The sequence below is a fragment of the Cucumis sativus genome, chromosome 6, assembly GCF_000004075.3.
Source record: "Cucumis sativus cultivar 9930 chromosome 6, Cucumber_9930_V3, whole genome shotgun sequence".
In the NCBI taxonomy this organism is placed as follows: domain Eukaryota; kingdom Viridiplantae; phylum Streptophyta; class Magnoliopsida; order Cucurbitales; family Cucurbitaceae; genus Cucumis; species Cucumis sativus.
In genome coordinates, this window is record NC_026660.2 from 3561614 (window position 1) to 3702387 (window position 140774).

At 32.8% G+C, this 140774-nt stretch overlaps 17 protein-coding genes across 23 annotated transcripts in view; 6 read left to right on the top strand and 11 right to left on the bottom strand.

The window, feature by feature from the left end:
* Positions 1-5354: 5354 nt before the first annotated feature.
* Positions 5355-7081, top strand: LOC101206763 (cytochrome P450 77A3). The gene has a single exon (XM_004140847.3). The coding sequence runs from the start codon at positions 5431-5433 to the stop codon at positions 6970-6972; it is 1542 nt and encodes a 513-aa protein (XP_004140895.1). The 5' UTR covers positions 5355-5430; the 3' UTR covers positions 6973-7081.
* A 2806-nt stretch (positions 7082-9887) lies between these two features.
* LOC101206999 (RING-H2 finger protein ATL8) lies at positions 9888-15386 on the bottom strand. The gene is made up of 3 exons (XM_004140848.3): positions 14674-15386; positions 13489-13586; positions 9888-10509 (listed from the first exon to the last, which is right to left on the bottom strand). Exons 1-3 carry the CDS (start codon positions 14830-14832, stop codon positions 10110-10112), a joined length of 657 nt encoding a protein of 218 aa, XP_004140896.1. The 5' UTR covers positions 14833-15386; the 3' UTR covers positions 9888-10109.
* A 6740-nt stretch (positions 15387-22126) lies between these two features.
* Positions 22127-28876, bottom strand: LOC101207733. Of its 2 annotated transcripts, XR_004217545.1 has the most exons (7): positions 28692-28876; positions 28488-28565; positions 27539-27659; positions 27029-27453; positions 24370-24712; positions 22472-23742; positions 22127-22323 (listed from the first exon to the last, which is right to left on the bottom strand). XR_004217545.1 is itself a non-coding variant. In XM_004140937.3 (6 exons), the coding sequence occupies exons 2-6, from the start codon at positions 28520-28522 to the stop codon at positions 22651-22653; spliced, it is 2016 nt and encodes a 671-aa protein (XP_004140985.1). In that variant the 5' UTR covers positions 28523-28565; positions 28692-28876; the 3' UTR covers positions 22351-22650. The 2 variants fall into 2 exon arrangements, 1 of the variants encoding a protein (XP_004140985.1); XM_004140937.3 differs by lacking the exon at positions 22127-22323 and having other exon boundaries at positions 22351-23742.
* A 3172-nt stretch (positions 28877-32048) lies between these two features.
* LOC101207980 (UDP-glucosyltransferase 29) lies at positions 32049-35802 on the top strand. The gene is made up of 4 exons (XM_004140938.2): positions 32049-32496; positions 32811-33070; positions 34736-35202; positions 35391-35802. Exons 1-4 carry the CDS (start codon positions 32049-32051, stop codon positions 35683-35685), a joined length of 1470 nt encoding a protein of 489 aa, XP_004140986.1. The 3' UTR covers positions 35686-35802.
* Positions 35803-37241: 1439 nt separating this feature from the next.
* Positions 37242-43402, top strand: LOC101208223. Of its 2 annotated transcripts, none has more exons than XM_031887327.1 (4): positions 37242-37615; positions 37692-40059; positions 42296-42606; positions 42954-43402. In XM_031887327.1, exons 2-4 carry the CDS (start codon positions 37862-37864, stop codon positions 43271-43273), a joined length of 2829 nt encoding a protein of 942 aa, XP_031743187.1. In that variant the 5' UTR covers positions 37242-37615; positions 37692-37861; the 3' UTR covers positions 43274-43402. The 2 variants fall into 2 exon arrangements, with proteins under 2 accessions (XP_031743187.1, XP_011656567.1); XM_011658265.2 differs by having other exon boundaries at positions 37696-40059.
* A 31-nt stretch (positions 43403-43433) lies between these two features.
* LOC101207239 lies at positions 43434-47880 on the bottom strand. The gene is made up of 4 exons (XM_004140849.3): positions 46393-47880; positions 44841-46172; positions 44524-44647; positions 43434-43921 (listed from the first exon to the last, which is right to left on the bottom strand). The coding sequence occupies exons 1-4, from the start codon at positions 47149-47151 to the stop codon at positions 43677-43679; spliced, it is 2460 nt and encodes an 819-aa protein (XP_004140897.1). The 5' UTR covers positions 47152-47880; the 3' UTR covers positions 43434-43676.
* Positions 47881-49807: 1927 nt separating this feature from the next.
* On the bottom strand, positions 49808-53837 carry LOC101208465 (organelle RRM domain-containing protein 1, chloroplastic). The gene is made up of 9 exons (XM_004140940.3): positions 53352-53837; positions 53155-53252; positions 52518-52758; positions 52324-52421; positions 52171-52236; positions 51305-51394; positions 50411-50479; positions 50214-50320; positions 49808-50128 (listed from the first exon to the last, which is right to left on the bottom strand). Exons 1-9 carry the CDS (start codon positions 53690-53692, stop codon positions 50054-50056), a joined length of 1185 nt encoding a protein of 394 aa, XP_004140988.1. The 5' UTR covers positions 53693-53837; the 3' UTR covers positions 49808-50053.
* Positions 53838-54388: 551 nt separating this feature from the next.
* LOC101208705 (hippocampus abundant transcript-like protein 1) lies at positions 54389-60632 on the bottom strand. Of its 2 annotated transcripts, none has more exons than XM_004140941.3 (14): positions 60291-60632; positions 58956-59067; positions 58742-58854; positions 58133-58255; positions 57870-58042; positions 57672-57747; positions 57459-57545; positions 57186-57266; positions 57026-57058; positions 56849-56902; positions 56715-56756; positions 55823-55901; positions 55633-55703; positions 54389-54785 (listed from the first exon to the last, which is right to left on the bottom strand). In XM_004140941.3, exons 1-14 carry the CDS (start codon positions 60480-60482, stop codon positions 54687-54689), a joined length of 1335 nt encoding a protein of 444 aa, XP_004140989.1. In that variant the 5' UTR covers positions 60483-60632; the 3' UTR covers positions 54389-54686. The 2 variants fall into 2 exon arrangements, with proteins under 2 accessions (XP_004140989.1, XP_031742378.1); XM_031886518.1 differs by having other exon boundaries at positions 60461-60624.
* Positions 60633-62877: 2245 nt separating this feature from the next.
* Positions 62878-68533, bottom strand: LOC101207490 (nifU-like protein 4, mitochondrial). Its single transcript, XM_004140850.3, has 6 exons — positions 68058-68533; positions 67794-67955; positions 66813-66988; positions 65676-65779; positions 65462-65573; positions 62878-63377 (listed from the first exon to the last, which is right to left on the bottom strand). The coding sequence occupies exons 1-6, from the start codon at positions 68254-68256 to the stop codon at positions 63309-63311; spliced, it is 822 nt and encodes a 273-aa protein (XP_004140898.1). The 5' UTR covers positions 68257-68533; the 3' UTR covers positions 62878-63308.
* A 1415-nt stretch (positions 68534-69948) lies between these two features.
* On the bottom strand, positions 69949-79782 carry LOC101207732 (ACT domain-containing protein ACR12). The gene is made up of 10 exons (XM_004140851.3): positions 79472-79782; positions 78487-78541; positions 77111-77227; positions 76563-76657; positions 73302-73386; positions 73113-73172; positions 71708-71763; positions 71418-71523; positions 71262-71330; positions 69949-70341 (listed from the first exon to the last, which is right to left on the bottom strand). Exons 1-10 carry the CDS (start codon positions 79627-79629, stop codon positions 70279-70281), a joined length of 864 nt encoding a protein of 287 aa, XP_004140899.1. The 5' UTR covers positions 79630-79782; the 3' UTR covers positions 69949-70278.
* Positions 79783-85372: 5590 nt separating this feature from the next.
* Positions 85373-102646, top strand: LOC101208951. 4 transcript variants are annotated; one of them, XM_011658268.2, is made up of 16 exons: positions 85373-85756; positions 86680-87196; positions 88391-88631; positions 90461-90735; positions 92685-92858; positions 94777-95553; positions 95636-95730; positions 96589-96651; positions 96757-96845; positions 97016-97078; positions 98993-99640; positions 99734-99808; positions 99945-100015; positions 100121-100178; positions 101211-101403; positions 101703-102646. In XM_011658268.2, exons 2-16 carry the CDS (start codon positions 86778-86780, stop codon positions 102401-102403), a joined length of 3942 nt encoding a protein of 1313 aa, XP_011656570.1. In that variant the 5' UTR covers positions 85373-85756; positions 86680-86777; the 3' UTR covers positions 102404-102646. The 4 variants fall into 4 exon arrangements, with proteins under 4 accessions (XP_011656570.1, XP_031742671.1, XP_031742669.1 ...); XM_031886811.1 differs by lacking the exon at positions 85373-85756 and adding an exon at positions 85775-86109 and having other exon boundaries at positions 96598-96651; XM_031886809.1 differs by lacking the exon at positions 85373-85756 and adding an exon at positions 85776-86109.
* Positions 102647-108357: 5711 nt separating this feature from the next.
* LOC101207979 (uncharacterized protein YnbD) lies at positions 108358-111872 on the top strand. Its single transcript, XM_004140852.3, has 2 exons — positions 108358-109069; positions 111300-111872. The coding sequence occupies exons 1-2, from the start codon at positions 108523-108525 to the stop codon at positions 111482-111484; spliced, it is 732 nt and encodes a 243-aa protein (XP_004140900.1). The 5' UTR covers positions 108358-108522; the 3' UTR covers positions 111485-111872.
* Positions 111873-113938: 2066 nt separating this feature from the next.
* On the top strand, positions 113939-116060 carry LOC105434451 (ferredoxin, root R-B1). Its single transcript, XM_011658269.2, has 2 exons — positions 113939-114157; positions 115372-116060. The coding sequence occupies exon 2, from the start codon at positions 115394-115396 to the stop codon at positions 115841-115843; it is 450 nt and encodes a 149-aa protein (XP_011656571.1). The 5' UTR covers positions 113939-114157; positions 115372-115393; the 3' UTR covers positions 115844-116060.
* Positions 116061-118852: 2792 nt separating this feature from the next.
* LOC101208632 (40S ribosomal protein S25-2) lies at positions 118853-120356 on the bottom strand. Its single transcript, XM_004140855.3, has 4 exons — positions 120249-120356; positions 120044-120118; positions 119458-119592; positions 118853-119273 (listed from the first exon to the last, which is right to left on the bottom strand). The coding sequence occupies exons 1-4, from the start codon at positions 120249-120251 to the stop codon at positions 119160-119162; spliced, it is 327 nt and encodes a 108-aa protein (XP_004140903.1). The 5' UTR covers positions 120252-120356; the 3' UTR covers positions 118853-119159.
* Positions 120357-122842: 2486 nt separating this feature from the next.
* Positions 122843-127038, bottom strand: LOC101208874. Its single transcript, XM_004140856.3, has 3 exons — positions 126020-127038; positions 124601-124755; positions 122843-123526 (listed from the first exon to the last, which is right to left on the bottom strand). Exons 1-3 carry the CDS (start codon positions 126627-126629, stop codon positions 123266-123268), a joined length of 1026 nt encoding a protein of 341 aa, XP_004140904.2. The 5' UTR covers positions 126630-127038; the 3' UTR covers positions 122843-123265.
* Positions 127039-130071: 3033 nt separating this feature from the next.
* On the bottom strand, positions 130072-133446 carry LOC101209115 (vesicle-associated membrane protein 727). Its single transcript, XM_004140857.3, has 6 exons — positions 133275-133446; positions 132380-132627; positions 132098-132296; positions 131901-132021; positions 130610-130672; positions 130072-130502 (listed from the first exon to the last, which is right to left on the bottom strand). The coding sequence occupies exons 2-6, from the start codon at positions 132567-132569 to the stop codon at positions 130359-130361; spliced, it is 717 nt and encodes a 238-aa protein (XP_004140905.1). The 5' UTR covers positions 132570-132627; positions 133275-133446; the 3' UTR covers positions 130072-130358.
* Positions 133447-135157: 1711 nt separating this feature from the next.
* The window catches only part of LOC101209365 (uncharacterized protein At2g38710), a 7156-nt gene continuing 1539 nt past the window's right edge, over positions 135158-140774 (bottom strand). The window contains exons 2-5 of the mRNA XM_004140858.3: positions 139846-139965; positions 138930-139044; positions 137310-137403; positions 135158-135664 (exon numbers count right to left, since the gene is read on the bottom strand). Coding sequence (XP_004140906.1) covers positions 135468-135664; positions 137310-137403; positions 138930-139044; positions 139846-139965 — 526 coding nt within the window. The 3' untranslated portion in view covers positions 135158-135467. The remainder of the gene's footprint in view (positions 135665-137309; positions 137404-138929; positions 139045-139845; positions 139966-140774) is intronic.

Consider the following 140774-nt stretch of genomic DNA (forward strand, 5'->3'; position numbering starts at 1 on the left):
AAGTCACAAACTCTTTCACATTTCTCACCCTGTACTCTTACCCTCAAGTCACTTACGAGTTCATCATATGAATGTTGGTAATAGCATATAATATAGAAGTGATTCTCATTGTCCATATAGAATTTGTTTATTTAATGGACACCTAGAATCTATGAAACTGCTAATTAGTTGTTACACTTAAACTCCATCGTCCAAAACGATCACCAACAATATTTAATCTGTCCAAAGATTAACTCTTTGACCTCGTACCGCTACTACTAGGATCTCCATATGGGTCATCTGAACTCCCTCATTCCTCTAAGTATTCTCTATCTATAGCCCTCACATTCATATCTCAATAAATTTATTCATGATCTCAGTCATTCTAAAAAAAATTAGGTAATTTTGATTGTTAGATATTTTAGTTTTGAAAGAGTAAAATCATTAATAATTAAACAATATTGGTGATTCCTCCAGTTCAGATTGTCCCTTGCAAATGGATAGAGAATTTAATTTTCTCAACTTCCCTCCCACTCCTTCCTTAATTCCAACTCCACTCTTCCATGTTATTCTTTATATAAAAACAAATACCTTTTATGTAAAACAAAATATAATAATCGACTAACTTTTATAAGTGTGTAGCAAAAAAATTTCATATAGATATCTATTTATTAGTAACTGTGACTCAAGTAATAGATGTCTATTTAAGTTTAGTTATACGGTGAGACTTATCGCAAATAAAAAGTAATAGAAGAATATATGTTCGTGTTTTTATTTTAAATTGTTATAAAAAAAATGTCATTTTTAAGGGGTGTGTGATTGAAAAAATTAAGGAGGATTGGAAGAGTGGAGTAAATTTGATAGATCTTTCAACTAAACATTTAGACGATGCGTTGTGCAACTAGGAAGAGAGAAATCGAATGAGCTAGACTATTTACTATATTATTTCAAAGTATACGAATGAACAAATACGTCTTCTTGAAACGGATGGTGTCTTCAAACACGAGCTAGATTTCACCAATGTAAAACATGACTCAACCATAGTTTGACATGTATCCAAATTCTTGCATTTACCTCACTTTTTGTTATTGAAATTAATTATAATAGGAAGACATTAATTCAATTCACCATATTAGTTTCCCAACAATATAATTAAATCCTCACACACTTAAATTTCAAATAAATTAATTCAAAAAGTTACAACCCTACAATTTATTAGTGCTCTCTTAATATTAACTATTCCTAATTTGCTCTTAATTAATCCCAATGTAATTGCAACAATTTAAAAGAAAATAATAATTTAAATTGGATAATTTTTTTTTTTTTATTTCTATCAAAACTTTAATTTCATTATTATTTGGAAAGCTTTTTTACTTTATAAATAATCTTCCAAACTTTCCTCTACCATTTAATTTATAATTCAACTTTCCCATTATTAAATCACAATGTTTATTATTATTCCATTCTATTTTTTCTTTACAAAACCATTATTTCTTATACTTTAAAAAGTATATTTGACTTTTTTACACTAAATTCCAAATCCATCATCAATTCATTATCAACAACCTATTATTAGATCATACATTTATGAACTTCTCAACTTAATTGTTGCACCTTATTTATTGGTCTATCCAACTACTTTTTATGTGCTTTCATTTCTACACAAATTAAATTGATTCTAACATCTTTTAATTCATTCTTAATTAAAGATTTCTTTTTAATCTTAATAAATGTTTAATTTTACAACTTTTAAGTTTCTAAATTCTCCTACAAACACCTATATCTGTTGTATTATGTTTATTTTAATTGTCATGTGTAATTAATCAAATGACATTTTCATATCTCCCAACATATTAGTAACATATAACAATTGCATAAGATTTAATTAATTTTTTTAACAATAATACTTTTAGTATGATCTAATCAATTAATTTTAGAATTTTAAAGAAATGTGGGTTAATAATAAAAAATTAGGTTAAATTAACTTTAATTTGTAACGATTTAGTTCTAAAACTTTCAATTTTGTAACTATTTAGTTCTTAAATTTTACTATATAATTAAAAATTTAGCTCATAATTATACTTAATTTGCAACAATTAATTAGTCCTTGATATAGAATTTGAGTGTGTGAAAATTAACTGAAATTTTGTCCATAAATAAATCAATAGACTACACATAGACCCAATAATTTTATAAAATACAATGCCTACATCATAAAATACTAAAAATTGACATTAAAATTTAAAAAGTTTTATTTACGTATATTTGACTACACTAAATTGTTACAAATCTAAAAGTATAAAGTTGATATTATATCAAGCAAAAACTCATAAACAAAAAAACCGAAACTAAATGGTTATAAATCAAAATGAAAAAAATTATAAAATTTGATTAGGAGGAAAATAAAATAATAATAAAAAGAAAAGAGAGAGAGAGAAGGGAATTAGGTTAAAAACGCGGTGAGTTATAATTATGAGTGATAATATCACAAGTTCCGTTCCCCTCCACCAATGCAATTGCATGCATTCCATGCATTTCCCACCTCCTTTTTCCTTTACAACTTTATTTATTGCACCCCAACCCATCCCAACCCCTCTCTCCCCTTTACTTTTCTTCTCTCCTTTTTCTTTTCAACTTATCTATTTCATCCATACCTTTTATCTCAATACTTTATATATTGAGTTTCATTTCAATAGTTGATTGAAAGATCTCTCTCCTAAATTATATATTTCTCACAATTATGTGTCCCACATATATGTTTATTTTAAATTAATATTATGGTTAACAATTTTAGGACTAATTCATTCCAATAATTTATCAATTACTCTTTTAGGATTTTATTAATTTATAATAAAATTGTGTATCAATTTCAATCAACCTGCAAAATAGCTACTATTTTTTAGACTTTAAGGGATATTAATTTACAATACAATACTTCTTTTAAGATATAGGATAGGATTTTTTTGTAATATATATTTTTGCCTTTTTTTCTATAATTATTTTGAATTTTTAAAAATTAAATTGCATTAATCCAGATATTATTAGTTTATTCTATTAGCTGTGTCTCTATGATCCTCTTTTCCATCCAAAATTTATAGAAGTACTTTAGTTGTTTGGAATTAATCACCATTGAGTATATCTCAACAATAATACTACTTCCAATGAAAAACCTAAGTTACACATTTATAAAGAAATTGCTGACAAATAGAATTAAAACGAGTTTGAATTTGAACAATTCAACTGTACAATAGATAATAGATAGTGGCAAATCTAAGTAGAAAATGTTGATCATCATCTCAAAATTTGGAAAAATGCACATACGTACCTAAATTTGATGTATATGATATCAAAAGTGAATGTGTTCGAGTTTGAGGAGAGAGAAATGTGACGCATCAAAATTAATTAGCAAGTGAAAATACTTAAAATTATAAAGATGAATAGTAGGATTCAAGCTATCTCGTATGAAACTATAACGATGTATTTTAACCTAGATTGTCTAGTTAGAGTAGTCATCTAGAATAATTATACAATTTATCAAAACTACAGGACGTGTCTGATTTCATGTTTAGCTAGCATCGACCTTAACCTTGGGAAAGGTCGAGCCCCTTCTTTGGGTCATATCTAGGGCCTAAAATTAATAACTTAAGTCGGACATGGCATGTGATAGCTAAGACTCTGACCATTCCCATTTTGGTTCTAAATTATCACTTTCAGCTTGTATCATACTCTTTTCTTGAATTTATTTTTCTCATTATTGTAATTTTGGTGCTCGAAAGATTCAAATGAAAAAAAAGGGATAATTGTATAAATTTTTACAATTATAATTGGAACTTGTTATTAAAATGTTAAAATTAGACCCACAAACTCACATAATTGTATAAATTTTTTCACCCATGAACTATAGGGTTATACCAATTTGGACCATAAACTAGTTAATTGTGTATCAATTTAAACTCTGAACTTTAAAAGTTGTATCAAATTTAAACATCGAACTATAGTTATACAAATTAATTAAACCATGAATTTTCATAAGTATATCAATTTTAACTCAAAACTTTTATAAACACGTCAATTTGTACACTTGACTTTCATATGTATCCAAATAAAAGATAATAGATGGTTTATTAATAATTACGTCAGTTCAGGGTTTAATGATACGCTTATAAAAGTTCAGGATCTAAGTTGATACAATTATTAGTTTTAAGGTTTAAATTGATGCAAAGTTCTAAATTTAAATTGATATTTTTTCTAAATTTTAATTATATTCTATAAGTTTGAAGTTTCAATTTTTTTCATTTGTGGTCTAACTTTTTTCTATTATTGTAAGTTTGATAAGCCAATTTTAAAATTTTAGAAGTTTACAAGCCCAATTATTATTATTGAAAGTTTAAGTATAATTATTACTACATTCATTTTTACCATTTGTCAAAAAAAAAAAAAAAAGATAATACTCTCCACCTTAGTTTTAGTTAAGTTTTAGGACAAATATAATAATACTCTCCGTTTTAGTTTTACTTAGATATATTACTTACATATATATATAATAATTTCATACTTAACAAATTCTTCTTGTTTCTTTTTTCTTTTCCCGTAATATTTTAACTTTTCATGTAATTGAATGTATAGTGAGAGATGCTACGGAGGGTTTGATGACATTAATTAAATTAATAGGTGTGTCTATGGTGTAATTATTGGAGAGAAAGCAAAGATGAGCTTCAATTTTTTACCTTTACTTTTTAATTATAAAGAAAGAAATAAGTAAAGAAATTGTTGCTTTTATGTGAATTTTATTAAGTGTGTGGTTCATTCTAATCTTACTACCAACTCATTATTTGATATCAAATAATTAAAAAAATATCATTTTATACTTTGAATTTTAAAATTTATATCAATGATAGTTATATTAAATTTAAATTACAAACTTTTTAAGTTTATATCAATTTAAATGTTATTGATCCATTTAAATACATTTTACACTTTTATAAATTAATTTAAATATTTAACTTAATTATAAAATCAATTAGTGTGGTAAAGGAGATTTAGAAAATACCTCACCCTAATAGATCGAACTATTAGAAGTTTTTTTAAAATTAAATATACGTGTTTCTTATCTTATGAGTGATTTGATATAATATTGTAGTTTGTTGGATTTTGTTGTTTGTATGGTAATTTGAAGTAAGAAAAATATCAACACAAATATTTTTTTATTAAAAGAGTATAAGGTTAATTTACTGATTTAAAATTTATGAAAAGTAGATGTATTAAAATTAAATAATTTAGAAATAGAGGGAGTAAATAAAAAAAAAAGGAGAGAATTTAAAAAATTAAAAATAAATAAATAATAATAAATGAATAAATGAATGTTCTATAAATTTCCCTCTAAAAAAGGCTTCATCTGTCCTTCTCCTTCCTCATTCCTCTGTTGTCATCAACCTTCCCCCAAACTCAGCAATGGCGTCTTCTTCTTCTTCTTCTTCTTTCTCTGATCATCGACTTTTCTTCTCCTTCTTAGCCTTCACCCTCTCTGCATTCATCTTCTTCCTCGCTCATAAACGCACCTCTAAGCCACGTCTCAACCTCCCCCCAGGACCCCGTGGCTGGCCCATCGTCGGAAACCTCTTCCAGGTCGCTCGCACCGGAAAGCATTTCTTCGAATACATTGAAGACATACGCCACAATTACGGCCCAATCTTGACTCTTCAGATGGGCGCTCGCACCATGATCATCTTGTCCGGACCCGACCTCATCCACGAAGCCTTAATCAAACGCGGCCCAGCTTTCGCCAGCCGTCCGCCCGAAAATCCAACTCGAATCGTCTTCAGCAACAACAAATTCTCCGTTAACGCCGCCCTCTACGGCGGTGTCTGGCGCTCACTCCGTCGTAATATGGTTGAGAATATGCTCTCTTCCACTCGCTTGAAGGAGTTTCGCGATGTTAGAAAGAAGGCCATGGATAAGCTCGTTCAACGCATTCGAACCGACGCTGAGGCGAACGGCGGCGCCGTTTGGGTGTTGAAAAACGCTCGATTCGCTGTGTTCTGTATTCTCTTAGCAATGTGTTTCGGATTAGAAATGGATGAGGAATCGGTTGAGCAAATGGATCAAGTTCTTAAAACTGTTCTGATCACCGTCGATCCCAGAATCGACGATTTTCTCCCGATTTTGAGGCCGTTCTTTGCTAAACAGAGGAAACGCGCGATGGAAGTAAGAAGAGAGCAAATCGAATTCGTTGTCCAGTTCATCAATCGAAGAAAAAAAGCACTTCAAAATCCAGGTTCAGACAATAAAGCAACTTCATTTTCGTACCTCGATACACTCTTCGATCTCAAAGTGGACGGCCGGAAATCTACCCCAACCGACGCCGAACTAGTCACTCTCTGTTCCGAATTCCTCAACGGAGGCGTGGACACGACGGCAACCGCCATCGAATGGGGAATCGCAGAGCTAATCACAAACCCTAACGTTCAGAAAAAGCTTTACGAAGAAATCAAGCAATTAGTAGGCGACAGAAAAGTAGATGAATCTGATGTTCAGAAATTGCCTTATCTTCAAGCGGTTGTGAAGGAATTGCTGAGAAAGCATCCTCCGACGTACTTCTCGCTGACACACTCAGGGATCGAGGCGTCTAAACTGGGGGGATACGATATTCCGATGGAGGCGAGTGTGGAGGTTTATTTAGCCGGAATGAGTAACGATCCGAAAGTGTGGAAGAATCCGGAGAAATTTGAACCGGAGAGATTCATGTCGGGGGAGGAAGAGGTGGATATGACAGGGATTAAAGGAATGAAAATGATTCCGTTCGGAGTTGGAAGGAGAATTTGCCCGGGTTTGGGAATGGCGACGATTCATGTTCATCTGATGATGGCGAAGTTGGTTCAGGAATTTGAATGGAGTTCGTATCCGCCGAATAGTGAATTGGATTTTACGAAGAAGTATGAATTTACTGTTGTGATGAAGAATTCTCTTAGAGCCATTGCCACAACCAGAGCTTGAAGAACAACACTATGAAGATGATCCATGAAAGTTTAATGTTCTTAATGGTTAGGTTTCTTTGTACTAAAAACTTATTAAAATCAACATATTTCCCCCTTTTTTCTCTTTTTCTTTTCCCATTAGCTCTTTTTCCTCGTTATCAATATATATATATATATATATCTTTTAAGTCTCTTCTTATTTTAAACTTTTTTAAAAATAATATGATTTTTGAAACATACGTGAAATTAAAGTCGTGGACGAGATTTAACACAAAAGGCTTTAAAACGAGTGTCATGGACATCTCATTCATTTACGAGAAAAAATGGCTATTAACCCTGTACCATACAATTACATATGTAATTCTTTCTCCACCATGCATAGATCTCGTCCATAAATGTTACATTTAAAAGAGATGTTGAAACTTCACCAAATTAAGAATCAATATATACATTACTTTATTTGATATTTGTGAATTATATACCATGGTAATAGTAATACTGTGATAATACCTACACTATATATATATCAAATAAAAAGTGGAATACATTACATTAAAACAAATATTACTCAAAACAAATGTGGGTTTATATTCAAACATTTTTCATTTCATATTATATATCGCATAATATGAAGAAAAAAAATACGAAAAACGAAATGATTATAATTTATGAAATTTATGAAATAAAATTTAGATTATAATTGTGTTTTGGTCCCAAAACTTTATATATTGTTTCATTTTGATTCTTAAATTTACAAAAACGTCTTTTTTAATCTCCAACTTTTTAAAAAAATTTACATAAATCCTTACAGTTAGAACTCCATTAGCCATCTAACATAATAATGACTAACAATTTAAATTTGGACGGATTAGTGTCTAGATTTATCATATAATTAAGTTGATAAATTAGCAAAAATTCTTCCTAATTTATTCTATACATCTTTTAGCCAACAACATAATTAACACACTAATTCAAGTTCAAAACTAAATTATAATTCTTTTTCTCAATTGGATCATTTATAATTTAACATATTTTAATAGATATCCTTGCTGTAATTAGTGAATAGTATGATTGAGTTTACAATAAACTAAACATGACATGATACAATTCTACCCAAAAATTAAAAGAGAAAAACATGACATGATACTTTATAGGAGAGATTAAAGAGTTCGTACGGTACATCTAATGTTTTATGAATTTTGATTCGTTAAATTATTTGATCCGGTGCATAAGCGAATCTATGTGTTGACACGTTTGTAGATAATTATGTGGCCTAAACAATAGATATTAGGTAAATGACATATTTTATGTTTACGGTATTTTTTTCCTAAAATTTCAATTTCAAATTCAATAATTACATTAGAGTTTTGTCATTGAAAATTATTGTAAATGACAAAACTGATGCAAATATATATGAAATATAGCAGAACTTTAAATACGGATAGAAAACTAATGAAATTTTACTATATTTTGTAAATATTTTGGTTTATTTTTCTATATTTAAAAATGTCCCATGTGATGATTTGATATGATCTATTATAAATGATATGATATTATAGAATAAAACTACACAACATTTTTAGTCAGGATTTAGTTTTCTAAATCTTTGATAGAAGAATTAGGAATTTCCTAATTTAAATTCAATTCGGATTATGTAAATTTACTATTGACCAATTTTGGTATTAGGTATTACTAAATGTCATTAACGTAAAAGAAGAAGACAAAATTTTTAAACAAAGTGTACTTAATTAATAAAAACAGAAAGAAGATGTTAATGACTAAGCTTAATTCTTTTTATTAGATAAGAAACACCTCATTGAATGAATGAAATAGAACCAAACCCTAAATGAAACTAATTAAGACTATAGTTTTTATGGGTTTTTTTTAAAAAAATTTAATGTGGCCTGCTTTAATTATTAATATTATTATTTGTGTACATGTGATCTTCATTAAAACAAAAGCTGTTTGGCACATAAAAAAAAATTAAGAAAAATAATTTATTTTTGTTAGACTTAATTTCATTTGGTAGATTTAAATCAAATAATCTGAATAATTAAGGAAATAATCTGATCTATAATTTCATAATCACCAATAATGAGTTCCTAAAGATGGACTTCAAATATATATATATACACATAGATGATTTAAAGAGAAAGAGAGACATGGGAATTTAAGTTTGGTTGAACAAAAGATTGACCGAAGAAGTCAAAGCTTTTCGTTTTTCCAAACTTGGAAAACTGTAGTGAAAAACTACTCATTTCCCTTTGGATATTGGTTGGTCCAAGAACAATAGAGGAAAAAGTAGAAGAAATTGAATTCACAATCCACAAGAATAGAAAACAATAATACCCATTACTCAACCACTCAAGTTTGAGCTGAAAAAGAAAGAAAATAAGAAGGTACAATCCAAAATAAAAGACAATATACACCTGAGATGGAAAGCAAATGGTGAAATGGTTGTTCCAACCGATGAGTTGAGTATTATATTCAAATTAAAGATGCAAAACCATTTTAGATTGATTTACAAATTAGGAAAGAGGATGGTTACAAAATAATACGTTTTCAAATACTTTTTCACATTCTGTGGCTAAGTGTGTTTGCACCTGGCTTACAAGTGTCAGGAAAAGAGAGAGAGAAGGAAATGCATATAATAAAGCCATGTGAGGGTCAACTGTAATCCAACAAAATGCTAACAAAAGTGGTTTAATATTTAATGTAGCAGCAGAATGCAGAGAGAGAGAATTTGGGTCAATTCTTGCAGAGTTCCATAGCCCACAGGAAAGTACATGAAAAACTACAAAATACAATAACAGCCAGCTGCAGAATGAGATTCTGATACCAGAAGTAAGAATTTAGCTAAGAACTTAAAAACACTGCTCTCACCATGCATTGGTAGAAATATGAGAGAGAGAGAGAGAGAGAGAGAGAGAGAGATGAACTATTAAAAGCAAGGTTCACGGTGTAAAAATAACTAATGTTGTACAAAGAAAAATCAACAGCAAAAGATTAATTCACTACAAACAACACTTATATACAGTGGTAAATAACAAGATAGACAAGCTTTCTAAGCAGATGAGATAGTTAAGGGAAGGACATCTACTTTTAGTTTTAGGACACAGTTCTATATGATCAGGTCCAGTGTCCTATCAGAGAAGCTCAAGCATTTGATGGACTTTCTACATTTTTGTTTCTACAGCCTTTACTATTCTGGTTACCCTCGATGAATGGGGAAGCGTTCTCTATTGGATCCGCTGCTCCATTGGTCCCAGTTGTGTAGTGATTCTCTTGGATTGGTTGTTCCAACCCATTGTTTTCAAGGTCTCTTAATGGGAACCCGCGGCAGGGATCTGAGTTGAGAGCGCGAATTGCTGAGCTAAACAAGGGTTGCATTGTTCGTTTCTTGTCTTGGACCTCGCGTAACGATAGACGACAAACTGGGCATGTTGAGTGTTGATGCAGCCATATGTCTATGCAGTTCACATGGAAGGAGTGTCCACAGTAGGGGAGAATGCGCAATAAGTCTTCACTATGATAATCTGCCAAGCAAACTGTGCATCTGCCATTCAAAACAAAATCTAATTTAGCTGGGCTATGTACTAATAGGACTAGAAGATTTGCTTGTCATATTCTAGAAACCTTCTCCAAAATCAATCAGTTAAATCTCATTAACAAATGAATAAGCTCGCTTAAAAAATTTCGTTCCAAGTAAAAAAAGTTGCCAAATACTATTTTATATCATTGAAAATAAATACGTCCTTGTCTATATGGCTCAACTGGTGTATAGACATATACTGAGGTTATAAATTTGAATCACCCACCCCACATGTTAAAACTCCAAAAGTAAATAACTTCCCAGTTCCACCATCTCCTTAATATAGGAAAAGATGAGAAAAAACTGCTAAGAACTTCATAAACAACAATCTTATTACTTACTACTACAATGTCACTCCAAATAAAAGCTATGTTAGATATCCGAATTACAGAATCACAAATGCAATTGGATTTTTGCATAGACATTCTTCTCGTCCAAGAGATCCTTTCCTTTCACTTTCAAGAGGTCCTAAATTTCTGTCAAGTAAGTACATGGTTGTGTATAAATTTTAATACTAGCATATAGGAAAACTATGGATGGTATATTAAATTTGCCAAACTACAGGGAAGATGGCTCGTGATAGATTGCGGAAACTCATTTCAAACAAAGCATCCTCAATCTATGTTTCAAATTATTGAAAAGTATAAAACTTCAGAGAAAGTTCTTAAATCACACAAAACTCCATGAGCCAAGGCCAAAGGAATTGATGCTCCGGCTTTTTTTTTTTTTTTTTGTTTTTTGCTTGCTCTTGAACTCACAAAGCTTCTAATAGCACACTATATATTCTGTGATCCATCTCCATGATTTGCTATACAAAAGTGGATGACAAAACCACAGAATGTAGCATCACATAAAACCAAAAGGTCTGCCAAAGGAATTGTAATCACTAGTTTAAGGATTTCCATTTATTTTCCATCAAGAACTGTAACAAGAGGTAGCATTTAGACAATATGGTTGATGGACAAGATTTGAAGATTCAACCTTGTTTCCTCACAGATGAAAAAAAAACCACATCTTGTCATTTCTTCTCCTATAAAATCGTGACAAAATCATCACAAAGGAACCATTTGTGTTGTTTAAGTGTGAGTCTACAAGAAAGAGACATTTAGGAGTGGTGCTCTACAGAAACTTCATCACACTGAGAAGAACACTTGAAGAGTATCCATGGCCATGCTTATGTTTCCATGATACTTACTACTTCTCTAACATTACCAATCGGTCTGAGGTCACTTAGATAATCAAGGTGGTGTGTTAGACTTTTAAAAGCTAGCTCAATAGACCAAAGCATATAAACTGTAATTTTACGACTTATAGCCATATTTTACATGTAGGCAGCCTAACCTTGCCTCATGTTTTCAACAGCACCACCATAGAATATAAAGGAAGTAGGAAACCTTTACCTCTCTATTCCAAAATCTGATGTTCAAAGTAACAAACAAAAGCCCAAACTATAAAAGTTTATTTTTCTTTTATGGTAATTGCAATGGGTAGCACTCTTGGGGCTAATAATTAAGTGTATAACAACAATTTTAAAGAATTGCAAAAATAGCAAAACCTATCACTACTAAACTCTATCACTCCTACTACATATATAGTTTATCAATGATAGACTTTGAAATTTAAATCTAAATTTTGTTATATTGGCAAATTCTTTTGCATGGTGCTATATTTGCTAATATTTTGTGCCTAATTGCTATATTTGCAATTGCCCCTATTTTTTTCCCATTCATATTTTTGGAACTTGGGAAATCTCATATTGTCTTCTTTTTTTCTCTTTTAGATAAGAGGTAGACCCCTATTGTGCAAGTATATGGAAGGAAAAAGGCTGGGGTGTAGTGAGTAAGGGAAAGGGTTTCTGTCATTAACTTATGAGTTTGGCCCATTTAGTCAAGTTGTTCATCAGAGGGATACGAGAGGGATATTGTTTGGTAAACATGCTCAAGTACGTTAGCTGAAAGGGGAGCAGGATATATTTTATTATTTAGGAAATTTTGGTAATGGGAAAGAATAGGGAGCTCTTGAACTATCCCTGGTCCACTCCAACATGACTATATTGGTAACCACTACCTTTCATCCAAGATGCAATGATCACATCTTGAACAATTTGTAGATGTGTATTTAAGAAAGAGAAAGAGAGCATTCCATTAAACACATTATCATTTGTTTCAAGCATGAGATTTTAACTAGTAATTCCTTAATCCACACCTATTGCTAAGGGCCCCAGACTGATTAGGACTATGTTTCAAGCCAACTTACCAAAATATCTCATCAAAAAGTCACTATTCTACTAACTTTTTGAAGATATTTTCAAGAGGCCATCAATCATTCCTAGAAACACCTTACATGGCCCAAACCGTTACTTTTTCCTTTCTGCTTTTCCACCTGAACAGTGTGATGGGGGTAAATATCTGGTTTTGTGACATCTCATCCAACCACCCAATATTCACAAATGAGTATGTTTAGGGAAAAAGCAATCAACTAGAAGACCGACTCATTGCAAGCTAATCATATTCCCATAGGTATTCATGCACTGACAATTCTTTATCTAAATCATGCACTCTCAATTCTTTCTCCTTATACTTCACATTAAAATGATATTTACACATTATCCAAACTTTTCTCCGATGCCTTGATAATATCTTATCCACAGGAAAAAAATAACAACATATTTCGCCAAAGTGATCTTAGCCCAATGATAATTGGCATGACTTTTCTCCCTAGAGGTCAAAGGCTCAATCCTTCATCTTCACAATTTTTGTACTAAAAAAACTACTAACAACGTTTCACTGTCAGTTAGTTACAAAATGCTCCAGTGGGATTTACGACTAGCGGTATGTACATTTACACATGCACACAAATATTTTATTTTAACAAAGCGATTTTCTTGAAAAAAATCATGAAAACCAATGCAATGAGAAACTATGAATTGAAGAGGGCACATACTGAGCATTTTGCATAGACGAGAAGTAATCATCACTATACTTCTTAGTCGGAAAGTTGGCTACAACCATAGGCTCTACACCGTGTAATCCCCGTTCCAACTGTATCAAAGAAATTCACTGAGTAAATAAAAGATGTCCACAAACAAATCGTGGTAAAGGCTAGTCTGTGTGCTATTTTGTCGGGGCAAGAAAAACAACAAAAACTAAGATTTTTTTTAGATAAGAAACAATTTCATTGATAAATGAAATACCCAGACATATCAAAGATATAAAAGGCCCAATTGACAATTTCATTGATTAAATGAAATACCCAGACATATCAAAGATATAAAAGGCCCAATTGATAGGGTAAACAAGATACTGAGAGTTCCAGCAATTCTCTCAGACCTTCAGTTTCTAAGATCATCTGTAATTATTCTTTAGGTCTTATTTCTGTTGATTGGAACCCTATCTTGTAGTTTGATAAGTTTTTGTGGGGTTTTCCTTTTTGTTTGCCTGTCTATTCTTTCAAAAAAAAATTCTTAATACATAGATAAATATATATACATATAAAGAAAAAACAAACAAACAAAATAAATCACATAAAGCCTGAAAAAAATCTAAAAAAGCAGTATATTTATAGAAGGAATGGACAAGTACCAATGTGAAATAGAAATGCACAACCATTGCCTAAGAGACCAAACAAGAATTGAGTATAAGAGACCCTTTTTGTTTCGGTAGAGCCTCCCAATCCATTAGTATTTGACTAAAAGCGACAATGCAAAAAGGCTACCAAGATTACGCATTAGCAGACCTATGAAACCTATGAAACCGACCCAGCAGACCAAAAAGAAAGAGCAAAAAGGGGGCAAAATAAAAAACGAAGTAATTAACCACAACATGAAATGAATACTGAAACTTCATTAAAATGGCAGAAAGGCAAGTATGGAAGTAGTAACACTATAACCATAATGCAGAGAAGCAATCGTATTCACTTTCCAGTTATAAACATAGCATGTGGATTAGCATACAAAATCAAAATCCAGAAAAGAAACAAAAAGGGAGAAGAGCTAGAAGGGAAATTATCACATCTTTTGCTTGGAGACTTACGTACACAAACAAAAACAACTAACCAGTAGACAATTAAAATACATATATCCTCCACATCAAATCTGGAAGGGAATTAAATAAGAGAAAACATGCTCACCCCACTGAGATCGGATCTAGAAGCGATTGGGAAGGAACGCCTTGAAGCATTGAGATGAATCCTAGCACAAACAAGCCTTGTACAAACGAACACGATGAACAAAGTGCTCACAGTGAACCCAATCACTGTCATCACCAAATTCACTCCCGAAGACATCATTCTACAAAAACCCTTTTCTCTTCAACTAAAAATTTCTCCTCTACACCAATCAAAACTCAAAATTATCCCAATGAAAACAGTTTCCACAATTCAACAGTGTCTTCTATTGCCAACTAAAATCGTGCTAACTTTGGCAGCTTCAACATAGGAAGGAATTCCAATCCCATCCACGCCAAAACCAAAACGAAATTCGATTCCCATGATGAATCATTTCAAGAAAACGCTATAACCCAACTGGGGAAAGGCAAAAAGAGGCTAAAATTTTGAATTAATTTGCACGGAAGTGGGAAGTATAACTAAAGTTTAATCAACTGGTGGGTGTCGATATCAGATAGTGACTGTTTTATTGTGGGAGAGAGTGCAAAAATCCCAGAGAAAAAGATTGAATCCATGGTGGAGGAATTGTGAATTGGCGAAAACAGAAAAGGAGAGAACCCATTTGGAAAATTTTGGACTTTGGATTGAGATTGAGAGAGAAACTCAAGAAACCCCACCAATATATATATCAGTTTTAAATTGAAATCACTGAGAGAGTGGAATTGCAATACAAAAGTGGTGTAGGAAAATGGAATCTTCTTATGAATATTTAAAAAAGAAGAAACAAATCTGTTCAGACATTAATAGAAATCAATATTAAGTTATTACCTAAGTATTAATTTCAGCCAACTAAGTCAACCAAGCATCACATATTAATATGCAATCAATATTTGGATATCCACATTTTTGTTTACATTACCTCTTTCGCTATGAATCAAAATTCACTCCTTTCCAAGTTTAAGTTTGCTTACTTCATTCATGCCCTCCTCCCAACTATATCATTACTAATTCTCGCTCGCTTCAATACTCTTATTCTTATTTTAACAGGTGAACATGATAAACTAAACTAAAGATAGTTTGTCAAAGACAATAAAAGGTTCAATCAATATCTATTTGAGAAAAATCCAAAACAATAATATTTTTAAAAAATATTTCAAAAGCTTAAACCGATCGATAGTCAGTTTGCACTATGCATTATTTCATGGTCAAGTTCGATTTGAATATTTACTAAACTGATCCATAGTCTCAGTTTGGTAGTCAATGCTCACTCCTACCTACCCAAGAAAAATATAATTTTTTCAAATTTAAACTTTTTTTTTTCATTCCAACCCCTAAAATTATGGATCATAATCGGGACAAAAAACAACATTACGCACCAAGTTGTATGTTTCTTTTTAAAGAAAGAGTAATGATAGTTTAAAAATGATTAAAGCATTCAAATTGTTTATAAGAAAAAAAGTAGTGAAATGATATTTTTATTGTGGTTGAGTTATTACTCAAGCTTAAATTAAATGTGTTGAACATGCAAAGTCATGTCTAATTTTATAAGGCAAGATAAGGATTTATATTTTTTTTCTTTCTTTTTGAAACTCCTACAGTTCATTCAACTCTATCCAAAACAAATAAAAGAAGAAAGAAGAAAGAAGATAAGTTTGTTGTAGCATATTTTCACTTCTTTTCTAAGTGTAGTTTCAAGGAAGTTCTATTTTATTTTTCTTTTCTTTACAACTAAATAAGCTTTACCAAATTAACATATTAAATTACATTAGTTTATTAAATTTAGTTCATCTATTTAACTTAGGTGTAAGATTTCTAACTGAGTACGTACAAAATGTGTAAAAACTTATTCTTAGATTAGACTAAGATTTAACGAAAATTTAGGGTTATAATTTCTGACACTAAGAGAAAAATCTCTGTGATGGAATCTATATATATATATGTAACTTATTCTCTAACAATTTGACATTAATATCATTAATTCTCTGAAATGGAATCTAACGTGTAACTTATTTTTGACAATTTGACATGTATGATCTTGGATTAATTTATTATGTAGATTTAAAATATTTATGCTAACTCATACTCCTTTAAATTTAACCTAATTAGTAATTTTTTAAATGATAAAAATAATTTGCATTTATCTATATTTCAAAACAACCCTTTATATAAATCATATAATATTATTCAAATAGAGTATATTTAATGGAAAATTTTCAATAAATCTCAACAAAACAATATTGGGTATTGCGAAAGATGCTCTATTCAAAGAGGAAAAGAATATGGCCCAAGAAAAGGGTATGTTTGGCAACTCTTGAGCTACAAATTATCCTTAATACACTTTAACTTTTCTAAAGCACAATTATTCTTTGAAATAAAGAGAAGAAATTCAAATTATTCTCCCATCTATTTTAGGCTGTTTTTCATTAAATCTCAAACTAAAAATTATATCAATTTGCTTTCAACTTTCTAATAAAATAAATTTTGATTGTTTATTAGAGGTTTATAACTTCTTATTTCCACTTGATTTCAAATGAAACCCAAAATCTCTTAAATAAAACTATTATTCTCTCCAAATTCTTAGAAAGATTGTAGGTAATTTTCCTAAGTAAAGAAAAGCAGAAGCATATAAGGTCCATTCATTTGATTCCTATAATATAAAGTTAATTTATAGATTTGAAGAAATTTAACCCATCATGTAGCGACGATTTTAAAATAGAATCGTGAACGAGTCTTTAAATTGATTTAGTCACCGTGTTTTAAAAATGGTTTTGAATTTGTTTCAAATATTACAATTTTACCCTTGGGATTTGAGTTTTGTTTTAATTTAGTTTCTATGTTTCAATATTTGTAATTTTCTATCGACTACTCATTTTCGATCTTGGATGTGTATTCATTAAATTTAAATTATTAAAAGTATTATAATTAAATTAAATTTTACCATTAAAATAGTATAGATTAATTACTAGACAATAAGAAAGTTGGTATACAAATTAAGTTTGAAATCCTAAAATCCGAAAGACCAAATTGAAAGGAAAATCAAATATCAAGTTATTGATTATGAAGGTGAGGGTTTTGAAGTTTTAAATGACTCCCAATTATTCAAAAACTTAAAGTAGAATAATTCTCATATTAATATCATTAATTATTTTTTCTTTCTCTTGTTTTAGTCCCATAGGTACTTTAATTCTTGTGTCTCAATCTACCCCAAATTGGGACTTGGTGTTTTTAATTCAAAGCTCCCATATTTAATTTCCAATTCATTTATGTTTTTAGTTAGGTTTCAAATCTTTGGCTCCACAAATTTGGCAGCAAATATAGGCAACAAAACAATAATAAATAAATAAATTGCAGCCCTCTAAAAGTGCCAAAGTTGAGAATTTGAAATTTGGAAGTCTCAATAATTTGTCCAACAATATTCCTACAGATTTTTTTAAAAAAAAATATGAAAATTAGTTTATAAGTTGAAATGTCGATATTTGAATCATTGAATTTAGTATATGAATATGTCATTTGAACTAAATTTAACGATGGGACAATTTTATTTGAAGAGTAAGGTTGATTCTGATTTTGTTGTATAAAGTAAAGTTTTTTGTTTTTTTGTTTTGTTATACTAGTTAAAAAAATAATCTTTAAACATATATATATATATATATATAATATATATATATATATATATATATATATATATAAATATATATATATATATATATATATATATATATATTTTTTGTTATGTATAGGTGTGTGAAATATTAATAACAAAATAGTTAAATGAAAGTAGATTTTATTAAGTTTTAGTAATAAGTATGTAACATGAGGATTATTAAAAAAGAAAAATTAAGTGAATATATATATGTTGTTGAATTCAAAGGACTTCATTTTTCTCAAATAGAAGACTCTTATTATTAGAGTAAATTTGAAAATAAATATCAAGATAAAAAGCTAAAGATATGTATGATATATATATATATATATATTTATTAATATTTTGTGAGAGTATAATTTGACTAATACTATTTTATTTTTTGCTGGAGAAAGTGAGTACATTGTTTTGTTTTAATTTCATTAGCAATATAAAGGAATAATCGTTTGTATTCCTTTTTTCCAATTAAAGATAAACATAATTATTGGTCACATGTCATCATCAAGGTTGCAACACCTCATTGTTCTATATTCTTTTTTAATTATTTAAAGAATTTATTTAATTATCTTTGTTTTTCTAAACTAAAAAAAAAAAAGTAACTCTTTTTATTTGGGTCCAATTTGAAATGTGTAACTGTTGACAAATGAGTACTTCTCTAAGTTGACAATTTCAATATTCCAAAAATATGATAAATGAATTTTTTTCCTAATTATCATATAGAGTTAACTTGTAATATGAATATCATTTTTATCTTGATAAATATTCTCTTTTAGTCTCATATTTTCAATTGTTTAGAAAGAAATAAACCTCAATTTTACTCTCTCAAAATTAAAAAATTGATTAAATAATCACAAATAAAAAAAATATAATATAGGTAAATGTGGTTTCTCTAAAATTTATAGTGCAAACACGATAAAAAAAAAAAATCAATGACAAACTAATAGAAAATTAACAAGTATATACAAAATTGGTAATAAGGAGAATTTTTTTTTTTCCTATTTTGTCCTTTTCATAGTTTGATTTTTTATTTACTTACGTTGGTTTTATTGTAATTGCATTTTTAACTTTGTCGAATACACGCATGTATCTTTGGTCAAGTGTTACATCCCTATTCTGTTCGCACAAAATTAAATTAATATCATTCGCTCGGTTTTAAAGCTATATAAATTTCTCTTCTTCCATTCTATCACTCACACATTCTCTCTCACATTCCTTGTGATTATGTTCACTCTTCCAATCATTTTCTCTCAGTATTTTCATGTGAGATAAAATTTAATAAAATCGTGAGCAATAAAATAAATCTATATATTCGAGAATTTGATGTAAAGGGTACTTTTGTGTTTTCCAATCAGTGTATATAGATAGATGACACCATCAATTATACATTGAATAAGCAATATTTCCACGATACTTACCATAAACTACAACATTATTTCATCTATATATCTATTTTCCATTCATTTAAATTTTGATTATTTTTCAGCATTATATGTTGGATTGGATAGACTTTTTTATCCATCATTTGATTTTATTTATAACGTTTCCTTCTTTATTTATTTCTTTAATTTATTTTTAATGAAAAAAAAGTATATTTTGTTATATTATGGTTGCTCACTAGCTAATTTAGGGTAAGTTGTGTATTCATAAACTTATGTTATCACGTAGATTTTTTATATTTTCTAACTAAGATCTAATTGTCCAACGTGGTCACCTCATTATCATTGGTAGATTTGGATTTAATAATAATATATATATATATATACACTAAAGATATCATTTATAGTTAATGTTTTATTAATTATGTATTGGATTCAATAACAAATTTAGATACAACAGTTTAGACATAGTTTATAAATTTTTTAATATTTTAAAATTGATCTTAAATACAATCAAAACAATATAATTTTTTTCAAACAAAAACAAGGAGAGATGTTTTCATCAATCAGCTCTATATAAAAAAAATTTAAATACCACGAAAAATATTTAATTTTTAAGTTAGGTATAATTTAAAATTTTTAAATAGATATTTTGCTTTTGTAATTACATCTTCTATTATTTTGTATAAATTATTTATATTATACAATCACAAATATTTTACTTTACCAACTTATAATATTTGAATATCTTAAAAACAAAAATTAAAATTATATACTATTTTAAAATTTAAATTAAATTGTTACTACTTTTTCATATAATTAAAAACTATTTTAAAATTTAAATTTAAATTTTCACTTTTTATCACGTGTTATTTCTAGTAGTCATAAAAGCTCGGGCTTTAAATAGTCATTGATTAGGAAAAAAAGAGTATATTGGGATCAAAGTTAATATTTACCAAAGTTATATTATTGTGTTTACAAGAGGGAGAGAGAGAAACATGTATTTCTTGAAATGGAAACAAATAGAATAGTGAAATTAGAAAAAGAATGACATTTTTGGTGCTACAAACCCCACCACATAAAAACATATATTTGCATATAAGGTAGAAAGCAAATAGATATTTTAAAAACAAATAAAATTGTAAGGTTTCCAATGGATCCATGATTTTAATATCATATTGATTTATCCAAAATATCTTTGATAGGTGTTTTCAAATGTCAATCTCATTTATTAGTGCTTTGTTTTATTATTGTTTATATTCTCAGCAACAATTAATGACAGGTAATGATGAGAATGTATAAAAAGTTTCCCTTCAATGACACCATGATTCCATTTTTGGACTAAACTTTGTGTCATTATGATACCATAGTTTATATTTGAAGATTAAATTATTTTAGTTATAATAAATAAGTTTTTTATTGTAGTTAACTGGAAAAACAAAATAGTATTTACCGATGTTTAGAGTCTTAGTGTAGTCGATGCCTCACATGCTCACTTGATGTTCTCATTGACCACAAATTGAGATATACAGTTGAGTTAGAAACAAAATCGATATTATAAATTTTGATGTTTCAATTTTATGATGGTAAGATGTTTGTTATTTATGTTATATTCATATCAATGATATTTTTATATTCATATCAATGATATTTTTTTATCCAATTATTTACTCTTGTTACTATATTGGTTCACGCTCCATGTCGCTCTGAAACTCAATAAATATGTGAAGATATCTATAGAATTTTAATACTGTGCTAGGAAGAAAGTCCGATTTTTTTATGAAGATTTTCGACAAAACAGGTGAACCTTTTTTTCTAAAAGTTTTTATCAAACCAAGGACCAAATTTATAATTTAATCTGATTTAAATTCCAATTGGTTTTTTGTTGTGAATTTCCAACTGGTGTTTTCTTGCAAAAAAGTTCAAAGTGATTCTAAATTTTAATGTTTTGAGGAAGGTAGAATATTAATTTTCTGTCTTATTAGCACAATATTGAAAGTGGGGCTGGGGGGAATAGATAGATATTAACAAGATATTAATTTTACATGTGACTATCAATTTAAGATTTCTTCCTGTCCACATAAAATATTATTATTCTTTTCTTTTTACTCTACGAGGAGTTTGACCCAAATACGGAGATAATATATTGGAGTTCAGAAGTTTGTTTAGTGTGTACAGTTGTAAGATAGAAATGGCAGCCTCAACAATCACAAACGGATGCTCCCAAGATATCGTGGTGGTAAGGACTTGGAATGGATTTATGCTTCCAAATAAAAAATGCTAACAATAACTGTTCGAGACACAAATTGTCTGAAGAAAATCTAACATGGGTGCTAAGGCTACCAACAAAAAACTCGACAACTCTTGTTATCTCATATTTGGGTGAGTAAAGATGCGGAGCCTCTCTAAAGATTGAGAAAGGTCATGAACACTTTGATAACAGAAGAAGACTCTTGAGAATCCTAATTAGAGATGTATTAGGAATATTAGTAGAATATTACATAGGATCATTTGAAAGGAATTTCCAGCAGAAACTTAAAAGAGTATGACCCTCTTTTAATATTGTGTCATATTGTAACTTCCTTAGACATTGTAATATGCGTTTCTATTTATCAGTGTTCTTTCTGTTCCTGAGTGCTCTTGTTAGAAGGTATCCTAACACAAACACAAACCAAATGAGTGTATGATTCAAAATATTCAATAGTTTATTTTATCAATGGAAAGTTGAAGATAAACCGATGTCTAGGCAGAACAACCTCAAGTAAGTTACAGGACAAATAACAATAATATATTACACACTTACAGTATGATACAAGGTCAAATCTCCTTCTAAGGCCAATTTCCTTTCAGCAAGTTTGTAGAAGCCAATAGAATGTAGAAATGGTCTTCCATGGTACATGAGTTTATAGTTGCAAAAGAAAAACAGCTCTCCTGGAACCTGAAGAATGTATCACAAATCTATATATTTATAACTACATGCAACTATCTATACATATTTGGCCTAAATTGATCATCATAAAATGAATATTGGTTCGTCGGAGGCATTTCTGTGCTCCGACCGGGAAAAGTTCTCAAAAAAGTATCATTGGGATGTATGTTTGAGGATACAGGACGAGGTGGATAGTTGTGTACATAGGAAGAGGGTTGAACTGCATCAAAGTATTGATCGAAATGATGCTTCTGACCTGGATTTTTCCATCTATTCTCAGGAATATGGTCAGTCAGAAATCCATCTCGGGTAAAACCTGAACCAGCGCGGTAGCCGCTGCTGCGTAAACGACTGTCTCTTAAAAAACTTGATCTATCCTCCATTTCATGACCAGGGAAAATTTGATGGTTTGCAGATAATGCAGCACCCTCACCAGGATAATGAGTTGGAGATCTTAACTGAGAACTGGAAGCTAGGAAGTTTGCTTGTGAAGAAGCTTCAGCAGCAAAATCAGTCGGAAGTCTGAAGAGCCCAGCACATCCAACGGGGATTTCTAACCTGTCCCCCATTTTTGGGATAGAAAGTGGTCCAATGGATTTATCAATTGATTCACTTTCACCATCTACAGAGGGTAATTTGATGATTTTCTTTGTTAGTGATAGTTTCGCTTGTTTAAGTGCCTCTAGTACACCATCTAATGCAGGCGGTTCATGTGGTACCAATGCATATAGATCATTATTACTGCATGGAGTTTCTTGGTCATATGAATTGATACCACCATGAGATGACAATGGCCTTTCAGGTAGCCCATGATTGAGATGGGAGGTACATGAAGGTTCTTGTGCACTGTTTTCCTGGCTTTCTTGGCATTGCTTCACATTAGCCATAGGAAAGGTAAATTCTTCAAGTGATTTTGAAGTAGAAATGCTGTTTGTATTCTGATCCTGCAAGTCTTCCACATCAACAGCACACATAGATGGGCCAAGCCCATTGGTTTGAGCTTGGGACAAATCTCTAGTGTCACAATCGAACGCAACCTGTGGTTTTGCCTCATTTGCAGGATTATTTGACAGATTTGGAGCTTGAGCCCTCATCTCGTCCCTTTCCTCGGTAATATCTGAATGGTTTCCAGGGTCACAAGAATCCTACACAAGCAATGAACCAAGGAAGAAGAATAAGTTGTTGAAGAAATTGTCACGGTGTAAACAACAATGTAATTTGCTCAAAACCGGAGGGCAAATTGCCCCCACCTACCATCCACCAACATTTACAGACTTATACAACGAGAAAGACTACAAAATCAAGGTTGGGTGCAGACATGTCTGAAAGAATTGACTGTATAACACGATTGTCATGCAATAAAAGCCATGACCAACGGCTTCCCCTTTTCTTTTTGTTACAAAAGCGTAGAAAACGATCCTCATAATCAAACAGATTGATTTATTCATACTCAAGGAATAATATTCGTTTCATGATATAAGAAAATTTATGTTTCTTAATGAATTGGTGCTTCTTACTAGAGAAAAGAAAGGGTCGGCCAACATTACTAACGTGAACAGAAGCTACCTAGCTAAAACAGGAGAGACTTGAAGAAAATAGTGACCAGTCTAACTGAGATTGCTCATCAGATAAGGCAGATACTAAGAAAAAAGGAAATGCCTGATCCTAGCATCAAAATAGAACTTTCATAAGAATCTCAATTAAATCGTGGATATAATGAAAGGGAAGGAACAGTCAACTGTCATAAGTAATCAGTTTATGATAGAACATACGGGTGTACTGTTGTTATTTTCTCTGAACTTCTCTTCCCATTCTCTTTGAGCCTTTTCCATTGCTTCATATTGATCAATAAGTTGTGCTTGGCATTTCAATGCCTTCTCCATATCATCCACTTTTTCATATCCATCTATGTCATTATCCTGATCACTATTTCCTACACTATTATGAACTCCTGAAGAACTTGAGCGTGTCTTTTCACGAACTTCATAGCCATCTCTCAATATACTGTGCCCATTTACAGAGTAATTTTGAGAGTCTTCTAAAGAAGTAGACGGTATCTCTTCGGAACTATCCACGAGAGCATCAGATTTGAGCTCTTGCTCCCCATCTAGTGGTCTGGTATGCATAAATAACAATTAATATTTCAAGTGCAAAGTTCAAGAAGTGCTTAAAACTCAAAATCTCTGTGGCACTTAATCAAATGACTGAACTAAACTTTAATGATCTATCACATAGTAGAAGAATATCCAACTATCATCTATCGCCCCTATAAGACAAGCTAAACAGGTTCGGGTAAGAGCCTGTTAGAATTACTAATGAGTACTGCATATCTAGTTAACTGTAAAATTTTCATTTTAAAGATAAGGGGCAATACAGAAAGAACATAAAAGAAGAGAACAAACAGTCACAATCATCAGCCAAGGAGGATAACATATTAAAATTAAAAAATAATAAAGAAATAACAGCAAAGAGAATAACAGAACAACAATTCAAAATTGTTCCCAAAATAGAACAAAAGAAAGGTTAAAATTTATCAAATTAACATCACTCTCCCTTTAAGGGAGTCTTGGAAAACTTCATTCCATACCATTCATTCAAGTATCCAACATACAGCTGTAATCACATTGATAAATAGATTTCTCTTTACAGGAGATGGAGCCCACAAATAGCCTGCTTTATTGCTGGTCGAAAAATGTTAGAAAAGGGCTAGGAGATTCAAAAGGTTTGTAGGATTAAACTCCACCTCCTGTAGGAGAAGGGGCAACATAAGAACATATGAAGGTTGTTATCGATGACTGGAAAAATATAACATACAAAGGCTAACCAAATGGATTAACTTGAGAGCAAGATCAGGAAGAACTGATTAAATTGGTGGTTTGAGAACGTCAAGAAAATAAAGGAGGAAGATGGGCTCTCTCTCCCTTCCTACTGCTCAAAGGTCACTCTTTTAGATTTTAGATTTTAGATTGGGGAGAAGGGATGTCAGATTTTGGAGTCCCAATTCTTTGGATGGGTTCTTGTGAAAGTCTTCTTTTCATTGTCTGGTCGATCCCTCTCTCTAGGTGAGTTGGTCTTTTTGGCAGTTTGGAGGATAAGGTCCCTAGGAAAACGAACTTCTTTACTTGGCAGGTTCTCCATGGCCAGGCTAACACGCTGGATAAGGTAGGCAGGAAGGTGCCTCAACTTTTTGGGTCTTTTTGCGCTATTGTTTGTTGAAAGGCAGAGAAAGATCTGGACTAGATCCTTTGGAGCTATGACTTAGTGGGTGTTGTTTGGGGACTCCTTTTTCCAAATGTTTGGTATGATGAGTGCTCACCACAGAGATATCAGTGCTATGATCGAGGAGGCCTTCCTAAAGCCGCCTATCGGAGAGAAAGGTCAGTTTCTTCGACTTGTTGGCATGTGTGCAATGTTATGTGTCTTGTGGGATGAGAGGAATAGGAGGGTGTTTAGGGGAGTAGAGCAGGTTGCTTGTTTACATGTTTCTCTCTGGGCTTCAATTTCAAAGACCTTTTGCAATTATTCTTTAGGAATGATTTTGCATAGTTGGAGCTGCGTTTCTCCTTTTTGTGCGTTTAGTTTTTTGTATGCATATGTATTCTTTCATTTTTTTCGATGAAAGCGGTTATTTTCATACAATATAGCTTTTTGTTTAATGGTATGTTTGAACAACTAAAAGTTTGACACTACTAGCATGGTGGAACGTGAAAGATTTAGTAATTTTTCCTACCATTTATAGAAATCGCGATCTAACACTACATAGAATACATATGGATGATAGACAATCCAAATTCTTTATTTAACTTGAATTAAGGAAACATGAAAACCCTGCCTTTTGCTCATATTTGAGAAAACTTAAATCTCGAAGAGGATAAGGATTTTTTCCTCCTAGGTTGCTTTGGGGAGGATCAACACCATAAACTTTACCAGAGATATTCATTATGGTTTTGGATTCTTAGCATTGTGCATTCTACAAGAAGGGATCAGAAAGCTCTAATTATGTATAGAGGTGTCACTTTGCTAGGTTGCATTGAAAAATGTAGGACAAATCTCCTGACGAGAGGCTTTTTTATGACAATTTGGAATGTCTAGACATAGAAGTTTTGGAGAATTTTAAAGATTGTAGTCATTTTCAGTTTACAATCATTTTTATTGAGACCTTTTGTAAAAAAATTGCTGACTTCCAATGCTCAGGCTATACTTTTTGTGAACACTTTCTCCATTGTGCCTTGCATGTACACCTTTCAAGACTGAAAATCAATACAAGGTTGGAATGGCTTGATAATTAATTCCAGATCTATCCAAAACCTCACTTCAGTAATTAGGAATAGTCACTCCAACGTGCCACTTAATCTCCAGGAACAATAACAGATGAGCCAAATCAACAGGAATTTCATAAATAGAGGACAAAAATATACAGCTTAAGCATACCTTGTATCTCTACGTTTTATCTGACGGCATGATCTTCCAAGTTGGTGTTTTGGTGAAGAAGAACCAATCGAAGTAAAACTGCTTCGACTTCGTATAGAATGTTTTTTGTACTTCTCACGAGTATGTGGTGAATCATTGCGACCTTTCCAAGACAGGCTTCCGCCTAGCACTGGAGAAGTATCAATATTAGAACCTGAATATTCTTCATGTTCATTTCTCCTCCGCACTGTACCGGAGCTCACATCCTCTCTAGCAAGACCATCCTCAACTTTTGGTTCAGTTTCATGATCAGAGTTTGAATCAAGTGTCTCAGAAATATCACTAGCGCCATTATCTTCTAAAATGGCAAGTACATCTGCTGTGGCCTTTTCAGCCATCTTTCTTTGAAGAGACACAATCTTTAGCTGCTCCTCGAGTTCTGCAACCTATAGTAAACAAAATATATTTCCAGATCAAACACATGAGATATATGGCACACAAAACCAACAAAAATAACAAAAAACACTGAACTCGTTTTGCTAGTTCATCAGCTCTTTGTCTTGCACTTTTTGAAACCGATCGTTCTGATAGAAGTCGGGCACGAAGAAACTCAATAGTCATGGCAGTTGTGTCCTCCACACCAGGAACACTCCTGATACAACCAATGATCATTAAAACACACTAAAATCAGAGAGAGAGGCCACAAGAAGGTGAGAGAAAAAAAAGCTGAGAAAGTAAAGAATGTAAACTATTGATTGCTCAACGTCAATCACAGGCACACTTCAACATTCAAAAGCAAACCAAACATACGATCAGAGTATTGAGTACAGTTCGTTTTCACAATAACCCATAAAAATTGTGTGATGTTTTTAAAAATTAACTCAAAGAAGTTCCATCTGATCTAAAATTAAATAGAAACCTCAAGTTCCATTTCTCTTGTCCGATGTCAATATCCATCCATGACATTTCTCCTCAATTTTAGCTTTGAAACAAACCGGATTTACATCCTTACGGAGCTAAAATGTCTAGATCTTATCACTGAAGGAACGGGATAGCACATTCATGAAAACGAACATACAAAACATGAGTGAGAAAACTGAAAAGTTGAAGCCAAATATAAACAAAAAGAAAACATTAAAATTTTCCTAATGCACAGCAGCCTACACCTGCCCCAATTATTGATATTAAACAAATTAGACCACAAAAAAAAAAAAAAAAAAAAAAAAAAAAAAAAAAAAACAATCAACTCAGGAGGACGACAAACAAGTAATTCTCACTCCAGAATCCTAAAGAAGAAAGTTACTCAAAATCGCCTAAATCTAACGCACTTTGTTGAAGACCAATTCCACCAACCGCAGAATCACACAAGCTCAAACAACAAAACAAAAACTACCCACGAACTAAAACCACTTCAATCACTGAAAACTAGAGCCAAAACCACGAGAGCAACACAAATCAAAGAGACCCAGATGAGTAATACCTTGGATCTTGCTGATCCTGATCAGGATTCTCCATTTTCAATTGATAAAAACAGCTTCAAACTCGAACTTCCCGGCTTCTACGCAGAAATAAAAGATGCATAGGACGAATTACCAAGAGTTCAGAATAAAAAACATGAAAACAAAAAAGAGAGACTGAGAGGAAATAGTAAGAGGAAATGAAGAATAAGAAAACCCATGCTGACCTTAAAATGAAGCTTCCATGAACCCTAACAACGAAGACTTTAGTTTTCAGTATGAGGGTAGGAGGTGGGAATGGAAGAGAAATTCCATTTCCATATGACCATATGAACGAACAATCAAGCGATGAGATGGGACCAATAAATCAACTGGAATCGTGAATGTTTTGGGTCCGATTCGATTAACACAATGTCCCTCCTGCCACAGGTAATATTAATGTCGTTTCAGTAAAGTACTATCATTTTCACCTTTTTTCCAATTTTTACCCCATAACTTTATGGAATTACATCCATTTCTTCAATTTTAGTTCATATATTTTCATTCCCGTCTTTGTTATATTATATTTTATAAATTATTTTTTTAACTGTTCCTCATCAAAGGTAGCTATGAGATACTTAATTTAAAATTTAATAAAAATAAATTCATCTTCAAAGTCTACAATTAAAAATACATAAACTAAACCCTTTATATAGTCGATCAAACTTTATTTCACTCCATTTTTACAAAATGAAGCACTCTGCATAATATCTATACATGCTTATTATAAACCCTACGAAAAATCTCCAATAAAAAAAAGAAATGATAATTTTTAAAAAAACCAAATAAAATATATTTTTCATTAGAATACTCTTCATCGCCTTTACCTAAAGATACAATCTTTTCAAAAAAATAAATAAAATAATTTTTTTCATCGTAATATTCTTCACAAACTTTCCTTAAACGAGATGAATAAATAAAATATTCATCTTGACTTTTAGAGATGAATCCATAAATATTCTAACAAAAACAAAATATTCACGCTAAGTCGATCAAGTAAATATAAAGTATTTTGCCATTTTTGTCGGATTGCTCATGATACATTAACGTAGGTAATGTATTATAAATTATACAATATTTCCAAATAATAATGATGCAAAATTTTCTAAAATAAAACACCCACCCTATTTTATTTGATTGTTTTTTATATTTCATATTTGTTTTTAAAACACTATTGGAGGTCTTTTTAAGTAATCAATTAAATAATTATTTCTTGGGGCATCTCTACTTTTGTCTTTTTCAAATAATCAAATGGAACTGTCCATTCAATAATATGGTAATTAAAAAATAATGGCAGAAAATGACTTTTAAAATTGTACTATAAAAATGACTTTTATTATTATTATTATTATGATTATTGTGGTAGACAAAAGAACAAATGTGTATTCTTGAGAATTTCGACTCTCTCCTAATGTACATAAACCAGAATTTAAATGTATAAAGGTAGGTATCTTCTATCAATATATTATTTTCATTGTTTTCTTTATAACCAAATAGAAATTTTCTTTTAAAATAAATAGCTCATCAATGATGAGTAAAAATAAATAGCTCGTCAATCAGATTAGTGAATGATGAGAATATTTGATTATTCCCAAATAATTAGCTCACTTACAATATTAATTGATCTAACCTCATATGTGTTTGTTAACAAATTGAATGTTAACCTTCTGATCATTAAACAAATCGATTAAACTATATTAAACATAGATTGGGAGACATTTTCAAAAATAACAAAATATTAAAACTATTTATAAAATATAGCAAAATTTATCAAACTCTTTGTAATTCGTTTAAATTTGTTGTTATTTCTTGTAAATAGTTTTCGTTTTTATGTTATCTACAACAATTTCCATATTATTAATATATTTTTCTCAAACATGCTAATACGAAAAAAACGTTTTCATTTATTAATACATATTATATAAAAACAATAAAGTTGAAGGGGACTCGAGCCGTTGAACCTATACTAAATTCGTCAATATTTGTAAATATTTTTAAAATTTTTATCATTTAAAATAAAATTCAGAAACAATCTTGATAAGTAAGAACCATCAATATTTATTCCTTTGACACATGTTTGTTTTCTATATAAAAAGAAAACAGATGGGGATGAAAGGTTGAATGTGCACATCCTCTTGGAAAATGTGAACAAATTGAGTGAAGATTTGGATAAAATAAAAAGTTGCCCCCAAGAAAATTTGTTCATTATCTGTTGTTCAAAGTTCAAACTATTTTTAAAAGTATTAAAAAAGAAATAATATTACCCAAAATTTTCAATAATAACAATTAGACTTCTCTACTTTTGAAGTATTACATCTAGATATTCAAATTTCAGAGTAAAAACTTGACCCACAAACGATACCAATTGAATCATTTGTATGATTACTCCATAACTTTAAGAGTCAAATTATGGATAAGTTTGGAGGTTCAATTTTTAATTCTAAAAGTTTAAGAGTATGATTGCGATTACTTAGTCTTCTTAAGTTTTGTTCGATTAAAAACTATGTATTATTAACTAAAATGTCAACGATTTGAATCTTCATTTGCATATGGTTGAACTAAAAAGATTAATATTGTTCTTGGTAGACATTATAAAGAATAAATAACCTCTACTTTCTAAATGTTTTTTTTTAATTTAATTTCGGTTTACTACATTCGAAGAATTTTGTTTATATTAATTTTAATTTCGAACATCTTATCATTTATAAATTTTCAAAAGAGTCGTTTTTAAATATAGAAAAATGAATTTAAATATTTATAAAAATAACAAATTTTTGAATTCTATTGAAAATAAATATCAACAAAAGTTTATCCTAGTCTAAATTTTTTCAATGAATGTAAAAGAAATAATAGAAGATGAAATCACTCAATGTAAGCATACAAACTTATTCAAACTTTGATATTGTTTAGTTAATGTTGAATGCCAAATTAAAAACCATTCCAAGATTTTAAAATCTGCTATTAAATATAAATATATATAGATAAAAGAACGTTGTAGAACTTTACTTTTTGTTATTTAATGAAAACATCCTTTAATAATCAAACACTTCAAGAGAAAACAAAGATGAATTTTGTTTGTTCTCCAAACTTTTTCATTCACGAAATCATCCATTCAAAATCCAAATGACCGATTTGGTAGTTTGAAATTTGAGAACATACAGATATAAATTAAATACATGTGGATTATCAAGTATCGGAGTCGTTGATTTAAGTGTTCAATTTCCTAAATATATTTGCTTCGTCAATTAACTTATCCTTCGTCAATTTATGAGACGCGTATGAAAGCAAGAAGAATATTCCATCTTAAGATTTAATAAAATAGAATTATAATAGTTACAAATATACAGTAAAAATATTAGAGTATTATATGTGTCGATCTAGGAATATCTATAGTCAATATATCGATATTATTTTCTCGATTCTATCGGTAAGATTTGGAAGACATTCTTATCACTTTTTCTTCCCACAGTCCAAACCTGTTTTTAAGCATAAAAGTTATTCCATATAACATATCTTAAATTCAAAAAGAAGAAAGAAAAAAAGAAATGGAGTTAGATGGGCATCATAGAAATAAGATGAAAATGAAGATTTTGATGCTCCCATGGCTTGCTCATGGCCATGTCTCACCTTTCTTAGAGCTCTCAAAACTGCTTGCTACTAAAAACTTTCACATTTTCTTCTGTTCCACCTCTATTATCCTTCACTCCATTCGATCAAAACTCCCTCAAAAGTTACTATCATCTTCTAACATACAGCTTGTCGAGTTGACCTTGCCAACATCCGCCGACCTCCCCCGGTGGCGCCACACCACTGCCGGCCTCCCGTCGCATCTCATGTTCTCGCTGAAGCGAGCATTTGACTCTGCTGCCTCCGCCTTTGACGGCATCCTTCAAAACTTGAAACCGGACTTGGTCATCTATGATTTCTTGCAACCTTGGGCTCCTGCTGTGGCTCTCTCTGCTAATATTCCAGCAGTCATGTTTCAGTGCACAGGTAATTAATTAATTAAACCAAAGTCTTAATAATAAATTTATCATTAAGACTTTGGTTTAATAATTATTTATATTATTTTTTTTCAAACATAATACGTAAATTAAAGAAAAGACAATTCTTTCCCTTTTCTATATTTTCCCATTAATTAACATCGAATACGTCCACCTTCGGATAAAGATTTTTCGATGTCTCCACCACTAGCTCCACGTATTGTTAAAAAAAGAACCACTTATCTAATAAGTATGAATTTTAAATGATTTCAAATCAAGTAACGAAGTTGTTGAAACGGACGATAAATTTATAAATTGTTTCAGGTGCTCTTATGGCAGCCATGGTAACGAACATGTTAAAGTTTCCAAACTCGGATTTTCTGTCGACGTTTCCTGAGATTCATCTCTCAGAGTTTGAGATTAAACAACTGAAGAACTTGTTTAAAAGCTCAGTGAATGACGCAAAAGATAAACAAAGAATTGAGGAATGTTATAAAAGATCGTGTGGCATTCTTCTTCTTAAATCTTTGAGAGAAATTGAAGCCAAGTATATTGATTTCGTCTCCACTTCATTGCAAATCAAGGTATGTTTTCAATTTTTGTAACCATTACAAAGTCAAGATTGAATGATTGATTTTTCAAATGGTAATTAATAATAATAAAACTTTGAAGCAAATCTCTATTTTAAATATTTTAATTAAAAAATTGTTAAAGTAAAATGACATTTTTACACCTCACATACATGGGAACAATTGAGCCTTTGAAATATAATATAAACTTTCATTTAGTTGAGCCACTTATTTTAGCATTATAGAAGAGAAGTTCAAAGGTGACACGTGTCTAAATTGCTTCACGTTCATATGCTAAGTTTACATTTTAGTTAAGTGAAATTAGTAAATTACTACAAATTTGCAATTTCGTAAAAAGCCATAAAATGAAATACTTTTTTTGATACAAGTAATTTTTATATTTACTTTGATGTGCAAGAATGTCAAGAAAAATACATTTATTGACAAACTTAACTTTTAAAGATATTTCTTATGATAAAAGTTGATGTTATTGTATATTATCTAGTGATTGTTCGTAAGATTGTTATATTTGATATTTTATAATAAGTTTATGTAGTAAACTGAATATTATTTTTTATTTAATAAAATATTTTATCAACGTTAAAATAGTAGTAATTTTTAATGGCACTAAATATTGACTTCAATACGTCGTAAAGATCTTTGTAATTGTCACAAATTAAACTTCAACAATAATATTATGTGACTAAAACATCATCTCGTGGTGAGTGCCCTACGCCACTACCAAAAAAAATAGTGACAAAATATATGTACTAAAAGTAAACATTTAGTAACGCGTAAATGTCACTAAAAGTACATCTTTTGCGGCGTGCATTTGTTGCGTCACTAAAACTTTTAGCTACTAGGATGATACTGCGTTGCAAATACTTTTAGCAACATTTTTTTGTTTTAGTAATGTTTTTAGTGCGCCATTTTTTTGTTTTAATGTGCCACTAAAAACTCAATTTTTTGAAGTGATAAAAATACGTAATTAATTACGTAAGTTTCGTCAAAATGAGGAATTTTCACTTTTTTGATCGATTGGTGAGCAACAAACGTCAACAAACATTTTTGTTGATTGACATTTGACTATCAACAAAAAAGATATATTTTGATCTTGTGCATACATATAATTTTAGTTAATTGGCGTCCAGATAGGGGTTTAACTCATTAATTTGATGGGCAAAGTGCATCCGGCAATATACCCAAAATGGACGTCAATCGTTTTGGGCTTTCTTCTTTCCTTTTTCACTTTCGACTTTCATTTTCTCCATTTGCTTGTCCCTTGATTGTTTATAGGTTTTAAAACTTCAATTCTTTTAGCATTTAGCGTCAAATGTGTGAATTTGGGTGAGAAAGGTCTAGGCAATCTAGTTAATAATGTACCATTGTCAACTCACATTGAGTGACGTATGCGCTTGCAAAGTAAGATCTCGCATTGCAGATGTGTGGTAGTAGTCCAATATAAAGGGTGAGTGATGAGTTCTATTTATGTTTACATCGTTTAAGTAAACCAAAGTAGAGGGGATGTTTGACCCGAAGGGATTATTATATTTCTCTCATTGTTTGGTCCAAGGTGCTTATGAGCCCCCATGCAACAGAAACAATATCGATTTTTATGCTTTTTTTCTTTAACTCTATTTGATACTGTATTATTTGTGCTGATTCTGGAATATTATTTAGGCAATTCCCGTGGGTCCCTTAGTTGAAGAACAAGAAGAAGACATCGTGGTATTAGCAGAAAGTTTCGAAAAATGGCTAAACAAAAAGGAGAAAAGATCTTGCATACTCGTGTCTTTCGGAAGCGAGTTTTACTTATCCAAAGGAGATATGGAAGAGATCGCTCATGGCTTAGAGTTGAGCCACGTGAACTTCATATGGGTGGTGAGGTTTCCGGGGAGCGGCGAACAAGGAGAAAGAAAGAAGAAGAAGAACGTTGTAGAAGAAGAACTCCCAAAAGGGTTTTTAGAGAGAGTTGGAGAGAGAGGAATGGTGGTAGAAGAGTGGGTCCCACAAGTTCAGATCTTGAAGCATCGGAGCACCGGCGGGTTCCTCAGCCACTGTGGGTGGAGCTCTGTCTTAGAGAGCATCAAGTCTGGCGTTCCAATCATCGCTGCCCCAATGCAACTCGATCAACCGTTGAATGCCAGGTAGCACTTTTCTACATCCACACACATATATACAAACCAATAATTAGGTGCAGCCTAGTCCGATGCACATCATTTTCATTTTGTTCACATAAACATATGCACAATAAATCTATATTTGTTATACTACTAATATCTACAAATGTCAATGAAAATAATCACATGCATACTGATGATGTCTTGGATTTCAGGCTAGTAGAGCACCTCGGCGTTGGTGTCGTAGTGGAGAGAAGTGATGGCGGCAGGCTATGTCGGAGAGAGGTGGCAAGAGCTGTGAGGGAGGTGGTGGCGGAGGAAAGTGGGAAGAGAGTGAGGGAGAAGGTGAAGGAGGTTGCAAAGATTATGAAGGAGAAAGGTGATGAAGGTGAGATGGAGGTTGTTGTGGAAGAGATAACGAAGCTATGTAGAAGGAAAAGGAAAGGTTTACAAAGCAATTGGTGTAGAACTTCCATGGATTCACATTGCTGTGAAGTCATGGAAGATTGATGATCATAATGGTGCAACACCCAATAAAGAGAGCCTCCTCGCAAATAAGTTAAAAGTAGAAGAAATATCATGTAAAATTTTCATAGTAATTATACACAAAAACAATAAGTTCAGAAATAATTGTTTTATGGTTTCAACATTTTTACTTTCATTCATTAATTTTTGTTTTTGTTTTGATTCACGTCATTTATTTTTTAGTTAGATTATTAATTCATATTGGTTGAAGTTATTGAACTTTGATGATAACACGGTGTAACAACCAACAAATGTTTATATTTCAATAGTTGGTGCTGGTGCCAAATTATAACACATGGCATGACAACGAAACGATAAATTTATAATTTAAAAAAAAGCATAACCACACAAGCTCTAATGATTAAGTCATAAAGCAAATATGTGTTGCAAACAAAAAATTCGAGAACATTAGAGTGAATTTACTTCCTTTGAAGTCATAATGATATGTAACTAATTAAGTCATCTTTTGTGAGTTTGGTACAACATTGATCAAAGAAACGCGTGGAGAGAAGCTTGGTGAACAAGTCAACAACTAGCTAGGATGAAATAAAGTGAGCAGAGAGATCCTTGCAAAACAACATTTTCTCCCGAGAAAAATGATAATCAATTTCAATGTGTTTAGTACTTGAAGAAAAATAGGATTACTTACAAGAGAAATGGTAGAAACATTGTTACACCACAATACCGAAAGATCATGAAGATATACATGGAGATCTCACAACTCATGAAGCCAATAAACATAGCAAGTGCCCGATATTCAACTTTGGTGGAAGGAGTGAGAGATCATGGTCCTTCGCTACGTGGGAGTGTGATTCGCTAACACATGCGAAAATATGCAATGTTTTCATGATAAGACTTAGTAGACCCACAAATATATGAAAGTCGACCGTTTGAGCTTTTTTGAATAGCAAAATTCAAATAACCACAAATCTCAACTCGAATTCTAGAGTAAATTTTGAGATGTGTATTTAAAAACATGTATGTATGTAAGTGCGTATATTTATGTGTGTGTATGTATGTATATATGTATACTAGACCATTTTAAATGAAAAATAAAATAATATAGAGACTTTTGAATCGACTATTATTTATATTTTTTATCACTACACAATTCATCACGTCACACTCTTATCTTTTTAGTTTTTTTTTAATTTCTATCTCTAAACTTTGAAATCACCACCAAATTTTGGAGGACATAAACTTGGGTGCTCTTAGAGTCCAAACTTAAGAAAGGACATCCACAGTCAAAATTTATGAACGTGAGGATGCTTTTGAGAATAAAAGAATATTATAATTTCTTTTATAAATTTTTCATCCAACATATATATATATATAAAAGTAAATGTTAGTATACATGACTTAATTTAACTAGCCCCTTCAATAATTGATACATAAGGTCAAGAGTGTTATGGTGTATTGCCTATCTATCTCATAGGGCAACTTAATCACTTTGGGATAGGAGAGTGACTATCATACGTCCACACCAAGGGTAGTTAGTGATGTGGTTTGAGATTTTTGTTTATTGTTTTGAGTTGCTTAGAACTCAATTAAGCAACTTCTCTTCTTCGAACTTTCAAGCTCTTTCTACATAGTTTTCTTTCATTTGGTTGTGTTTGTGTTTTAGCTTCGAGCTCTACACTTCAATTCTTTGTAAAATAATAATAATAATAATAAATACGCTATAAATAATCGGTTTCGGTCACTTGCCCTTATCGTCAGACGTGGGATTTCGTCTCTATAAATTTGTTCGGAGATCAGAGCGAATATAGTTCCCTCTCTCGAACGTATGGGATGAAAGCAGTTCCCGTTCCTCAAGAAATTTCTTGCTTGTGATTCTTGATTTCAAAAAATGGAAGCTTAAGCGAGGGATTATCACAGACACGATCAAATGGATTCTCAAAAACGACCTCCCAAGGTTTGAAATTTTTTCTCAGTTTGGTAATCCCTTTATCAGCTTTTCGTTAGATTTTTATTGCATTTCTTTTTTCCAGATAGCGCTCCACATTCCTCCTGTTCGATATTTCGAGTGGGTGAGTTAGGTCATTGGAATTGAAGGTTTCTGCTTGTTTATTCCGACTATTTAGTGCGAAACAATCGATTTCGACGATTCTAGGGTATTATTCAAGGATTTGTTAGGAGTAATTCAACTAATTACTTAAAGATGCAATGTCGAAGGCATGAAGATTACTATGTTAGAGAGCCCGAAAATATGGAACTGCATGTACAAGATCGACTCCATCTTGATCATGGTCGATATGGTATGCCCCGGCGGGAGACACTGGATCGATCTCCACGTCTTAGGAGAAGTTTGAGCCCTCATAGATTTGGTGGTTCCCGACGCGAAGTGGGTTTGGTTCATAGGGTTGATAACACTGAAAGGAGGGGCGGGGATTGGCATCTGAGAACTGGAAGGAACAATGATATTGAGTTAAGTTCACATTCTTATGGTCAATCGAGGAAAGTGCTCAACTATGAGGAAGGGTTCCTGCACAATGATCACAGGCAACATTCAGATTTGCAGCAGGTTTCACCTGAACCAAGGAGATTTTCTGCTGACAATGATGAAGTTGTTGACTATAAACATGACGTTCGGTATAGGCATGGTGATTTGAGAATTAGGAAAGAGAGGGAAATTATTGAAGGGAGATGGTCAGATGGCCGTGGGCAAAGGTTGACGGATCAGAAACTTTTGGCTATAGAAGAGGGCAATGGGATGGGATCTTATAATTCACATCCTGGTATTGGATCTACGGCAGTTCATAAAGACTTCTTTCCATCTCCCCTGAGTTTGGCTGTGGATATGCGAAGTCTTGACAATGAAAGACTCCAATTTCGAAACCATGGAGTTTCTGATAAACCTCAGGTCACAGATTCACAAGAAGCTCAAGAAGGCCAGAGGTTTAATTCAAGGAATATTGGATATGCTGCAAGTTCAGGATTTTGTTCCAGAGGAAACGAGAGCTCTTCGTCAGGACCCCTGACAAGCCAGTGTTTGGAATCTTATCGTGATGGCCATTACTTTCAAATTTCAGATGAGTTTTCAACAAGGAACCATGGAGACATTGTGGACCCTGTAGAGTTTAATTCATATGGAAAAAGGACCCTTGTAGATACAGCAATTGATCTTCAAGGTGGAAAAAGGAATCTTACTCATCAACGAGGAAAAAATAGTCCTAGAGGGGAGCACGGGAGCTATTTTTATTCTAAACCTGAGAGAACAGTGAATAATTCAAATGAAGATCCATCTCGTGTGGTGCAGAAAATTACTCAAACACGTGGTTATGTTGATTACGCCAGTACAGTTGTTTCTGATCATGGAGACTTTTCAAGAACTAAAGTTGCAAACACTAGTATGCTGAGATTACAAAAAGCTGATGACTCATATGCAAACTATAGAACTGGAATAGCACTTGACCATTATAGACTTAGAAAACAGACAGCGTTAGATTACCCTGATATAGGACCAAGCACAGAAGAAATAAACGATGACAATGAATATGCAGGTGCTGGATCCATCTATCCTGATGTGGGGAGAGTAACTCAAGATTATGAAAGGTCACACATTAACCATTCTCAGTATGGTCAAACATCTTACGCAATAACGGATCATGGCCCTGAAAGAGAAGTAGGTTCATATTATTTGAAGGAGAGGTTGCATAGGTCCAACATGTCCAAGTGCGATGGAGAGGTTTACAGAAGTACTGAAAGAGTGCAGAGAATGACAAAGGGTGTTCGCACTTATAATTTGAGGGAGGATCATATGCAAAAAAGAAAGTACTTTGAGGAAGATATGAACTTACTCGATCATAGAATAGCTACATCACGTGAAAATGCACCCAGTAGGCTTGTGGATTTATATGATAGTGGTGAACAGTGGAGGGATGATGGAAACGATCGCAGATATATATCCAAGAAAGCAGGATTTGACCACAACAAATATAAGAAGCCAAATACGAAATATAATCGTCATAATTTTGCTGATTCACATGAAAGTTACTCAGATCATGCTCAAAAATATAAATCTGGTTCAAAAAATATGAAGGGCAATAAGAAGTATGGTCCTTCAAGCTGGATCAAGTCACAAAATGTTGATCACAGAAATAGTTTGCATAAACCATTTAAAAGTTGGAAAAAAACTGAAGGGAATGATTACACTCGTGTAAATGATGATGGCTTGTCAGATGATTTGGTAATAACTACAGAATCTGAACCCCCTGAGGATTCTGAAGAGTTTAAACAATTGGTCCATGAGGCCTTTTTGAAGTGCTCAAAAATGTTGAATATGAATCCTAGTGTCCGGAAAAAGTACAAGGAGCAAGGAAATGCCGGTAGTTTATATTGCATCATATGTGGCAGAAGGTCTGTCTTCTTCCCTATTTCCTAATCCTGGAGACTCCATTTCATATTTTGACTCAAGAGTTCCCTAATTGCTATTTTGCAACCATATTCAAGTAAGATTATAAGAACTAACCTCCAAGGTTTGGTTCTATGTGTTCCTTTGGGATGTAAGATTCAAATTGTATGGTCTCTGTGATTCTATGTTCTGTGTGTGTACCATCATCATTTTTCTTTTTGGTGGGTGAGGGGGAAATTAGAGTGGGGTATTTAATCTTGGAGCTTTTAAGGGTTCCCTTTTGACTGCTGCAAGGTGTTGATCATTAGACCTCTACTTCAAATGATAGCGGCTTCTATTTTGTTTGAGAATGATGACTAGCCATATACTTAAACCTACCCCTACCGCTTTCAAAAAGGTTTGTCATTTGATTGACCTTGGAAACTTGGAGTTGTTCAGAGCTAGCTTTGAGATTGTATTCTATTGGTCATTCTTCCAATTGTAGCAGTATTTCCTGTGAAATGCACAATCATGTCAAGGACTCCAAGTACTAGTGAAATGTATGGAAGTTGAGGTTATCCTCTACAGATATGTGTATATGTCTTTTTGTTTATCACTGGTTCATGGTGGTGATTATATATTCTATAAAGCACACATCAACGCATGGATCATAGGAAATTTCCTTGGTATGTTGATCGGCCAATTTTCGTTTTCAATGTTTTGGAACTATAAGGGCAGTATCAGCTCAGAGAGACCTTGGTTGGAGAGAGTATCTTTTGGATAAGAAACAATTTCACTCATGACATTAAATTACAAAAGGACTCCATATGGGGGAGTTACATAAAACCTCTCCAATTAGAAGAGGGAAGAAAAACTATAGAAATGAAAAGGGGAGAGCAATTACACCATGTCACAACCAAACTAACTGTAGCTTCATAAAATCCGAGCTACAGAGGCTTTGATTTGGTTTTTCTTCTCCTCATGATATAACAAGTAGTGGATGTATGGCCAGTTCACTTTAGCAAGCCTTAGTTTTGCATGATGATATGGCCTCTTTTGATTTTTATCATCGTGCCATAACTATGCTCTTGAAAACGTTAGTTTCCTTAACTTATTTTGCAGAATTTAGGAGAGTATATCAATGGCTTGGACTTTCTGCCACCGTGCTATGCCTATGGTCCCCATTGCTGCTCAACTGCTTCTTTAGTGATAATGACCATTCTTTGACATGCATATTGATTTTTAGTGGTAGTTTACCGTGAAGATTATTGGAATTGGTCTGTGAAGTGGGCCATCCCAAGTACCAGCATGACAGAATTACTTGATAGATAATTTTTACCAGAGCACTCAAGGTTTTAATTTCTCTTTTACACAACGGGATGAAACATATAGGCCAGCGGCTACCATTTGATGGGGCAGTTTTAGATGTTAAGTCATTACAAAACATCATTTGATGGTAGCTTGCTCTGTAATATAATCTTCATTTTGTGCTGTTACACCCATTATTACTTGTTAGAGATAGATATATATGTGGCATCTGATATAATATTCAATTGGAAGAGTTGACGGTATAGAATATTGGGAGAACAATTAGGAACTCATATTTTGAATTTTTGGCCGTGGTTAATCCTCCAATTTCTTTATTTCAGCCCTAGTGGAGCAGAGCCTTCTATTGCTTTAAGGGATTTTGTTTAGTCCCATTTTTTTGTACAATTCATGTTTGCATTGCATTGAAGTTGGTTCCAGGTTTGTTATCTTTCATAAGTTGAAAAAATCATAACTCACCTGTGTGGTTTTTGGAAAATCGTGAAAATATTGAGGCTAACATGGTGGTTAAACATTCATGGATGGAGGTTAATTTGAGATTGTTGTCATGTTTTGATATTGATTTTCTTATGAAGTTTGTTGACTACCAATTGTTGCAAGATCAACTTCTAATCTCCAGTACTTTGACTCTATGTAGTTCTGAATGTTAATTATTAGATTTCCCAAGGTGTAGTTCTGAAATCTTGGGGTTTAATTTCCTTGAATTAGATTTCCCAATGTAGTTCTGAATGTTAAGCTGCTAAAGTTGTGACTTTTGAGTATGATCATCTTTGTGATTTTGATAGTCTTTACGTTTTTGAGCCTATTCAGTTTGCTGACGTCTACTGTCTTGACCAAAAACTGGTACCTTTTTGTAGGCATACTATTTGCCAGGAGTAACACATCTTTTTATTGACTCGTCACTAATTCCAGCTTTGCCTATTTGTGCCTTTGCAGCGACTCGAAGGAATTTATGAATAGTCAACGCCTGGTTAAGCATGCTTATATGTCCCACAAGGTAGGTTTGAAGGCTCAGCATTTAGGTCTTGCCAAAGCCATATGCGTTTTGATGGGATGGAACAGTGTCCATCCCCAGGACACTGTAACATGGGTTCCTGAGGTTTTGTCCAAGGAAGAAGCTGTGGTTCAGAAGGAGGATCTTATCATCTGGCCTCCTGTTATTATCATCCGCAACATTTCTCTGTCACACAACAGTCCTGATAAGTGGAGAGTCGTAACAATTGAAGCACTCGAGTCTTTCTTGAGAAGTAAGTTATGTTTTATACTTCAAACTTATCTAATTAATTAGCATCTGGCAGATGTTTATACTTTACTTTTACCACATAGCATGTCTATACCCAATCGGAAGTAAATTCTTTTCTTGTTTGTGAAAATCTATACGTTCTTGATGAAAGAAGTGGGTTTGAATTCCTCGCCTCTTCAACTTTGTGTGTGTATACATTTCATTCTCGAATGTGGGAGAATTAATGCTATTTTGTTAAATCATATGTTTGACCAAAGAGGAGGTGGATTCGAATTTCTTACCTTCATAGTGTATACATATTATTATTCCCAGATTGTTAGATGTGGAAGCATTAACGCCACTGAATGACAGGTAAAAACCTGCTGAAGGGAAGAGTGAAAATGAGTTTGGGGTGTCCTGCAGATCAAAGCGTGATGGTGCTGAAGTTCCTGCCAACCTTCTCTGGTTTGACAGATGCAGAACGACTCCACAAATTCTTTTCCGAGAACAGACGAGGAAGAGAGGATTTTGAGGTGGCAAAGTGCAACTATGGCGAAGTTAAAATGGAGGGTAACAAAATAGAAGAGGAAGTTCTTTATGGATACTTAGGAACAGCAGAGGATTTGGTTGACGTTGAGCTCAATGTAAGGAAGTTTATGATAAAGAGCAAGAAGGAAATCTTGGAAATGTAACTTGTAACATGATCATCCTTTTCGAATTATTAATCAGTATCGCTAAAAATGTGAAGCCAAGCTGTTGCTTTTAGAACAATTTTGAGAATTGAACCATGGAAAGAGATAGAATACTCCTATACTTGTGCTGATTGAATAGTTAAATTAGAGCAGATAGAGAGAAGAGTAATTCATCATATCATATAAGATATATAAAGTACACAAAGTTGGGTATATTTTCGACCTGGGAAAAATCAGGACATCTCATTGTACATAATGGGGTGATAGAGATTCATCTAAACATACAAAATAGGAATGTACACATTAATGAAATACTATACAATATCAGTTAAAACAAAGAAAAAGCAGAAGCCATGGATTTAGATGAAAAATTGAATGTGGCTGTATCCTCGAAAGTAAAATTTCATTCGAGAAAACAAGCAGCAGCAGTGGCAGCAGCTTCAGGAGAGTCCGATGTTTCAATTGCTTCCGCAATTCTGAGTGCTGACATTGCTTTGTAGACGGCCAAATCTGCATTCTCCAACAGCAATTGTGCTCTTTGCCGCTTACTAACAGCGTTTTCGATGCATTTCTCTACTGCTGCCTTTGATTCTTCATACTTCTGCATAGCATTCTGGTCCTCCACAGCATCTCGTCTCCAAAGTATGGCTGCACAATCACCTTCCGATTTAGAATTCGTACCCTTTCAATTCATTACTACTATTGCATACGTTGTAAAAAAGATCAAGAGATTAAGGTTTCATCTAAAACATATAAACTTCATTTTAGTCTTCAGATTTTGTCAACTCTTTAATAAAAATCTGAAGGAACATGTGTTTTAGGCTCTAGATGTGTCGACCAAAGTGAAAATGAAGTACTATGCGCCAGCAACCAACCAACGAGTCCAAATCGTGACTGAACAAAATATTGAATGAAAAATGACTTCCGAGTTCAATAAAAATCTGTTTTCCCAACTATTCCAGAATCAAATTTATACTTTTAAGCATAACTAACTACTTTAGGAACCTAGTTATTTAATACCATATACAAGGGTCAAAAGAGGGCACCTTTTAAAAATTTAAGTAGAAAATAGAACAAACTAAGATTTAAAACTTTTTTATCCGACTTTTCATTGTTGTTATCAAAACCGAAACCATGGTCTAAGAAATAAAAATAGTTTTTATCCGACTTTTTTTTAGAATTTGGCGACACAAAACCACCACAATTTTCAAAACAGATATCAAAACGAAGGTTGTTGTCAAGAATTTTACCTTCCAAAATACTTGGTTGGGGAGTTCTACCACTCCCAGATTGGCTAGGCTGCCTTTTGAGTGATCTTTTTCTCCGCATCATAGGTTTAGGGACCAGGGGAGGTTTCCTCTTCGATTGATAAGCCTGTGAATGAAAGTTCATCCAAATCTCCTCAACAAACCAAGTAAAAGCTTAAAAGGGTATTCAACCCTTGTAAACACTCAAAACAGATAGACCATGAAAAAGAAAATATTCTTAAATTGGATATGTATAGAAATTTCAGAGACTAGATTCACATACAAATCTTAGAAGTTAAAGCAGCGTGAGAAAAAGCTACCTGGAATACCCTTATCAGAGATGATTTTCTTTGTTTCCGTTTCTTTGTCCAATAAGTATATAAAGACTCTACAATCGAAGGGCTAGCGAGAGGCGTGCATATATCAGCAGGCGCTTTCTCGTCAGAAAAGGCATCAGGATTACAGTAAAATCCTTTCTCAAAAGCATCAACCATCGACTCAAAATTATCCTCTGAGAAACATTCTTGGTGCTTGTCTGTTGCAATAAGCCCATCATTAAACTCGATTAGCCATTCCTCATCTTCAGAATCCATGTCGTAGTTCGCTGTACTTTTTGTCATCGCTCTACATACCTCATCATCGTTTACAGAGATGTACGTATCTGGTCTTTGGAAAGAAGCACCGCTACTATCAACATAATCTGGAACTTCAGACACTCTTGGGACAGGAATAGCTTTAGCAATCAAACATGGTATATTGCGATCAGAACACTCCTTGTACAAGTCCTTGAAAATAAACCAATCCCTTCGATTAGGAAACTCTAGCTTCCAACCATTATCTATCGACCACAATATTGCATGTGTAAAACGATTGCAAGAAGAGGGCTTCATGACTCTTTCGGCTTTGTGGGTGTATCTAGTTGAACCATCTTTCTTCACGACTAGAAGCCATTCACACGATGCAGAGAACTCTAACACAATATTGGCTCCCTCTTCTCTCAAACATTTATCGGCTTCTACTATCAATATATTTGCTTTGCAGCATGATGAGTCAACATCCATTGCTGATCCCAATGCAGTAGAATTAGTTTCTCTGATGCGCCCAGCAGAATCTCTCACAGCTGAGCTCTTGTGCCTGTTGCAAGATGCTCCAGAAGGAAAAGATACACCAAGTTTCACATCATCGACTGCTAAAGGTCCAATACTTTTTTGCATAGCAGCAAGAGAATGGCTCCTCGGTCTCCTAATTCTCAGTGAACTTCTCCTCTTCCTTATACCACGAGAGCTGAAACCATTTCTGTATTGCATGGTCCGAGTACCTAACCTTGTAGCTCTAACAGATGGATGTGAGACAGATCGGGTTTTAGGACGATCAAATAAAAAGGCCATGGGTTTACGTTCCAAAGAACTTACAGGACTGGGAACATGTAGCTCTTCAACGCTGTCTTCTTCACTATCACTACTTATATCTACATCTAACTGGTTGTTATTATATACAAGACGAGCCTGAATCCGAGTTACTCTAAGAAACATCTCGGAATACAAAAACATAAAAGGGAGAGGAATGGCGGAAAAATCCAAATGAAACATTGGAATGGATTGCCTGGACCCAAAAATCGCAAACATGCCACAACATCCCGTTGGAGGATAGCCCTGAAGGATAGGTTAAGTTCAAATTAATGAAATACCTCCTAACAGTAATAAAAAGTTCCACACATAAAATCAACAGTATTTATTTAGATCAAGAAACAACCAACAAAATCTGTACACATTTCATAAATTTTCATGACAGTACCCTATTATATTGAAGCTTAAAATTTTATTAAGAAACATATAAACATACAACTAGAATTAAGAAGGTACAATCCAATACCTGCAAGAAACGCATTCCCTTAAGAGCGAAAACTTCATTGATTGGATTAGATAACAAAAATGCAGAAAACTTGGCCACACTAAGGCCAGGACTCTTGAAATGTCTAAGAACCGTGAGTATAAAATCTGAAAAACAGCCACCATCGACACTACTCCCGGCAAAAATTGTAAGAGCACAATCACGGGGGTGCAAAATCCTCTGCCTATGGAAATGCAGATTAGAAGTACGGCCACCTGCAGTAGACTCCCAATGCTCAACATCAGTCTTCCTCGATCTCTGTCTTCGAATGAACCGGAGTCCGAACATCCTATCCCCTGACAGAACATTATCACTCTCCATTTCATCAAAAACCTCCCCATCTTCCAAACGACCCCTCTTCCTCTTCCTTGAATAAACTTTCCCAAACATTCTATCCACACCACTTGACTTGTCATCGTTACCAATCCTAGGAAAGACCTTCACTGGTTCAGGAACTTTCACAACACAGGCATCATCATCCTCACGAATGTTAACAACGACAACCCTCTTTGGCTTGACATTTCGAACTTGAGTCCACTTCCCATGGAGCCTACCATGGCCACTTCCACCCCCATTTCCTCTGCCGTCAATAATAGGGTACCAATCACTAGCATCTTTTGACTTCTTAAGCTTCACTTCACCCGATTCAGGCCAAAGCCGTCTTCCAGACCTCAAAACTCTAGCTCCATCACTACCCTTTACCAAACCAAACACTCTTGTCCTTCTCATCCCAGACGGCATTGCCGTACGGCTATAAAGAATCAACAGCACCAACCACCCAACAATCAGCCCTCTGTTTCTTCTTCGAATTGATTCAGAACCGGCGGTCGTAAAAATACAAACTCGCCGGCGTTTAACAACCACCCATTTGTCAAAATCAGTGTCTGTAAACACGATGACTCGGAATTTTCAAAATATAATCGAACTCAAAATGGAGACTTGGCGCCAAAGATTTTGAAGAGGGGGAAAAATTAAAAATCAAAAATCGAAAACAAACAAAGAAACATGCAACATCAAGAAGAAAATACAAAAAATTTCACGGAAACACACACTATCTCTACAATAATCTAGATTCAAATCCTATAAAAAAAAAAAAAAAAGGTAAAAGAGAGAAAAAAAAGTTTTAAAATATACAGAAAAATAAGAGATCCATTTACATAGGCTATGAAAAACCCCGAAAAAGAAGCGGAGAAAAACAAAGAAGGAAGACCCAAAAAGGAATTTCAAAGATTAGATCCGAAAGTATGATGAAGAATCGGTGAGAGTGAGAGAGTTTCAAGCAAACTGACAGAGAGAAGACGGCTAGGGTTTATGATAAAAACCACTGGGGAAAAAGGCGGTCGCCGACTAAGGGTAACCGTTGGATGGAGAGAATAAACGGTCCGATTCTCCCTAGAAGGGAGAAAGAACTTTTAGGAACATTGGGGGCGTTTTCGATGATTCAGCTTCTAGGGTTCTTTTTTTATTTATTTTTAAAAAAAAGAAAAGAAAAAAAGAAAATGATTGTTTTTTCTTTTGCTATTTTTTAGGAGAGGGAAATAAAGGGTTTTGATATTTTGGTAAACGCAAATTACTAAAGTAGGTCTCAACGTGGCTACGTAAATTGACTGCCAGCTGGCATCAGCATTTTGGAAAGATATATTTAATATTTGGTGACGTGTATCCATTTCCGTGGTTCAACTTGGAAATACGAATACATTATTTATTTTCATAAATCTATAACTTTAGAAAAATAAAAATAAAAAAGTCAAAACATTTAACCCTTTAATTTGTAATAATACCAAAATTAAGTAATTTTTAAAAATAAATTGTGTTTTAAAAATTGAATAAAAATTCAAATATTTATCCTAAAATTTAAGAAATCTAAATTATCATGTAACACCTCCTAATAATGGGATGGAGTTTAATTAGAAATCGAAAATAAATTATTTATTTTCAATATGGTGAATTTGGACCTTTTATTCTAATTAAGTAATGTCTTGTAACATAGCAAACCAAAAAGGAAAACAGTGATATCTCGTGAAAGTTGCTAATTAATTCTGTCTACAAAAAGTTATTTTAATGCATCACAAAGACATTCAAAATATTTTCTTTGTCAATAAACTTATAAATTTAGTTCACTAACTTTTAATAGACTTAACATACAAACCTAATGTAATTTAGACCCCATTATTCATATTCCAAATATTACTTTAAAAACAAAAAATCAAGTAGAAAACAAAAACAAATTCTTACTTTTTACGGTATTCGAAAGCTTACAAGTGTATCTCAAAGTTCATAATTTCCGAAAATAAAACCTAAAATCAAATAAAAAAAATATTAGCTCTTGAAAATTGTCTATATAAAAAAAAGTATATCAAATAAGTTTTAATTATTTTTACATGTAAATAATTCTTAAAATAGTGCGAACATTTTATTTTAAATTTTTTGCACATCTAAATGCGTTGCCATAGTCAAATTTAAATGTGTTGCCATAGTCAAATTTTAAAAGTACACCAAGAATAGGAAACAAATTTTAAAAGCATAGAAGAATTCAAACTCAAACATAATAAAAGAGTTTGGAGGATACTACCATTGTGTTGTCATGACAACTAAAATAAATTTGATTTTCTTGTAAAGGTAATTGAAGTTGAGGAAAGGTCGAGTCCATAAATCTATAAAAATTTGTACCAAGACGTTAATGTGATTGAAGAGTTAACTCTAAAATAAACTTGATTTGCTGAATGAGAGTAAACAACATTATCAACAAATATATATATATATATAGGAAAGGGCAGATATATGTAGACAAAGAATAGGAAATAAATCTCATTGGATATGAATAACATTTGATCTAATTTTGGGTTCCAAAAATATAATTATATAGCGATTCCTATTTGTTTGAGAAGATGGAAATATCGACAGATTGTGTTTGTACACTTAAGTTTTTTTTTTAAAAAACGGGAAAATAAAATATTGGTTTTAGATACTAAATTTAGATGTAGATTTGAAATAATAACAAAAAAGAATATCTGAATTTAAATCATTGTTTTAAAAAATTGAAATTAAAGAGGTTGATAAACTTTCAATTTTATTTATAATAAAAGAATCTACATCTCGAAGATTCTAATTTCTAATTATAAATTATATTTTTCAATGCTTTTCTTTGTGATTATTTATTTTCTAAAAAAAGACTTCACATTTCACTCTCACCTTCATATTATTATTCTTTTTTTAAAAAAATATATTTGTTAAAAATAAAATTGAATCTGAAACAGTTAATAGTAACTATTTTAATATTTACATATCAAAATATTTACAAATATATAACAAAATGTCTTTTAGAAAATTTAAATGTCAATCATTTAACATGATTTTTTTTTATTTTGTTTAATGTTGATGTGGCAAAAATAAAAAGTTTATCAATATTTTAAGGAAGATGTAGTAAGTTTTACTCTTCCTAATTCTTTTATATTATGTGCATATTAATTGTAATTTCATCTAAAATTCCATAATTCTTCTCTTGCCTCAAATTGGCACTGAGCTGAATGACTATCTCCCAAGTCTCAAGGCTCAAACATTATGAGCTAAACTTGTAAATTCTAAGTTTCTAACTGATTACTCAAAATTTGACGTCGAAGTAGACAAATACTTTTACCTATGGTCAGGAGCGGTTTCCACCGTATCTACGAGGACTAGGCTTAGCAATATCGACAACTATCATCCAGCCATTGATGATCTGCATCAAACACAGAAAATATATATGGCAGGTAAGAAAGCAACAAGGGGAAAGAGAGGGAGAAATAGAACTCGTGTTTATTCACCTTGCCATTCATTTCTTTGAGGGCAGCACTGGCAGCCTCCTCTGTTGTATACTCTACAAATGCATAGCCCTTGGACCTTTTGGAGATTTTGTCCATTATGATCTTAACTGTTCAGAAAAGTAATCAATAACATCATGATTTTGTATCATGAGAACTTTTGAGTTAGAGTTTAAAATGACATGATCGATGCAACATACCTTCAACGAGCTTGCCAAAGCCTTCGAATGCAGCACGTAAGGTTTTCTCTGATGTATAAAATGAAAGTCCTGTCTCGTTTTGGAAGCAATAAGCAGTGTCAAGTAGGAGTTTTAAGAAATTGAGAACAAAATCATGGATCAAAAGTGATCTCGACTATTCTCATGAACAATCTTCTAACCCGACTACATTTAGTTCTCAAATAAACGTGTACTACAAATACTAGGTATGCGACACCATGTTTTGAACTCTTTCCCACTAAGTTCTGAACGTTTACATTGGCTTTATTGACCCTTAAATCAATCCAGGGTGGTTAAAATCAAAAGATTCTGAAAATTCTAGAACACTAAAAAAGGAAGATAATCAAAGGAGAAGTTTTCAATCATTGCTTCCACCCAAAACGTGTGTTTCCATTTAAAAGTATTTTTTTCAAAAGACATTTCAATGGATAAAACATTTTCTGGTTTTTTTCCCTTAAAAAAGGGCCAAATATCAATTAGGTACTTAACCAACTATTGAGGTGGGAGAGCCAAACTGCTTAAGTAGTATAATGGTCGTCCCATTCCAACTGATATGGGACAAAGACAGCTCAATACTACCCTAGTTCCTAACAATATCCTTATTGTGTCCATGTTGGCTGTTGCCATTTGGCTCACACTGAATAAAATCCTGTTATAAGACATCCCAGTCCCCCCACCCCCTTCTCATGTCATGACGAAGCTACTAAAGAGCCTCTGCGTTCATTTTTTAAGAACATTAACAGAACAATGATATTTGGCTAACTAAGATGTTCATATTCAAAAACTACACCTGAAATGTGGAACAATATCAGTGACAGTGATCCTACAGGTGAGTGTAAAAATATTAAAATCTAGCATGTTTTGAATTGCCAATACCAGTTATAAATAGTTTCTTTGTTTTCACAGGAGTTGTTTGATGTGTTCCTGAAGAATCTGGTAGATCCGAAGGATTCTTGGCAATATTACCTGAAAAATGCAGGTAACTATTTCAAAGGAATTACTGGAAATAAATTGAGTTAATAGTTACAAATAAATCAAATTAAAATTCTAGCATTTACCATTAAAATCACAGTTCAGAACAGTATGAATAGCTTGACTAAAATAACATGTAAATATAACACAAGTTCCCTGTTTGCTTAGCTACTATCAACAACAAACCAAATAAACAGTGATAGTTATTTCAGATAACTTCATTGCCCCATTACAGCTAAGAAGGATTTTAATATAGTTTTTAATACATATATATATTAAAAAAGACAATGAGCCATAAAAAGAAGGCTGAGATCACCAAATTGAAATTTGCAATTGTAGGCCAACATTTTTTGCCCACACTCTTCTTTATTTAGTACCTTATTTTAGCTTATGCAGTTATGCTTCAGGACAAACGAACAAATTCCTGCAAGTATTTTCTCTCAAAGTATATACCAACAATTTATCCTAATAATATTTATGACTTTTGGTTAATTTTTTCATCAATCCAACAAACGGACAAACAATATCTACTCAATAATCAAACCTAACAATTTCAAGTCATCCATCTAAGAAGCCAGCACTATACATTCCAAAAGGTAAAATTTTGAAATATAGGAAATCACCAAGTAAGGTAGGATCAACATAAGCAAAAAGGGATTAGAATCCTTCAAGTTAGAAAAGAATGGGCAAAAACAGTTGTTTATCTCAAGCAATGAAACCACAACTAAGAATTGGAATCGAAAGATTTACTCAAGGTTAAAAGATTTAACCTCCATAATCCTTATTCTCTGCCTCAAAGTTTGCATCTAGCTGAACAGATAAAACACCAGGAACACCTGCATCTCGTGAGAATTAGCATCAAACAACACAGAACTATCACTCACAGAATAAAGTGCATAAGTGTCATAGGAACTGGAGATTACCGGCTAGTTCTCGCGCACATTCCTCATCCAATTCACAACAAAAACCAAAGCTAGACTGCCAGGAAACGTGATATATACACATTTGGGCATCCTTGTCACTACAGATAATTAACATAACCATTCTTGAGGGACAATGAAAATATCATAAACAAAATGGAAGCAACTACTTTCGTTACATACAACATTACACTTACTTCCCCAGAACTTTGGTCAGTATCTCAACATAATAATCAACCATTTGCGCCTTGGTAACCACCCCAATACCTGGCTTGTCTATTCGAACAAGCCAATGCTTGGTATTCCCCAAAGGGAACAATACCCTGCTGCCATTTTGCGAATATGATTTCAGATTCAATGGAGGAGTTGAAGAACCATTATCCTTCTCTATGGAGCTGAAGTTCGGGTCAGGCTCAACGGATATAACCCCCGGTACTCCTGTAACAGATGCTCTTATGAAAACCAACAAAAATTGCAATGCCTGGTGCAATTTTTCATTGTCTTTAAGTGAAAGCATGGAAGTTTTAACCAATAAAAAAATCGATGAATCTATCAAAAGGGTAGGTTTGCAACACTTTAAAAAGGTGAAAAGTGTTTCTATAGCCCATTAAAAACACTTATAAAATCAGTCTCCAAAACATCCCTAGTGTGGTTCGAAAATAGAAAAGAAAGGCCTTCAAAATTCTTAAAACACTAAAATGCACTAAGGTGATTCTAGGAGAAGAACTACTAATTAATGTTTCTTTGAAGATGCTTAGGAGTACTTTTCACTTTAAGTACTGTTTTCAAACGCCAATACCCATAAACAAACGAGCTAACATTCATTTTACTTACTTGCAAGCTCAATGGAAGCTTGTTCATCAATGTCACAACAAAATCCAAAGCGGGTATCCCAGGAAGCATCATAAATACACATCTGAGCATCCTTCTCACTAATCATATAATCCCAACAATAAAATTAAAAAAAAAAAACAGTGAGAAAAAAAAAACGCTGCAGTACAATCAAACAGTAAAACACGAGGAACACAAACCTGCCCAAAACTCTTTCCAAGGCTTTGACGTAATAATCAATGACTTGTGGTTTTGAATTGAGCCCTGATGGGGGTCTCTCCATGAGGACCCTCCAGTGGCGGTTTTCGCCGAAAGTCGGAGACCAGAGAGAAGAAGTAGAAGGAGTGGATGTTGAAGCTAAATTAACTGCAACAGAACAGCGAAGAGGAACAGTGGAGTATAGATAAGAAGAAGAAAGTAGGAACTTTTTCGTTTTACTTAAAGGTAGAGGGAAACTGATGTTAATGGCGGAGGATTGGAAATGGGGTTTGAGGGAATGGAATGAGAAATTCGTTGTGGGTGTGGGAGAGAGTAGCTCCATTGGAGCACGCTTGAATGGTGGCAATCAAGCAAACACCTCACCGGTAAATGGGGCTCTAAAACGTTGGTTCTTTTGAGGTACCGACTTCAGTTTGAGTTATGAAAGTGAAATCGATATGTAAATTGCAAATTGCTATTGAAGTTTAGTTCTTAAGTAATCATTCATAAATCTGCAAAACATGTTTACTATTGAAATATTTTGCAAATTGATATGTGTGTATATATAGATAATAAGTCATGTTTAACAGCTGAAAAGTGAAAGAAAAAAAAGAGTTAATTTCACATATTGTTTGGTTAGGTTAGATATGAAAAATGAGTAGATTTTATTGCCAAAAAAATTAATTTAATACATTATTAACTCCTTACACTTTACACCATGAAGACCTAAACATTTTCTATTAGTCCAAAATTTTCCCTTTTCTTACATTATTGCCTCTGGTAAGTTCATGGAAGAACTCTTTATAATATATATAAAAGAATAAGATTTATTTACGAATATAACAAACAAAACTTTTCTCATATAAAATAATTTTAGATTTAAAAAATGATCATATAAATTCAAGTTTATTATACTATTATTAAAATATAGTCTTATTATACTCAATTTTTAATTTGAGGGCATTCTATTATTTACAGAAAAATGAATATACAATACAAAATTTTGATATTGTATTCTACAAATACAAATAGGCAAATCTTTTTTTTTATATATTATTGGTTAAATTGTAAATTTAGTCTTTATAGTAAAAAAAAAGTTAGAATAGTCTCAATAGTTAGAATTTAGTCTCGGTTGAATAATTTTTTTTATAAAGAGTCTATATGGTAGAAAATATCTACGAGTATTTTATCGACCATATAGACCCTTTATAAAGATCTTATCAAACCATAAAAACTAAATTCAAACTTTTAGAATTATATGGACTAAATTCTAACTTTTTCTTTTTTGAGTGAACCAAATTTACAATTTAACTCATATTGTTAACATCATTCAACATTTAAGCATCATTCAAAAGTGGTTCCTCAGGATCGTCATCCTCTTTGCTTCCATGTTCTTTGGCCTTCAGTAGGCAACAGCCATGCCATAAAGAAATCACCTGTGCAACACAAAACTTACATCATTCACTAACATAGAATGCTCGTGTTGGTTTGGTTCAACGTAAATTTTCAACTCTAAAGCTTTTGAGTTTGTTTCATATTGGCTTCAGACATGCAATGTTCGTATTGGTTGCTGAAACTTTAAGTTTGTTTTTTTTTTCCTAAACTTTCAAAATCTCTATTTTAGTTCCAAGCTTTGAAAAGAATAATCATTTAGATCGTTGCCATATGACTTTTATCATTTAATGTTCATTCATCAAATGTTCGTCTCTAACACACAAATCATGCTCATGTTATTAGTACATCTATTTACAACCATGGTTATAATCAGTGAAGAACAAAATAAAGACAAGAACTAAATGTTTTTTTTTTTAGTTTTAAGGACTAAAATAGAAGTTTTATAAGATCTAGGGTCAAATCTAAATCAATACTTAAAATACTCATCAATGGAACTTCAACTCATTCAAACAAGTTCATAACACACTATCTAATCTAATAGATTCCAATTTAAGTTTGGACTGAATTTTGTATCTAATGGCAATCCTACCTTTCAATTTTGTGTAGACATTTATGTCTAATAAGTTCAACAATCCCAAAAAGTAGCTAATAAGTCCATAAAATTGTGAGTCTAAAACATTTATGGACATTTTTTAAGTTTAGAGAGGCATATGTCTTAAATGACCTAACGCAACTCGGACAAATATATAACCCGAACCCTAAAAGTAGAGTTAGCTTGGGTTAATAAAGTTAACTTGAATAACCCGAACCCTAATGGTAGGATTAGATTGGGTTAATCAAGTTGTCTTAACACGCCGAGGAGAGAGATAGAGATCAGAAGTGTTTTACCAAGCATATGGAGGCACAAACAATGCTAAAGCCTTTACAATCAAAAGGGGCATCACTTGAAATGAACCATGCTGTGAAATATCAAAACAGGAAAAAAAAAAATCAATAACCACATATAGTTAAAAGATCTGCTCCAATTCCAACAATGAACAAACAGTAAGAAGAGAAGCAATGAATGAAAGAAACTCACAGGTTAAGGGACTCATCACAAGTGGTGACAAAAAACTAGCTATTGACTCCACACCAGCAACAAAACCTTGGGCCTTCCCCTGCCATCAATAAGTTGACAGTTAAAACAATCAACCCCAGTTGCCAAAACCTCAACAATGGAAGTATAATAGGAATAGGGCCTTTTGACAATGTTTTGTTTCTTATTTTTCATTTCCTGCTTCCTCTTTATCAAGAAAGAATAACGTTCCAGATTTCTTTGTGTTTTTTTTACTTTCTTACCACAGAAAAAAAAACAAAAACAAAAACAAACGCATGTTTGATTATCACTTATTGTTTCTTCTTCTCTAGATGAAGTTTATTAGAGAGAGGAGAAATGGGGAAATCTTCAATGGTCTTCGGTTCAAAATTGGAAAAGAAAAAACCATGTAAACTAGCTTCCATTGTAAACTAGCTTCCATTGATAACCATTTAGTGTTTTGTTTTTTAAAATTAATCTTATTTTCACTTAATTTTTACCATAGTTTTCATAAACTTAAGTAAAAGAATTTGATTGCTAGCAAATTCCAAAAACAAAAATAGTTTTTTATGTACTATTTTTCTAATTTTCAAATTTTGGCCTAGTTTTATACGAGAGTAGAATGTAGATAGCAAAGCATGAGAGTTAGAGATGGATGGGTGTTTGTAGGATTAATTATAAAAAAAAAAAAAAAAACCAAATGGGGTTTTGTTGTTTACAAAATCAACAAAATTATGGAAACATTTGTAAAAAAAACAAGAAATAGTAGCCTTTTTTTTTTTTTTTTTAGATAAGAAATAGAAAGTATCAAATACTTATGTTTCTGAAATAATAGAAAATACGAAACAGAACCAAAAACCAGATATGGCAATAAAATGCACAACTATATTCCAACCTGATTGCTTGAGCTTGAAGCTTTGGAGACAATTGCATAAATCTGTATGACAATAGGAATGAGCATATAAGTCAATTCATGTTATTAGAATTAAAATGATTACAAGAGTTCATTTTCTTTTTGTTGATACTTACTGCAGGTCTTGCTAAGACATATATGACTTTAAATGAAGCAGCCAAGTATGCAACCTGAGAGAGGGCAATAACATCTATTACCAATTGCAAAGACTCAAAAAGATCAGATTTTTTAGTAGAGCAAAGTTCCAAGTAATTTGTTCGAGTTCTAAAGTTCATATAGAATATGGTGCATACCCAAGCTGCCCATGCCAAGCCATAGAACAATGCCTGTACAGCGAAAACAAAACAAGAAACTTTAGGATGGACCGTATTATTTTTCTTCAGAAGCTTCTCAATCTCTCCTCTTGCTTTATTTTCTTGAGGAAGGTTAAAAATGCAAGATGAAATGGCTCACATAAGCTACTGATGCAAGTATTCCCAAGCACAATATAGCTTCCTCCCCAATCAGTGGATTTATAAGTGGTAGCACCAACATCTGAAACCAAATTTGACCAATAAACTGATATGAGGGCGACAATTTTCGTCAATGGCGGAGAATAAATCTACGGAGAATCAGAGACTGGTGCTATATTTGTATTTGTTGTGTACTAGTTTGTTCTACGTGTAATTGAATTTGATTGAGTATATTACAGGTCTTCTTTTCAGTTCTTGTTGGAGAGGAATTTACCTGAGTGAAAATCGAGCCTATTCCAACAAGCATCAAAATTTCTGAGTTTTGGTTTTTATCAAACCCAAAAACCGCCTTCAAATAGAACTGCAGAACTCTTAAATTATTAGTTAAAGATTAAAGTCCAATTCAATAGCAATGCGTTCCACTTTTGCAATTGAATGAACTTCATATTTTTTAAGGATAACAAAATTTTACTTGATCAAAACTTACCATTAGGACGTTAGTGATCCCTGTCATTCCCAAATTCAGAAAGAAAGAAACATAAGTTATGCTCCGAAGTGTTGGACTGCAAAACAGAATGAAGCACTTCAACAATGGAAATGAAGGAACTTTGAATAGAAAATAGACTGTATTGGAGCTTTGCAAACGTCAGAGAAACAAGTATGAAATGAGCTATAAAGAAAGTACTTGTCGATGACTATTTCAATTGCATCTCTCATAGTTCTGAATCGTCTGTTGAGAACGTTGACCGTCTTTGATAACCAATTGGGTTCTTCATCATTCTTCGGGATTGGTTTTACTGTCTCGTGCAGGAAAAAGTACATGTAGATGGGACAAAACATCAATAGAACTATTGAGACCTGAAACAGAAAAGTGAATTCTTGATGTGATAAATGGAAAATGAAACTATGAGAGCTAAATCTAAGATGCTACGGAGGTGCAGTTCGTACCACAAAAATGTACTTTTCGGGAAGAAACCTTGCTAGCAAATTCCCAACAACATGGGAAGCAGAAGAAAGGCCAGTGATCCAACCAAATACTGCAGCTCTCCTACTTTCTTGTACAGTATCCGCCTATAAGATGGAAAAGCTTTAAAAGACTGCTTGATCTATAAATTTTCCTACCAAAACTTGAAGTTAACGTCATGACTGATTGGATTGCAAACAGATTTTGTTATGATTTGTTTCTAAAATTTGAGCTTGTCTACTACAAGTCTTTTCTAGAGCTTTGTAAATTTTAAGAATAATTTCCAAAACTTATGTTTTTGTTTCTCAAATTTCTTTAAAATTCAAAAGTAGTCTTGCAAGGGGGCATCAGCATTGAGTGAAGAAATTGCTGATAAAGAAAGGGAGATTCAAGTTATTGTATTTCTTTTCGTACAAAAAGTGCGGAACCGGATAACCTCTGACCTGAAGTGGATGAGTAAAGCATCTCAACTGTCGAGGTATTCTTAAGTTGACGTTATTGTTTTCTTTATCAAATAAACGAAAAAGGAGAACGCCATTAAACAATGCCGAAAGAAAATTACAATAATAATTACGATAGAAAATAATCCTTACGGCATATGCAACAGAAATGAAGAATATGCTGCCTTGACTCAGTATCTTTGATATTGTACGAAGCACATAGTAAGCATATATATAACCCTTGGATTGATCCCAAACAAGTAATGCTGATACAAAAATGCATAAATCGAACTTCAAAATTTGGAAAGGAAAAATAAATAAATAATGCATCCGCTTTTCAGATAAGAAACGGAAATTAGAAACATACCAAAAGGAAATATGCTTGTTGATACTGTTAGTAGGAGCAAAGGTTTTCGACCATACTCGTCCGCAAGCTGACCAAGCAGTGGAAGAACTACCATTTTGAAAATTCCAACGATCTGCAATACAAAAGAGAGCTAAAAACATTATTTTCTAACCTCATTTATTTTACTTTCTAAGTCTTGAAGATAAGCAGAGAAAGGTATAAAACAGAATAAAAGTGTGGCCATATCGACGGAATGGTATTGCTAATATAAATTTATTCATTCATTGCCAATGTAACTAAAGTTTCCACTAAAAAAATGGAGAAATGATGGCTATAAAATTTATTAGGTTCTTTATTGAATGAAATATTTGTGGGTTCAATCAAGGAGTGCAAAAGCAACAATTTGGTATAGTGATCTTGATGATTCCTAAACAGTGACAACGTGAATGTAATGAACTTTTTTGTTCTCATGAAATACTGGGAAGGGGATAGAAGTGACTAAGCATGCAGTCAAAAATGAAAAACGAAAAACGAAAACTCATCTGATAATCTTTTGGTTTTCTAAAATGGTTTACATGCTTTAGTTGAATTCTTATTTAAATTCTAAAAGCAAAAGGCCTTTTTCTAGTTTTCAAAACTTGTTTGCCAATTTTGAAAATATGGTGAAAGAGTTTTTATAACAAACAAGATATTTAGAGATGAAAATGGTATTTATAGACTTAATTTTCAAAAACTAAAAACCAAAAACCAAAAACCAAATTGTTATAGAATGGAGTAAAATTATCATCAAACTTTGAAAAGAGAAAAACAAAAACAAAAAAAAAACCGGAGATGCAACAAACTTTTCGGCTTTTGTGGGAAGCAAATGGTGTGTTGGCTTAGATTGCCCTAAAGCAATGATGCAAACGATGATGTATCTTGGATTTAAAGTACTTTGATAAAATTTACTACTAATCACTTAAAAAGTCATTTTAAATAGACCTAAAATTAAGATGGTTGTCTTGTCCAAATAGTTGGCCCGTATGATCAAAGTTACATAAAAGAAAATGTTGCCGAGCAGTTTACAATGAACTTTGTTATTAAGCACTTCAGAAATCATTTCAAACCGAAACCAAGTGTGATTAGTGGACCTATATGCTCAAATATAGACAATGAAAAAATGACAAACAGTTTATAATTGAATTTACCAAAATCACGCAAAACAAACAAAAAGACATCAGAAATCCGCATATTGCCAAATTGAAACTGAAAAGAAACTAAAATAATCAGAATCAAGAACGCAGAAAGCAGAAACAGAGAAAAATTGAACAGCCCCAAGTATCTTAACAGATTTAAAAAAAAAAAAAAAGAGGCTACCGTTTGCTCAGTTCCATTGAAGTAAATAGCTTGAGGGCAAGTGGTGTTTTGAGAACAAAGAGCATTAGTAATAACATCAACAAGAACAGAAACAGTCATTTCTTCAGCGATCCAATGAACACATAAAGGCAATAACAAGTGAATTAAAGGTCTCAGTTCTTCAAACCCACATTTCCCTGCCGCAAAATGCATCTTCAAACCCCAAAATCTTGCCCGTCTCAGTATCAACCAATAGAGACAAATAAAATCAAATCATATATTTTGTATTGTTGTGAAGAACAAAAACTAGCTGACACCCAAATTTTTTCAGTGAAAGGGAACGAAACGAATAAATGAATTTGTGGATAAACAATAAATTTAAAGGAGTGGGGAAGAAGAAGAGAGAAAAATAAAATATGCAAACAAATGCCACGTCTGTGTCCACGCTGGAATTTGTGACTTGTCACTTCACAATTAACTATGAAAACACATATTAATATTTCCAAAACAAACTTTAGTCTAATTCTAATATTAGTTTTCCCTGATAAAACAAATAATATTTACAAAATTTCATATTTTAACCCTAATAGATATGAATAGATATTGATACGTTTCTATTACTCTAATCGTGATGGAAAGTTATCCGTTTATATCATTGATAAAATTCAAAATTTTACTGTAATCGGTAAATATTTTAGTTTATTTTACTATATATTGAAAATACTTCATTAATATATCCAATATCATCGTTACAAAAATTCATAAAACATAAAATAAAAATAAAAAAATTACATAATTTATCAAAATAGATTAGATATTATATATGTCACAATCTAGTTCAATTTATTACATTGAAAACATCCAAATTAATTTGAGAATAAAATTAAATTAATTAAACTAGGAATAAAAATAAAGTTTTTAGTAATGGAAAAGGTAAAATTTGTTGCATTTGACCTGAGAAAGGAAGTTGGTTAATGCGTGTGCGTGTGATATGGCACGTGCGCCCACAAGTTGGCGCGTGAAAAGCTTGTGGCGTTACAATGGAGACTGGAGAGTGGAATTTTGATTGCCAAATAAGGTATCCAATAAAGAATGAAGCATGCCATTGGCCATTGGCCATTGTATGTATCCACTCCCCATCTTAGTATTATATACGTAGCGACTCCGACTAATTGTTGTTAATTCAACCTTTGATAAGACATAAGTTTAATTTAACAATATTGGTTCTTCCATGCTTGCTTTCATCACACAAAAGGAACAAATTAAAATGTTTAAAAAAAAAAGAAGAATTTCCACTTTGGTAAGTTATGATTGAAACATGATTGGGGTTGATAAATGCCATATTTTGCATATTTGTACCCTTCATTTAGATATTGTTTACGAGTGTACAAGTTTTTAAGTATGTTATTTTGACTTATATCGCCCCTAATTAAGTAAAATAGTCTAACACATTTTCTCGAGAAGTGATGGAATGTAGTTATGATAAAATATTGGAAAGCACCAACAGAAGAAGATTATATTGAAAACTATCGCAACAAAATATGTTTGGTGTTACAAATCGAACCTAAGACATTCAATGCAAACATGAAGGATTACATTATAACACAAACTCATCCTATTACAACTCACCAACAAAGACGAATTTAGCGTATGTTTAGAGAGGCTCGAGTCATCTCTCAACTTCATGCTCTTTATATTCATTTCAGAAGTTAATCTAGTGGTAAAATTGTCTTTTAACATTCTCTAGACCCAAATTTAAGCCTTATTCCCTACATTTTCTATAAAACCCCCATCAATAAGATTTATGGATCCGTAATTGCTCATCAAACATCCCCTTATGACATTTTCAAAATGAATTAGGCCATTTATATGTCATATCTAAGGCATGGAAATGCACAGACGGTGAAGATGTCATGCCCTAGACCAAGTCAGCATCAAAGACCCTTTCAACATTGCATGGTTGAAAACTTGACAAGTTGGTCATGTGAGCACAATGGATAGGCCCTCAAGAAAGACACCTTCATTGGAACTGTCAGCATGTAAGATCGATGTTGATTTCTTAAATTTTTCAAAAGTTATGAGCTTATGATTGTTCACTAAAGGGACACTCATTTACTGATCAAAGAGTTTCTTCTCCAACCGCCAGAGAGTGCTTTGTTGTTTGGTATTTGGAGAGGGATAAAGCCCTTGTGAGGTTTGAAAATTCACTTTGAAATTCAATTTCAAAGACTTTTTTTTTTATAATTATTCTAGAAGTAATGTCTAACTTGATTGAAAACACTTTCTCTTGTGGAGTTTAAGTGTGGAGTTTATTTGTACAAACATCTAAAAGAATACTAACAATAATAAAATAAGTAACAAGCCTCCTTCACATAAAAATAGCCTCCTTCACATAAAATAAAAATATCATCAAAGCGAATTTAATTCAAAACAGTAATTACACATAAAATAAAAATATCATCAAAGCGAGTTTAATTCAACAGTAATTGGTATGAACTTCTACATCGAGGAGGGAGGTTTGAATCCTTCAACCTCAATAAGAAAAATTTAGAAAAAGGGTCAACTTAGAGAGAAAAATGACTTCAACCATCACACGTTTCTTATCATATAGTAAAGATAATCCAAACTACATTTGAAAATGTCCCAACATTCCAAGAAATAGAACAAAAATATTATTATTAAATGAACAATCAAAATCTCACTTACACTATCATATCATATATGTTGTCATATCCAAAATATGTCAATCCCTTGAAATCCCAGTTTACGGTTCAATATTCACAAACATCTTTTCGTAGCTAGGAGTAAAAGTTACATGGTACTCTGCTCTAGAAACCAAGGAGAAAAAAAACAACCTAAACGGCCTCTTTTTATTCTCTGCATAAAAAACAAGTATCCTTATGGCCTGGCCACCCTCAAGATCAGTGTTAGCTCAACCAAACAAAGAATGAACACAACCAAACCGTATAGGGTATAACCCCCAAGATTCATCATCAGGCTCAACATATAACATAAAATGAATAGAGACCAACTCATCTTTTACTCCATTTGGCTGGTTGACTTTACATCCTCTTCCTCGACGTCAAATTCTTGTTCCACACCCTTCACCTATACATTGAGAATACGCATTAAAATTATAGATAATCCAACCACCAAAAAGAATATATATGTCTTTATGGTTCTAAGAAGCATAAGAATCGATATTTTCTATTATACCATAGATTAAACCACGAAATATAAAAATAAATAAATAAGCAATAAGATGTCACTAACGTAAATAGAATAAAAACAATACACATGTTAGTTTGTTTAAAATTCATAAATGTTTGTTTACTAAACTAAATTTATCTTTGGATTTATATTTGGTTTAAAATATATATAAGCAAAATAGAGAAGTCAGTCTGAAAGTGTGGGGTTGAGTAAATAAACATTTATGGTTTTTAAATGTATTACAAAGAAAAAAAAAATCATGATAAGGCTGTATTACAAAATAACTTTGTGTAATTTGTACACCACCAAGAGGCGTTATGGTGCACAGGAGCCCAAAAAGAATCAAAAGAATTGAACTCATCCACAAAACTCTTACTATTCCTTTTGTTCCAAAAATGCCACAAAAACGAGCGAGTAGCACATCTTCAGAAGATTTTTCCTTCTCCACAAAAGCTGCCACCATTCAACCATCCATCATCCACTCGTCAATCCTCCTGGGGAGACAACCATCTAACCCAAAAGTGTAAAAAAATTCTACTCCACCCTTTGGAAGCGAATTCAGTGTAAGAATAAATTATCTAAGGTCTCAACCTCCTTCAGGCAAAGATGATACAGGGAAGGGGAAAGAGGTCAATTAGGAAACCTCCTTTGGAGCTTGTCATGAGTATTGAGGCTTCTATAAGCAAAGGACCGAAGGAAAATCTTCGTCTTTTATGGAATTTTTGATTTCCAAATAAGATTAACCAAAGGGATCACAATTTTTAGGGCCCCTGTAGTCAACTTAAGGAATGTAGACTTGGTTGAAAACATGCCCAAAGCCTCCAACCTCCACCGTAAGCTATCCTTGGTTCTATTCACCACCCAATTGGTCAACAATTGAGTGAAGGCAACATAGCTGCCAACTTCTCAATCAAATAATCTTCTCCTTAACCCTAAATCCCAAGTCTGACTCGAATCAATCCAACAATCCACCACCATAACATTCTTTTTAGAGGAAATAACATAGATATCACAGTATAAGGTTGCAAGAGGTTGGGTAGCATATCAAGATCATCCCAAAACCTTATATTTCTCCCATCACCAACAACAAAGTCAACAAAGGTAAAAAGTTGGTCTTTTTGCTTTAAAATACCATTCCATAATATGAAGCTTCCTTTGTTTCTCGACTTAACAAGCTCACTTCCAATTAACAAGATGGGTAGCCGGATTACTAATTCCTCCACCCCAAAAAAAGTCCCGGACAACCTCAAAGCCTTCAATAAGGAGAAGAAGTAGCACAGTAAGCTTTGAAGAACCGACTGAGCAAGAGTTAGCCTACCCTTTCTATAAAGGACCAAAGATTGATCCCAATGAGAGAAGTTTTGGAAGCGTTGAGGGAGAGGCCCAATCCGAGTAATAAAAGGTTAACAATAGACCACCAAGCCCTCAAATTCTCATCACACCAAGAACAAAAGATCAAAATATCATCTGAACACTTAAGGTGCGTAACCTCTGCCGATGGATTGCCAAAGGAGAAGCCTTTGATCATTCTTCTTTGATTACAATACCGAACAATATTATTGAAAGCATCACCAACGATGGTGAATAAGAAAAGCAAGAGAGGATCCCCCTGCCGAAGACCTATTTGAGCAATTTTTGGTTTTTATAATTTTTCCAAATATCCATCAACATTTTATTAATATCTCCAGAAAATTAAGACCTCTATACTTACATCACATCGATATTTTAAACTTGGGTTAGAACTAAGCATGTCAATAATGTTGATAGTATGGGATTCCATCTCAAAACCATTTGGCAATGAGAGGAGTAGCCCATCTATATATTATATGGAGTGTGAGTCTTCTTGGATTTTTCAACGCGGAACTCTTAACACCTCCAACATGTAACACCATTTCGTTTCTATTTTCTCCCTTAAATATGATTATCTACATGATCCATAAAAACATGAGCTTACAAATATGCAAAAATCATATAACTCTCACCTCAGGTACATAATGCATCAACATATTCTCAATGCCAGATTTTAGAGTGACGGATGAGCTTGGGCAGCCACTGCATGCTCCTTGCATTCTCAATGTCACAATACCAGTTTCTCTGAAGAAAACAGAAATGCAAAAATCAGTGTATATAAAGCAATCATGCATATAACTCCCGATACTTTAAAGAACACCTTTAACCAAATGCAGCCAAACCTACTCATTGTATCCTCTGTATTCAATATCCCCACCATCATCTTGCACAGCTGGTCGAATACGAGTCTCAAGCAGCTCTTTAATCATAGCAACAGTCTCAGAATCATCCTAAAAAGTAGGTACAAGTATAAGATCTATTAAGAACTGAGGTGTATCAATCTACTAGAATAATAAGAATATACATGATGTTTCAAATTCCAACAATACAAATATACCCTTTAAGGAAAGATTCAATACTTGCAGCATGACAATAACCACCATGAGGTCAAACCTCGAAATTAAATATTACAAACAAATTAATTGACATCTAATAGAAGATGTGGACAAACTCATCTTTTAGGTAGGCAACTCCAACTTCATTAATCAAACATGCTCATTTTAATAAAAACTAACCAGAGAGTTTAACTGATTGAAAACAAAATACAACTACAATAACTTTGTGTAAGCCCTTTTCAATTCTCTAGGTCTTCCAAGCGACACAATAGCTCACATTTCTCTGCTTTTGTATTAATGGAAAGGGTCATTACTTAACAAAAAAACAACAAAACTGGAAAAAACAAAAGGTTACTAATTTGACTAGGAGAAAATTGATCCATATAGAAATCAGAAAACAAGTTTAGCCAAAGTTGTACAACTTGTACTTATACCCAAAAGAGTAAAATTGTATAACAGTAAGTTCGATAAGAAAATGGTGCATAAGTCTTCCATAGAAATTACCATTATCATGAAAACAACTATAAGCAGCAGCACAGTATGCTATTAATACAGCCTCAAGTACTTATAAACTGAAGTACGATATCATATTTCTATATTAGTACTCAAGGAACATAAACAATCTATGTATATTGATTAATGTGGTTTCACCAAGTAACTCTCGTTCGACCTTGTATTACATTGTGTAGAGAGAGTGTAGCAAGAGAGGAAAGAGAATAATATAGAAAAGCATAATTTGTGATCAAGACATAAACTAACATAATCATAAATATCCCCAGACAAAAAAAGTAAATAAGTGTATCAACTTTTTCATTACTGCTTCTATTAAAAATTTTGGAGAAAAGTGAGCACTACGTGATCTGAAAATTTGATTTTCTTCTTAATGAGTAAGAATCTAACAATGAAGTGAACCAGTTAGAAGACATACTTCTTTGATGGCTGTGTCCATGGCGGCAGCAGTTTTAGAGTCTAGAAACAGTGGTTGCCCAGAAGAATAGAAGTCCATGATAGCAGCAAAAATTTCAGGCTTTAGAAAATCCCATGAAGCGTCATTTGATTTTGTTACCGTAACAAAATCTGATCCAAAGAAAACTCGAACGACACCTGCACAAGCAATTGAGAAAGCCCCACACCAGGAATCAATAAAACCAGTGAGAATATCAGGAATCCATCATCAAGTCATTATATCAATTAAAATAATCATCGTGAGCATATCACACCAGCAGCCACCCACGTTTTGACTAAATACTGAATTCACTCATTCAAAGTCCATGAATCAATCAACACAATAAAAAAAAAAAAAGACGCTGTGTGGGTGTTTCAGCTTGCAACTTCAAGTGTGTAGAGTCGGCTATTATAGTTCACTCCATCTTTGGAGATCCTATTACAACAGTCGGTGTTTTCAACTACTATAACCTACCATGGGTACACACGGACTACAATAACCAGCTCAATGCCCCCAAACACCCCTTGAGTGTATAACTTCAACTAACTTCATTTAGAAAACAATCATTTCCATGGAGAGCGAAGAAGCACTCAACTAAGTTCAAACTTGAAAGTTGAAAAACAAGAAAAGTAACAATGTATATTTGTAAGAAAGAACATTCAAATATCAAAATGTTTACTGAACACAATCTTCGCATTTAGGAAATTAGATGATAATTGAAGGGATTCATACTCAGAAATCAGAATGTTGCCTTGAAAATAAACCCAACAAAAAGAGAGAGAAAAAGAGCGCGGTGCAGAGATTAAAATTAATAGAAGTATAGTGGAGTTATGAAGCCCTCAACGTTAATGTTGATAGGCTTCAAATTTGAAAATGCAGGAAATGGCAGAAGAAGGGAAATGAGTTTCCAATTTGAAAATCAAACAGAAAGCTAAAAAGGATAGTATGGGTTCCAATATGTACCATCGACACCATAGAGGGCCTTTGCTAGTGGGGAGTTCATAGCAGAACGGGCATTAGGAAAATCTGCACTCCCAACTTCCATAACAGGCTTTCCAGGATAGAACATGAGAGACGAAGGATTGGGTGTAGATTGAGTTTCAATGAACATCGTTCTCCTCTGTCCTGAATGCAACAAGATTTAAACAGATATATACAACAAAAAAAAAAAAAAAAAAACCTTTGATAAGCAAATTTTCCATTAAGGGTTCGTCAAAGCCTACGCACCTCCGAATTGAATCGATTTCCAGGAGCGCAAGGAAGAATCGGAGCAAATTGTAGACGATATAGAACAGGAAGCAGGTTCTTCACCCCCGAACATGGAAGAAGTTGTTGCAGCTGAGAAGAATCGGGTGTTCCCACCCCCATGAAAACCCAGTGATGGAATTCTTCGAGCTCGGAGAATCAATCTTCCTAAGCCCTTCATTCTTTCTTTCAACTGTGTTTTGCCGATTGAAGAGTTCTTCTGTTAAATAAGAAGAAGCTAAGGAAGAGGAAGAGCATCGGTTCGGTCCATTACTCCCCCGGTTCGAGTTGGTCTAGAGCCGGGGTCGATTGGAATGTTGATGAGGTTAAAATATGGAAAAAGTGGTTACATTTATGTACGTTTGATGTTGTTGTGTAAGGAAGTTTTTGGTAATGAAAATGAGATAGGCGAGACCAACTTCCAAGTTGTAATCAAAATCCACACCTCAATCTAATTCAGCTTCAAAATTAGATGAAAAATTACATGCAAAATTTTTATGATTTTATTACATATCCTAAGTATCACATCTTTCATTTTACTTCCTATATTTTATCCAATTTTAGTCCACTAAACTTTCAACGATTCTTAAAATTTAGTCCTTCATGTTAGTTTATTGTTGATATGGAAAAAAAAAATTAATGGAAAAAAAAAATTAATCTATTAGCAAAATCATTTCACGTTAAATTTCTTTAGATGTGATGTGAAAACTGAACACAACTCAAATACAAAAATCAATAAAATATAATATTAAACTAATAAAATAATAATATATAATAAAAAATTAAATTTTCTCTCATTTTTCTAACTAATTGGAAACTTCTCCGATATATGCGTACTATTTATACGCAATTTGACAAGTATAAAGTGAGTTACATGGCCACTAAAAGTGAGTATGTTTAAGTAATTTTGCAAGTATGAGATGGGTTACGTGGCCACAAAAGATTAATCTCCTCTAAACACATGGCATGGATATTAGATGATTGATGGAAAGACTTGTGACTATGACCACTAAGCACACTAACGAGTATCTATATTGTTATATTAATATTTATAAAAGAATGAAAAATATTGTCATCTTTTAACTCTTATAAAGTAAATTTGAGTGACTAGATTTAAGGTTTAACATGAAATTTTGAAATTTTCTCAACAAAGAAACATTTTCATCCATAAAATTTGAAATTTATATGTATTTTGATCCAAAGATTGAAAACATACTTTAATCTCCAGCGTTTGATAAATGCTTCTAAATGGCATTTAAGATCGTTTTTAAATCAATGAAATGATTATGAGACGACGTAGATAATAACGGTATTTGATGAACTGTGAATTGTAATGAATTAGTTTGAAAATCAATTAAAAATAAATAAAGATAAGTTTGTAAATCTTTTTCGTTTATGCTTCCAATTGTACTATTTTTTTAAATTATAAATTTAATTCATTCACTTTTAAATTGGTGTTTTCTTTTTCTTGAATTTTTAAAAATCCTTAAACATTGAAATTAAGCCATCAATCTCAGCGGTGTATTTAAAAGAATTTTGAACTTCCAAATTTTCTTAACTCATCCCGAATGTTCGCAAAAAAGTTTAAGAATCTAGTGGACATAAAATTCAAGTTTATGTATTACAAGATCAAATTCTTACACAAAAGTGTTCGGAGGCATTCAAAAATAACTTATATTTTAAACCATTTTAATCAAAGGAATTTAAATACAAATGGCTTTTGAAAAACACTTTGTGAATCCAAACAGGTCCCATGGTAGACATAATTCATTCAAAATTAACCCTAAACCCAAATGTTTATAACCTGTTCTCAAGTTCATTTCTTCTTATAAACCTCTAAATCGAGCCATTTAATAACTGAAAACAACAAATGTTATTTCTTCAAACTCCATTTTATTAATTTGGTTAAGTGAGAACAACGATACCTTAAGAAGCTTAGTCTCTCGGACAGATATTAACAGACATGGAAGATAGCATTTTGTGGTGTGGAAATATCCCATTCTTCAAATCTATACAAGTGAAAGGTGAAAACAAGGTCTTTGAAGTTGATCAGCTCACAATATTATCATATGGGAGCTCGAAATTTCAAATTATGGAAATTATGGAAATTCTGGAAATGACGAGAACATGAGATCCAACTTTTGTATGACCTCTCAACCACTTTCAAACCTTACATTGGAGATCATGTTGTTCCTTTGAGATCTTAGTAACTATCTATGTCTGTCTCCGGCCTCCGCAGGTAGTAACGTAGACAATTTACCACAACCTGCACATATTATAAACATATTGAAATTTGTTACAAGATTTTTTTTTACACTACTTTTTAGTATGATAACAAATGTGGAGTGGGGAGATTTGAATCTAAAATTAACATGAAGGGAGAACTTAAAACAGCCCAATGGAAGTCTAAAAGTTGGGCAAGTTGCAAAAATCATCCTTAAACTATCATAATAGTTGCAATAATTTTTTTAATATTTATGAGTGTATGAACTTACTCACACCTCGACTAATTTCACACGATAACTCGTCTGATCTTGTAATACAACTGTGGGTATCAAGAAAACATGTAGGATATTAAATCCTATATAGGTGACCACCATTAATATTAAGTCCATGACCTATTCTACCATCTAACTTTCAATGGTAAAAATTGAGCTCGCATGTGTGTAATCGTGAGAGCTCAATGGTAAATTTTAGGATATAAGTGCAACCAACTATCACAAGGTGGCTTTTGCAGTTTGCCCCCTACTTTTATATCAATTGGAGTCAAGCAAAATGTTTGTCACTCCACATTCTTGTTCATCAAGAGAATTTTGTTTTCCTAACCACAATTTATTCCATTGGAGTTCCAAAATACTAGGCAGGATCACTAATGTAAATGATTAAACCAGTGGTTGGTAGTTTGAGGTGTAAAAAAAAAGAGAAGATTCAACTTTAATCTGCATCGTGAATCTGAAAAGGCGAATGTAATAAAAAGTTTTACACTGCCTAAACAACAAGGATTAATCAGCAAATAAGCATGTTTAATCCAATATATGTGTGTGTGATTAACTTATTTCATGGTGTTTTTAAGTACTATTATTATTAAACACTTCCTTTCTTTTTCAAAAGTGCTAAAAACGAGAATCTAAGGTTACATTTTTAATATGCCCAAAACACCCACAGAATACCATGTACGTTATTTACCTGAGATAAGGAACTATTCAGTGCAGCTCCCCCATAACTGACATGAAACTTGTCCTTGGCGACCAACCCCTAAAGATCAAAGTTGAAATATTGTCATCACAAATCAGAGGAAGACAAAGAAAAAGAATAAGAGAATGGAAGGGCAGGCGCCTTTACTTCTGTATCTATCTCTGCAGATTCAACATCGATATTGATATCCGCAAGCATTTTTATAACTTCAAGCAGCAGTCCAGGGCGGTCTGCTGTCTCTAAATAAAGTAGGCTACAAATTGAAAAGAAAAAAAAAAAAAAGATAATAATTGAACAATTAGCTCCCGCCAATTTGAGAACTAATTGCAGAGTTGTACTCTAAAAAAATGTAATAGATTGATATCAGATAGATGAGAAGCGATAAAACTTTTCGCAACAAAATTGTAGCAAGTTATTTTAAATCAAGAAGAGCAAACCTCCTTTTAGGTCCATCAGCTTTCACATGAACATGAGTTGCAATATCAACGTCAAGCTGCATGAAGCAAAATAGAAATACGGACCTCACTACCATTAAAAGGGGGGGACAAAAGAACACACAAAAAAAAAATTAATTGGACCCCCAGCACCAAAGCGACTATTTCTGTGTACTGAAGTCTGATGAACCAAAAACTACACTCAAGATCCTGAACTTGCAACTTCATGCATGACCAATGAAGAGATAACAAAAGAATGATGGCCCATTCACTTGGAAAAAAGACCTTAATTTTGAAGGGAAGAGAATTTCACTCCAAGACAATTGTGATCCATTTAGCTCGAGAGAGTAGAGGAATTATAGGAACAATGCCAAACTTTCAGATCATTTTAATTCACTCAGGACAAAAACAAAATTGAAAGGGGATCATCAAAGCAGCATTGAATGTATAGAGATAGGAAATAATAGGTCATTTGCTAGTTAAAACGAATCATATCTTTTAAGGGGAGGGAAAGTGCAAAACAGTGTTAAGTAAATAAATTCAAAAATCAAGTCCACAAGGAAAAAAATTACTAGACTAATTTTCATAGAAAAGATAAAAGAAAATAAACCCATTTGTTGTAAACAAAAATTTCCTAGAACTACATTACAGAAAGCTATTTTTAAGAAGAAAAGGGACAATGACTTGCTGCAAAATCTATCACAGATACTCGTACGTCTGCAATATATCAAATCGAATCCAATTATTTATGAACATAAGTAATGGAATACAAGAAGGATTTCTAGTCATTTAATAAAATAGAAAGCCAATACTCGGTAAGAGGGTGTGAATATTTGCACTAATACAATGCATTGAGAGTTGAATCAAGTAAAGCCTCAAAAGAAACATAAATATCATTAAATCAAGAAAAAATTGAACATTTATGCAGCTCAAGTCACTTTAGATTCCATGTTCACAGCAAAAAGAAAAATAATAATAAATAATGGTAACTGCAAATATTAATGAAAGTCTGAAGAAACATGTAACAAGTTAAATTGAAGAATAGGAATACAGTAACGGCTTCTTGGCCTTCTGGGTACTTTGGAAATTTGCCAATCTTTATATTTCTAAATAAATTAGGAGTGATAAGAATAAGATTTGGGACACGGCTAAAGTTAATCCTTTTACCAGGCTTTGACACTTAAATCAAACCCTGCTGCAATTAGCTAGTTGGAAATTCTTGGCTAGATCCTCTTCGTATGGCAGTTTTATTAACAGTATCAAATTTTTAGAAAAAATTAAAAAAGAAAAAGAGAAAACACCATCTAGAGGACAAAAGACTCCTCGGATTGGAGGTATGGTTTTATTTCCTATAAATAAAATTATTTATTCATAAAAGACTTCTCAGATTGGAGGATTGGAGCTATACCTTCTTCTCTGGAGGCTGAATTCCAAAAGCCTCACCCATTGCAAGCTGTTGACTAGATTCCTACCAAGAAACTAGAAAGCTAAGATAAAGAAAATAAAAGGAAATATTCAGAAAATTAAGGGAAAGATCTACGTCAGATAAAATAAAGCTAAGATAGTCAATGTGTGTTAAGTTATTTAGTATACATACTGGGTGATACTTCAAAAGGTTGTTGATGATGGTTAAACGAATACTCTCCAACAAATCAGGATCTTCTACTTTGCGGCCCGAGTCTCTACCGTTACAAACATCAAAATACATGTTAAAAGGTCAATCGCTATATAAGAGCACAGGTAGAATAGCCCTGCAAGATAGCACAACACATACAAGATCTAAAATTAAAATCGCATAATAAATCTTCAATTAACAGGCAACAAACTATCAGAATGCTGACAATGTGCCAGGAAATAAGAATCCAAATGCGGGGATATACTCACAATTCCATATCATAAGTGGGCAGAAAATATGCCAACATCATGACAACAAAGTCCATACATGAGCTTTGGGTGTAAACTAGTAGATCTTCGTTTTTTTCTTTTGATAAAAATGACAACTTTCATTCAGAAGAAATGAAAGAATAAATGGGCATATAAAAGATCCAGCCCACAAAAATAGCACCTCCTGTACAGGAAGGTTCTCCAGTTATGCAATAACGCCTATAAAATAGTTCAAAAGGCTTTGAAACCAAAGCCCATAAAGAGACATGAAAGCAAACAAGGGACCAAACCTCACTAGGGTCCCTATCCACCCCTGTAAAAATCCTTCCGTTCCACTCACCCCACACTCCACAAGATCGTACACACCCCTGCTTACCATAAAACATGGCCCTTCTCTCCACACGTGACAAAACGGATTGAAAAGTTCCATAGCACTCACAACATCTAGCAAACCTACAGAAAACCAAACTTCTGAAGAAAAGATCATAGCACTAACATCTCTCTAGGTGTTGACCAGTAAATGGGAATCTGGGATATTAGATGAACTTTCAGAAAAGATCCAGCATCTTCTTCTTATCTACCTTATGCCTACACTCCATTAAACATAATTTTCTTCTACATTAAGTTAAACTTTCAACCAACGACTGGGACTTCACCTGCAGCTTCCTCGTGAACATCCTGTCATTAGAAGACCAAAATTCTTCTGACTAAGAACTTGCTATTGTTTACTTTTTAATCTGAAAGGAAAGAAATCATTAAACTTTACTGCGACATTGAAAAAGAGATGCAGGTTCTAGTTTGTATTCATGCTTCTCAGTAGGCCACCAACTCAGAATATACTTGTGACAACTTATATTTTAATTTGCATAATTTAAGAGCTTTGATCTCCATGGATTTCGTTGAATTTCATATAGTTACCCCATTTCTTTCCCCCATAAGTTGTAGTGATGATAAGGCAAACTGGTAAAGACTTGAGGCAAAGGGCAGAGTAAATCAAAGACGATGTGGTCAAGCATGCTTATGCTTTAGGGATTGAAATAAGTGAGATAATCTTATATCCTTTAGCTATAGTAGCTAAAGTAATTAACGGTGAGAATAGCTAAAGAAACAAAAAGAGCAAATAACACAAAAGGCTTTGTTAACCCAGTTCAATGAAGTTCACCTACGTCTAGAGAGCTTCTTAGCTCTGATAAAAAATATTATTAAGATTCAAAAGAGCAAACAACTTATCAACACTGAGAAGAGATTCCTTCTAGTAAAGCAACTCTTTTAAGTTACAACAAAAACTTAAATAAGGACAGGCTCCCCAGAATTTGTGTTTGAATCTTATTAAAGCTTCCCTCGAATTCACTGACTGAAGTTCAACTATTTCAGTCTTCTTTATATTTCTTATCAACTAATACGCAGTTAGATCACCTGTAGATCTTCAGTAATTCGTTATAATAAAGAAGGTAATTGAAATACCTTCAAGAATAAAACTTTCTCTAAAAAGAATCCTTTCAAATCGATTGTGCAGTAATGTCGTCAGAAACCATGAATAGAGCTTAGATATTTAAAGTCTTCACCAAATCTTCGAGATCTTATTTAAAAGACATAGATAAAAGATTCTTATTAATGAGGAAAATCTTTTATCTTTAACATCAATATCTCTCTATCATTTTTAAAATAATCGACGATCATTAAATAAAAATAAAAATAAATTTATTAATTCTTTTTTACAAAAAAACCCAACAAACTCCCCTTTTTGTCAAACAGAGAAGAATTCTTTTTATTTTCAGCTAGATGCCCCTTAATAATATATCAACAACAGTGAAGCCATAGAAGTGATAATAATAATAAAGAACATCTTGAAAATCAGTCTTCCAAAAGTTTAAAATGGGTCATCAATCAATCAGCCACACAACAGAAGTCAATATTTCTGACAAGTATCGTTCCTGTCTCATTATTATGGATTTAGTTGTTAAAGCTAGTCTTTCCAAGACTATTTCAAAAGTGGGTCCGTTTTATCCTAGACTTATTAGAGAGTTTATTATGAACCTTCCATCTGATTTCAATGATCCAAGTAGTTTGAATTACCAACTTGTTCACATCAGAGGTTCTCAGTTCAAAATCTCTCCATCTATTATAAATAGCTTTATCGGGAATGATATCTCATCTGACTCTACAGCCTCTCAGTCTTCTAATGAAGAATTGGATTTTATATTATCTGGTGGCACACTATCTGTTTGGTCTGTCAATGGTATTCCTGCTGTCTCACTAAATAAAAATAAAAAGAATCTTATTAATTCTTTTTAACAACAAACCTAATAGGGATATTATGAAGCAAAGATGGATGGATTTTTCAAGACTCAAAAGGTGACATAGAGTGTATGTGGATTCATAAATTATCCACTTTCACCCCCTTATACCCCCTTGGTTAACACATAACATATTCATTGCAGATTATGTTCGAAACGGACAGGATCAAATTTTCCTTCATCATTGAGATCAGGTACCAAAAATTAGAAAATGAGGCAAAATTGAGCCCACCCATGCAACTTGTGATATTCTCCGAGATAAAGAAACATGATAGTAAATATATAAAATATAAATCGAGGAAAATGTGATATGCGGGGAGTCAACATTTTTTTCTGATGAAACCAACCACTTTCACTGAGAAAGAATGAAAGAATACAAGGGGGCAAAAAAAAGAGCCCACGAAACCACTCTTTTAAAGGAAGGGGGACCAACTAGGTAAAATGCTGCCTATGGAATAGTTACAAAAGATCTTTGAAATTGAAACCCAAAGAGATACCTAAGATGTCTAGCCAACAACCAAATCTCACTATGCCCCCTCTGACCCCTAAACATTATCATTCCTCTCGTGCAGGGAGTCAACATGTGAAGAGGCAAATTTGGAATAACCAAGGGAGCTGCTACTAACCATATCAGAAAGTGACTCAAATGACAAGATTTAAGCAATAAAACAACTCACAGTCTAGTCAGATAGAATTTTGTTTGCTTGACAGATCCCTCTGTGCTAACAGTTCCTTTCGCCACATCCAAACCCAAATCTTTTAATGCTCTCATCTACACAAGAAATCCAAGAAAAGATGATGAAATAAGATGCAGATCATATGATATTTAGATTATAAAAAATATATACAAATATAAGTACTGAAAGAAAGTCAAGGTGGCTCTATTCAGAAAAAACTTATTTTAGAAAATGTAAGTATTTCACAAAGTGAGGATAGTAGAAATCGTTCACATAAGAATCCTATAAGCCAAAAAATAATTTCTGTGATTATATATTACCCCAGCATCCATTAGCTATAACCACAATGTAGAAATAGAAAAGGGAATCCTACTTGGGAATAAATTACATCACAACTTTGAGCCTAACATCTAACGTGAGTATTTTAGCAATGACATTGTACAACACAACCTCAAATTGGCTTCACATAATGTATACGGAGAATAGGATATATGAAAACTTGTAATGCAATTTCTAGAAAGCACAAGATAATAAAACTGAAAAGTCACCGTATCAATAAGAGCGCCAAGACGATCACCAAAACTGACTTCCACTATTGTTGCATTGGAGTCTGAATCTTGATCTATGAGAACTATGGGCATTGGCACACTATCCTGATCAAACATCTGGAATAAAAATTAACTCATCAACACAGTTTTGAAGTCATCCAGATTTATAATTAATGGGGAAGGTCAGCAAATTGAATTGTTGCACAATAAAATCCTTTAATCCAAACAGCATATGATTAGAGTATTTGCAGCAAAATAAATGCATAATTCTTGAAGTAAAAATGGACTCGTTGAATGGCCCACCAAAAAGTGATTTTTAAGTCCTATGTTTTAGACAGCTGAAAAAGTATATACCAACACAATACACATACACACACCCAGGAAAAAATAGTTAGTTGATTAAAGAATAATAAATAAGAGCATCAACAGCAAAATAAGAAGTACAAAGGGAGATGCCTAACTTTAAAAAAAATGCTTTCATAGTGTAAATGAAAGGACATACGATGGCTACACAAAAACTAGTCCAAACCAAATAAAGGCAAAGAAAAACACCAAAAATGGAAATACAGAACTAGAAGTTTAGGCTCCAACTGTTAATAGTAAGAAACAAAGGATAAGTTCAAAACTCTTTAATCCCTACCACCCACAAAAAAGATAAAAAGAAGATGTCTAACATGAAATCATTGTCTTTACAATTGCAATACATGTATAATAAATGAAACAAAAAATATATTTTTCAAATGTTTTGACAATTACAATCAACTAATTAAAAATGAGAATAAAATAATTAAAATGAACTAATTAAGGATGAGATTTAATTATGATTCAATATATTTTGAGATTAGTTAGTATTCATTTCCCAATTGGGAGAACAACTTCTTTAAGGTAATATGCATGGTATAGGAAGGAACATACAAGTTATTTTTCTGTCACTGTTAAAGTTGTTCTTTTAAAGATTTGGTTGAAAAGAAACCAAAGGAGTTTCTGGGAAATAATATCATAGGGAGGGGTGGAGGCATTGAGAAGGGATTAATTTGTTGAGCTCTTCCTTATGTAACTTTTTTACAATCGTGAATTTGAAATATCGGTACCTAATTGGAGTATTTCTAAGCCTCCACTGTTGTCAATGGGGAGAAGTAAAGAAGAAGGAATGACTCACATTTAGTCATTCACGAATGATGTTAAAAATCTTAATGATTATGACTATAAATCAATGTCAAACCATGGATGGGTTTGTGGCATGAAAAAAAGTTAATTATATGTAAATAAAACTTGAACGTATTATCTATATTCTGTAGAAATAGTAAGCAGTCCAGCCTTGAGGACATCAGAAGAAATATTATTTCAATGGTAGATTTAAGAAACACATCACTGACCAATGATGCTGGACTGACTGCATTCAAACCATTGGTTGATGCACTAAGGATATTCCTGCATAAAATTTGATGAATAGAACAAATAGGACATAAGCATTAGCTTGAGTGGCATAAATCAAGAGAGGGCTATCAGATACATGAGTTGCATGCTTCGGAGAGCAAGAAGAATATGAATTGCTAGAGAATTATTGAGATAAACTAATAGATGAAAATCAAAGAAGCAAAAAGCAAACAACAGAAGTAGACTTTATAAGTTTGCTAAATAATTGGTGGCACAAAGATGATTGACAGCAACAGTTACTTGCAATCGTAGAGCAATTAAAATTTTAGAATCGTCCACTGCCTAATGCTCGTCCATCCAAAACAGAGCATATATTGCACAAACGGAACAAGCATGTATTGTATTTTAAAGAATAAAAGCATCTCAGACAATCACCCATCATTCTTTAACGAAACTAACGGTCAGCTTCTAACAATTAGCATCAAAGACAATCCACATTACCGATCTACCTACATATTCCTAAAGTACAATAAAAACTCAGCCCAGGTCTCTGATACCAACCAATACCGAACGTGCCCTCTGAGTAGAATGTCTTTACACGACTGGAGCGAACAAATGTTACTTTATAAACTAAACAAAAACCATTACGTCGAAAAATATCAGATGATTAAGTTCTAACTAACCGAACGATATCCATCCCCAGCTCAAAACCCTACTCTCTCAGCTTCCAGAAAGTCAACTAACCAGCCGACATTTCTAATTTTTCACATTATCCATAATACACAGTAGAGTGCCAACAGAAAGCAAATCGATCCATCAACAATTAAAGAAAATACTAGAGCATGGAGTTCCAACTGACAATGAACCAAAATTAACCAGTTATTGATGTTAAAGATCGTTAGATTCAACGCGATGTTCATTTCAGTTCATCCTAAACACGAAAACAAAGAAGAAAACCAAACTTCCAAAGCATTAAAACTCTACCATTTCAGCAAGAAAGCAAGCCTAGCACCACCGCCAAAGCAGCGGTGAGGGACATGAGCAACGAACTCCGGCTCGAAAAACCTAGACCGGCATGGAAACGGGGAAGGAGAAGTGTAAGAAGAAGCGATGAAGGTGGAGCTGGAGGTCGGCATAGCCATGGAGGAAGAAGATTGATTGATCGGAATCGGTGGGCGCTCTCTCTCTCCGTCAGCAACTTTGTTCGTATTCAGTAATACTGGAGATGAAAACGGGGTTATGTATGTTATGTTAGAACGAAGTTTCTTTCTTTATACGAAGGAGGGAAGTGTCGAGTGAATTGATTGTTTTATTTGTGAGAGTTGTTGGAATGCTGCGTCAGCATGTGGGACCCACTTAATATTGATTGGTTCAACGTCAGGGTCCAGCTTACGTGGCGTGTGGGTTTGTTTATTTTCGGGGGGTAATAAGACGAATATTATTCTTATCCCATACATGCACTCATACAGTGCTTATCCCGTCCTTCTCTCCAATAATCCCAATGCTTATTATTATATTTTTAGTGCACCGATCTTATTTGCAACTATTGTACAGCTATATTAAATCTTTTTTATTATATGATTTTATAGTTTTTTTTTAAAATAAAATATCTAAGTGAAAAATATGTTTATGTCTTAATTTTCAAACGTCAAAAACTATAATCTCACCGGTTACCATGTGAGGTTAATAATTGGATGATTCTAAATAAATATGGATTAGTACAAGATATTTAAAGATAAATTCAAATATTTTGTAAAATAAATAATTTTAAAATAATGTGGCTTAAAATATAAATTAAAAGCATGAACTTACTTTGGTTACAAACACCTTTTAGTTTTGGTGGTAGATAATTGCTTTTAAAAGTATAACAAGAATTTAATGTTTAAAATCGTCTTTGCAAATAAATAAGGTAGATTTTACAAAAATAAGAAATTACTCAATATTAATTTTTTGAAGCTGATTGTGTAAAATATTTAGTAAGGAAAGTTGTAATCTGATTTCACGTTTGCCGTCTCCATTCTCTCCAATCCATCTCACGACTCGACCATTCTACATGCCACCACATTTTCCTTCTATTTAGTTTTTTTTTATATACAACTTGTGTCCATATATATATAGTTTTAAGTATTTTTGTAATGATACAAACCTCTTTAAATTGGATGAGATATGTGTTTTGAATTTGTGCATTTTATATAATATATTTATTATAGTTATTAAAAAAAATCAAATATAAAATTTCATTTTTAGTATTTCCATTGTTTCAAAATCACTTTGGTATTTAAAATTATTAAAAATTAATTTTAAGAGTTTGTTGTCGAACTTAAGTTTGATGGTTTATAAATGAACTGTAGCTAAGTATTTATATATATATATATATATATATATATATATATATATATATATAATAACTACTCCAACTATCACTCTCAAACACACTCCAAATGAAACTATGAAAATCACTTTTTTTCACAAAACCAATCGTCCATAAAGCGATACCACTACAATCACTATTTTCAAAACATTCTCATACATACCATATAGGAGATCAACACACATGGTGGAGGGAAAGTCGATGTTTAATTTAACATTTTTAAACGCTATTAAATACTGTTTTTGAATTATTGTTTTGACTATGATAAAATAATCAATTACAAACGTGTCATAAACGTCTATCATGTGTTGATTCACCATTTTTATTGTCGTCACCATACGTTGCTATTGTACCATGTAAGGCAAACTAAACCACTTCTCTAGTTTTCAAAACTCGATTTTACTTTTTAAAAACACTAACTATAATAAATAGAGACAACCAAATCTGTAAACTTTGTGGTAGAGCTGGTATTTATAAGCTCATTTTCAATTAATAGAAAATAAAATGGTTATTATGTGACAAGCATTTAGTTCATTACGTTTGAATGCCATGAAACACCTTTATGATCGAAGTATTTTCAAAATAGTTGAAGGTGTCCTAGAATATGAATTTTATCATATTGAAGCATATTCTTTAAGAAAATTGCATCAGATAACAATAATAATAATAAAAAAAAACATTTCATATAATTCTTTTTTGCATATTGCGAATACGACAAATATGACATGTGATTAATGATATCATAGGGTTGTATGCTTTTAATGACATGGATCCTACTATCATTATTTTTTTTTTTTGCTATTTTTGCAAATGTTTTTGTTGTTTATACTACTTTTTTTGTTGTCATTTTTGCTTGTGTAGTGATAGACATTGTCGAGAGATTAAACGATCAATATAAAAGATAAGAGTAGTATATATATATTATTTATATCACAAATAAAATCAAAGTGTCACTGTGGCGTTCAACATCACTCTATTCAACTAATTGTTGTGTGTTTTTCATTTTTTTTTTCAATTGAAGTATAAAGTAAAATTGTTTGTTTATTATACTTTTGGATTGGCGCGGCTGTACAATACATATAATAGGTTTAAATTTTGTATCGGTCCTTAAATTTTGTATGATGTTCTATTTTGGTCCATAAATTTTTTAAAAGGTAGGTTTATGCCCTTAAACTTTTAAAAATAGCATACTTTGGTTCTTGCCGTTTAGATTTCGTTAACTTGAATGATGATGTAGACTAGTGTGTTTGAATGACTGGGATATTAGATAAGATAATCACTCGTAATAAACATAGGATTTTAATTTTTAGTTAAATGCACAAACCAAAATAAGTTTTTTTTAAAAAAACTTGAGGACAAAAAACATACACTTTTAAAAATGCATAAACCAAATGTGTTAGGAGCAACGGTTATGGGTTGGATGTGATAAAATGTGTTTGGAGAAGGGTCACGTAGATAATGTTATGAAATTTATTTTTTTATACATTTTTTAAATTCGTAAACACAAATTTTGTATATTTAATTTACTAAATTATTATATTTTCGTAAAATAATTTTAAGTAATTTATTTAAACGTCTATTTCCAACATTTTGTAAGTAGTTGTTACGAATAATTTATTGATTTTTTAAAATAAATTTGTATTATAAATCCTATATACATATTTCATATAATTAAATTTTCGAAAGGTTATATTTTCATAAAATATTTTTAAGATATTTTTTTAAATACGACGTCAACTGATATAAATTATTAATTTTTTTAAAAAAATTCATATTTTAACTCCAATACATGTACAAATTTTGTATCATTAATTTATCAAATCGTCCTGGTTTTTCCAAAACAATTTACCTTCAATATTATCATTTTTTAAATCGATTTTTTTAAAAAAGAAAATTCTTATACATTTAAAGTTTAAATACTTAAAAAAATATATATTTGTTATACATTTTTTAGGAAGATTTTATTTTGTTTTGATTTTTTATAAGTTTAATAAAATTTATATTTTTAAAAAATTATTTAACTTAAATTTATTCGAAATAGTTTTGATAAAATATTTGAAACGTGAAAAATGAATAAAAGAAGAAAAATAAATAAAATACATTAAATGATAAAATTAAAAGAAATAGTTAAATATGAGAGTTAAATGTGTAAACTAATAATACTTAGTATTTAATTAAAATTAATATTGTACATAAAATAAATAAAAAATAATACTATTTTATAATTATTAAATTAATAAACAAATGGCATTTGATAAATAAAATAGTAAACATTCTTTTATATAAATGAAATAATAAAGTAATGGATTGAAAATGTAGAATTATTGAGAATTGAGAATGGATTGAGAAAGAAAATAGAAATGAGAGAGAAGTTACCATATCCCTAACGTAATACTCATAACCCAAACGACCCTTAGTATTTGAACTATTACGGTGCATATATAAGATTAAATTATTAATTACTAAAATAATACTGTTTTGATAACTTATTACCAAAATACAGCAGTTTAGAAACTTTTTACCTAAATACGGTTGATTTTGACATATTAAGTGAAAAATGGACGAGTCTGGCCCTGTTTAAAAAAGTAAATAAAAAAAAGTCAATCAATTTTCTAATGATTTACTTTCTTTTGATGTGATTTTTATTCTTTAGTTATTATATATATGTTTTAATTTTTTTTTAAAAAATTTAAATTTTAAATATTTCAGAAATTATTAATATTAATATCCTTTACCGAGCAAACAAGGCCAAAAAGTGATGAAAATATCAAATTTGATCCTAGCCTACTAGATATTAGAAAATTTATACCCAGGTAGAATCAAAATAAACAAGATCATTTAGATATTGTCAAAACGTGACGAAAATATCAAATTTGATTATAGACTACTAGATATTGGTAAAATTTATTTTGATCCTACCAAAATTACGATATAAGTTTTCTAATATCTAAGATCAAATTTGATATTTTGGTCACTTTTTGGCATTGTTTGCTCAATAAACGATATTAATATTAATAATGATTATACAATATTTTAAATCAATTTTTTTAATATTTTAAAACACGTATATAATAATTAAAAAATAAAAATAAACATATTTAATAATTTAAAAGTACATATTTATTTCTTTTTCACCCTTTTTTTCTTAATTCACTTTTTATTATTATTTTTTTAAATACCCCCAGACTAGTCCATTTTTTTTATTTATAAAATATATCAAAATCAACATTATTTAGATAAAAAGTTTCAAAACAACTATATTTTGGTAATAAATTTTCAAAACATTATTATTTTGGTAATTAATTCACATATATATATATCTTTTGTTTTAAAAAACCCAAATTATTATGTGACATGCACGAATTTTTATTAGGAGAGCATAAATAATAGACATAAAAATGTCATATTTCAATTTATTAAGAAAGAAGTAGACACAATTTAAATTTAAAGTTAGCAAAAAGGACTATTCATTAAAAGTGGAGACTAGGAATAAACATATGAAAAAACAAAATGAAAAAACTAAGAACCAAATAACACTAATCAATTGGTTTTGTTGTTTAATTTAGATTCCGCAAAAGTAATTGGTTGACTAGAAAAACCAACAAAATCAATTCAACTATCACCTAACTTGTCTATCTTTTTTGATTCAATTATAAGATTTGATGTATGCCTAGGTCCAATCTTCACTTACCATATTGAAATTCTAGTATCTCGAACACGAAAAATCATGAAGAAAAAAAGACCTATTTTCACACCTAAAAAGACCTAAAATAAACGTTTTTTTGAACACCTAAATCATGAAGAAATCTAGTAACAAGGAATATCGTTATTGATTCATGAAAACGATGGTGGCCCAGAAACCCATCGTGGACAAACAGCATCAATTGTAACCCCCGATCTGGAGGCTCATAAATGAGTGGCCTATTATAATGGCGTTCGGGGATACGCCTTCGCGCATGCTGATCGACGCGACAGTGGCTCCATACGCTTTAGGTTTCTGCCAAGGTTTTACGAAAAGAACTTTTCAAGTTTTTTCCTTGGCTCAATACCTACACGGTGGTGAACCTGAGCAGAGGGAAGCCCGTGGGGGAAGGGCCTTTTTCGGTCGGGACCGGGACGCAAGGTTATATGAAAAAGCCGCCTAAACTCGGATCCTAACGGCTAAACTCATATTCTAACGGCTCAATAATATTTTGTCTAAGACGTTTAGATAAGTACTATTCGTTGATAACGACCTTACCTACACTTTGCATAATTTTTTGCTTATTGCATATCAATTCCCACCCTGTCAAAAATGGCTTTTAAATTTAACAAAATGAGCAGATTTATTTATAAATGTAATCAAAAGTTACTGTCTAATTGTTGTCACCCATTATACAAGTAACTGTAATCGCTAATAAACACGAATAATTGACTATATTTAAAAAGATTTAAAGTAGTTTCAATTTTATATAATTAAAACTAAAAATGGATTCAAATACATTAGGACATAAATTGATATTTGTTTTTTGAAAAATGAAATGAAACTCATAGACAAAAATGTCACAAGAGCGTTGACTAAAATGTCATCTCAGTCAAAACGACTGAGTCAGTTGGAAAGTATATATGCTGCCTTCCTCCTCCTGCCCGCCACTCTCCATCACTCACCGATCATCTCGCTCCTTCCGGTAGCCTCCGACCAAGATTTCCCACATCGCTTCACTCTCGCAGTTCTCAGCGACAAAAGGCAGAGCGTATTGTTTTTATAATAGAATTAGCATTCCATCCACCGATCGGCGGGCGGCGGGCGGCGGGCGGCGGACGGAGACGGTGACGGGAGAAAGAGCGGCGAAGAAGTTGGATGGAAGGGACAACGAAGGAGATTTGAGGAGAGGGTTTCATGGAATTTATAGTTTAAGGTGAGAGCGTTTGTTTTGGTATTTTTTTCCGTAAAAGTATATATCTATCGAAAGCTTGGCGCTAAATTGAAGGGACCCACGAAGACCAAAGCCCGATTAAGGGCTCTGATTGTAGCGGCGGTGTACTATGCCGATTACTGCCTTGTCCGAGTAAATTTCAGCGGGACCTTCCTAATCTTTTTCCTTCTCTCTCCCCCCTTCTCCATCGGAATCTCTACGGCGGCTGCTTTCCCCCTCATCGTATACCTCTATCTTTCTCTTTTATTTTATTTTTCAAGGTGTTTGAACGGTGCTGTTTGCCATCGCGAATTATCTTTGTTACTGTTCGATGTGGGTTTGATCGGTCAATGCAGGTAAATGGTTGTCATCTGGAGTTCTGTGCTTTTGAATTATTCGATTTTCTCCTGGGGGAACTGCGAATTCGATCTTGGGGAGGTCGGTGACAAACCCTAGAGGTTTTGCTTGAACTAGGGTTTAGAGTTTACCTAGTTTGTTAGTTTTGTTTTTAGGAGGGTTTCTGATATGATTGGTTCAATTCTTGCGACGAATTGTTGTTTTTGTTCGTCTCTGTCTGAAACCGTAATCTAGTTTGGGAAATTTCGGTCGTTGTCGAAGGGGCAGCACAAAGGTACTGTAAATTGGCGAGGGTTATTTTTTCTGTTTGTTCCGATACTTTAATCACATGAAAATTATGGGTTCTTAAAATTGAATTTCGTTTTGCTACCCGCTTTGATTGTGAATGGAACATCATCCCGGCTTCCCCCTTTTCTTCTTCTTCTTCTTCTTTCTTTTGTTTACGTACACTACCCAAGTTTTCCATTGGATGCATACTGTTGTCCATTTTCAGGGAAACGTAGTTAGCACTTCAAAGACGTTACTTAATTAACAAGGTTGGAAATAATTTGATGTCATGGTTACTGCAGATAGTTCGAGCTGTTTGCTGCTCCAGAGCTGGATTCTGGAGTCTACGAATTATAGGGAAGCTATTTTATTTGGGTTTTTGCTCAGGTAGCTTAAAGTGATGGCTGGAAATGTGAGGTTTGAGTCCTCAAACTCAGCTATTCAAGACGAGTTGGCATTTGGTGGGAGCTATGGCAATGGACAGAGGATGAGCCAGACAAGTAGCAGTTTGGATAGGTCTGGAAACTATCGTGATGGAGGAGAGAGCCGGATGTTTGGTTTGGGTTCTAGTTCATCCCGAGGTATTGCTTCATCAACTGGGGATCTGCCTACACTATCTCAGTTTTTATTGTTGGATCCTATAAAGTTGGGAGAGCAAAAGTATCCTCGTTCAGAAGAGTTAAAAAAGGTTCTCGAGATGTCATTTGGGACAAATGTAGAAGACAGCTCATTTGGATCTGCTCGTGTGAAGCATCCTGTGGCCGTGGAGGAGCTAAAGCGGTTCAGAGCTTGTGTCCTTGAAGCCTCTAATAAGGCTAGGTACCCTATGGTTTTGATTTTTCATATTCACCAGACACATCATATTTGTTTTCCCTCTTCTTTTTATTTGATGTCATGATGCTGCAATCCTCGAGTATGAAACAGTTGGGAATCCTGTTGGTTACAAATTATATTAGTACATTTTCCAAACTTAAATTTGGGTACCAACGATCTTTTCAGTTGGTTGGCTTGCAATGATCTGTTTGATTACATAAATTTATCTCTTGTTTACATTGTTGTTTGTTTTCTTGAATATAAATAGCAAACTTTATGTTAATAGGAGACAAAAAATAAGAAAAAGAAGGGAAGAACCTTTCAACCAAAAGGACGTTTTTGATGTGGAACTTGCGTGGCATAAATGATAAAAAGACTATTGGCTTGGAGGGTTAAATCGATGGGAAGTTACAAGCATGCTAAAACTAAAACATTATTCAAAATGGGAAAAAAAATCAATTTCTCGTCCGGGGGAAAAATGATTCAAAATCTCTAGAAGTATTATCGAGCACTATTTTGATATTAAGAAAAACTTCACTTCTACTTCTAGTTTTGTCCTTCCTCAACTCTCAACACCAGCCACGAAACCATTTTCCCATAGGATCTTCCATTTCTCTTAATCTGCTTGCTCACAAAAAAGGATATCCCAAGAATCCTCTTATAGACAGTGGATGGCAGGCCCTGGCTCCGAAGAAGGAAATATCTAACAAAATACTTTGGCTTGTAGCATAAACTCAATGAATGAAAAGAAGGTTCTAGGTTTTCTCAAATGTACATCAAATAATATATTTTTTTAGAACATAACACACACAGCTCTTGGAGAAACTGCATAATAGGAAACTTCCATTGAACTTTGTCATTACTATTCAGTCTTCCTAGAACGAGGATCTATAGGAACACTAGCGGTTTTGGGGATTTTGTTCTTCCAATAGTCTTGGTCAAACCTTTGTTAAGGATAAATACAAGAGCTGAAAACTCTCTGGCTTTGACATTTAGACTTTTAGTGTTAGATTTCTCCCAAGTTCTTAAGAATCCAGATTCTCCTTTCAGCAAACTGGGAGGGGATGTGGCCATTGATTGTCCCCAATAGATTTGCAAACTCCACTTCCTCCTCAGTTTTAAGGCCTAGTCCTTCAAAAAAGTTTTCATCCGAACAATCTGGAATGAGGATACTGATTCTGATGAACATATACTTTTCAGGGTTAGGGGAAGAAGGATGGATGATTCCTTGAACAAATTGAACAAGTACTGTGAGTCCCAGGTCCAGAAGAAGCAAATTCGGAACGAGATCTTAACTGAAAGGCCAGTCGGGCCTAACATGTTGAAGAAGGGAAGTCAGGTTCATCGAAATTCTTCAGATGTTGTGAATCAGAGACTTGAAGACAGGGCAAAAAACAACGTTCTTAACAAGCGGGTTCGGACTTCAGTTGCTGAATTAAGGGTCTGGAAATTTTATTTATCCTTTCACTCCTGTTCTAGTTTTCAATATTAACATGCGTTTATTTATACACTTGTCTTTCCATATAATGAAAATTGTTGCATATCTTTGCTTTGTTCTCATTTTGAAAAAAATTCTTTATTTATTTTGGTTAGAAACCGAGCTTCACATTTTCTTTTCATTGACAGTAATGATGACTTTCAATTTAAAAAAGGGAATACAAGAGTATACAGAAAGCCAAACTCACAGAAAGGGATTCCAATGATACAAAATAGTGCTTATTGAATAATTGCAAAAGGTCTTCAAAATCGAAACACGAAAGGGAATAATGATTCTAACAAGGGACCAAACATCCTTAGAATCCCTTTCCACCTCCCTAAATACCATACTTACTATTCCACTCCCCCCAAATCATCCACCATAAGTGACACACCCCAGCTAACCATAAAAACAATCCTTCTCCCGTAGGTTATTTGGGGAGCTGGAGGAAGGGGGGGAGCAACACAATCATATTACTATTTACTACATGATCATATTCGGTCATTTTTTATCAATGAAAGTTGTTTTACACACACACACAATACTATTTACTACAATCCTTGTGACTAGCTGTGGAAATCAAACGGAAGAAGAAATTCTCAATGGATCTTGCTAGTATGCAACCCTAGAGAATATGTTCCGGAGTTTCCTTCTTCTTCCAACAAGGAAGGTAACAGGTAAGGATGGGAACTTCCTTGCAAACCAGTCGATTGAGAAACTGAGCTTTCATCAAGAAAGATGAAAGAACAACAAAGATGAAAGAAAGAACAACAAGAGCATACAAACAAGTCCGACATTAAATGGGGAGCCCAATAACTAACTATAGAAAAAAACTCCAATCCAACAAAATCAATCCTCTTAGGATTGTTGTTCCATTTTACTTATGGTGATTTTGTGGTAGTCCTTTTTCTGGCAATACAAATCTTTGAAGAAAGTACTATTACTGGTTAGTCATCACTTATTTGTTCTGCATGCATTTAATGTTATTCAATTTATCTTGTTTTCCCATGGTTTAAAATCATTTTCTATTTCTTTTTTAGAAGAGTTTAGCTATACTGCATTGCTAGTGACCAAGTCAGAGATTTAGTGGAGAGCAAAGACTAATTGAATAATGCTCTGAGCGCTGATTTTTGGTAATTTGGAAAAAGTGAAGTAATAATCTTTTAAGAGAGATGTTGCAATTTCAGGTGTTTTTGGAGTACAATTCACTTTTGTGGGCCCCTATATGGTCTTCAGCTATTAAGGACAATTTTAATTTGATAAGTATGGTGCTCAGGAAAAAAAAGTTACATGACATGTGTCATTACTTTTTAATAGAAATAAAGTGTTTGAACATAATTACCTCAACTTAGTTATTGGTTTATATAAGTGAAAAGAAAGTTTCTTATCAAAGGCAGAGAACAGAATCGAAAGGTTGAACATGTAGTGTTGGGAAACAAGAATTAGTAGAACTTCTGAGAAGTCACAAAATAGCATGATTAATTAGACACAACTTTGATGTTGCAAAGTTCTGAGAGGTGCCCTTTTGGCAAGTCGCAAGTGGCAAGTGATGTATCTTCATGCATATCTGTGGATAGATCCATTTTAACTGCATTCTCAAGGTTTTCAGAGGTCTCCTTTCGTATAACTGTGATTTTTTATTGCCGTCCTGAATTTTCTTGAGCCCCATGATTCAGTCTGTACACATTTACTATCATGTTCATAAATCTATTCTTTTTTCAATTCATGCTAGTTTGATATTTCTTAAACTTAAGACTGCCTGAGCAATTTTATATTGTTTAATCTTTTAATAGGCTGAAGGCCGGACTAACAATGTCATGAGGCAACCTCCTTCCTTGGGGAGAGAGAGAGATTTGATTAGAGATGGAGGTGAAGCTTCTGATCTAGTTGAAGAAAAAATCCGCAAACTTCCAACTGCAGAATCGTGGGACAGAAGAATGAAAAGGAAGCGGTCTGTGGGTACAGTTTTAAACAGACCCTTGGATGGTGAAGGAGAGCTTAAACGTGCCATGCTTCATAAGCTAAATAATGAGCCAGGACTGCAATCGTCTGAGTCCCAAAGTGTCAGGTGATTTACTTCATCCTTACCATGCATGGATGAATCTTGTACAGTTCAAAGATGAGAAATCTAGCTAGGATTTTACGTAACATGTTTTTTTTTTTAAATATCATTATTATTCTTTTTCTTCTTATTTTTTAAAAGAAGTCTCCTACCTCTCCTTTTCCCAATGACAGTTGATTTGTCTTGGAATTTGCCTTTTGAAACTGGTTGGGAGACGAGTCTAAAAATTGACTTGTTTTTAGAATAAATCCCAACCTTCTATGCACCTCCCACACTGAAAGATATTGTCATTGATGTTCTATTAGTTATAACTAGCAAGGTTGTATGCTGATATGGACTTCTATATCTTCTTTTTCAAAGAACACTTAACTTATTAATGGAATTGACATTTGGAGATTGTTCGGGAGATGATTTTATAATTGATTTTTGTTTTAAGATAAGTTTCAACCTTTTGTGGACCTCTAAATTTCAACTTCATGAAGAAAATGTTGCTATGTGGCTAAATATCAACTGGTTATATTGTTGAATCTTATTCAATCCATTGTCCTCATGTCTGTCTTTTTCAGTAGCAATGAAGTCATCATATCTTTACTAAAAAAATGTCCAGTCCAAAAATGGGGAAATAGTGCTTTTGTGACTAACTTTTAGCACCGTTGGAGCCGTTTCATTTTCAAAAATCATGAGCCTATTTACGATGACTTTAATTGAATATAGTCTCAAACTTTACAATTCTTTCAGTAGTATCTCTGTAGTTTAAATGAGCTTTAATATGTATTTCTGCCGTTATGTTTTTACCTTTCAGCCTTGCTTCTGTTGTTATTTTGGTTGTTACTTTGATCTTTTCATGACCATAGTATTGTTCTTGTTCTTTGTTTTTTGGATATGATGAGGGTGCTATGGGCGTGTTAACCTAATTGAGCTGTCCGGGTGCACCTACTGATCCTCTCTCTCCCCCATTTCTTGGCTTCCGTATTATTCTCATTGTATAGCTCTCTTGTACTTTGAGTTTATTAACAATAAAGAAGCTTGTCTCCTTTTAAAAAAAAAAGTATCTCTATGAAACAAATTTTTTCTGCAGATAATTTGGGTTGGACCTCCCTTTACTCCTTTTCTTTTCTTAACCTTGGATGGCTCAATTCTTGGTGTGATACCAGTCCATTTCTTTTATTGGAAGTACCAAAAACAATGCTGTAGCACCCAGATCTTTAGTTACAGAAATTTAATGGGAAACATAGATCCTAGCCAGTGAAAACGTTCTCCAAGAACGGCCTATCCTTCTATAAGCTCTCTTATTTCTCTAAGTCAAAGGTTTGCAAAAAGTAATTAACCCATCAAGGACCTCCTGTCTTTAGAATTAAGGTCAACGACACATCCTTGATTATAGACTGATATGACCTGGTACAAGCAAAAGCCCCGCAAAATTATCCAAATTGTACCTAGAAACTGATGTCACATGTTTATTTCCTTCCATGCAGCTTCTTAACTGATATTTTTTTGAAAATATTTTCCTATTATCTTTTTATAACTCTTGAGCAGATTTGAGTTAGTAGCCCCTTTGTCTGGTGTTGGTATTAATGAAATTGTTTCTAAAATCACCCTTCCCTCTCCAGAAAGGGAACATTTTGAAGTAGAGAAGTTAGTTGTGCGGCATGCACTTATGCAATAGTTGAGGTAGGTTTGAAGAATTTTAAATCAAGTCATATTCATGTGAACCATTTACTGTGTAATCTATACAATTTCAATTCTGTCTTTATAAAAGAACACATTTCTTATATCATGGACAATTCCTTCTATATATTGCAGTTTGAAATTTTCCTTTTCTTTACCTGAAATATTCAATTTATTGGAAAGTGGACAGGATACTTATTGGACATAAGTTATTTCATAGTCATTACCTGTTTATTAATTATTAATGTATAAGATGGATAAACGTTGAAATATGATGTTTATTGCAGATCAGGTTCTTCCAGCGGTATTAGTGGAATAAACAAGTGTGATGGAAGTTCTCTGCCTACTAGTTCAAGTGTGCGGATTATTCCCAAGGCTGAGCCTGAAAAAAAGCCCACTCATTTTAGGGATTCTGCCGGTGGACAAGGAAAGGACCGATTACTAGTTAAAGGAAATAACAAGTATGTCGATTGTTTTAGTCTACTATGTTTGGTGCTATTTTAATTTTATGATAAGTATTAAATCACCAATTCACCCAAAAGCTTAAGCTAGTGGTTGAAGGAAAATTTAATTATATATCACCAGCACTCCCCCTCACTTTAGGGTTTAAAATATTTGAAAGGCCCAACAAGTGGAAATTGATTTTATTCGGGGAGGAAACGACAATGCAGGGATTTGAACAGAGGACCTTCCTGGACCACATGCTCTGATACCATATTAAATCACCAATTCACCCAAAAGCTTAAGCTAGTGGTTGAAGGCAAATTTAATTATATATCACCTACAATAAGGAACGATATTATATTTTTTGAAAAGGAAACAAACTTCTTTATTATTAATAAACTCAAAGTACAAGAGAGCTATACAATCAGAATAATAGGGAAGCCAAGAAATGAGGGGGAGAGAGAGGATCAAAAGGTGCATCCAGACAACTCAACTAGGTTGACACCCCCATATCACCCTCATCATATCCAAAATACAAAGAACAAGAACAATACTAAGCGCATGAAAAGACCAAAGTAACAACCTAAATAACAATAGAAGCTACCTACGGTAGACAAAATCAAGGCTGAAAAGTGAAAACATAACGGCAGAAATACATATTAAAGCCCATCCAAACTACAGAAGCACTAATTTTGAACTGGAAATTGGGAAAAACTACATTGAAACTCATCAGATGAAGGCGGTCCAATTGAGGTAGATGTCCTGTATAGATAAATCTTTGAAGTCTGCATTTGAAGGAACACCAAACTGCTGCGTTTCTTTTAGGAATCTCTATGATGTCAACCCAATCCTTTTTTTTTTTATCATGGAAGATGCGTTGCGTTGGTTACGTTCAAACCAAATCTCAGCTAGAAGCGCTTTTATCAAATTAACCCAAATTAGAAAAGGTTTTTTTTTATAAATAAGGCCCCCTCAATAATTGGAGCACATTGACGCTAAACGAACCATCAAAGACCCAAACTAATTTGAGCATAGAAAATATGCTAAACCAACAATTAGGTGAGAAGGGACAGAAAATGGAGAAATGTATTAAGAGATCACTGTTTTCCAAGCAAAGGGGGCACACTGAAGGCAGTGAACACGTATTGGGAAGCTTCCTTTGCATAGTTTCGGAACAGTTTAGAGAACCCACGGCCATAATCCAAACCAAGACATTTATTCTCCTTGGACTGCTGGTTTTCCAAGGTGCTTTAAAGTAATCTTTTTCCAAAGGTGAAGTGGGAGAAAGGTGCTTTGAAAGGGACTTAACTGAAAAAAGGAACGATATTATATAAAAAACACAAATACCATCATAATTTTCTTTCACTTTCTTGTGGGCCAATCTTCTGCAACATTGGTCGGTGCTCTCCTTCTTCATTTCCAAGGCATCTTCTATTGTTGCTTGGCGACAATTTCAAACAAAAAGGGAAGATGTTATGGACAAAAAGGGTTTAGGGTTTAGGGTCTAGGGGAAGTTGGACTGGAAATAAAGATTAAAACTTCATAATTTTTTTTCAGTGGGTGCTTACAGTAGGACTTCCTTTTAGTGCTCTCTCTCTTAGAGTCTTTGGCCCAAGGAGTTAATGGGCCCCACGACTAAAAAACATTAATTTTATGTCTTATTAACTCCTTCCCCAACTCTATGAATTCCACAACTTTTTGGAGTTTGCAACTCCACTCCTTGCCCTAAGTACCTCCTTAATTTCCATGACAATTAGGAGGTGCAGTTTCTGAAAATAACTTCACAAATTATTTATGCTTTGCTACAATTGAAATCTGGACTTTTGGTTTATTACTGTCATATTTCCATCTACTCTTTTGAGTAGTTAATGGTTGCTCTCATATAGTTAGCAAGATTTCATATGTTATTTTTGATTAATGTAAAATTATTATCAGATTAAATGTTCGTGAAGACAATCATGTAGCTGGTCCTTATTCGTTGGCAAAGGGAAAGGGTTCAAGGGCACCAAGATCTGGCTCTAGTAATGCTGGAAGTTCATCTCCTAATCTTTCACGTATGTCTGGAGGTCTTGATGGCTGGGAACAACCTGCAAATAAATTTCAATCAGTAAATGGGGCTAACAATCGCAAGCGTCCCATTCCCAGTGGATCATCTTCTCCTCCCATGGCTCAATGGGTTGGCCAGAGGCCACAGAAAATGTCCCGTACTAGAAGATCTAATCTATTAACACCTGTTTCAAACCACGATGATGTGCAGGGGTCTGAAGGTTCTCCTTCAGATTTAGGTGGTAGAATGGCTTCACCTGTGGCGGGTGGTTCATTTCTTGCAAGGAACTTGTCTATTGGTAGTCAACAAGTTAGGGTGAAACAGGAAGTCGTGTCATCTCCTGCCAGGTTATCTGAGAGTGAAGAATCTGGAGCTGGGGAAAATCATGAGATTCAGTTGAAAGAGAGAGGATCAGTGAATGGGGAACCCGAAGAAAGAATGTTGGTTCCTTCTGCTCAGAACAATGCTTCTAACATATTTCATTCAGTTAAGAACAAGGGACTTGACAAAGAAGAAATTGGGGACTGTGCTAGAAGACAGGGAAGGAGCGGTAGGGGTTCATCATTTTCAAGGGTTTCTGTTTCACCAGCAAGGGAGAAACTGGAAACTCCGACCTTGACTAAACCACTTAAAAGTGCAAGGCTCGGTTCCGAGAAAAATGGAAGGTGATATATCTGTCAATATTTTTTCTCTCTTTCATTATTCTTTTCAATGATCTTTATCTTATTGATATATATTACAATTCAGCAAGTCAGGTCGTCCCCCACTGAAAAAGTTATCTGATCGCAAAGCCTTCACCCGAGTTTCACAAACATCAGCTGGTGGTTCCCCTGATTGTACAGGTATATTATCTTTGATACATATGGTGTTTAATGATGGGTTTCTCCAAGAAACAGGATACTGCTTCTGTATGGTAATCGTTTTAATGGTAGAGTTCTTTAGGGTTTAGCACGAAGTGTCCTACTTCAAATTACCTGTTTTCAGTTAGAAGATTTTACACGAAACAACTTTTTTTTTGGAAAAAGTAGAAGTATATTTGTGAGAGGGGGAGAAAGCATAATTGTGGTGGGTAGGACTTTAAGTTTTAATCTATGAAAATATTCTTCCGTGCAACAATTTTATAAATACTACACAACAGTTTTGTTTAGGTTTGAATGCATGTAGACTTTAGGTATTGAGCGGACATTTGGTTTCTATGAAAAATTCAGTTGAAATAATAGTTTCTATAATGATACTGTTCTACTTCTTCTCCTAGAAAGGAAGATTTCAGTTTTACCCACACTTGCAATGTAACTCTGTGAAACATGAGCATGGAGCTATATGAATATTCTTCCAGTGCTTCATTTTGTTGAAAGCTGCTATACATTTTTCTTTTAAAGTTCAGATGTATGCTATGTGTATTGATTAAACTTTTGTTTTCTCTGAAAAGAAAAGTTTTCTAGTTGAAATGATAATTTCTATAATGATATCATTTTTCTTTCTTTTCTTAAGAGGAAGTAAAAGTTTAACCCGTGTGTGATATGCTGACGTGCAACATGATAATGGGCTTTAGGAGTGGGAATTGATAATATTCTTGTAAGAAGTTATTATTTCTTGTTCAGTTTCTGCATGTCCACTGAGATGACAAATGGATGTTATTTAAATGGAATTCACTTCCTTAATGTTACATGTGCATAAGTATTCTTATACATGGTTTTTAGGTGAATCAGATGATGACCGTGAAGAGCTTCTAGATGCTGCAAATTATGCTTGTAATCCGAGCTGTAAGTTATCCTTCTTCAAATTTTGAATCTCTTAAAGATGAAGAATGGTGTGTACATATGATGAATGTCTAGTGTGTATTATTCATTTTATTTTTCCTATTGCAGATGTTTGCTGTTCTAGTACATTCTGGTGGAAAATGGAATTTTTATTTGCTTCCCTCAGCCAAGAGGATGAGTCCTTTTTGAAGCAGCAGGTAAGAACTGTTATATTCTGTTTTACTTGTAACATCATTAGATCTCAATTTCACTAAAAGATACTCTTAAATTTAAGAACTATAGTATTCTATTGTAAACATCAGTACTTCCCAATGTCACTAAAAGAGACATTCTTAAATTATTAATGAACTTTATCTGCACTCTGCAGATATCCCTAGACAAGAATGATGAAAGCTTCTCTGAAGTACTGGACCACGAGAATACGATTTCGGTATGTGTCTGGATTTTCATTTGTTTAGCAGCATGTATAAAATATTCAGAACTGAAGGTTTTGCTAAGTTATCAGAAAATTTACTTGAAGGTATTGGGTTCATAAAAAAAGTTAATATAGGATCATTTAGATGAATTTGAACTTTGGGTAATATACTGGGAGTTGCAAATATCTTTATTTCTTTGATGTATTTACAAATCTTGAACGATTGGGTAAAGTTGTAGGGTGTGAGCTGGTTAGGGCTGATAAATTTCTCGAGATGGTAGGGAATCAGGATGACAATTAGGGAAGTAAATGGATCATATTTTATTATTTAAACACCACTGTTCGAGGTTAAGGGTCCATTTGGATTGAATTAAGAACGAAATGTTTTTCAATAATACATTTTCTTTTAAACAGTTTTTTGGAAATGAGTTTAAAATTTAAACACTTAATGTTTGGTTAGACTTTTTCATAAGTGTTTATATGTGAATTTGGTTTTTAAAGATTTATTCAAAATAGATTATTTTATAAATGAAATTTCAAAAATGCATTATTTTAATTTGCCAAACACTACCATTTTTTTCAAAATAGTTTTTTGGCAAAATTAAACACTTTAGAATCTCAACCAAACACACTCTAAGGCTTTGGAAAGTTATTATTTGTTCATCTTAGCTACCTATTTATGGCCTCATTTCAGCTGCCGCTTTGGACAGCCATCATAAGATTAGGGAAGAAAATGCATCATATTATATTATTTAAACCCGCTGTTTGAGCATAAAGCTTTGGGAAGTTATTACTTGTTCAATCTTAGCTGCCTATTGATGGGCTCATTTCAGCTGCCGCGTTGGACAGCTATCATAAGATTCATAGCAATCAGTTATTTGTTTGTTTGTATATACATGATTCTAGGTTCTTTTGAGTAAGCACTTCTTTCTTGTTAGGTTGGGTTTTTCTGGCTTCCTTTTGGGGTTTTCTTTGGAGAAAGAAACATTCCATGGATAAATGAAAGTGGGGGAAAACCCCAAACATTTCCTTTTGGGGTGTCTTTTCATAGGTCATTTTTATTCTGTTGGCCTATGTGTTTTTTTTCCCGTTTGGTCTTTCTGTATCTTTTGGTTTTTTAAAATGAAATCTTGGTTTTTTGAATCTGATTTTTGCGATTTCTACAAAAATCTCTTTACTAAGAAGGCTGGTTCTCAGTTCCTACCCATAAATGTGAATTGGAATCCGATTTCGAATAATAATGCTGCTGATCTTGAATGCCCATTTTCTGAAGTGAGGTTTTCTTGGCTATCTCTTCTCTTGGTGCTAATAAGTCTCCCGGTCCTGATATATTTACAGCAGCAATTTTCAAAATTTTCTGGACTACTTTAGAAGATGACATTATGAATATGATCCATGATTTTTTTTACTCTGGAGTTACCAATGCCTCCCTAAATGAAACCTATATTTGTCTCATCCCCAAGGATTTGGATGCTAGAATGGTCTCTGATTATCGTCCGATTAGCATAATAGGCATCTATTTAAAGACTCTTTTTCATCTTTTAGTTTTTTTTGACATTGTTTTGTCCATGTCTTTTTACTGGTGCAAAATTGGGCACCATTTTAAGAATTTTAGCTTATTGGCCTTAGTTGCCATTTGGCGCTGTTTTTGTAATCACCTTTAGGTGCTTGGGGTTTTCCCTTAATTCATTTTATGAATGAAATGTTTGTTTCTAAAAAAAAAAAAAACGAAAGCTTGGTTTTGAATTAAAAAATCATGGATATTAGATTTGCAGTGTTTCATTTTTTAAACTATCGGAGCTGTCTGTTTAACTACTTGTAGTCCTGTCGAAGTAGCTATTTCCATTTTTTTCTACGATCATTGTGTTCATTCCTTTAGTAGTTCTGTCTATAATAATTCTTTTCTTTTCCTCGCGTGTATTTTCTTAGGGTGCTTTTGGGGTAGAGGAAGATTTATCACCTCAAGCACTTGGCTCTGGAAGAAAAAGCCAATTCTCAATTAATCAAAGCAAACCGCAAATTCTGCCTAGAAATGTTGATCGGATTGACGAAGCTGAGGACTTTGTTACTATAAGTGGAAAACTAGAATCAGAAAAGAGGAAAGCTGTTACTCCACTTTACCAAAGAGTATTATCAGCTTTAATAATTGAAGAGGAAATTGAGGATTTTCAAGACAGTAGAGGGACAAATATGTTTTCACAATATGGGGGTGATGACTTTTCTGGTGTTCTGTATCCCTCTGTTGATTTTGAGCCTGGAAAATCCGTTGGAATGGGAATTAAATCTGAGTTGGATCTAAAAACTTCGCAAATTGCTGCTCGTAGATTTTCTTGCAATGGGAGATCAAGGCGTGACGGTCAGTCGTTTAATGCTGATGTGCATCAAGAAGATCATGGATATCAACAATTAAATAACGGATACATCCCTGAGCTTCATGAAAATGGTCTTGATGGACCACTAGGCATGCCTTTGAAGGAGTCTAATGTCTCTGTCTTTAATTGCCAGTATGAACAGATGTCTGTAGAGGATAGACTCATGCTGGAGCTCCAGAGTATTGGATTGTATCCAGAGACAGTGGTATATATTTCGGTTTTTAGTTTGTACCTTTGTTATATACTTCTCTGTGTCATTGCCTTATCCTTTCTAACTCTTCAATGGTATCTTTTTTAGCCTGACCTAGCAGATGGGGAAGAGGAAACTATGAATCAAGAAATTCTTGAGCTAGAGAAGAAACTTAACCAACAGGTTGCAATGCACTTTTCATAATGCCTTTCATGTTTTTTTTTTTTAATTTAGGTGTCCGTAAGATCTTATTGTGCAATCTTCTTTGGCATTTCTAAGCTTTATATTTGGCACTAAGGTTTCAACGTATGCTTTATAGGTTGCTAAAACAAAAAATCACGGAAACAAGATAATCAAAGCAATTGAGGAAGGCAGAAAAACAGAAGAACGGTGGGTTTTCAGTTACTTGTATCTCTGTTCCTTTCTTTAGTCTACATATTGCAACATGATTATTAATATTGTGAAAATTTTCTTTTTCTTATTATATCCTTGTAGGTCCCGTGAACAGTTTGCAATGGACCGGCTTGTTCAGTTGGCTTGTTTAAAGCAGTTGGTACGTAAAAACATAGAATATTTATGCTTAATTACTTTTGTTATTTCTTTCACTGTCTTATATTCATGCAAATGTGTTCTCTCAGTCCTTTTCTTGTTTTTCCCTCTTAGTCAAGGTTGATGTGAATGATCTCCCTGGTATTGTATGTTTTTTCCCCTTGCAAACAAGGGCCTTTATCATTTCTTAAGAATATTTTTTTTGGTGAAAACTGGGTTCCCGGAGTAGGGAAGTAAAAGATTTCATTTTCTTGCGATGCTTCCGATCTGGTGCTTACATTGTTAACCGTAATATGTTAAGATTCTAAACCTGAAACTCAGAAAGATCTCAACAAAGGGCCAAACATAGACAGTACTCTGAAATTATATATTATTAAAATGATCCAAGGAATACAAAATAACAAGGCAACCAGATGATAGGGATAGTAAAAGAAAAATCCAGCTCCTTCGAGAATAGCAGACAACTTTTCCTAAAAGCCTATAACAGCTTTCACCAAAATCTAGACCTAGTTTTCATACCCAAAACATTCCTTATTTATATCCATGTCTCCCGTTGGGCCCTCAGGTGTTTCTTACCCTCTCTCCTCAGCTCTCCCTTGGCATATTCTGTGAGTTTCTCTTCTTACCCTTTTTTGTATATGTAAGAAGGATTGGGGATGTAACATAATATAACAGTTGTGTACAGTTCTAGCTAAACTGATAGCAAAGAAGTGTTAGCCTACTACTATTACCAACCAACTTCTACAGGGAAGGCTTATCATTCAAATTACAGTCTATATCACATCTGCATAGGCATCAAGGTTGAACCTTCCAGTTGACCAAGCGTCACTCCTTCCAAGATTTATGCTTATTTTGGAAAGCCTTTGCTTTTACAGCCTGGTCTTTGTGCTTTGTGTATTTGTATTTATTTCTTTTGTTACTTTGTATTTTGTGCACTAGCCTCTTTTCATTAAAATAATGGAACTTTTTGTAACATTTCTTAAAAAAAAAAACTCAAATTCATTTATTAACTCAACTTATATGGCTGATATGATAGGCCACTCGAGGCAGTAGTGCTGCAAAATTGGGGATCCCCAAGGTATCAAAACAAGTTGCTTCAGCTTTCATGAAAAGAACTCTTGCCAGGTGTCGGAGATTTGATGATACGCAAAAAAGTTGTTTCAGTGAACCTGCACTCCGAGACATTTTAACTCGACCTTCTAACCGAATTGATACAGATGTTATGAATGGTAATGATTCAATTGTTTCCAATTAGTTGACTCTTAAAGCAGAAGCTTTAATGTCTTGCGTTCTCCTATTTTGTTTGTTGTCTTGTTGAACTTAATATTTTATTTATTCCTTAAAAAGAAAAGAAGGAAAAATACAGTAACAAAATGGGTTATATATGGTGGTTGAGCAACAATACGGTTCATGAATTTGTCCAAATGTTTTTTGTTTGCTTCATGCAGACCTCTGCTATAACGTCATAGATGTTAATCAATGTTTTCATCTCGTATGTTTGGTTCTTAACTATTGTCTATCACTGTAGGTTCCTCTTCCGGTGAAGCTTATCCCAATGGAGTGCAGAATCATAAAAGTGGAAGAGGTTTACTTCATTCTTCTGACCAGGATTTCATTCGAACTGGGCCTATAGTGAATAGAGGGAAGAAGAAAGAGGTGTTACTTGATGATGTAGGAAGTGCTTGCATGAGACCTGTATCAACCGTGGGTAACAATTCATTAGGTGGAGCTAAGGGGAAAAGAAGTGAGAGAGAAAGGGATAAAGATATGTCAGCTAGATTATGTGTTACCAAAGCTGGCCGTTCATCTGCTGGGGACTTTAGGGCTGAGCGAAAAGCAAAAACAAAACCCAAGCAGAAGACAGCTCAGCTATCTCCTGCAGGAAATAGACTTGTAGGCAATCTAACGGATGGCACTTATTCTGATAACCCTGGAAGTAGGGTTTCCAATGAAATTGGCAATGGCAACATAAAAAAGGAATTTACAGTGTTATTGCCCCTTACTAATGCTACTGAGGATTCATCGAAGGAAATTGGTGAATGTACAGATTTCACAAACCTTCAGTTACATGATTTAGATTCAATAGAGTTAGGTGTGGGTAATGAACTTGGTGGCCCCCAAGATCTGGATTCTTGGTTGAACATTGACGAGGATGGATTACAAGATCATGATGCAGTGGGCCTTGACATACCCATGGATGACCTCTCTGAGTTGAATATGCTTTTATAGTGATTGTATAGTGTACCTTTTTTTCCCCATTTACTGGGGTTTTAGAATTCTATACTTTAGTTGGGTGGGAAGCTCTCATGTATAAGTTAAGCCTTTGACAGATTGGCATTTGTTATCACTGTCATTCAATTCTTTCACTTCGGGGGGGGGGGTCATAATTGTTCATGTAACCAGATAACTTATTTTATATGCAAACAAAAGAATTTTCTCAGAAGACTTGTCTATCATGTTCTTTTCCCTTCATTTCTTGGTGTAAAACCAAATCTTAATCTTTTTGTTTGAATGAAATCTTACCTCTCAATGTGAGAGGAGATGCTTACTTATTGAGGAAAATGTAATACAAGTTAGTTATTTAGTAACTATCGAAGTAGTTGTAACAATTATAACAGTAAACTAGTTGACAGTGGACTGTAGATGTTTAGGCTATTTGAATTACATAATCTCATTTACTACTCCTGGACAATTATTCTAGGAACCTAATCTTTGGTTCCTCGTCCTTCTGCATGCCAGTTCAGAATGTGGTCAGTGATGGTATTTCAGTACTTACGTTGTTTGCTGGTTCTTGCTCTTCTTTGGATTGTGAGCTCTGCAGAACGTTTGATTCTTATATCCTCCATTCTAGGAATTCAGCAACTTCGCAGGGCCTCTGGCAGAGTAATGCAATCATTAGTGCACTTGTGCTGAAGATATGAAAACCTGAGGTCACTCATATTATGATGATCATCCAAATTCCCTGGATGAGAACATAATTTAAATTTATTTTGGCCGTCAGGTGGTTTCCTCTCCCCTCTTCTTCTTCTTCTTCTTCTCTCTCTCTCTCTCTCTCTCTCTGTATTTTATGATTCTTTTATGAATTGGTGTTAAATGGAATAAAACATCATTTGCTACAATACCCTGCCATTGAAGTCGGGGAACAAGTCAGAAATATTATTATTGCATCACTGTCCGAAAGTTGATTTTCTTCCTTCTATTTGAGTTAAATTGTGGGAATTTCAGGATTTCTATTTTGGTTGCCCGTTTCCAGTTGGTAGCAGAAAATTCTTGCTGTTTACCGCTACTGCTTGTCAGAGTGCAAAGTCTCTTCAAACAAGTGGTAAGATACATATTGTTTCGTTATTGCTATGCGTTATGTAGACAATTAATATATAGTATGGTTCTTTGTACACTTAATTCATAATGATATCATTAATTACTTTTGTCCTGTTTTTCTGCTAATTTCTTTATTCTTTCCGACGTAAGCATTATCTCTTGCATGGAGTAAGGAAAAGGCTTAAAATTTCATCTGTCATAGTTGGATGCACACTTTTTACGATTATATGACCCTGCTCACTAGTGATTCGCTGTCAGGGAGTTGTTCACAAGGCTTAATTAGTTATTTTCATTTCTTCATTTGCTTCTCTTTTATTTTCTGTTTTCTTGCTTTCTTCCTCTCTCAATAAAATGATCATGGGATTGGTTGGTAGCTCCACCGTGGATCTTGTACATTTTACCCTCTTTTAACTTAGCCTTACCAGGTTTAGGTTTCATATGCATCCATTTCCTCCTTTCCTTTAGTCTTTCATCTGTTTTGCAAATACTTCAAGGAGAAAATTTCATGCTAAGGTTGTTGATGGAAGCGTTTGTGTATCCAACAGGACATTTTTTGGAAGATGTTTTTTTTCTACAGATCCAGTTTTTATTCATTTTGTGGAGTAGAGCTATTGGCTTTAGGAGCATGATCCCTGTGAGCTTTTCACAATTTCGGTACTTTATTTGTGGTTTCTACTATTGACCATAGCTCAATGAATCAAACATTAATATCAATTACTATCTTAAAGGTTACTGGTTTGATTCTCTACCTCTGTAGATAGGAATGAACGTAGGGAAAGAAAAAGAAAAAGTTCCTGCGGCCAATTAGTAATTATTTTCTCAATGTTCTGATTTTCTTCATCTATGATTGACTTGTATGGATTTCTTTTATGTTTGTGCATTACAGCATGGGCCTGCGAGTCATTCTGAATAATAACTACATTCCCTATCACAACCAAAACAGAATGTTCTTTTACATGAATCTTTGTCTCTCCCTTCGTCAAGTTCACATGTGCCTTCAAAATTGTGGTGCTGCATCTTGAGGTACCTTTTTGGTGGAGAGTAAAGGTTATGTTGATGGGCTGTTTCTTTTATTAAATCCATTTTAGTAACTGCACCAGAATAATTGGAAAAATTGTGGTTAGCTATGGCAGGGGCACCATATTTTGTTGTTTTCTTTTTTTTTTTATTTACTTCGGTAATCTGTTTCCAAGTTCATGTGAGTTTGTTTATATCTCGGTTTCTGCTTCCCTTCCTATCTGGTTAATTGAACGGTGAACATGACTATTAACTATCATGGATTGGTCCAGTGGTAAATAGGGACACGACCTTGGTAAAAGGTCAAAATGTCATAGATTTAATCCATGATGGCCACTTACTTAAGGTTTATGTTAGATACCTAGATTACTATAGGGTTAGGAGTACAAGGATAATTAGATATTTAGGAAGTTGCTAGTAGTTATTGCGTAAGTGTGGTTACTAGTAGTTATTATGTAAGTGTGGTTACTAGGGTGGTTACATCTTTTTATAAACGGAGAGAGGGAAGTGAGAGGGGGGAGAATTTGGTGGAGTGATCTAGGGCTTGGATGAGAGTACTCAAGAGGGAGGTTCCAAGTGCCTTATAATTGAGTTTATCTTGTATTTTCTATAATAAATTCAGATCTTGTTCTTGTTAGGAAGTATCCTAACAGTTCACTTTATTTCAATCATCATTTAGTCTTTCTTGAAACTTCCTTGATCACTTTTTGCTTGTGCATTTGCTTAGTATGAACCGATATTTATAGGTAATTTTATTAAAGAATTTGAGTTACCAATCTCATTTCGTTCACCTTATGTTGGTTATCTCTAACATGTCATGTCTCTACTACTTGAAACCCTGAATACACTCTCATTTCAAATCGTCCACAGGCAAAAGGACAGTTGCTATCTTTGAAGGACCAGGCCTCTGAAGCTCCAAGACGTCTGACTCCCGCCTGATAGGTGTGGTTGAATTTGTATCTCTGTCGTGAGAGAAATAATCGCTGTAGCCAATGGCCACAATAGAAGGTCCAGCATACAGCAAACGCTACCAATAAGTTGAAAATGCCTTCTAAATTTGTAAAGAGGTAAAAAAACAGCATCAATTGCTTCAAGAAAACATGTTGGTGAGAGGGATGTTGGCTGAAGAAAATGAAACCTTATCGTTTCTTTCTAGTTTTATCCTCTGTTCCGATTGGTCGTCTTGCTTTAACCTATGGAGATGTTCAAGCTCCCTACAATCCTATCTGTTGCTGTTTTTTTACCTTTCATTATTTTATTGACTTATCAGTTATCTGTCTGGCTTTGACCATTAGAAAGAATACTCAGAAATACACTGTACTAAGTTTTAAACCATTTCTTTCAACTTTTCTCAGAAGAATGGGAGTGGTATCAAAGTTATGGCTGCTGCTAAATCGAACTTGAACTCAACTTCAAAGTGTAATAGATATCTACTAGTCTATATTTGAATAGACGATGATGACATTCCTAGGTGTTGAAGAATGGTTGTTGAATAGTTATTCTAGTTGAGTATATGAAATAGACAATCAATTAAATTTGAGTTTAGTAAATAGATGATTTAATTCACATGTTGGCCCCTCTATTTTGTTTGTTAAATGGTTTGTTTTATCATTGGTCTTTAAACTTTTTTATGTTTGTTTTGTTTTCATCCCTTTAACTTTCATTAACATGTTATGTTATTTTAGTTTTTGAGCTTCGTTTGAACAACTATTTTAGGTTCGTTTGATAACCATTTCGTTTTTTTTGCTTTTGTTTTCAAAAATTAACTCCTATGTCTTGCAATGATTTGTATATTTTTTAAATACAACGGTTGAATTCTTAGCTAAATTTTAAAAACGAAATTAGCTTTTCCGAAAGATACTTTTTTTGGTTTAGATTTTTAAATCATGGTTAAAATAAAAGAAGAAATTTGAGGGTAAATATAGTGTATGTAGCTTTAAATTTTAAAAAACAAAATAAGTATCAAACAAAATTTTAATATTTGCAAAATGATTTATTTTTTATCTAGATTTTTTTTCTCGACGAATCAAATCTAAAAAATTAGAGATCGAAACAAGTTGAAGTTAGATTTTTATGGCAATGTTTTTCCTTTTATATAAGTTGTTATTTTTATTTCCCTTATGAGATGAAAAAAACTCAGATAACCCCATGGATCTCTTTAATGCCAAAACTCTTTTACTTTGTTTCACATAGGAAACATTAACAAAATTAAAACATCACGTGCAAGCCATGTGTCAGAAAACCCAGCACCACTGAGAAATAATTTTTTTTAGATCATATTATTTATTACTTTTTTTTTTCTTAAATACCAAAATTATATTTCCTTCATTCAATTATTCATCTCTTTTAATTTTTATATAAATAGTTTGATTATAATTTTTTATCCATTTATTCTCTATAAATTAATTTTGAACTATTTTTAACATTTATTATATACATAACGAATTTTTTTAAAAAAATAAAACAAAATATTAATTCTTCTAAAACCCTAAAAAAGTGATTATTTTAAATGTGATATGACTTTCTTAATAAAAAAATGTAACCAACATTTTATTTTAAAAAACTATTAAGGGTATAAAAATGTCTCAATTAGGTCTATTTATTTTTTCACTCAGGTAAAGAAACCATCATATATTATCTTAAATGAAGAATTAATAGTTTAATCATGTTTTAAGTACAGTAAAGATATCCTAAACTTTACACCTCATAGTTGCTAACACGAATGTCAATTGAACCGTGCTTGTTTTGGATTAAGAAGAATTTAATCTTTGCTTTTGATACTAAATCTTTTTATTTAATAAATTCACTTTGGATTTGGTTTTATGTTGGATCTATCCGTTAAAATTAATTTTAGGAGATAACAACGTAATTATTTAACCCAATATAAATTGAACCTTTATCATTAAAGAAATTATTTAATATGTTTTGGCTGCGAGTGATATTTTAGTTTTATATTATAGTATATATTTTTATACGAGTTTTTTTTAAAAATAAAACTATATGGTAAAATATTTCTTTTGTATAGAATAATTTTGAAAACAGAAAAAGTCTACAAATCTACAATGTAAAATACCAAAATTACTCAGTCAACACGCGATAAATCGACCACACGCAATACACAATCATGTAGATTTTGATACACGGTCTCTAGCATACAATTCATCAGAATGGCCTAAGATGAAAGATAAGAAGTGTAGATATACACGATCCTGTACTTCATTTTAAACGATGACTTTCAAATTTAAATAATCGTGTAGCTCATGATACAAAATCTTGGGTCGTAGTTGTACCGAAATGTCCTATAATGAAAGAATTCTTCCTTTAGTTATTATATCTCAGACTTTAGTGGCACTTTGATGGCTCAAAATGAAAGAATTTAGCCTTTATTTTATTTGATCTAAAGCATACATTGTCGCGAGATGTCACAGAATGAAAGACTCCTGCTTTTAGTTATTCGATATCGAGCCTTAATCGCATCAAGATGACTTAAAATGAAAGCATTATGGTTTTATTTTATTCGATCTTGGGCATACATTGCCCCATGATGTTTTAGAATGAAATACCTTTTTCTTTAGTTATTTAAATCACAACGACATATATGAAATTTATGAGAAGTGATCACACATCATGATTTTTCTTATTTCGATACAAATGTAGTGAATATTTTGGATTTTTGTTACGTTGATGTAAAAATTATCTTTTTATATTTGCAAATACATTGAAATATCTAATAAACTTTATATGTTGTTTTTATGTTTGAAATAATAACTATTAATTTTATATTTAATCGGCAATATCCACGAGAGTGAGAAAATGTAGTAATAATATAAAATTTAAAAGGAGAAAAAAAATCCATCTTTTCTTCCATTGGCTTCGTTTCAACGAGGATTGGTGGGTCACAGTCCTCCTCAGCTTCCATGTTTCATATGATCGTAAGAAATTTCCAAATCGTAACAACCCATTTGATATTTTGATCTGAAATTTTTTCTAATCTAAGTTTCTGAGGTTTCGAAATGGTGAAACCAGGACTTTCATCTTTGATAGGGTTGAAGGCGGTAGCTTTATTCTCTCTATTTCTATTTTTTAGGTTCTATGGCTTCAGATTGTTATCATTTCAATTCTTATATGCTTCTTTAGTTTCTTTCTTGGTTTCAGTTGCTTCTCTTCCATCAATCAATCTTCCCCTGCTTTTGGGAAAGAAATCAGATGGGACTTTTCCCATTTGGTCCGTCATTATTTTTGGTCCATTTTTGTATTTTGTTCGATATCTTCCTTCATTGCGTGGATTGTACCGTAAAGATGATCCTTACAGTGAAATTTGTGATGGTTTATTTGTTGGGGGGTGGCCTTGTTCACCTGATAGATTGCCTCCTTGTAATCCTGCCATTGTTGATTGTACTTGTGAATTGCCAAGGTGTTTAGAACTCTCTGGGGCGGGTTATTTGTGTGTTCCAACTTGGGATACACGCTCTCCTCAGCCTCGAGAAATTGAATTGGCCGTTCGGTGGATTTGTAGAAAGAGAGAGCAGAAGAAGCCGGTGTTCATCCATTGTGCTTATGGTAACGTCTCTTGCTGTACTGATTAAAATGCTTGGATTTTCATGTGCAATTTATAGGGATGGAGTAAAGAAGGAGGGAGAAGGGGGTTCATTGCCCTCTCAGGTAGAAGTGATTTTCAATTTTGATGATATGAAAATGACACTTGAAAGTATAAAATTCAACATTAAATTGATCTTGCGTGTTTAAAGGGAGTGATTTTAAACATGGTAGAAGTGATCTTAACCAAACTTGCTCTTAGTTTGTTTAGTAGATGTAAAAAGTTGTATAAATAAGTTTAGGAGTTTGAAGTTTTCCATCTAGTTTGCCCTTGGTTGTTTTGTCCCCGGTTGGTTAACTGGATCTGAGTGAATGACTATGCTTCCGCTATGATGCGTATGTTTTCACTTTGCTTTTTTAACTCTTTGTCTACCCCTATTCTTCCAGTTTAGTGTTTGAATCAATAAAGAACCTTTTCTTTTGTATTTGTATGGATCCGTATTACTGCGTTCCAATTCCTTGCTGATACCTCTCAAGGAAAATTTTAATGAGACCATTTGCATGTAGTTATGCACTCTTCATTATAGGAATGTATTTTCTGAAAGATTAGGACTTTCGTGCTTTGATGGATGGAAGACACTTTCATTTTTTGTTTTTTCTTTTTCTAAAAGGAAACGAATCTCACTATTATTAATATTGAAAAATAGAGAGAAAAAAGTTCAATGTACATGAGGGTTATACAAAAAGCAATGGGGAGGATCAGTAGTCGCACCCGACATCTCAACTAGGTTTACACCCCCTTAGCGTCCTCATCATATACAAGAAGCGAGAATAAAAACCCTTATACTAAGCTTCTATTTTCAATTCAAGATCAACAAAAAAGCCACAAATATAAGCCAACCATAATAATAATAATAATCTGTCCATACAAAACATAAAAACTAAGGCAGCAGGCCAAGAACAAATGAAGAATAATCCTCGATTGAGCAGAAAACTGGTTGAAACGCCCTAATCCAGGAGACATAATATTTGAGGACTTCAAAGTGGGGGGAGGCTATAAAGGCTGGCCAATTTAACAAAATTTCCTGCAGAGAGTATTCCTGAAAAGATTTGGATAATGAACACCATGAGGATGTATTCAAACAAGCAAGATCATAATGTTCCATCCAAGTCTACGGTTTATCTTGGAAAACCCTTTGATTTCTTTCAAACCAAACTTCAACTGAGAGAGTTTTTACTGCGTTTACCCACGACAATTCAGCTGTCTTCTTCTTCAAGGCTCATTTTTTTGTTCAACCTGAACTTATTGCTTTGACCACTTCTCACTTGATTCTTTTTTTGCATTCTATTCCGTGGGTTCATTCAGCAAGTGTGCTGAAATAATGATAATAAATTAGGCTGACTATTCAATGTCTTACAATCTTGGATTTTGACCTCCTATCCTACCGTGCCGCCCTGCCTATTTGTTTATAATGCCCTTCACAGAAACCATGCTGCTATGTGTCTTGATTGGTTTTTTCCCCGCCAGTTCTTTTACAAGATTTGATTGCACTCTTTCTTTGATTGACATTTCTTGTCCTTCTAATGTTTATATCCTATTCTGAAATTTTGCTATTGTGTTGGTGGAAACTCAAACTCTGACAAGTAGAAAATTTTACCATGCTAGGCATAGGCTCTATTCTTGCACATTACTTGTCCGTGGTTCATGGGTTAAATTGGTATCTCAGGCCATGAGTTTGCTAACCGATGGATTACATAAACTAAACCTTTGATATCCTCCTCTCAAGCTACATATTCTTTTTTGTAAATCACAAATCCATAAACCAAGCATATTTAAGTTAAGTATACCCAATTTTCTATAACTTCACAAAATTTATAGCATTGGTTGCACAAATGAATAGCAACATTTATGCTGAGCTAACTTCAATGGTTTTCTTTCTTCTTCTTTTTTTCACCTTAAAAGAATAGTACAATATAAATATGAGAATGGAGATTCGAAGTTAGTAGAGATGCCTTAGCCATTTAACTCAAACTAGTTGTAGAATGCCCCCAAGGCGCTTACCAACGATCCATTCAACCTCTGTATATGATGACATTTTCAAGTTTTCACAGTTTCTATAGTCGAAAATCTCATAGGTCACATGAGACATGTTCTTGTTATATTTGAAATCAATGTCTGTGAAACAAATATCTTTTGACATTCCACTAGTGACCGTAAGGTAAAAATATCAACATCATTCATTCTGTTTTCCAGGTCATGGAAGAAGTGTTGCCGTTACGTGTGCAGCGTTAGTGGCTCTAGGAGAGGCAGAAGATTGGAAAGATGCAGAGAAGATAACAAAGGAAAAACGACCTTGCATCAGGATGAATTCTTCTCATCGCAAAGCCTTGGAAGAATGGTCGAAACATCGGCTATCCGCTCCAAAGAAGAGACAATGATGTGAGTCCTAAGCTTCTTTCTGGTAGCTGAATAGCAAAAACATGAATCTAATAGGCCATTCCAAACCCCTCCCCTTCTAATCTTCCATATCTTATTGCTTGGATGAGCATTTGATGTATCATCATTGAGTACTAGTAATATTAATAGATAAACAAACTCTGTAACAAAAAGTTTTCATCTTTCTATCTTGGATTTAGTCATTCAATTTCTGTGGCTTCCATTTGCCATTATTGCCCTTTGCCTGCAAGTTGGTTAGTTCAGCCTTGAAGTGTAGATATAGTCTTATAGACATGAATGAACGTAGAAATCGCTGAAATCTATGGAACTTTGATTCTGTAGCTATTTGAATTTAAACCTATATATGCTTTTTACTGTATTCTTTTTCAATCTCATGATTCAGCTCAAGTTTGAGAAACAACTGCTCTATTTCATTTTTCTCTCTTCATGTTGTAACTATGAGAAAATATGTGTTAGAAAAGTGGTGGTCGTAATAAAAACAACACTATTTGTTTAAAATAGTACATAAGTCTTTGATCCCTGTACTTTTGAGTTTGGTTCATTTTGTTCTTCTAACTTTTAAAATGTTCACTTCATCCATATACTTATAACTTTGGCTTATTTTGGTTCTTGTATTTCAAATTTCTCTCTGAAATTTCAAAAAGCGACCATTTGGATCTCTTAAAAATGAAGTAGAAATAAAAACTTTAAAAGTTCAAAAACCAAAATGAATATTTTGAAAATACGATGACTAAAATGAACCAAAATTGAAAGTAGAAGTCCTAAAATAAACCTTTGAAAAGTATAGAGGCCAAAATGAACTAATACTCAAAATATAAAAACCAAAATAGTATTATATATTTCTTACTTGATGGAACTCAACGTTTTCTTGAGATGAGAGGTCTGATCTTCTATCCTTAATATCTTACCGTTGACCACCTTAGTAATACAAAAAGACACGATTTCAAAAAAATGGCTAATAGGTCATGAACTCAATTCATGATGACCATATATCTATGAATTAGTTTTCTATAAGTTTCCTTGACCTATTAGATTACTTTAAAAAATTCACAATCATTTTTCTCGGAGAGAATTTTTTTTGGACTCCTTTGGAGATTACATCCAGAGAATTCATACGTTATTTAGAACTAAAACTATTACTTTTATTTAGAGATTACACTTGTGTTTGGATTATCTATAGGAAAAAAATGTTTTTCAAGAATACATTTTCTTTAAAATGAGTTTAAAATTTAAACACTTACAACTTACAAATGTAGTGTACATAATTTTGTTTAAAAACCTATTTTCTCAAAACTTGGTTGAGTGTTTTCTTTAAAATGAATTATTTTTCAATCTCATTTTTTAAAAATGCATTTTGAAAAGTTAGCCAACATCTCGTTTTTTTAAAAAGAAATATTTTTAAAAAAATTTGAATAAGTTAATCCAAACAAGGTAGGGAATCCACACATTATTTAGAAAAGAATAAAAAGAAATGAAGAAAACAATTTATATAGTATTATATTTATGATGGTACAAATTTAATTCTTTGACATTCCCATTTCCATCTCCACAAGGGATTTTAATTAAGAGGACATTAGATTTTTGTTTATGCCACTAAATGATAGAAAATTACTAAATTTGTAAAATCTTCCTTTAATATTTTAAATGTAGTTTTCTTCCATTTTTACAATTTCTTTTTTTAAAAAACAACTATTTAACTTTCAATATTTTATTTCACATCTTTTCATAAATTTACTACTTCAAAGTATTTTTTAAACAACTTTTTTATTAAAAGAATTTAAATAAAAATAACTTCCTGAGAAAACATTTTGTTGTTAAGTTAGTTCAAGCAAGTCCTAAAGCCTTCAGAAACTTTATTTAAAAAAAAAATCTCTAGAACTTATTTTCTCTAAGTTATGCTAAAATCAATTAACAAAAAATAACTCTTTCGATGCCCATAATATAATCCAAAATCACATTTACATTAAACCTTTTGGATTTGATATGTATTTCTTAATTCATGTAATTTTCATAGTTTTCAACTCAACCCTCTTTTCTAACACATTTCAAATACTTTGTAATCCTAATTATATTCAATCTTCTAATCCGTACAAAAGAGTGTAAGGTCTACAGGTACTGTGAATTTATAAGAGTCTATCAATAATAGAAGTCTAGATTTTGACTAATTTTTTAAAAATATTGTTATATATTTTATTATTTTTTTTAAAATAGCCAAAAATTATAATTATTTTGAAATTGTAACGTGAAATCAACAAAATCCCAAAAATGATAAAAATAAAATAAAAAAAAAGGAAAAATTTAACTCAATACAACCCAACAACCCCTACGACTTGGATGGGGCAATCAATTTGAGGACCCCATGGGAAAGAAGGCTACGTAGCAATTTCACGGGAAAGAGAGAGAGAGAAGGAAAGAAAGAATTTAGTTAAAATAGAAAGGGTGATAGAGAACCGAACCCTTGGGTCTCACCAACTCAGTCGTCTTCGTTTGGAGTTTGTTCTTAAGAAAGGAAAGAAAAGGATAGACAGTGACAAACAAACACGTACTTCTCTTTTGTTCTCTTCCCTTCTTTTCTCTCTTCTTCCAGCGCCGTTTAGGGCTTCCACTTTCCATCTCCATTTCCTTCAGATCCCTCTCTCCCTCTCTCTCCCTTCGTAAGATCACTTCTCTCTCCTTTTCATTCCTTCTTTCTCTAAGTTTTCGCTCTTTTTCTTTTTTCTTCTTACGCTTTATGTTCTCTTTCTTTGCTTCTTTACTGGATCAACCTTTCTTGCGTATTTAATGCTCTTGATTTTTCTTTTATATTTCACCTATTGATTTCTCTTGATTTGTTTTCTCTTTCTTTCCTTTCGTTTATTCCACCTATTGTCTTGGAAGCTCCGCTGATGATGAATGAATGAACGCTTCACACTAGTGATTCTTTTTTTTTTTGCCTTTTCGTTTTTTCAATTTTTGAATTGTTCGAGGTTTTGGTTGTTGTTGCTCTGATGATATGATATTCACGAGGTCTGATGCTTCTGTTGTCATTTTATCGCCTTGCATGCTTGTTGAGTCTTCTTTCCATTCCATATGAACTATTGGTGGTGATTTTGTTTAAGTTGTTCTGTTTTCTTTGCGGGACGACGGTGTGAAAAATGTTTAGGAATTAGGATCTGGTCCGTTTTTTATTTTTATTTCTTTACTGTTACTTCCTTTTGTGCTGCTCAGATTGTTTGTTGTGGATTGAACAATCGATAGATTAGTGTATTCTTTTCATTTGCTCAATAAAAGAAACATTTGTCCGTTATTTCAAAAACTTTGAGGTATCCTTTTTTCTGTTTCCTTTCAACTTTTGTGGTATCGAACTATTGTAGGTTTGATTTACTAACCTCGAACGTATTTTTGCATTACTGGTTCATCGGTGCGACCAACTATAACATGTCTTTCTTATTGTGATGAACTAACTTAGTTTTAATGAAATAGTTTTTTCCGTTAAGAATGAAATGTTATTGAAACTTTCCATATCTTATTCATCATCTGGAAGACTGGAACTATCTCATATCCTCCAATTGTCTTTTTTCATCAATTGCTGGTGTGAGCGTAGCTGATGAATGTGCAATATTTTGACGCTATGATATGAAATATCATGAATGATATTTAGTAGACAAGATCTTTTATCATCGATTTCTGCTTGAATGTTTTCATTTTGGAATTTTAACTTGTACGTATGGTTTCCAACTTTGCAGTGAAGTAGATAAGGTTGCCGTGTAATTGTGTGATTAATTAACTTTGATCTTCTGTTGTCTAATAGATTTTTGCAAATTTCTGTCAAATTCTCTATTCTTAGTCCCTTCGAGGACATTCGATGAGTCTCTATTTTTATTTTCAGGTATTACTATTCTATTCAGAACATGTCGACTGTCACACTCCCAACATCTTCCCTGATCAAACCTCCTACACTAAGGAGATCCAATGCCCTGGTGCAGAGGCCATCTTCTTTGTGTTCCTTTAGGAGCGTATCCCGATCATTTGGGTTGAAGTCTTCTCAGTTCAAAGTGTCAGCGATGGCTTCTTACAAAGTAAAATTAATTGGACCAGACGGTGAAGAGAATGAGTTTGACGCCCCTGATGATGCTTACATTCTCGACTCAGCTGAGAATGCTGGATTGGACCTACCGTACTCTTGCAGGGCCGGGGCTTGCTCTACTTGTGCCGGTCAAGTAGTGTCCGGGACAGTGGACCAGACAGATGGATCGTTCTTGGATGACAAGCAGATGGAGAAGGGGTATGTCCTGACCTGCGTCGCATATCCACAATCCGATTGCGTGATCCACACACACAAGGAAGGTGATTTGTATTAATTTGTTTGCTTGTGTGTATTTTGTCAGTTGAATCTGATGATTGAACTTCCATCATGCTAAACTTTCCAAGACTAGGCTTAGTTTTTGAGGTTGAATGTCTATTTTGCAAGAATTATGCTCAGTAGAACTGCGAAATTTAAGTTGCTGGTTTAGCGGAAGTCGAAGTATCGAACATCATTCATGAATAATGGGTATATCTGTTTTAGTTTATGGTTAAGGGCCAAGAGAAGGTGTGAAAGTTCAATGCCGACAAATGGACATTAAGTTCCCAGCTCGGCTTCAAGTAAGTAACTATGCATATGCATATGATGGAGTGTCTCATCTTCATTCATTACTTGGCATAAAAATGAATTTCGTAGGTTATTAAAATGGATGAATATAAATTAGTAAATAATCTGATTGACCTGCCAAAAAAAAGAAAAAAACGTTTTGACGATTTGGAAATAAAAATAGATTTGTGTAGGGTGGGAAAGTGGATTGTTAAATCTTTGCTTTGCTTTTCTATTCTGCTTTGATAAAATATTTCTTGGTTTCCATTTTTCCAAATAAATTTATTGATTTTTTTAATTTCAATTTTATTAATTGAAAAGAAATGGGTGCTTTTTCGTAAAATAACTATTTACACAGTAAATTCATTGCACCTTTTTCTTCTATGAATGGTAAATGCATGTTTAAGTCTAAAAGCACACGAAGTACGAACTAAAATAGCTTATTTTGGACCATAAAATGGACAGAATATGGTAACGGTTGTTTTTAGCATAGATTTATATAATTTCCTTTTTTTTTTTTTTTTGAAAAATTAAAGAAACAGTTTACAAAATTTTCAGACTGTTTTTCTTTTAAAAGAAGTTTTAATTATTAAAATTAAATTTTTTAAAAGTTATTAAATTTTTGGTTAAAAGTATTTTATAGTTTCTTAGTTTTTGTACTTTTAATTTGGCATCGAATTTTAGTTTTAGTTTACAACTATTTAGTTCTTGTAATTGTTCTGAATTTTACTGTCACATTTTGATGTTTATATTTAGTTCCATTTTACAATTCAGTGTTAAGATTTAATTAAATGTTTTTTGTATAAGCAAACTGATTAACAAATTAGAGACTATTTTTATAAAATAAGAAGTCTACATTATATCATAAAATAATAACCATTTTACCTATACTCATTAGATAAATCCAGTTCCTCAATGAGCGACTATGTGGATAAGATATATTTATGTACATATCTTATTATTTATAATTTATAATAATTATATACACTAGACTCATCGTGGCTAGTGGCTTACTCAGAAATTGAATCAAATAGACCTTTTTAACTCAGTGGTAGAGTAATGCCATGGTAAGGCGTAAGTCATCGGTTCAAATTCGATAAGGGGCTTTGGCTTTTTTCATAAAACTCCAGCCGTAGTATTCATATTTGATTGAGGGGAGAATAGACGACATTTTTTTTTTTTGTAATAAAAAAAGTACAAACCGTATAATTTTAATTTCATTTTTTTATAAAAAAGTTATCTTTAATTATACCAAATATTAAACATATTCAAAATCTATAGCAGTTTCAAACAAAGCCTTCGTAAAAATATGTCAGTTTTAGATGAGAAAAGATTTAAATAAAAAATAGCAATTCCTCTAAATTTTACTGTCCATATGCATTTTCATTAAACATAAAAGATTAAATATAACTGAAATTTTGAGAAACTTAAAAGAGAAATTGTCGTGGACTACAACTAAGTTTGAACGTTTCTTCCGCTGTGAGATACTAGGTATTTTCAAGAAAATTCTACAAACTAGATTCTCTCAAAATTAGTTAATCGAAAAATTCAAGAAAAAACTTCAATTTTAATTTTAGTGTTTTTAAGCCAAAAAAATTATATATATAAAAAAAAAACATCAAAAACTTACTAAGTGGCTCAAAGAATACCAAAATCTTGGGAGAAAGAAAACGCGGCAAGAGAACACGGCTCGTGTGGAAGGAATGTTCGGCCCACGGCTCGGACGAAAAGAGCGCTCGGCACGAAGCTCAGACGGAAGGGGCGGTGGTCAACTCGCGGAACGGACTTAGCTCTCAGCTAGCAACTCTAACTAAAGGAGCGCTCAGCTCGCGGCTCGAACTTAGGAGCGCTCAACTCGCGGCTCGAACTTAGGAGCGCTCAGCTCGCGGCTCGAACTTAGGAGCGCTCAGCTCGCGGCTCGAACTGAAGAAGCGCTCAGCTCGCGGCTCGAGCTGAAGGAGCGCTCAGCTCGCGGCTCGAGCTGAAGGAGCGCTCCGCTCGCGGCTCGAGCTGAAGGAGCGCTCCGCTCGCGGCTCGGACCGAAGGAACGCTCGGCTGACGGTTTGAAACAAAATGAAAAATTGAAAGGAATATTTAATAATATAGGGTATTTTAGTTGGTAGTTATTGTGATTACCAAAGCCCCCAAGCCCGTCCTGCCTCTCGTCTTTCTCTGTCTTCCATCTTTTTTCCGATTATCTTACTCACGTCGCCAATTGTTCGCATCCTCCAGTTAAGCATTGTCGCCATTTTAGTCTGATTTTTGTCCCAGATGAGTGAAAAGCATGTTATTGAAGAAATGAACTCTAAGCCTTATTTTCATCTAAGATGGAGAGAGAAAAGCATGATAATTGAAGAAATTAACTTTTCGTGTTTAAACATTTATTAGCCTTCTGTTTAACCATCTAGATTATTTTGGTTAGAACTATAATATAATAGATGTCATTTGTATTTTTATCACAAATCCAAATATTCGATGTATCACATGTCCACAAAACACACATTAAGTATTTCAATTTTTGTAAAATAAAATCAACAGATATTCAAGATAAGATAGTTATTTAAAGTCATGATTATCCAAGATCAAGCGATTATAAATACCTTTTCAAAAATGAAAATTATTTTGATTTATTTAGCTTAAAAATGACTTATTATTAAAAATTAAACAAAAGAAAATCAATATTGAAAGTAGATTTTAGATTAAACCTGACCCTGAAATCATCTTGTTTTTCTCAACATAGTGAGACGAAATCCAAGAATTGTTCAAACAACGCTAATGTCAGAGCCACATTAATTTACCAACTTACATCTAGAACGAGATTCTACATACAAACATTATTGTTAGTATTTGGCAGTAGAAAAGAAAAGGCAAATACCAGCTAATGTGACACAATTCATCAAACAAGTCAAGACCCGCAACGTAAACAAATTAAAAACGTCACATTTAGAGTTCATTTGATCACTCAACAAAATTTGGAATTGCAAAATGGAAAGGCAACTACATATCATATATACCCTTTCGGGCATAAGTGACATGAATTGTTGTCCTTAGGTGTTGGTTGCTCTGGTGTAGATCTGCTGACTCGAGTGAGCTGATATCATTCTGATGGAACCTCTAGCCATCAAATCCTTAATTGCTCTTCTTGCTAGCGATCCATTAACCTGGTAATTGCACATGGCAAAGGAAACCATTAGTAAATTGCTATAGAGGGTGCAATTAGTAACAAATCAATCAGTCAGTCATTTGGTAAACAAAAGCAGATTTGTACTTTTTCTAAACAAGAACAACAAAATAATTCAATAAAATTGGGAAATTGATGGATAGAAAAAGAAGAAAAAGACATACCCTCATTCTATCAGAAAGGATAGACGGAGTGACTAGCTTGTACTTGGGAACTTCAGAAAGGAGCTTATCATAAGTTCCCTGATCAAACAAAACCATGTTGTTCACCTTCTCCTTTTGCTTACCCTTGCTCCATTTCTGCAAACCAAGTGATACTGATCATGTAAAATAACAATGGCCATACTACAATGAATACCAAAAATCAAACTCTTCCTCAAACTCAATAAACATCGCCATCCTTAAAAAATCTCATAGTATTTTTCAAGGTTTAGGGTCCCTATCCTAACTGGTTTTTATCGTCCTTTCATTCCAATTCTAATCAAATACAAACGTCACTATCTCGTTATCAGTATGACGAAAAAACGAAATGCTACACGACGTAAGAAGATCAAATTACTAAAGATAATTCCAAATTCCAGTATCGAAAAAAAGTACAACGCTGCAAACTTCGAAAAGAGCACTTAATGCTATCAACAAGAAGAAATTAAAACGACTAAATCTTATCTAATGATCCTGAACGATGAGATTAAACAAGTATCAACATACTAATAATATAACAGCTAGCAGAACTTAAATTTAAAAAGCTTACCTTCTTCTTCTGCTTTCCTCCACCAGATTTAGCAGGTTTGGAGGACGGTGGAGGAGCCTTGTCCTTCTTCGGCGCCTAAGATTCAAAACGAAGACAACAAAAGATATCACGTCATGTAGAATCAGTACACCGGAAGTTCCAAAGACGAAAGAAGAATCAAAGGGAAGAACAAGTTCATCGAATCGGCAAGAGGAAAGAAACTCACCATGAGATTTGGTTTCTAGGGTTTGAGTGAAGAGTTCCAAGGGCTTCGGCTGGAAGGGAAAGAATGAATTCGCCTGAAGGGTAAGTATTTATATCAGAGGCCGGAATTCTTATATTCTGTGTTGGGCCGGCCCAAAAACGGGGGAGTTTCCTTCGGTAATTGAATTGCAATGAGTAGCAAGATTCTAAGGCCGGCCCAAAAAGCAACGTTGTTTGGCCCAAGGATTTCGAAAACAGCAGTTGAACTGCTTAGGTCGTCTCACACCTTAGGACAATCACTTTTATACATTATCAACTCTTTTCACTATAAACTCTAAGGGTATTATGGTTTAAGATTTTATACACGTTTAATAATAAAAGATACGTGGAATTGAATACTTGTGAATAAAGACGTTTGGAAATCAAATATGGCAGTGTTTGGTTGTGCGTTTGGAAATCTTATTAAAATTTTATGAACAAAAATCCTGTTTGAATTTAATTTATGAAATTAAGCAAAAAAAAAGTCTTATATATAAATTTGATAGATTAATTAATTAAACAATATATTGATAAAAAAAAATTTTAATTAATTTGGAACAATAATAATTTTAACTTTAAATACTTGAAAATCGAGTAATAGATAATAATTTTTTTAAAAGGAAGTGAAAATTAAAATTAACTTATTGAACGTAATATTAACCGATAATTAATTTTTTCAATTAAATAACGTGAGAAAATATATGTTAATACAATATATTATATAAAAATGAAAAGATAGAAGTATGATCTATCAATAAAGAATACTAAAAAAGGTGTTATAAATGTTATATATATTTTTAATGAATGAAGTAATATAGATTAAAATTAATCTCACAAAATAATTTCTTGATTATTAGAAAAAATAAAGTAATCAATTATCCATTTTTGGACTAACTAAATTTAATTAGTGAAATAAATATATTGTTAGCTTGTAAAATAAGTTGGGTAAATATTTTAATAGATTAGTACTAATTTATTAAAATAACTAGTTTACATTGATTTGTTAGTAGTTATTACTAAATGAAACATTTTTAAACATAGTAAAATAAATTAAAATATTTACCATCGGTAGCAAAATTTTAGATTTTATAAATGATGTTCACTTACCGTCTTTTATCATTGTAGCATATAAGTAGTTATAAGTTATAGAATTTAAAATTTTGCTAGAGGTTGTAAAGATTTTGTAAAAAGTTGCTATGTAAAAAATTCTTATTAAATAATTAATGTATGCAAATGAAATTAGATATAAAATAAAATACAGATGGAGAGGGGAAAGATGGAAACTCCACTTTTTTTGGGAGGGAATAAAAAAATCTTTGTTGTGGAAAATAAGATACCCGTTAATAAGTTATTTCTAAACAAAAATTTGAAAACGGTGAAACAAACTGAATTTTTCACGTAGAAAACCTTCAAACCAGACGACCCCTAAGACTTTACAACTTTTTGTACCACACTTATTACTACTCACTATCCCACTTATTTGATCTCCAAACATCACTTAAGTGGGTAGTAACATTTTAAAAAGAGATGTTTAACAAATATAAAAAAGTAAATTTAAAGTACTGACAAATATTTGTTATATTTGTAGTGTACAACAATAACTTTAAAAAAATTACAAATATAGTAAATTCTATTAGTGATATAATTTTATATTGATAGACCGATATTTGTAATATTAAAATCAATCGTTGATAGACTCTACTATAATTTTTAAAAAATATTGTTATGTGTCATTATTTTGAATATAATTGGTTATATTCACGTATGCTTCCTTTTCTTAAAAAGAAACATTAATATAAAAATGAATATATTATTTCGATTAGAAATATTTTAAAACTATTCGTATGAAAAATGAGATATGAAATGACCCCTACCGTAATAACTTTGAATGAAAAATTGAATCATTATGCTAATTAAGGTTAATATCATATTGTTAAGACTCGATTGAGTCCAAAAGTTTAAATTTCTAATTATATGTGGGTGTTTAGAAAAGGTTGAGGTGATTACAAACTTTGCAAAAAGGTAAATTTTGCTAATGTTTTCTAAATTTATCAAATTTGAGGTTAGAAAATAATTTGTCTCCAATACCTATAATATTAGCTATTAGCTGTGACAGTTTAGTCAGTAAACTTAGATTATTGTATTTTAAAATGTGTAACAGTTTAGTTATTATACTACAAAGTTTGTAACAGGCTAGTCATTATTATAAAATGGTTATGCTTAATAAAATTTATTATATAAGTATGTTGATACACTAACAATGAACTAAAATTTTTTCCACTATAAAATTTAAATCATTGTCTAATAATATTTGTACATTTCATTTTGATGATATATTTTTACGATAAAAATTAAATTACTTGTATATAATTAAATTATTGCATACAAAAATGAAGGATTAAATTTGATATAGTTTAGTAGAGAAACTAAAGTACTGAAATGTTGCTTCAACAAAAGTTTAAGAATCATTTAACCTAATTTAAATCTACTTCACAAAATAAATTCAAATTTGACCTCTAAATTTATCAACTACATCAAACAAATTGGATCTTAACCTTGAAAAAGTACAAATAAAAATCATGGGAATTGCAATGCAACTTTACCCAATTTCATTTCACTAGTGCTATATGGACTATACTATATAAACTGATTGTGTGACCAAAACAACAGTAGTCCAATTACAAGCCTCAAACAACTAATTCAATCGCTTAAGTCATATGCCTCCAATCAAGAAGTTAAAGTTTGAAATCTGTTGAAGTCCCACTTGTTGAACTAAAAGAGAAAATCTCGATCTACAATCATTTTTTCCCTCTTTTTTTTCATTTTTATGCCACACACTGCGCTAAAAAATATGAAAACAAATTACTATACTTCATCTCCAAACTAAAACACAAGATGCCAAAGAAAGAACAGGCATTCATTCTAACCTATTAACACAAAGGATGCTGCAAATCCAATCTAGATGGGAGTAAAAAAGAGAATCTATATACATGTTTGATCTTACACAGCATCCATCATCAGCATTGTGCCAAAGCTCGTTCGGATTCTATCACTACTGCTCGTGATCAGATCCAAATACTGCAGAGCTTCTAGAGGGAGAAGACCTTCAAGAAAGAAATTTAGTAAATGAGAATGAGTTTGTTTCATCAAATCCAATAGCTGCTCTAACATTTTGTCTTGCTGCTCTTTGCTCAGCTCTACAGCTTCAAGCCAAGGTAGTAGATTTTTCTCTTCATCCAAAAAGTGATGTTTACAATGTTCCTGCCCCCACCCAAAAAATGTGAAGGGAAAAAAGAAAAGGGTAAGGAAAAAGAAATCAGCTTATGATGAGCAGGAAATCTTGGAGTGCAATAAAGAAAATACGTGTGAAGTGTGAAGCAGATATAAATGAATTTCATGATCATAAGTAGTTAAATTTTGAAGTAGAACTTAGAAGTGGTTTGGCTATTGAAAGTCTACTAAATCATCATTATGTTCAAAAGCTTGACTTGTATAAATGTGGTAAACTTAATACATTCTCCACAATGACATAAAGTAATGTAGATCCATTAGCCAGAATTTAATAACCTCAGCCAAAAAGGGTTATGCTAACAGCTAATCTTATAGTGTGGTCACAAGGCTTCGTGTGGCAGAGTGTTATTTGATGCCTCCTTTAGTCCACATGGTTTAGATAGCTATCTTTATTTCCTACTTTACCCCTATCTACTTCCATAAAGTCACGATGATGAGTGTTCTTCGTTTCAGTCTAACTAAGTAGGGTCGACCTAAATGACGGCCAGAGTAAATAAATGTTTCTGACGAAGATATCAATGTGCGTGAAGAAATTTAAGTCTTAAACGACAATCCTGAAGCAACTACAATTTGGATTTTTTTTTTTTTTTGAGAGAGAGCGGAACTAGAATTTGGAAATTAATAATAGAAAACAAGTACGAATCACTAACTTTCTTGCGGACAGGAAATTCTGAACTTTTGTCCTCTTCGTCGATGGTTATCTTAACCAGTTAACCTATGCTTAGATTCACGTCAATCAATTCTTTTGAGTTGTTTGTTCAAGGTTTTTTATATAAAAAATTGACAGTTAATTCTTTTTATCTTTACAGTTGTTCTACTTCTATTGGATCTGTAGTCAAAGGCCTTTGGTTTCTTCCCATACCCAACGAAGAAAAACAGATCACATTGTTATGATTTGACAATCCATCACTCATCCATCCTCTTCCTTTTGAATCTGCTCTGTGGTTAAGACTCAATGCATTTTATTTGGAATCTTAAGCATAAGGTCTTAAACCCTATGAATTATGAACAGGTTAGGATTAAAGAAGGGTTGAATGGAGTTACCTGCAACAGCTTAAGACGTTTGGAAAGGTTGGAGAGCGCTTCTTGACAAACTGAACTTCCCAAGTCCAAAACGACAGCGGACTTGATGTCTTCTTTGATGCCATTCATGATGGGTAGATCCCTTGCATGCTCCTCATTTGAAGCTTTACATAATCCTGCATTATGGCACCTACCAATTAGTTCCTTCATCTTTCCTCATATATGTAATGTACTAATACGTATATATATATATTGTATATATAACACGGGCTCTGTTTGAATAAATCCCAAAATCCCATAGCAGAAAAAACCATCACTAGTATATTTGTTTAGAATTCACCAAATTTGTCTATGCGAGCATAGTTTAGTAGGTAATGCACTTTTTATTTTCACAGGGGCAATAGGTTTGCATTCCCACCTTTTTCATGTGAAAAGAAAACAAATTAACCTTGAGTTGTAATTTTCTGCATCTTTTCTAGACACATTAAATACTGTCTAAAAAAACAGGTGAAATACTTCCAAAACAATGAAAGGACCATCAGAAAAAGAAAAAAGCTCAATTCAGTTGATATTTAAGATACCCTATTTATTCTATTTTTGTTTTAAAATAATTTAATTCCTGAATTTTATATTATAAAATACTTTATGATTAAATGCTATATATTAAATGAAAATTCCGGTTAAATATATCATTTGTTTAGTTTATGCTCTAAAACAATACATTAAAAAAAATTCACTACATTTCAGAAAGAAAAAAGTAAATAAAAGAGTAAAATAATACGTTTGAAATTTTGATCACTAAAACAAGATAGATATAGAAATCAATGGAACAAAATAAAATGTAAATCGAAAATTTAGAAACATACATCATTTACATGGGTTGTCTTTTTTCTTTTTCTTTTTTAGTTTCGGAGTACAGGTTGTCTTCTAGTTGCTGTTCTTAGCTTCCTCTCATGTGATTTGTTTTTTAAATAACTGAAAATAGTTTTTCCTTTAAACATGTGAATAGTTGCAAAACTCGATAAAATTAAGTAAAAGAAGCCAAATGTCAAAGTGGGTGAGTTCAGCAGTACTCTTTGATCAAACGTTCAAATTCAAAATACCCCACTTGTTAGTACTCAAAATAAGCCAACCAACCTCTTTATTTCACCCTGAATTGAAAAGATTGGATAACCAAGAAAGTTATTGAAGTTCATTACTGTTTCTTACTGATCATCTCAATCTTCTGCGCTAATTTGATAGATCTAAAACAACCTTTCCTAGAATCAATAACGACTTTTAAAATTGAACTAAATCTGATGTAAACTAAGAATCACAAACACTTCTTCTTCCATGTATTTTCTTTCATGATGCAAAAATATTTAGGGTTTGGATTGCATAAACATAAGCTCGAATTCTATTCAATGTAAAGCAGAGCAGAAGCAGAGAGATGGGACTTACCTCGATCAGCCCTGTCCAAGATCGGAAAGAGGACTCTCTCCTCCATTTGAGCATGCTCCAGCATCACTTCCAGCAGCTGAGAGTAGCTCTTCCCGAACTTCCTCAGCTCCATCCTCGGAGTTCCCACCGCCGGATCGAACGTCGTTCTCCCTCCACGATTAGCCAGGTCCTTTCCCCATCTCAACATCCTCTCCAAATGCCACAACACACTCTTGTGCTGCAGCGCCACCACCCTCACAGCAACCAACGACGACGTTTCGTCTTCGTCAACACGGCGACTCGATAGTGGTAACGGCGGATGAGGAAACTTATTGTCTATAAACCGAAGCATCCTTTCACGTGAACCAGATATGGTCTCTGACCCGATCCGAATAGCCGGCGAATCGGAGCCGAAATGCGGGGCATCAGAAGGGATGAAACTGAGTTTCACAGACTTGTATAGCAAAGCGAAACGAATGTAGCAGGTGAAAGCATTATTCGGAGGGCCGTAAAGGCGTACCGTCGGATTAGAAGCCGCGGTGACGGAATCGTTGTTGCAGCTTCTGAATAACTCCTGAGGCACAATCTCCGCCGCCGATTTATTGGAACTCCCATAGCAATTATTCCCCATTGAAGGAACAATTTCGGGTGATTAAAAAAGAAGCGTTAGGTGAAGAAGAAATGAAAATGCGTACGAATAAGGAAAGTGGATTAAACTACATAAAGCAACAAAGAAGAAGAAGAAGCAGAGGAAGAAGAGGAAGAAGAAGAAATCTTCAAGAAACGCAGCAAAGAGGAAAATGAATGGAATAATGCAATGAATATTGGGAAGCTAAAGTAAGAGAAGTAGTGGGATAGATGAAACGAGGTGGGGGGGAAGGAAGGGGTTTTGCGGCAGCGGAGGTTGCTTGTAACGAAAGGTTATTCTGTTGAGGGAAAAATGGAAGAGAGAATCAAATTAATAAAGGAAATTGGGTGAAGTGGACACCCCACGCTCCTTTCTTCTTTGTCCTTTTTCTTTTGATTCTTTTATTCTCTTTCCTTTCTTTCTTTCTTATTCTCCAAAATTAATGGATAAATGACTTTAGGGTCTCTCTTCTCTTTATATAACATGCCATCTTCAACTTTTTTGTTAATCAATTTTTAGATGACAATTTTATTTCATTTAATATGATATTCTATTATTATATTCGAGTCTACTCCAAATCATTATTCGTCTACAAAATTTAGAATTCGACGTTAATTAAATCAAAGAGACACCATAAAAAAATACAATCTAATTTCAATACTCAATTATCTCAACATTCTTTTGTGATCTCACATGTTTCCTACAAAAATTTCAAACTAAATATTTTAGTATGGATACCAAAGTAAACCTAATGACAATAAAGAAAAGAGATGATGCATGAACAATTAAAACATGAATTTGAAATAACTTTCAAACGATATTGTAATCAATGTATGGTGAGCAATTAAAAAATACATGATTTAGTCTTCTAATTAAATTAAATGTGTAAGTAGATAACATTTTTGTTATTTTGTTATTGGTGTAGGGGTTATGGTTAAATAAATGTTATGATGCAAAGTTCGAGAATGCAATTAAAACCACTTTTTTCAAGTTTAGTTATTAAATTAATAAATGCAATGCTCAAAATTCATGAACTTCATTTTGAATTTGGTTAAATTATTATTATTGGCAATTAATGTTCACAAAATTTAATCTAATTAAGGTATATAGATATGATAGATGAGTCAATATGAACACAATCCCATAATTAACACATTTTCTCATCTTCTTATTAAATGTGAGGTATGTAAGAAGAAATAAAAAACAAATACTTTTCTTTTAAAAATCACACCCTCGTAGATTCGTACAAGGTGGACATTTCGACTACCATGCTTCTTCTTTTTTTTCTCGTGATATTGTAAGACGCTATTAGCATGAAAATTTTTGGATATCATAGACGGAGGTCATTTAAAAGTTTTGGGTATTCTTTTGAAATATAGATTTTTTAGATTTTGTGGTGTGTGCGACATTTTACATTTTTCTTTATTTTACGCATATATTGATCTTCATTTGCATTATATAATAAAATAAATACTATCAATCATTTGTAGCATTTTTTTTTGTTATATTAGAAATTTATCAAAATGTACAAATTTAATTATTATTTTGTTGAGTAAAAAAAACCTATAAAAATAATTTAATTTAAAATGATATTTAAATTAATAAAAACAAATTGGATATATAAATTTAAATTATATCTATTTAATAAACTATCGTTAGGCAGTTTCTTGAACTATTACGTAAATTTAAGACATTTTCGAGTAGAAGTCCTATAAAACCGTCCTTCAATGTATTTCTATATAACTAGGGTTTTTTTTATATATAAAAAGAATGACATAAATTTCAATATTATTTTTAAAACTCAAACATAGTTTTAAAAACACGTATATAAGTGTAGTGGAAACATAAGGGAAAAAAGGTCAAAGAACTAAGGAGTCCCTAAATTTATGAATTTCCTAACATTTAAATGTTGTATAGTTGAATGAGTTGGCCTTTATAATTAGTCGATGTAGGAAGATTAGTTGGATATAGGTACACAGTACCACCAACTCCATCAAATTAAGTTAAAACAAAACCCAATGAAAAATAAAAACTCTCTTATCTAAAATAATAATTTAACCATAGATGATTGATGTTTGAAAAAATATTCAAATTAGTTGTTAGAATATCACTGTTTTAATTGGCAAAACCTCAAATTTAGATGACAAGTAAACTAATTTAAAAACTTTTGCCTTTTTCTTATCTTATTTATTAACTTTGGCAATTTTTATTACTTTTTTTATCTCATCTTTCTAAATTAATCAAAACTAATTTTGAATAATTTTTCAAATATCACATTTTCCATAATTGGGAACCAAAAATTAAAAAATGTAATATAAATTTTTCTCAATCTCAACAACCGAATATGTTTATGTGTTATTAACACAATTATTTTTTTAATAAAGAAATAATTTGGATGTACTAAAGAAAATGCATATATGGTTGACAATTTTTGTAATGTGAATAAGTGGATGTCTTTGTCAAAATGATACAAAATGGGTGTTGGATAACATTGAAACAATAGCTTTTAGTGAGATTCAAAACTCAAAATAATGGATATGGAAATAATTGGATGATTATTCTTTATTTTTTTATTTGTTATTATTAAAAATACATGAACTAGCCGTTAATGTGTTAATATGGAATTGGGTATGGTATGAAAACAGCTCATCCATCATTCAAAGGATGCCATGTCACGTTGTACATATCGTCCCATCAAAAGTAGAAAAAAAAATTAATTAAATTTAGAAAATAATGAACTTTTAAATTTGTGGAGTCAAAGAGCCTCATGATTTACCATTTCCAATTTTTTTTTAAAAAAATAATAATAATGAGAAGAAATTGTCTATAAAAATACATGCACATAACTTGGAGAATTGGAGGAGAAAATAACGAAATCCGAAGATTTCTTTTGATTTTTGTGAAAAAAAGGAAACAGAAAGAATTTTGGAAAAACTTCTATTTTTATAATCTTCATAAAATACAATGTAATTCATCTTCGAGTTGTGAGATTCCCCAAAGGATTCAAGAAATAAAGATGCTAATGTGAACGTTAGTTGTGAGTTTCCATTTACAACCAAGGATTCAAGGGATAAAAGGTGTCAAATCTTTTCAGAGTTGGAATTTTGAATTGGTGGATTCATATCATACTTGATTTGATTTATTTCATAAGAAGAATGGGTGAGCACATTGCACTTATCTTTATTCAATTCTGACCAAAAAGAAAATTCCTTTCAATTAATGGGTACAATACCACACCTAGTAAAACACAAGGACTAAAGAACCATCCATGAGTTAATTTATTTTGTTGTATACATGTTTTCAAAATGAAAGTCATTGAGTGACCTTTCAACCAACAATTAGGGCTGAAGAAGAAATAAATAATAAATAATAATACAAAAGAAAGGATAATCACATGCAAACATAGTCTTTAAAGTTAATAAAAATTAAGAATGGAAGCGAAGTATTACCAAAGAAAGGAAAGGATAATCAGACGTGAACATCAACATAGTCTTCAAAGTTAATGAAGATTAAGAAAGGAAGGAAGGTAAATTACACGGAGACCCTTTTGCTAGAACAAATCCTGTCCTGTCCCACAATAAATTTTAACAGGTAAATTTAATTATAGAATGTTAATTACAAATTAGAACAAGAGACAAAGCATATTATATATTATATATTTATCGATTTGGTAATAGTTTCCTTCCATACAAAGCCAACTGAAAACACTCATCTCTTACTAACTTTACCAAATCAACACTTGAAACCACCGCATACAATAAACCAAAGTATCACGAACAAGACCAAGATTCCTCCACCAACCATCAGTTTCATTTGTAGACTCTGAAGCCACATTTTTCGCCGAAGTTGCCTCCCTTGTCGATGAAAGTTATCGGCCTAAATTTAAACAGAGATCCCAATGTTAAACGAGATACTTATATGATTCTTTTTTCTTCATCTTCCTAGTTTACATTCAATGTTCTCATAGATTAAATGATTTGTACCTGAAATTGTAAGTTTTCTGTTTTGTCCACCAGAAGCTCGATCCGTTCACCACGGTCTAGAACCTACAAGTGAAGGAAATCGATATCATATCTATACAGACAGATGAGAGAGATAAGTTATAGATTTCCTATCCCTGAGTCTCCCTTGTCTTAGGAACGTACAACTTAGTGACTAGTGCAGCTAGCTGGAAGAAAACTCCTCATTTTCAGCCTTTTTTTGCAGAAGGTACATCTAAGCATCTCTCCCCCTCTTTAATACAGGAAACAAAAGTAGCCATACATGGACAACCCATCTCTCACCCTCTTTTCTCCCTTTTGCCAAACCCAAGCAATATCTCAATTTGATGACTTTAGTCAGCATAGGTGGTTGAACATTTTTCTTTACTTAGTTAAAAATAAAAAATTGAATAATGAAATATGTTTCGTTCATAAGTTAAAAACTGAAAAGATTGAATCCTTATGTCAGCTATCATATAATCATATTTTACTACTTAGCTTTTATTGTTAAAGAATGGATAGCCAGTCCGTTCCAACAAATTTCCATCACCCACTCAAGGATATGCCACCAAATTTATCCCCAAGATTTGGCATAAAGCTTCTATTGCATGCATGTAAATTAAACAGCACATCTTTTGTATGTATTCAGAAACTTGTAGGTTCAAATAGAAAATCAATTACAATATAATGAAAATCCTCCTATCAAATTGGCACTTTATTGTGTCTAAGACAAAATGCCAAAGTTGTGCCATATTGCACAAAATCACCACAATCATTTCCAATGGAGATGCATGGAAGAGGGAGGAATGTGTGAGAGATATTTAACCATTTCCAATCCACTTATTCATAACCATAACTGACAAGTGCCAAATTCTTTGCATAATTATTCTTCAACAAATCCAGATAAGAATCTGATCCTTTGAAACCAAGCAAGCAACACACTTGTAATATTTTTTATATCCACTTCCTTGCAACATAATCACTGAAAGTCTAAAATATTCTGGCATACTTTTGACGGAGCAAAATTTTGTTCAGTACTCATGACCAAAATGCTACTTGGCTGATCTACCGGAGGTATGCCAAGATAAATGTTTAATGAGATTTGTTACATTTTCCAAGATGGTGTGGAAAAGGAGGAAGAATTAGAGGGTCGGGGTGTGATATTAGAAGGTACTTTTAGTTTTATACATTATGCACAAAAGTGATCATGCAAAATAACATATATCATCTTTCAAAATCTCAATAGAAAAATTTGCGGAGAAATTGCGTAATTTCATCAAACAAAAAGTCTAACCTTTTCGATGTTATCCATCATAATTCCTTTCACCTCTGTTATTTGAGCCTTCAGCTTGGAGAGTTTACTCATTTCTTCTGGGTGGCTCATGCAATATTGCATGTGCTCCTTAAGCTTTGGCCTATCATGAATATTAAAGTTTGTTAGGTAAAATATATGACATAAAGCTCAAACATTGATAATAGACAAGGGCATACCCAAATTCTCTGTCAAGAGTGTATGCAACACTGAATCGGTCTAGAAATAAATCATCATCATCCTCATCATCTGCAAGTGGGTGAGGATTCTCATCCTTGATACTTGAGCCATAACGCTGTTTAAAGTCATCTTTTACACGATCAAGAAATACAAATGGCATATTCCTTCCAACTGATTCATCCGCAACAGCCAGAAAAACTGGAAATCAATCAAACACAATTAGCAACATGTGCCAGTGAAGTCCAAACAATTAAATTGTCATACTTAAGAGAGCAAAATACCAAATCCACTGTCAAGAAGAAAGTTGAATGTATGCCCATCACATGAGTATGTGCATTTGCTGCTATTAGAAGGCAATCTCTGTAAGCACTGAACGGCAATGGTACTAAAATTCCCTGAGAATGATGTGTGTTCTGCTAAAACAACACTCCCTTTAGCAACAAAGCTATATATCAGGCCTTTCTGACTCATCTCTCGCCGTTAACTGAGAAGAATCAAAGTAGTAGCAGTCACAAACTGCAGCAGTACCCTACAAAAAATAAAAAATGGATATAATTAATTGAAATTCATTCACAACCCGGTGGTATGAAACATGGAAAAAATCCCAAAAAATCTAGTTAATAACATGATATGAGGTCATCCTTTCCGCTATTCTATTCTCGTTCGGTTTGTAACTAAGCTCAGTTATCAGTCAATGTTGCCTGTTGGGACTACTCTTTTTGAAATCACGTATGAACATTCATCATTTAAATTCCTAGGTCTCGGCTGAAGGTTGTTCAGCTTTGTTAATTCCTATAGTTTCCATACTAGCCGTCTAGACAAATTGAGCCCAAACTAACAAAGGCCACGAATGTTTGAGTATGTAGCAACAACCAGTCCAAGAACCAGGAGGTAGTTGTAGACTTTGTTTTGTATGGCAGTAAAATTTTAATGAAACACAACTAATTTATCAAATGACAGTACCCAATACACAATTGCATCAAATAAACCCCAACATTTCTTCAGATAATGAATAACACGAAATGAAAAAGAAAACAAGGATTGTAAATTAGGAGGAAGGACGAGGAAATCAAACCCTAAACAGATTGTTCAAAAAAGATTCAGAAAAAGAAAATTAAAACCGAGGATCGAATCAGAAAATGAAAAAATCGGAAGAACAAAGGGGAAATCACGAACCTTAAACTGGAAATCTGTAGTCAACTTGACGTAAGATTGAAGCTAATGAAAGATGGATCAGTTTGAAGAAAACATGAAATTGGGGGAAAGAAAAAAGGAGAGTAAATATATAAAGGAAGCCAAAGCCTCAATCAGTTTAACCGTCCGACTCCGTCTAAGAACAACTCTTTTATATTATACAAAATGTGTTATATATAATTTATTTTTTTTTAAATACCCTTAATTATAATTTTATATTATTTATCATTTTTTAAATATCCTATTTAAATTTATAACATAAAATTATTAATTATTAATTATAAATATTTTGATTCTTTTTTAAGTTCTATTTAAAATTTTATTCTAAAAAACTATTTTTTAAAAAAAATCGAGTTATTAAATTCATATTTAGATATTATGTTCAAAGAAAATTCGAAATTTTCAATTTTTATGCATAGTAATTAGCGTATTTAAAAAAATTTAATTAAGATCCAACTCATTTAAAGTAGTGCATAATTTTATAGTTTATAGACTAAATTAGTAATTTAACTATTTTGTAACCCATGTTATTTTGTTTTTAAGTAATAAATATTATACTTATATAATTAACATACTAAATTATTTTTAAATATAAAAGAAATATTATTGTTCATTTGATAATAAATTAATGTCACCTATTAACATAAATAAATGTTTATTAATATTTATTACTATTTGAATGGGTTGTCTTTTAAGACAATGTTTTAAATATTATTTCGTTATTTAATTAGTTAATATTAACATTTTAACTAATTAAGACCTTGTCCTATTTATAAACCAAAGAAGAGGAAAATTGGACATTTATTACTCATTAAGTTGATGTTCTTTTTTCTTTATAAACTTTGAAAAAGAAAATTGTTTCTCTAAACTTTCTTCTCCACTAATTTATTTTCCATTTTTTATCACTCATTTTATTCTTTAGAAAAACATTAACTTTAATTTTTGAGGGTGTAAACTCTGTTTTTGTTTCAGATAAATTATTTAAATGAGAAAATTTTAAAAAATATATTTATGAATATAATAAAATATTATACTTTTATAGTTTTAAAAAATATTTATAAATATAATAAAATATCGTAGCGATAGACAACAATTTATATGAATATATCTCTAACAATACAAATAGAAATATATCTTAATATCTATAACAATACAAATAGAAATATATCTTAATCTATTGACAGACACAGTGATAATTTGTTATATTTTTAATAAATAACATTTTATTTTTCCTTAACACATTTTGTATGTATTTATTTGATACATAAATATAATACAAAAATCAAAGTAGCTAAAATACTTATAAAAATTAGAGTGAGTATCTTTTATGCTCCTAGACTTTAAAAATTAATTTGGGAAAGTTCCCATTTTACCATTTAATACTTGATCATTCTAAAGTTCCAAACCAATTTTCATATTATTTTAACAAATGTGATTTCCTTAAAACGGAAAATATTTTGTTCAAACATCTTAGTTGGCTGAAAAAACTATACATTTTAATTAATAGGAAGCTTATGAGCTAACAGATATTTTCAATTTTACAGAAAAAATAATGATGAAAATGAAATTTGACAAAAAAAAGAAAAAAACTAATCCATTTTTAAAAATCAGAACAAAGTACCAAATCATGTTTCAACACAACATTCATTGATCATACCTACATGATTCCTCTAAGGAAACGTATAGTTTGTTTTTTAATCTTTCTAATATCTAAGAATGTTAAAGTAAACTTCTACTCGCCTCAACTCAACTAATCACGATTGAATAATGTAATACTACCCAAATAAAATTAAGAGAGAAGAAAGCACTTCATATTTTAATGTTAAGGATTAACATCAAAGTATGAGGAGCTTTCTAATAGCAGATAGTTAAACAGCTTATAGCAATATTGATAATTAGAACTTAGAAATGTCAAGGAAAGTATGACAGAGCAGCCAAATGTAGAGGAGCTGCAAAGCTTGAATGATCAAGTTTTCCAAATAACTATTGGGGTTCTTCAGTTTTTTCTTCTTCTTGTTGAATGGCATTGAAAAGACAGTGATTCAAAAGAAATATCTGGGAAGAATGGAACACAAGACATATATCATTCAAGCATCCTATATATAATTTTGTTTAGTACCCAAACTTAGGCTTTCCAGATTTTAGCAAAAGCCGTTTGGAAGAATCAAATGGTTGTTAGGCTTTAGCCCCGACCACGCAAGGAGTTGAGCCCCTAATGGTTTTAACGTAGGAGACATACTCGCCATAGTGCATGGTGAATAGGGTGCTCTGGTACCGGGTCAATCGAATACACTTACGCAGCGACTCCGTGATTACACCATTATATCCTGCCTTTCGCATCAACGAGTCAATCGCCTCAATTTTTGTCCAACCTAAAAATGAAGATGCAGCCAAACCCAAAACCTTAGCAGCTAAACAGATTTGGCAACATTTTAGCCAAAAAGCTTTGTTTCTAAATGATATTTTGTTCTTTTGAAGTGCACAAATCAGGTCATCCTGTCTAAGTCTAATACAAGTCCACAAGGTATCTCAAACTGCTCGATGACTTGTCAATCTCACAGACGATACATGGCAATAAAAAAATTTCGAGTGAAAACAGGAAGATGTATCAGTATAGGATACTTGCAATAAGAGACAACGCAAGCATGTACAGTAAAAACTATTATTTGACATCCTTTAGTCAAGAAAGTAATTGTAGGAATCGGTCGTGTAACTCAAATGAATGTTAAGAAGAAATATGCTAATTTCATATACAGAAACAGATAAATTATATGAATGATAAAATACCACATAGAGAAGCAGATCTAGACTAAAGAAGTAGTGGAGGGGCCGTACATCATTTTTGGTTTAAATCACATTTGAATCCTTGTTCCATTTGGTTTTCTTCCCAAACCTATATTCTAGTTCATAAACTTCAAAAAGCTAATCATTTTGAGTCATTTTAATCCATAACTCTCAAAATATCTATTTTAGTCTTGGCTTGATAACAAGTTTATTTTTGGTTATTTAAATTCCTTTTACCACGGTTTTCATTGTTTAGAAAGAATAGAATTTAGAAACAGGTTTTTGCAAAACTGCTTTGCTTGTCTTCAAAACCTCGCGTTGATTATTTTGGAAAAAGTTATCTTGAAAAATAAATAATAAAACAAAGGAACCTACTGGTGGAAGCGAGGGCTTTCATAAGCTAACTTCACATAAATCAAATGATTATCAATCAGGAGCTTTTCGAAATTTAAAAATGTCATTACCATTTTGCAACATCAAATTTGCCTACTTAATACCTATTTCAGTCAACCTATATGTGGCAGGCTGATGCCATTGAGAAGCCAATTTATCTATCTAATAACTAACTATAGTCATCAAATAACTGTGAGAACCACCATAGATATTTTGTATAAAATTTACGGACTAAAACAAAAAATTTAATAATTCATCCACCAAAATAGATTAAAGCTTAAAATGTTAGACGTTAAAAGATTACAGATATTTTAATGTTCAAAATCAAAAGTGAATGATTTTAGAAGTTCATGAACTAAAAAACATGAGTTCTCTCAACTCAACTTAATTAATTATTATAGAATGAATGGAAAAAAATCAATGAATAAAAGTTAAAAGAAGAGTTGACGTAGGAATCAAGTAAAACATTATATATTGTTGGAAATAAGGGACTTTGTTAATAGTTTACAGCCCTGAGGGTATTTTAGTATTTCACTTTCCTCTAAGTTTATCTCCTTTTTTGTTGTAGGGCTTGCTGCTTATAAATTATCTTCTCTTGTCACTTTCATAGTGTGAAAATAATAAAAGAAACTCTCTATCGTGATTTTTTCTCCTTGTTCTAGGGTTTTCCACAAACTTTTTGTTCTCTTTTCTACCATTTAACTTATATGATTTACATATTTGGTATGGAGTCTAAATTTAATAACCAACAACTACTTTGTATTCAAAGCAAATAGCAGGATTTCAAAATAAAAGGAAGGGAGGACTAATATCCATCCACAAAAAGCACAGCAAGCATACCTTCATGGGCAGCTACCTCGGGCAGATACGTAGCACTTCGTCTAGCATTATAATCGGGGTCGTTAAATTCAATAATAATACCATGCTTACCTACCTGCAATAAGACATGAAGCCCCTGATTACAGTAAAGCTGCTTACCAGACTGACTATTCTGCGAGACTGGCCAAAAGCATGACAGGCAAGCAGGACATGACCAGCTCGACACATTAGGAAAACTAGGCAGAATCATGAAACGTGCTCAACCAATCCTTGCAAGCCATAACAGCAGTGCACTTTTTGAATTTCTAACAATCAAGCCGAGTGAGTTCTTATATACATATATGCAAGAGTATTGTTAATCAGATGGTACTTAACTATGAACTAAACACGCATCTGGAATCCTATTATCATTAACTTCTTAGCAGGCCTAGTTGAGTAATCCACTTGCAAGTTACACCTATGAGCCTGTGATAGTATATAGCTAGAAAGTTCCTGTCATACAAACATCATGGATGTATTTAGTAGCTAACTAGCTCAAAAAAATTATTTCCTGATAAGCACACGGTTCTAGTCAGCAAAACAACTGCCAATACAATGAAAAAGGGTTAGATCAAACTAGTTATTGTCTAAGAGCAACATTTTTGTTCGATGGGTTTTGAAGGTTTTGGTTAACTCGTTTGTACTTTTGTTGTGATTATTCTTTAAGCCTTTCTCTATCCTTTTTGCTCTTAGTATAATTCTCTTGTACTTCGAGCTTTAGTCTCTCTTATTAACATTAATAAAGAGGCTTGTCTCCGTTTCAAAAAAAAAAAAAACTGAGTTATATGCGTTTAAGCTTTAGGTACCAGTCATCTATCAAAGGTATTCCTCAGATTATAATATTATATAGATATTCAGAGGAAGAAACAGATAAGGCAACACTTAACTAGTCAGCCTATAGGAGAGGGCTGATGATATAACCTTCCTCTCCTCTTCCACAACTTTCTACAAAAGCAAAAGCCAGGAAAAATACCCAGCCTTCAGTAAGGTACTGCTCTTACTTCCTATAGATATAGTGAGAAAGAACAATCTCTAAGGCAAAACAAACTCTATCAGCCAATTTGAGAGGGCTGGTAATCTCTCCTCTCTCTCAAGAACTAGCTAATGCTCAGAACCTGAAAATGAAAAACTGTTGCTCTCCCCCTAAATACCGCCCTCCACCTAACAAACAGCATAACGAACACCCTACACCCAAGTGAAGCTCCCCAACCTTTTAAACATAGCTATGCACATAACTGGTCCCCTCCACTATGACCTTCTTACCATTCCCCTTATATTGATGTATAATCAGAGGTTTAACACCTTTCTAATATGTAGATATGCTACCTTTTAACCCAACATACCCTTACAGTGCTCTTGCTAGTGCCCAGGTATTTCTAACCAACTCTCAGAAGAGTTAATCCCCTTTTTGACCCTTATTGGGTAGGCGATCATAAAAGGAGGCCTAACGTCTGAATTCCTTTAAAGCAGATAGTTTACAAATCCTACTCTAACAATGTAGCTCAAGCCTGCCAGACATTTAAATCATTAATAACACACAATTTAGTTTTTTTTTTCCCACAAACAAAAACCTTGGATCAAAATAAAGAAACAGAGACGTACCTCCCAATCAAGATAATTTGTAGCTATTTCATAATCAACTAGAATGGAAACTGTGCATTCCAAATATGGTAATTCTTTAGGCTGTATTGGGGGGAACCTCCGGTCCCTCAATGCACTGCAACATATTCAGAAAAAAGTATTCACAAACTAACTCCTTCGATGGCCAATGAAGTAGGGCTGGTTGAACGGATAGAAAAATAAATTTGCATTTAGTCATGACAATGAAAAAGAGAGGGCAAGAGTTAAGATAGAGCAAGAGAACCAAGGTTACTTCCTTCGTCAAAAGAAAAAATAAGTTATCCAATCAGTTTATAAATGAAGTAAACTTCCAACAGTATGGATCACTTATGTCACGTGCATGGACTTCTCATTCACCCATTGACTTTCTCCCATATAATTTGATTTAAGAAAGCCAAGGAAAGGGCAATGTAAAAAAGTCTGCTCCATCACATCATACTTTAAGTGAAACCTTTGCTTTGACAACTGACAAAAATATCCAACAGCATGTGTAATAATTCAGGAACTCCATGATATCCTTGAAAGCACAACAACGTGATGAAGGACTCATGACAGCATTTGCATTAATGCACACACTCACACACTAGATTAAAATGACACGGGGTTCAAAAAAAATATCAAACTATTCATCCATAATTTTGTGATTGAAAATTTTGTTTACTAAGGACTCATGATAGCATTTGTATTAAATGCACGCACACGCACTAGATTCACTATACAAGCAAAGTAGGACACCGTTGGCAGACTTTTGGATCATAACTTTCAAACGAGAATTTCAATCTATGCATTTAGAGATCAGTACTCACAATACTCTGTCTATAATATCCAGGTCAAACACCTGATTTGGAACATTTTTAGATAAAGCTGTGGATGTAGAGTATGCATTATGCAACAATACCTATTTAAAGCATAATCCTTGAAGCCATTTATCAAGCAGCGAGCTTCTAGAGTTCCTATGCACCCTCGCAGACGAGGTTCACCACCGTTGACCACTTTTTTCCAAGTAACGAACAAGGGGCTGATAGAAAAAAAAATATAGATATTCACATGAAATAAAAAGCAATCTACAGAAAGGAGATACTAGATGTGAAGCACAAGGCTTTTGAGTGGTTAGCATCACAAAAGGCATCTACAAAAGTATGTCTAACCAGCCAATCTAATCATAGCTCAGTGGATAACTGATGCTAATTACCATCTCAAAGTCAATGGTTTGATCCCCACCCCACAATGGTTGAACTTGAAAAAAGAAAAAGAAAAAAAAAAGTATGCTAACCACAAGATAACATGCAAAAAATGTAAAGAACCTACAAACTGATAGCTCGATATGTCTCAATAAACATGCACGCCCACTATCTATTTAGATAAAAAAATATCACAAGACACAAATAGTTTCAGTCTTTCAGAAAGTATCAAAGCAATGGCCGAAAAACATGCATGTAGAAATATGAATGTTTTATATAGAATATCTTCAGCAACCTTTAAGAAATAACCCTATGGACATCATAAGAAAGTTAAAGATAAATCTTATAAAACACTCATCATAAGAAACACTTATCATTCATTCACGTTTTACCACTGGTGACTCTTTTCAGGTAGATTATAAACACATGTCCTCGCTACTTCAGTACCCTTCTTGCAAGAGCGAGGAAACTATTTTAAATGAAATGGGTATTCTTGCAAGAGCGAGGGACAAATAGAACTACCAATTGGTTAGGCTTTGTGTGAAAACCAGTGACAACTTTTTTTCCTTTTTGTGTAATTAATAAAGTGAGATATAATCACATAACAATAACTGTAAAAAAAAAATCATTACTCAGTAACGGTCAA

Bases quoted from the DNA above. Each gene is read 5' to 3' on its own strand.
- LOC101208632 (XM_004140855.3), bottom strand. The intron at 119,593-120,043 runs GTAAGCTTTTTA...CTTGGTTTGCAG, and splicing joins GAGGAAAGCAGAAGAAGAAG to AAATGGAGCAAGGGTAAGCA. The intron at 119,274-119,457 runs GTATGTCTTTTT...TGCAATTACCAG, and splicing joins TCCTTTCTGATAGAATGAGG to GTTAATGGATCGCTAGCAAG.
- LOC101207732 (XM_004140851.3), bottom strand. From the start codon at position 79,629: ATGGCTATGCCGACCTCCAGCTCCACCTTCATCGCTTCTTCTTACACT. The intron at 76,658-77,110 runs GTGACTTTTCAG...TTTCTTGTGTAG, and splicing joins TTGGCGCTCTTATTGATACG to ATGAGAGCATTAAAAGATTT. The intron at 73,173-73,301 runs GTATGTATACTA...GTTTCTTGGTAG, and splicing joins ACCTTTTGAAGTATCACCCA to GAATCTAGTCAACAGCTTGC.
- LOC101209115 (XM_004140857.3), bottom strand. From the start codon at position 132,569: ATGAGTCAGAAAGGCCTGATATATAGCTTTGTTGCTAAAGGGAGTGTT. The intron at 130,673-131,900 runs GTTAGACTTTTT...CTTCACTTGTAG, and splicing joins TGATGGATAACATCGAAAAG to GTTCTAGACCGTGGTGAACG. The intron at 130,503-130,609 runs GTACAAATCATT...GTTTAAATTTAG, and splicing joins CAGAAAACTTACAATTTCAG to GCCGATAACTTTCATCGACA.
- LOC101208465 (XM_004140940.3), bottom strand. From the start codon at position 53,692: ATGGAGCTACTCTCTCCCACACCCACAACGAATTTCTCATTCCATTCC. The intron at 52,759-53,154 runs GTAAGTAAAATG...CATCTGTTACAG, and splicing joins AGCTTCCATTGAGCTTGCAA to GAGTACCGGGGGTTATATCC. The intron at 52,237-52,323 runs GTAATCTCCAGT...CACGAGATGCAG, and splicing joins ATGTGCGCGAGAACTAGCCG to GTGTTCCTGGTGTTTTATCT.
- LOC101207239 (XM_004140849.3), bottom strand. From the start codon at position 47,151: ATGCCGTCTGGGATGAGAAGGACAAGAGTGTTTGGTTTGGTAAAGGGT. The intron at 46,173-46,392 runs GTATTGGATTGT...CCTATCCTTCAG, and splicing joins AGGGAATGCGTTTCTTGCAG to GGCTATCCTCCAACGGGATG. The intron at 43,922-44,523 runs GTAAAATTCTTG...GTGATTGTGCAG, and splicing joins CCAACCAAGTATTTTGGAAG to CCATACTTTGGAGACGAGAT.
- LOC101207733 (XM_004140937.3), bottom strand. From the start codon at position 28,522: ATGGAGAATCCTGATCAGGATCAGCAAGATCCAAG. The intron at 27,660-28,487 runs GTATTACTCATC...TGGTTGTATCAG, and splicing joins CAGGATCAGCAAGATCCAAG to GAGTGTTCCTGGTGTGGAGG. The intron at 23,743-24,369 runs GTATGTTCTATC...TTGCTTGTGTAG, and splicing joins AAAATAACAACAGTACACCC to GATTCTTGTGACCCTGGAAA.
- LOC101206999 (XM_004140848.3), bottom strand. From the start codon at position 14,832: ATGATGTCTTCGGGAGTGAATTTGGTGATGACAGTGATTGGGTTCACT. The intron at 13,587-14,673 runs GTGAGCATGTTT...TCTTTGATACAG, and splicing joins CTAGATCCGATCTCAGTGGG to TTGGAACGGGGATTACACGG. The intron at 10,510-13,488 runs GTATGTGCCCTC...TTTGAATGGCAG, and splicing joins TCGTCTATGCAAAATGCTCA to ATGCACAGTTTGCTTGGCAG.
- LOC101208951 (XM_011658268.2), top strand. From the start codon at position 86,778: ATGGCTGGAAATGTGAGGTTTGAGTCCTCAAACTCAGCTATTCAAGAC. The intron at 96,652-96,756 runs GTAAGTTATCCT...TTCCTATTGCAG, and splicing joins TTATGCTTGTAATCCGAGCT to ATGTTTGCTGTTCTAGTACA. The intron at 96,846-97,015 runs GTAAGAACTGTT...TGCACTCTGCAG, and splicing joins AGTCCTTTTTGAAGCAGCAG to ATATCCCTAGACAAGAATGA.
- LOC101206763 (XM_004140847.3), top strand. From the start codon at position 5,431: ATGGCGTCTTCTTCTTCTTCTTCTTCTTTCTCTGATCATCGACTTTTC.
- LOC101208874 (XM_004140856.3), bottom strand. From the start codon at position 126,629: ATGGGGAATAATTGCTATGGGAGTTCCAATAAATCGGCGGCGGAGATT. The intron at 124,756-126,019 runs GTAAGTCCCATC...GCCATAATGCAG, and splicing joins CTTGGACAGGGCTGATCGAG to GATTATGTAAAGCTTCAAAT. The intron at 123,527-124,600 runs GTAACTCCATTC...GGGTGGGGGCAG, and splicing joins AACGTCTTAAGCTGTTGCAG to GAACATTGTAAACATCACTT.
- LOC101207980 (XM_004140938.2), top strand. From the start codon at position 32,049: ATGGAGTTAGATGGGCATCATAGAAATAAGATGAAAATGAAGATTTTG. The intron at 32,497-32,810 runs GTAATTAATTAA...AAATTGTTTCAG, and splicing joins AGTCATGTTTCAGTGCACAG to GTGCTCTTATGGCAGCCATG. The intron at 33,071-34,735 runs GTATGTTTTCAA...AATATTATTTAG, and splicing joins CCACTTCATTGCAAATCAAG to GCAATTCCCGTGGGTCCCTT.
- LOC101207979 (XM_004140852.3), top strand. From the start codon at position 108,523: ATGGTGAAACCAGGACTTTCATCTTTGATAGGGTTGAAGGCGGTAGCT. The intron at 109,070-111,299 runs GTAACGTCTCTT...TCTGTTTTCCAG, and splicing joins GTTCATCCATTGTGCTTATG to GTCATGGAAGAAGTGTTGCC.
- LOC101207490 (XM_004140850.3), bottom strand. From the start codon at position 68,256: ATGAAGGGCTTAGGAAGATTGATTCTCCGAGCTCGAAGAATTCCATCA. The intron at 67,956-68,057 runs GTGCGTAGGCTT...TGTTGCATTCAG, and splicing joins GAAATCGATTCAATTCGGAG to GACAGAGGAGAACGATGTTC. The intron at 65,574-65,675 runs GTAGGTTTGGCT...TGTTTTCTTCAG, and splicing joins GAATACAGAGGATACAATGA to AGAAACTGGTATTGTGACAT.
- LOC101208223 (XM_031887327.1), top strand. From the start codon at position 37,862: ATGCAATGTCGAAGGCATGAAGATTACTATGTTAGAGAGCCCGAAAAT. The intron at 40,060-42,295 runs GTCTGTCTTCTT...GTGCCTTTGCAG, and splicing joins TGCATCATATGTGGCAGAAG to CGACTCGAAGGAATTTATGA. The intron at 42,607-42,953 runs GTAAGTTATGTT...ACTGAATGACAG, and splicing joins ACTCGAGTCTTTCTTGAGAA to GTAAAAACCTGCTGAAGGGA.
- LOC105434451 (XM_011658269.2), top strand. From the start codon at position 115,394: ATGTCGACTGTCACACTCCCAACATCTTCCCTGATCAAACCTCCTACA.
- LOC101208705 (XM_004140941.3), bottom strand. From the start codon at position 60,482: ATGCATTTTGCGGCAGGGAAATGTGGGTTTGAAGAACTGAGACCTTTA. The intron at 58,043-58,132 runs GTACGAACTGCA...TTTCTGTTTCAG, and splicing joins CCGAAAAGTACATTTTTGTG to GTCTCAATAGTTCTATTGAT. The intron at 56,903-57,025 runs GTATGCACCATA...GCCCTCTCTCAG, and splicing joins GCTTGGCATGGGCAGCTTGG to GTTGCATACTTGGCTGCTTC.